The following is a 126004-nucleotide window of genomic DNA, read 5'->3' on the forward strand; positions in this document are numbered from 1 at the left end:
TGGACAATCCACAACTTGTGGCAGGTGACGTGACAATTGGACAATTCACAACTTGTGGCAGGTAATGTGGCAAGTGGACAATCCACAACTTGTGGCAAGTGGACAATCCACAACTTGTGGCAGCTGACGTGGCCAGGTAACATGGCAGGTGACGTGGCAAGTGGACAATCCACAACTTGTGGCAGGGGACGTGGCCAGGTAACATGGCAGGTGACGTGGCAAGTGGACAATCCACAACTTGTGGCAGGGGACGTGGCCAGGTAACATGGCAGGTGGACAATCCACAACTTGTGGCAGGGGACGTGGCCAGGTAACATGGCAGGTGACGTGGCAAGTGGACAATCCACAACTTGTGGCAGGGGACGTGGCCAGTGAACAATCCACAACTTGTGGCAGGGGACGTGGCCAGATGACATGGCAAGTGGACAATCCACAACTTGTGGCAGGTGACGTGGTCAGGTGACATGGCCAGTGGACAATCCACAACTTGTGGCAGGTGATGTGGCCAGGTGACATGGCCAGGTGAAATGGCAAGTGGACAATTCACAACTTGTGGTAGGTGACGTGGCCAGGTGGCGTGGCAAGTGGACAATTCACAACTTGTGTCAGGTGACGTGGCAAGTGGACAATTCACAACTTGTGGCAGGTGACATGGCCAGTGGACAATCCACAACTTGTGGCAGGTGACGTTGCAGGTGACATGGCCAGGTGAAATGGCAAGTGGACAATTCACAACTTGTGGCAGGTGACATGGCAAGTAAACAATCCACAGCTTGTGGCAGGTGGCACGCTAAATACAAGTACACTGCTACTCTCTCAGCTGCTACTCACTCTGGTCTCACAAAATGGCTGTAATGGTTAAATAATACTGAGCTTAGGGAGGGTCTTGTGATGTTTCTTAACTAAACGCTTATAAACGCAAACGCGGTAAAACACAGCTAAAATCGCGGCAAAACTGCCGTTTTGCATGGGGCCTAAACATCTGTTTACCAGCAGCAGTGTACATGAGGCCTAGGAAGGAAGAGTTTACAATGTTTCTACTTATCTACCCGCACGGACAATGTTGTTAAAAACTTGGCAGACTGCCAGAGTGAGCAGAGAACTCTCTACACTTTTTACAAGAAAGAATCGGGAAACTCTGCAATAGAGATACGTAGCATTACATCCTTTCCAGGCCATGCTGACTGGGGAAATTAAAAGTGGGACCTGGAAGTGATGGTCACTTCTGGGTCAGCAAGTAGGGGAGGAGAGCAGGTGTTCCATCAGATTTCATAACGGAAGTGTCGTTCCGTCACGGCCATATTGGTACACCCCGCACGCAGCCAGCCTACAGTCTGAAGTTGCCAAGCAGACATCTTTTTACACCCACAAAGTCTTACATTTCACACTAATTTTTACCAATAAACTGAGCTTATATCATGAAATACATTATTTAGAATTCTGTGACACGGATTTAAAGTTGAATTTTAAAAGTAGCAGTGTTCTGTCAGATTAGCAAACTTGTGAGATCAACAGGCTTACAACTGCTTTTAAAATTCAACACAACTCAAAACAGTGTCACAGACTAAATACTGTATTTCACAATATAAACTCAGTTTACGGGTAAAAGTAAGTGTGTAATGCAAGACTCCGGTGGGAGTAAAAAGATGTCTGCTTGGCAACTTCAGACTGTAGGCTTACTGCAGCTGAGTGCGGGATTTACCAAGATGTCCGTGACGGAACGTCACTTCCGTTACAAGATTTGATTGGTTGCTTAATCTGATGGAACACAGGCAATTGTCCATTCAGCTCCCTCCCCTTTACCCAGCAGCATCTGTCAAGCCGGTCCTGGTGCCGCAAATGGGCAAACAGAGTCCAGGATACATTGTGGGGGTGCCCGTTACTAATGGGGTTCGAAGCAATCCAGCAGATAAGCACAAAATTGCATCAAAACAAAAAAGGAAGAAAAGTTTTACTATTAATACCTCAGTTTTATAAAGATTGAGTTTGAAGAAGGGGACTCACCGGGATTTAAAGTTCAATTGTACTTTAATAATATTATACAGGATTTATAAAGCGCCAACAGTTTGCGCAAAGCCTTACAACACGAGGACAAACAATATAGTTAGAGCCGATTCACACTCCCGCGGCACGACTCCGGGGGCGGCTCTGCAAGTCGTCCTGAGGACGACTTCAGAGGCGACCAGCAAAACGACTTCTGTATAGAAGTCAATGCAGGTCGCCTCGAGCCGCCCCCGAAGTCGTACAGGAACCTCTTTCTAAGTCAGGAGCGACTTGCGTCGCTCCTATTAGAACGGTTCCATAGCTTTAAATGGGACGCGACTCGTCAGCCACCTGACGAGTTGCCCCAGTGTGAACCGGATCTAACAATACAAGTTAATAATTTATAGAAGAGTACACAAACAACTGTAAACACAACACAGGCTGCCCTCAAATCCTAGCTGCCATATCCCTGGTATCTTTTTTATAGCTAGCGGTCGACTTTTATATAAAAGTGGTCTCAGCAGCAGATTCACTGTGAGATCAATTTTATAGGCAGTGGGATAGGTGCGACCCCCCGCGTGCCGTTTTCTGGGTTTACCAAAGCCATTGGTAAACCAGGAAGTGATCCGGTCCGATTGGTGGCTGGTTAGGAAGCCGGGTGAGACCAAGAAAGTCCCCGCTCGACTCTATGCCCTTGGAGGACTGGAGCGATGTCTAACTTCACTTCCGCACCTCGACCTTAAAGGGATTCATTTTTTCCCCCCTTAAAGCAGAACTTCACTGGATCTGAGCACCACAAACCAAAAACACGATTTCATTCATTTTTAATATTCAAAGCAAACTCCCTCATCCACATCTCTTTGCTTTATTTTGTTGAGAAATCAATTGAGAAAACAACCCCCTAGCATTTCTGGCTGCGGCCATCTTGAGTAAGGGCAAATGTTTCATGTAGCATTTACTTCCTGGAATCCATCTGCTCTTAGCTCAAGCATGCAGGAGTGTCCTTAGCTGAGAAAACCCCTTTTCCCCTCCCCTTTTGAAAACTCCTGGGATATATGACATTGTTTGCCTAGGCAAGAAACCAGGAAGTAACTGAAGACAAGTAAATACAATATACTTTCCCATCTACTTTAAATAGATTTTTACTCCAAAAGCATTTTATTAAAATAAATGTGAAAAAAAAACGGATTTAAATAATAAAAAAAAAAAAAAAAAAAAAAAAAAAAAAAAAAAAATATATATATATATATATATATATATATATATATATATATATATATAATTTTTTTTTTTTTTTTTTTTTTTTTTTTTATTATTTAAATCCGTTTTTTTTATTATATATATATATATATATATTATTGATTTTTATCCACCCTGATTAAAAATAATCAATTTTGTTCGAGAGAGTGAAGGTCCACTTTAAAGGCAAAGTGTTATATTTTTTTTGTTTTTAAAGGTGAATGAGAGATCGAATGGGATCTGATGAAACGGACATGCTGCCTTTTTTTGTCCAATCTCCCCATAGAGATCAGTGGGGCTCCGACAGGTCCGTCTCTCAACAGAGCGATCCCCCCGCTAAGCTAGCGGAGTCCACTGAGTGGATCTTCTCCATGTAAAAGGGGCCTAAAGCATCGCCTACGTATCGTAGTTTGTTGCCATTCCACAAGCGTGCGCAAATTTAAAGTGTGACATGTTAGGTATCTATTTACTTCCCGTAACATCTTTCACATTATACAAAAAATTGGACAAACTTTACTACTTTTTTTTTTTATTCATTAAAAATTATTTATTTTTACAAAAAAAAATCCATTTGAAAGATGGCTGCGCAAATACAGTGTGACATAAAATATTGCAACGATTGCCAGTTTATTATTTAGGTAGGGTCTCTGGTTTGGGGGTTCCAAAAAAAATACATACTTAAAACTTGTAAGCAACTAAGTGGTCAATGGAACCTTAAAGTGGAGGTCCACACAAAAAGGGAATCCCCAGTTTTTGGAACCCTCCCCCCTCCGGTGTCACCTTTCAGGGGGGTGCAGATACCTGTGTATTACAGGTATTTGCACCCACTTCCGGGAATAGACTCCCACCGGAATCACGCCACTTTGCGTCAGCCCCCCCCCCTCCCCGTCTTCTGGGAAACACACTGGTCCCAGGAGACAGCAGGGACCAGTTAAGGCTCGCTTCTCACTCATGTGCAGTAGGGAACCGGGCAGTGAAAAATTTGGGTGGACTTCCGCTTTAAAGCGGAGTTCCACGCAAAAGTGTAACTTGTGCTCATCTGTCTTCCCTCTACTACCAACTTTGGCACCTTCTGGGGCAAGGGACCTGTTTTTGACAGGCACTGTTCCCCACTTCCAGGAGGCGACGGGCCAATTAGAAAGCGCACTGCGCTTCGTGCAATAGGGAACCAGCTGTTAAGTTTCACTGCTGGGTTCCCTAGCAGGAATGGCGGCTGCACCTGACCCGAAGATCGTGCTGACATCACGGGCTCCCTGGACAGAGAAGTGTCCTAATATTAAAAGTCAGCAGCTGCAGTATTTGTAGATGCTGACTTTTAATTTTTCGTGAGGGGGACTGGAGCTCCTCTTTAGGTGGTCATTGAACCAATCTAACCTAATATTCCTTTACAGAAGAGCAACGACATGAGGTCAGCAGGGGAGGGATGAGCTGTGTTTATATACAGACAAAACGTGACCGTCCGTCCATCCCATGGCGCGCGCCTGTCATTCCATAAACACAGAGCACAGGAGGGGGGTCACGTGACCGCGCCCTATACAGCCTCCGCTGGCCCACCAGCAGCGTCACGTGACATTGGCCCCAGTATAGAGTGCGTATACAGTACCTGTATGGTGGGTCCGGTGAGGTGGTTCGCAGCACAAGTGTGGTCGCTCAATGCCTTCGTCTCCTAGTCGCATTAGCCCGGGACTGCAGTGTTGTAGCTCAGCTCCCCGTCACAGCGCAGCCCTCCCCCGGTACTCATTGGACAACCAGGCTCAGCACAGCCACCGCTCGGCCTCGTATTATGATGGATGTTGTTGTCCCGTCTGTTAAGATGGCGTCGCTGGTGCGCGTTCCCCTCACGAGATGGCTGCGAGTATAGAACGATGAGGCTCCTATGCGGGAGCGCGCATAGAGAAGTGGCGTGAGCGGCTGGCTGGAGTCCTCACAGCAACCTGTGTGTGTAATAATACTGTGTACCGGTGTGTGAGCATCACCACCCTCAGAATGACGCAGATGGAGGAGCTGTTTCTATAAAATACTATATTAAGCAATGTGTGGCAGGGGTTGTCAGCTACCCCCCCCTCAACACCCACTTTTTTTTTTTTTCTAAGGAAACATTTAGACCCCTTTCACACTGAGCTGCGTTAGCGCTAAACCATTGCGTGTTTAAGCAACGCTTTTTGTTACTTTTAACCCCAAAGACGGGGTTGAAAAACCTCCCAAGTTGCGGTGCTTCCAAATAGATTTTCAGGCGAGAAAAATGCACTGCCCATTCATTGGGGCATTTTGGGAGCAATGTATGTAGCGCTCCCAAACCGCCCTAAAGAGACTTTTCCTAACAGCACACTGCGTCAGTGTAAAAAGACACTGGGGGTTATTTACGAAAGGTAGGTGCAAAGTGCACTTAATTTTGCACTGGAAGCACAGTCGCTGTAAACCTGAAGGGTAAATCTGAAATGAGGGGAAGCTCTGCTGATTTTTGATTATCCAATCATGTGTAAGATAAAAATGTGCAAAGTGGATTTGCCTTTAATAAATAACCCCACTGTAATAAATGAGAGGCAGTTTTCAGGTGCTATTTCTGGCACTAAAGCACCTGAAAACCGCCTCAGTTTGAAAGAGGTCCTAATGCTTATAAACACTATAAAGAAAATCGTGCGGACATTTTAATTTCCTTTTGGAGTAAAAAAATAAATCTATCTACAGATAGTTTTCTATTTAAGATACATTAATACATCAAGTTTATTCAGCACTAGCTGAATACCTGGCATTGCCCGGTCTTCCTATCTTAAAGGAGTTGTAAAGGTAAACGTTTTTTTACCTTAATGCATCCTATGCATTAAGGTAAAAAAAACATCTGACAGCACCGCCCCCCCCGAGCCCCCGTTTTACTTACCTCACCGTTCGAAAGTCCCGGGCGCGTGCTTGTCATCCTGCTCGGTTCCCAGCCTGGCCGTTGATTGGCTAGGCTGGGCGGATTGATAGCAGCGCAGCCATTGGCTGGCGCTGCTGTCAATCACAGCGGATGACGCGGCGCGCCGGGGGGCGGGGCCGAGTGATACAGTCGGTGGCTATGGCCGCTGCTGTATCACGGGAGCGCGCTCGCAAAAGCTTTCCACCATGCGAGGGAGCTCGCATGAACGTGGAAAGCTTTTGCGAGGAGGAGCCGAGACAGCCGCCGAGGGACCCCAGAAGACACGGATCCGGGTCACTCTGTGCAAAACGATCTGCACAGTGGAGGTAAGTATAACATGTATGTTATTTAAAAAAATATATAATTGTACCTTTAGTGTTCCTTTAACCTTTTGGGGAGGAAAATCATAGTAATATAAATATACCCATCTTTTATATAAGGGTGTAGGTAAGGGTTAATTTAACTGTCATATATTTTTATTTGGCATATAAGTAATATGTGTACCAGGTATTATTGAAATATCTCCAGGCGTACAGAAGTTATGTGGGAACATACATTTCCCATTGATTTGCATGGGACTTTAAACAAAAACCCAGACCCTCACAAATGGGGGTAGTTAAGGGATAAATTAACTATCCTATAGTTTAAGTGGACATATAAGTAACATGTGACCAAGTGTTATCGAAATATCTACAGCCGTTTGAAAGTTATGAAGTAACATGTATTTCCCATAGAGTTGAATGGGACTTTAAAGAAAAACCCTGACCATGGCAAATGAGGGTGGGTAAGGGTTAAACCACCTATCCTATGTTTGTTGCTGACATATAAGTAACATGTGTGCCAAGTTTCATGTTAATATCTTTAGCCGTTTGGACGTGATGCTGGAACATACATACATACATACACACACACGTTGAGTTTTATATATATAGATGAAATGGAGCTTAGTTATGTAGCATGAGGCTGTATATTCTGCAATATTTACATTTTTGGTAAACTCCAAGCTGAGATAACATGCACTGCATTGATGCCTTCACACAATTTCACAGTAACCATGAGATAAAACAAAGTTCCCAGAATATTCCTTTATCTCATTGTATTGCAAATCTATGTACACTACAAACTGTATGATTAAATCAGTTCTGATAATCGCTGTTTTACTAGCCTGACACCTTCTTCTAAATAGGAAACCTGCATTTTGTTTGCAAATATTAAACCCTCCTTTTTTTTTTCACGTTAATGCATCCTATGCTGGATCTTTGCCCGTGGTTCTCGGCTCTTCATTGGATAGATTGCCATTGGCTCCCGCTGCTGTCACTCAAATCCAATGATGGCGGGGCAGAGTCCTGCAATCGATGACTATTGACATTGAATGCAGGACTTGGGAGTTCGCCCGCAAGGGAACCCCCCTGGGAGAGCGCTTCCTATAGGGGGTTATATGATGCGGGGAGGATTGGGTTGCCACCTGTCCAGGATTCATCCAGACAGTCCAGGTTTTGAATCATGTGTCCGGGTTTAAGGTTCTCTGAAACCTGGACACATTATTCAGACAGGAATGTGGCTTGGAACAGAGCATGATAGGAGGGTGAGGAGGCACTATGTATGCTGCATTACTATTCTATTTGGAACGCACAAAGGTGTCCCAGGTCACTTATAATTATAAAAAAAAGTGGCAACCCTATGGTAGGAGCCGAGATAGGCGTTGGGGGCCACTCTGTGCAAAATGAGCTCCACAGTGGAGGTAAGTATGACATGTTTTTTTTTTAAATAATCAAACCTATAGTTTCACTTTAAAGATTCTAACTACCAGCAAGAATGAGTCCTCATGCCGCGTACACACGACCGTTTTTCGGGTTGTAAAAAATGACGTTTTTAATGGTCTAGAAAAACCAACGTTTTTTTCAACCCGATCGTTAAAGCGGCCTTGCTCACACACGATCGTGAAAAAAAATGCTCTAGCAAAGTGCGGTGACGTACAACGGCACTATAAAGGGGAAGTTCCATTCGGATGGCGCCACCATTGGGGCTGCTTTTGCTGATTTTGTGTTAGTAAAAGACGATTCGCGCTTTTCAGTCTGTTACAGCGTGATAAATGTGCTATCTCCATTACGAACGCTAGTTTTACCAGAACGAGCGCTCCCGTCTCATAACTTGTTTCTGAGCATGCACGTTTTTTTCACGTCGTTAGAGCCCACACACGATAATTTTTTACGACGTTGAAAACGTCCTGAAAAATTAGAGCATGTTCGAAATTTTTAATGCCCATTTTTTACATCGTGAAAAATGCTCTGGAGCCCACACACGATCGTTTTTAATTACATTAAAAAAAAATTAATTTTTTACAACCCGAAAAACGGTCGTGTGTACGCGTCATTAGATTTAAAGAGGACCTGTCATTTCGGATCCAACATGGCAGCACCTGTTAGCGGGAATCCACTCACCTGCTGCCGCCACGTCCCTCAAGCCTTTTTACTAAAGATTTAAATCGACTTGATTTAAATCAAATCCACTCTGGTGTGTACACAAATTTTGACAGCCGATTCCGAATTTTCATACGAAAATTCCCGAAGGTACAAACTCCAAAAATGTTCTCATACGGGAACAGAATGAACGATTTTCATTTAATGTGTACTGTTTTCGTACAAGAAAAATCAGCATGATCAGAAACAATAAACAACAAGAAAAGCCTTTGTCGTACGAGAATATTTGTAAGAATGTTCGTACCCATATTCTTTCAGCGGTTCCGATTTGCTATGAAACATTGAGAAAAATCTGAGGAACATTCACCCTATTGTCATATAGTGTTTACTCCACTTTAGTAACAGCACATTTTTTTACTGAAAATCTGAAACATGACAGAAACTACTATTAGAAACGAATGCTAGCCATACACCTATCGAAAAATAGTTTGAACGAGTTTTTGAAAAACGATTTTGCCATCATGTAATGACTGAAATTTGATCAATAAATCATTCAACTGACATAAATTAATCAATATTTTGTTTTTGTCACATAAGCCCAGTGAAAACTGTTCAGGCGAGAAACACATTAAAGGAGTTGTAAAGGAAAACATTGTTTTGCCTAAAATTAATGTCTGCAAGGTAGACTGACAGAATAGTGTAATGATTATGTTAAAAAACGAGTAAATACCTATTAAATTCCTTCATCTATATCACCTCCGGCATTCTAGTTTCTGTTCTCTCATTCACTTCCTGGTTTGCATCGTTCGTTCATGTAAGAACTACATTTCCCAGTATGCATTGCGGCACACCCAGTAATTCACACCTCCTTGAAGTCTCTAACACGTAGAGAGCGTCCTGCCACACAGATGTAGTTCCCAGGAGGGGGTGAGCACGTTACTGACCACCGTAGTAAAGCCTCCCTTCACGGTGGTCAGTAACAATCAGACAAGCAGGAAGTGAACAGAGAAGAAATAGAGCAACTTCTGAGCAAAAACGAACAATGAGGAAGTGAAAAGAGGAATGTCTGCAGGTAAAGGATGCTTATTATAAAAAAAACAAAAAAAAAAACATTCCTTTACAACCCCTTTAACCTTTCAATTCATCGTCCGTTCGGCCAAACTTTTCCTTTGATTTTTTTTTTTTTTGTCTCAAAAACGTCACAACTGATTTTCGATCTGTGCCCATTAACTAGACGATAAACAAACTCCAAATGACAGATTTTCAAAAATGTTTTGTCTAGTGTATGGCCATCATAAGATAATTGATATTTCAATGATATGCAAGGACTGGTTCAAAGTATTGTGGCTCTGTGAGCTGCGTTTGCGTACGCACCACCACCCTGTGCTTATGTTTCATGCTGGAAAAAAGTTTCCCGTGCCAAGGATCCCGCCCAGGCCAATTTTCAGTTCTCAGTGCACACTTTGAATGACAATTGTGCGGTCATGCAACAGTTTACGCAGATGAGATTGTTATTTTTTTTTTTTCTGAAACAGATAAAGCTTTCTTTTAGTGGTATTCACCACAGTTTTCTTTTTCTATACAAACGAAAAAAGACCACAATTTTGTAAAAACATTTCCTATATTTCGGTTATAAAATCTTGCAAATAAGTTATTTTTCTTCTTCACTGATGTGTACTGATGAGTCGGCACTGATTATCAGTGTAAATGTGCCCTGTCGCAGGATTGGTGGTCGTCGTCGTTCCCTACCTCCTACAGTGACAGCGCTAGGGAAAGGAAATGCCGATAGCTGGCATTTGTTTACATGTGATCAGCTGTGATTGTACACAGCTGATCACATGGTAAAAGGCATTTTACCTCGATCTGTGATCAGCTGTGCCCGACAGACACAGCAATCACAGAGCACACACAGGGGGCGTCAATAGACACCCTCCCAGGACTGGACAAACGTGCTGTATCCAACCTTTGGCAATAGCATGGTCGGCAAGTTGTTAAAACGCAGCGGCAGGCAAATTACACAATGCTTTTAAACAATGCCAGTACCCCGTCCTTAACGATCCCTTCCCCTCGGAGGGCCACCGGGCTTGAGGGGAAAACGTCTATGAAAAACGTCTGAGGATGAGACCCAAGAGCGTTTCTCTGGACCGTACCCTTTCCAATGAACCAGGTACTGTATGCGCCCATGGAACATACGGGAGTCGATGATCGATTGTATCTCGTACTCGTCATGATTCTCAACCTGAACCGGGCGAGGAGATGGTACCGAGGTGGTAAAGCGGTTGCACACCAAAGGTTTTAATAAGGAGAAATGGAATACATTAGAAATATGTAGGCTAGAAAGATGGTCCAATGCGTAAGCCACTTGGTTGATTTCACGGAGATTCATCTGCGTCATCGGATGTGATTGACAGCAGCGCCAGCCAATGGCTGCGCTGCTATCAATCCGTCCAGCCTAGCCAATCAACGGCCAGGCTGGGAACCGAAGAGGATCACGAGGATGCGCGTGGGAATTTCGAGGGGTGAGGTAAGTAAAATGGGGGTTCGGGGGGGGGGGGGGGGCGGTACCGTCGGATGTTTTTTCACCTTAATGCATAGGATGCATTAGGGTGAAAAAAACATTTACCTTTACAACCCCTATAATTTAAGATTCTCATCCTGTTTCCCGTAATATACTGTACTCCAATAAAGGGATTTTACAGGTAAATAAAAAATCGTATTTTAAAAGTAAAATTTTGCACAGTAACCTAACCAGTGATACTTAAGGCATGTCGGCGCATACCGTATTTTACCTTGAATTAAAGTACACGCCTCCTGGAATTGCACAACAGAGACAGCGGTATCTGGCAGCATTAGTAGTCCCATGGCTAGCTTCCATCACTGCATGACACATTACTCTGTGTATTATTACTCACCTTTTACAAGGATCACGTGAAGGCAGATGTTAGGTCAACTTTTTATAGGAACCAAACCAAAAGGAAAACAAATTATACCAAGGTGGAATTAAGATGAGAAAGTAAATGAAGCTACACATTAAATATCCCATAACTATTAATATGCATAGTAATTTGTTAAGGAAATACGTGTATATTTTATTATTCAAGTTTTCTGCATGTTGAACATAGGCTGTAAGGTAAAGTTCTAGAGGTGACATACAGCTTCCTATATATCATGCTGGCTGTAGGTAACATTATTGTGTATAATAGAAATTGCCAGAATTCCTGGCCGCTTTCAGTGTAATTCAGCTGGGTACTCTTTGTTGGCACTGTACAGCTTGAGTATTTCTTGTTGGAGAAATTATGTACAGTACTTACCCCACTGTCTTGGAATCCATATACCTAGATCTGAACCACTATCAGAGTAGGGTGACAATGGGGTCAATTCACTAAGGCTTATCACATGCAATATTAGTGTCACATGAACTATTTTCATTAAATGAGTTGTAAAATCGGACGTTTTTTTTATCTGAATGCAAGGTAATCGTCCACCATGTCATGCAGACGCTGCCCATGGGATGTTGAAGCCGATAGCCATGGGCGACAAGGACTAAAAAAAAAATCTGAAATGCCTCACACAGAAGCCTTCTCCAAAGCTCCTCTCTTGACCGACATAAGATTCAAAACAACGTTTTCCATGACACTGTAACCTACGGGAGTCAGGAAAAACATTCAATAAAATCCTCTTTAACATGTCCACAAGATTTTATTTTCTGCACTGTCTGTGGGGATGGGATGATTTCTGAGACCTCCCCTTTATAATGGTGTTCAAGGAGGGTTGCCAACCAGTAATCATCCATCTCCTTTATACCACAAATTCTTGGGTCCTTTTGCAGGCTTTGAAGCATGAGGTTGCCCATGCGCCTCAAATTTTCCGAGGCTTGAGAAGCAGACTCCTCCCATCCACGCACTGCTTCCCAAGGGTCCTGGGGTTGCAAAGCCATCGCTTACAGATTGACGCATTTCTTCCTCTTCTTCGAATGCCAGAATCCTCCGATGTGGTTCCTGTCCCCTAAACACACCAGCTGAAGCACTGCATGCCAACTTTTAGCCTGACTCTGGGAATAGCCCTTTGAATGCTTAGGGGGTACCTGATGTGCATAGGACAATTCTGCAGAGGAGGGCACAACAAGCTGCAGCACTAAGCCCTGTCCTGCATCCTTTCGAATTGCAAACAGCATTACCCAGCGTGCTGTGAATGAAATATATCGTCTCTGCCCCTGCTTGCTGGACCATGTGTCAGCAATAAGGTGTATTTTACGGCTGACTGCCTTGCCCAACGATGCCAGAACATTCCCTTCCAGGTGATGGTAGAAAGATGGAATGGCCTTACGTGAAAAGTAGTAGTGACTGAGAAACTGCCATTGTGGTACAGCACATTGTGCGAATTCACGGAAGGGGGCAGATTCCACCAGGCTGAAAGGCAAAAGTTGGAGAGAGAACAGCTTCGACAAGCTTGCATTTAGATGCTGGGCATATGGGTGGCAGGGACTGTGTTTATTTTCTGCTGCAACAGATGGGGCAGAGAAATTTGCCGGGTACAGTCTATAGCTGCTGCTGGCAGATGTGCTGCTAGGATATGGGGCACCCTGTGCTATACCTTCATCCTTGTCAATGGAGGCTGCTGAGAGGTAATGACTCAGTATAGCAGAGGTAGGTAAGGAGGAGGAGAAGGAGGGACATATTTGTGCCCCTTTTGTGTGACTTTTAGGTGCTCTTGCCAACAAGCTGAGTGGTTGAAAGTTAAATGCCTCGTTAGGCATGTGGTACCCGAATGGTTGGTGTTTTTGCCACGTTTGATGTGCCTGAGATACAGTTTGCAGATAGAAACAGTGTGATCTGCTGCAAAAGGCCCAGTCAGCTGAGCTTTGGGGAGTGGGCTGGGAGATAACAGCTGCAGAATGTGATGGAATAGGGTGGCTGCTATCTAATCTTTCTTGATGTCAGCCTCCTTGGGGTTGTGCCGCCCCACCTTTAGTTTCCTCCTTCGTTTCCACCCAAGTCACATCAGTGACATCATCATTACCACTGGAGACAACTTGGCAATACGCTGGGGCTGGGGGCGACATGAATACCAATTTGTCTACCAGTGTTCTCCCCTCTCTCTAGGCTCATGTTCCTGTCATCCTCAACCTCAGAACCAACATCTGAATCCAGTAATGGCTGGGCATCATCAAGGAGCAAGTGGCGGACGCTGTGGTCAAATAACTCAGACGACTCCTCCATGGCTGATGTTGGGGCTATGGCAGGAATAGATGCGGAGAAGGAGGCATGTTTATCCACTCCTGCAACTGCAGGGGACTGCACAGTTGTCTCTGCTTGTGTGACGGAGAAGGATGAGGAAGGTTTAGTAAGCCAGTCCACCACCTCCTCTGCATGCTGTGGCTGGATAGCATGGGCAAAGTCACTAAACAGAGGAAATTTGCCCTGCCCGAGGACTGACCACCACGTCCACCTTTGCCTGTGGACAAATTTGTTGCTGGCCCCCTTACAGTGCCAAGAGAATGTCTGCTTCTTCTTTTTGTCCTCCCAGACATTGGGGGGGGGGGGGGCTTATAAGAAAATGTAAAGACGCACGTGTAACACACACAGAAGTAAATGGCGTTAAACTGGCAGTAACACATAAAACTATATAGCGTTAAACTGGCAGTAACACACACAGAACTATATGGCATTAAACTGGCAGTAATGCGCACAAAACTATATGGTGTTAAACTGGCAGTAACGCACACAAAACTATATGGTGTTAAACTGGCAGTAACGCACACAAAACTATATGGTGTTAAACTGGCAGTAACGCACACAGAAGTAAATGGTGTTTAACTGGCAGTAACGCAATTAAAATAGATGGTGTACAGCAGTCACTACACTGACGCTATCTGAACTGTCCCTTCTCTAGCTATACACTAATGTAAAGATTACTGAAATGCTCTCACTACAGTGAAACTATCTGAGCTGTCCCTACTCTACACTAATGTATGTGTGAATGACATGGTCTCACTACACTACAATGAAACTATCTGAGCTGTCCCTATGCTAGCTGCACACTATGCAAAGCTGAATGATGGTCCTCCTCACTACACTCACACTATCCCCAGACTGACACTAAACTAATATTCTACACTGACAATTGAAGCAAAATAGCACACCAACTAATAGCACTGAACAGAGCCATGTTCTATCTCTCTCCATGCCAAAATCACACTGAAAATGGCTGCCATTGAAATAATTATTTTATACTGTGGGCGGGAATGAGCCATGATAGGATAAAGTCATGATGACAGTGTCCAATGATGACTCTGACAGTGCTCTGATTGGATGAATCTTTCACTGCTTCAGCCAATCAGGGCTTGCAATGAATGCACTGTTCAGTGCCGCAATGCATTTTGGTCAGTTCAGATGCAAACAGACGGTCAAACAACCTGTTTGTTTGCCGAATGCCTGAACAGCGAAAGTTCGACACAAACTTATACTCGGGCGGAACCGTTCGCCCATCCCTAAAGATTACTTGGCATAACTATCATATGGCATTAATATTTGACTGCTGTCACTGACTGAGTCTATTGTCATTCCATTTGTTGAGGTTGTGCACATTAATACTATTTTTGTGATTTACCAATTCTTGAGTAAAGGCTTTTAGAGTGTCACTAAGGAATTGTGTCGATTGCATTTTTATTTATATTGTGAAATATGTCTGAACCCAAAGTGCCAGAGGTGTCGTGAGGCTTGCAAGGCTAAGGCAACCATTTAAGGTTCAAGTAAAGACAATTCACAAAAAAAAAAAAAAACTTATTTCATGGTACAGGTATTCCATAGTTTAGGAATGTAGAACAATCCAATCAGGTTAACACTGCAATGACCAGTAAGAGAAATCAAAATGTAAGAATGCAATGTTATTTCACAATGAAAATAATTTGAAGCATAGCACCTCAGGGAGATTACAATTCTTAGTGTGTCATCATTGATCTCACTCTGATGTACTGCTATAGCTTGTAAAACAAAAAGATACAACAATAAAAATACTAAACTAAGGCCTGAATATTGCAAAATAGAAAATAATTACTCATTTGGTAAATAAAGCAAGTTTATTTTGTGAACTGTCTACTTTCGAGGTAAATACTTGGTTATTTAAAGTGGTTGTAAAAGCTTGTGTTTTTTTTCTAAATTAAAATAAAAAAACAGGTTATGCTTACCTGTCCTGTGCAGTGGTGTTGCACATAACAGCCCCAAATCTCCCTTTCAGATGTCCCCCCGCTGCCCCTCCTCTTCTCCGAGTGCCCCCTCAGCAAAGCAGGCTGCTGCTGGGGCACTCATGCAGGCTAGCTTTTGAGCCAGGCTGTGTGTATTCATAGACACACACACAGCACGGCTAATGCACCCCCCCCCCCCCATTCCTTCCTCACAGCATTTGATTAACAGCAGCAGCAGCTCAGTCTAAGAATTTTGGCGATGATGAGATGACTGAACGCCTGCGCATCCGTGGCCTGGGATCGATACCAAGAAATCGCCAGGTGAAAATGTCAGCATTGCCTCTTTTCCCCTATTGCCTCTAGTTAAATGCACTATATTAAAGAAAATCAAACTGTTCTGTTCCATCACAATCCATCTATAAATGCACAAAATAAAAACAGGGTGTTACTTGAGAATATTCATACACAAGAGTAATTAAGATTAATAAGCATGAGGCAGTATTATCAAAGGTGTGTTAAGGGTGTAGTATAGAACTGCCTTTATTTTTTTTTTAAAGTTTAAAGTGGAAGTTTAGTCAAAATTTAACACTAAATCTACACTATGCCATATTCTAATCCTAATCTATCTAGCCCTTTAAAGAAAAAAATCTCTGTACTTACAGTATCGCACAAAAGTGAGTAATATTTTATTACCTATTCATGTGACAACACTGAAAAAATTACACTTTGCTACAATATAAAGTAGTGAGTGTACAGCTTGTATAACAGTGTACATTTGCTGTCCCCTCAAAATAACTCAACACACAGCCATTAATGTCTAAATCCCTGGCAACAAAAGTGAGTACACCCCTAAGTGAAAATGTCCAAATTGGGCCCAAGGTGTCAATATTTTGTGTGGCCATCATTATTTTCCAGCACTGTCGTAACCCTCTTGGGCATGGAGTTCACCAGAGCTTCACAGGTTGCCACTGGAGTCTTCTTCCACTTGGTGGATGTTAGAGACCTTGCGCTCCTCCACCTTCCATTTGAGGATGCCCCACAGATGCTCAATAGGGTTTAGGTCTGGAGACATGCTTTTCCAGTCCATCACCTTTACCCTCAACTTCTTTAGCAAGGCATTGGTCATCTTGGAGGTGTGTTTGGGGTCGTTATGTTGGAATACTGCCCTGTGGCCCAGTCTTCGAAGGGAGGGGATCATGCTCTGCTTCAGTATGTCACAGTACACATTGGCATTCATGGTTCCCTCAATGAACTGTAGCTTCCCAGTGCTGGACACACATGTCTTTGTACTCCTCCCCTGGTTGCCACCACACACACACTTGACACCATCTGAAGCAAATGGGTTTATCTTGAACTCATCAGACCACAGGACATGGTTCCAGTAATCCATGTCCTTATTCTGCTTGTCTTAATCAAACTGCGGGCTTTCTTGTGCATCATCTTTAGAAGAGGCTTCCTTCTAAGAAGACAGCCATGGAGACCATATTGATGCAGTATGCGGCGTATGATCTGAGCACTGACAGGCTTACTTCCCACCCCTTCAACCTCTGCAGCAATGCTGGCAGCACTCATACATCTATTTCCCAAAGACAACCTCTGGATATGACACTGAGCACGTGTATTCAACTTCTTTGGTTGACCTTGGCCACCATGCTGCAGCTCATTTTCAGGGTCTTGGCAATCTTCCTATAGCCTAGGCCACCTTTATGTAGAGGAACATTTTTTTTCCAGATCCTTAGAGAGTTCTTTGCCATGAAGTGCCATGTTGAACTTCCAGTGACCAGTATGAGAGAGAGAGCGCAATCATTTCACACCTGCTCCTCATTCACACCTGAGACCGCATAACACTAAATAGTCACATGACACCAGGGAGGGAAATGGCTAATTGGGGAAATTTGGACATGTTTTTTGCCAGTGGTTTAGACATTAGTGGTTGTGTGTTGAGTTATTCTGAGGGGGACAGCAAATGTACACTGGTTATACAAGCTGTAGACTCACTACTTTACATTGTAGCAAAGTGTAATTTCTTCAGTGTTGTCACAGGAAAAGATATAATAAAATATTTACAAAAATGTGAGGGGGTGTACTCACTTTTGTGTGATACTTTACCTGTTCTGCAGCCACTTTGGTCCAGTCCCACTCTGAGCAGTCAGCAACAGCTTCAATGTGTGGGATTGTGCAGGAGAGGCAGCTAACAACGGAAGCCCATAGTAACTCTTTGGGTGACATGCTGGTAGGTAAATTGGATCTCGTCCAAATTGGCCCAGTATATATGTATATATGTGTGTATGACTGTGTGTCCCTAGCGTGTCATGATCCTACGGGGTAAAAATGACCGCAACAGCCAAGTAGATACTGGCTGGAAAAAGCGCCCAGAGGCGATTCAGTTCGCATGCGTTGCGCTATACAAGTCATTCATTCATTCATTCATTCATTCATTCATTCATTCATTCATTCATTCATTCATTCACATCACTTCCTATTCATTTCCCAGCCGTTGTCAGCTTTCTCCTGCACGCAGCATCCGCCACTGGAGACCGGACCAGAGTGACTGCAGGATAGGCAAGTATAGCGATTTTTGCTTGATTAGGCTTAGAATGTGGGAGAGAGCCATGTGATCAGCTGTGGCCAATTACAGCTAATCACAACGAAACAAACTGAATGAATCAAGTGCATTCAGTAAAATGCTTGCTTATACCAATACATTTATTTGGTATATGCAATGTGTTTTAAAAACACATCTATATAAAAAAATACAAGTTTCACTTTTTGAATTGAATTACTGAAATAAATTAACTTTGATGAAATTCTAATTTTATGGAATGCACCTGTTTACCATAGTTTGTGGACTCTAACTTTCCCACAGGCTAAATAATAAACACTGATTTGGGTTATTTTCACCAAAGATATGTAGCAGAATAAAATTTGGCCTACATTTATGAAGATTGATTCGCAAAAGTTTATAACAAAAAAAAAATCTTCAAAATTGTTGGTAATTTTTGTTTATTTAGCAAAAGATAAAAACCCAGTGGTGATTAAATGCCACCAAATGATAAAAAAATTTAGTACAGTGTTGCATGACTGAGCAATTGTCAAAGTGTGACAGCTCTGAAAGCTGAAAATTGGCCTGGACAGGAAGGGGGTAAAGTGCCCGATATTGAAGTGGTTAAGTGAATTGGTGCTTACAAAGACTACAGTGTATGTGCGCTGTGTAAACAGCAAGTAGGCTCAAGTTCTATGTAACACTATTCCTTTAAGCCCCTACCTCTGATGTAGTGTGGCCAAACCCAAAATTCACCACAAAATAATTTTTCACTGCATAGTAGCCAGGGCACTGCCGAGTCTTGCACTGTCCTAGCAAAGCCCCTGGGGTGTTACTACTATTTTGATTCTTAGTAAGCACTAATACAGCAGGTATATTCTTCGCACAGGACAGCTTAAGCAGCCCATAAATGATGCAATTTTCTTTCCTTCCACCCATGGTTGCTGATCAACACAGTCAGCGTTGATGAGGGAATGCCTTCCTCAGCGCTGTGTTCTGCCAGCAGAGGTCATGTGTAGCCTTCCAGGCCATCAGAACAATTATTACTGCTAGCAGCTATAACCACCAGCAGTAAAAAAAAAAAAAATATGTTTGTACACAAGGCAATCTATCGACTGACTTAGGTACAATCAGCCTGCCCATACATAGATCAAACCTTGACCTGTCCCTAAAGAAATGGAGGAATTTCAATCCACGTATGGTCGGCAGTGGCGGCTGGTGCTCAACATTTTTGGGGGGGCGCAAACGAAAAAAAAAAAAAAATTGCAGCCTCACTGTGCGCATCAAATGCAGCCACTGTGCCATCAATTGTCACCACTGTACCATGCCAAACGCAGCCACTGTGCCATGCCATCAAACACAGCCACTGTGCCATCAATTGTCACCACTGTGCCATGCCTTCAAACGCAGTCACTGTGCCATGCCATCAAACACAGCCACTGTGCCAATTTTCACCACTATGCCATGCCATCAATTGTCACAATTGATGGCGCCACTGTGCCCATCAATTGTCGCCACTGTGCCCATCAATTGTCGCCACTGTGCCCATCAATTGTTACCACTGTGCCCATCAATTGTCACCACTGTGCCATCAATTGTCACCACTGTGCCATCAATTGTCACCACTGTGCCCCGCAATTGTCGCCACTGTGCCTCGCAATTGTCGCCACTGTGCCCCGCAATTGTCGCCACTGTGCCCCGCAATTGTCGCCACTGTGCCCAGTAAAATGCTGCCACTGTGACCTGTATGTGCCATCAATTGTTACCACTGTGCCCATTAATTGTTACCACTGTGCCATCAATTACCACTGTGCCATCAATTGTTACCACTGTGCCATCAATTGTTACCACTGTGCCCAGCAATTGTTACCACTGTGCCCAGCAATTGTCGCCACTGTGCCCATTAATTGTTACCACTGTGCCATCAATTACCACTGTGCCATCAATTGTTACCACTGTGCCCATTAATTGTTACCACTGTGCCATCAATTACCACTGTGCCATCAATTGTTACCACTGTGCCCAGCAATTGTTACCACTGTGCCCAGCAATTGTTGCCACTGTGCCCAGCAATTGTTGCCACTGTGCCCATTAATTGTTACCACTGTGCCCATTAATTGTTACCACTGTGCCATCAATTGTTACCACTGTGCCATCAATTGTTACCACTGTGCCATCAATTGTTACCACTGTGCCAGCAATTGTTAACACTGTGCCAGCAATTGTTAACACTGTGCCAGCAATTGTCGCCACTGTGCCATCAATTACCACTGTGCCATCAATTGTTACCACTGTGCCATCAATTGTTACCACTGTGCCATCAATTGTTACCACTGTGCCATCAATTGTTACCACTGTGCCATCAATTGTTACCACTGTGCCATCAATTGTTACCACTGTGCCATCAATTGTTACCACTGTGCCCAGCAATTGTTGCCACTGTGCCCAGTAAAATGCTGCCACTGTGACCTGTAAAATACCCCCCCCGGCACTTACCTTTCTGGGGTCAGCCGTGCTTCTACCGTCCCTCGATGTCTTCTCTCGCCCTCGATGACGCTTCAGCCAATCAGGTTACCGGTAACCAGAACCGGTGAACCTGATTGGCTGAGACGCCTGTCAGTCTTATCCAAGGAACACACTGGCTCTGATAGGCACTTCCACACAGCCAACCAGCTGCCGTTATTCAGATGGCCGGTGTGTTGTCACATTCTGCTCCCCATCACAAATTGCTCAGGAAGTGACGCACCGTCGTCGCCATCTTGATACACCCCGCACAGTAATGATAGAGTGAGAAGGGGGCAAGCGGACATCTTGTTACACCCACTAAAGTTTTAGATTTCACAGTTATTTTCAACACAAAACGGAGCTCATATGCTTAAATACAGTATTTGTAAATCAGACGGACTGTTTACATGTTAAATGTGAAAATCAGAGGTCTTCTGTCACATTAGCAACCATGTAAGGACGGCAGGTTTGCTGCTGCTTTAAAATTTAACATTTAAACAGTGCGTCGGAATTCCAAATCCTGTATTTAAGCATATAAACTCTGTTTTGTGTTGAAAATAACTGTGAAATCTAAAACTCCGGTGAGTGTAACAAGATGTCCGCTTGTCCCCTTCTTACTCTATCATTACTGTGCAGGAGTGTGGGGTGTATCAAGATGGCGGCGACAAAACGTCACTTCCGGAGCATTCTGTGATAGGGAGCGGAATGCGACACTACACCGGCGCTCAGCATCCGGCCATCTGAATAGTGGGCAGCAGCGGCGAAAATACAGATTCATGCAATGCATGAATCTATGTATTTCAGTGTCTGTACGACAGCCAGAGGGGGGCTCTCCAGCGCCCTCTATGGATGAACCGCCACTGATGGTCGGCATTAGTTGCTTAATTGTTTTTATAGTTGTCATCCTTCAAAACCTTGGGAATCAGTGTTTACAGGTTTACTTTTACTAGCGTGTTTACTTCTTTAGTTCGATACTACAGCTCTTATATTTTTATAATTAAAATACATCATTAGGTTAACAACAAATTCCTGTTGAACCTTTAATATAACTTCAAGTTTGATCAAAGTATGTTTGATCTGGCAGAGTAACAGATGGAATCATGATAAAAGGGTGCCAGCTAGTGGTTGACTGCAAACAACAGTTGCATCTGAAACACATTGCAAAGTCTGAGGCCTATTTGTAAAAGGTCAAAAAAAAATTACTTTAACCATTCTAAAGGCAAATATTAACTTTAACATGTACTGTATCTATAATGCTGCTCTAAGCAACTTTTCTGCTCTTTCAGCAAATCTTATTGGAAGAGAATCCAACAAAATACATTTCGTAAGTAGATATTTAAATACAGTAAAACCTTTGATTGCAAGTATAATTCGTTCTGGAAACATACTTGTAATCCAAAGCACTTGTATATCAAAGTTAATTTCCCCATAAGAATTAATGGAAACTCAGATGATTTGTTCAACAACCATTTATTGATAAATCCTTCAGTCTATAGTCCATATAAAAAGATCATAGCAATGTGATGGTTGTGTAACCCAAAAAGTGTTCATTTACATATTGCAGCCACCACAGGGGGATTAGAAGCAAAATCCAGCAGGAGGTACAGCAGTTGTAGGCAACCCCCGGAGCATCTTTGGCCAGCACTCGACTCCCTTCCCATCAGCAGAGCAGCGCAGGGAAGTGTCAGCGAGACACAAATGCATTCCAATTTCAGAAGGGGGAGGCACTGTGCCCCCACACATTGTAAAAGATGGGAACATTGTTTGGTTCTCTAACTTTGCTGTAGCTGCGACTGTCAGTTTTTGTGATGGGGAAGAGATTGGGTGCAGTTCTGCTAAGGCCGGGGCGTTTCCAGGATGAGAACTGTCTTGGCTACTGCTACAGCTAAATCACAGTCCTGCATCTGAAGGAAAAGGACTCGCTTGGTTGCCAATACCAATCTCAGAAAGAAAGGATTTCACTGTGATTGACAAAACCACAGGTGAGCATGTGGAATTACTTTTGAGCTTCTGGGAAATTTGTTGAAATTATTCCTGAACCTTTGCGTCACTTACTACTGAACCCCTTGCACTCTGTGCCACAGCCAATATTCAGTGCAATGAAAATTACACCCAATCACATTTTCTCAGCTACGGGGCCCAACTTATGATCCTGCACAAAGGTCCAATGCTTTCATAAAATGCCCCTGACCCAAGCTCATCATTGCGCATCTATTCCATATGCTGGTATGTGAAATCACACACAAGCAAGTGGGCTGGATGTGAGAGGTGGATCTGCAGGATGAGTGTACCAGGACAGGTAGTTGTTTCTGCTTCCTTTCACCACGCATATCATAGAAGAGCAGGAGGGGTTCAGCGGTGGGGAAATTGAGCAGGAGGGGTTCAGCGGTGGGGAAAATGAGCAGGAGGGGTTCAGAGGTGAGGAAAATTAGCAGGAGGGGTTCAGAGATGGGGAAAATGAGCAGAGGGGTTCAGCGGTGGAGAAAATGAGCAGGGGGGTTTAGTGGTGGAGAAAATGAGCAGGGGGGGGGTTCAGCCTTGGGCCAGATAAGAAGGTGGGGTTCAGCCTTGGGCCAGATAAGAAGGTGGGGTTCAGCGTTGGGCCAGGTGAGCAGGGGGGGGGTTCAGCGTTGGACCAGGTGAGCAGGGGAGGTTCAGCGTTGGGCCAGATGAGCAGGGGAGGTTCAGCGTTGGGCCAGAAGAGCAGGGGAGGTTCAGCGTAGGGCCAGACGAGCAGGGGAGGTTCAGCGTAGGGCCAGACGAGCAGGGGAGGTTCAGCGTTGGGCCAGGTGAGCAGGGGAGGTTCAGTGTTGGGCCAGGTGAGCAGGGGAGGGGTTCAGCCTTGGACCAGATGAGCAGGGGAGCGGTTCAGCCTTGGACCAGATGAACAGGGGAGGGGTTCAGCCTTTGACCAGGTGAGCAGGGGGGGTTCAGCCTTGGACCAGGTGAGCAGGGGGGGGTTTCAGCATTGGACCAGGTAAGCAGAGGGGGTTCAGCGTTAGACCAGGTGAGGTTCAGCGTTGGACCAGGTGAGCAGGGGGGGTTCAGCGTTGGACCAGGTGAGCAGGGGGGGGTTCAGCGTTGGACCAGGTGAGCAGGGGGGGGGGTTCAGCGTTGGACCAGGTGAGCAGGGGAGGTTCATCGTTGGGCCAGATGAGCAGGGGAGGTTCAGCGTTGGGCCAGATGAGCGGGGGTAGAGCAGTGAAAGGGGGTGTATTGGTGGGGCAGATGTACAGTGGTGGGGCAGATGAGCAGGGGGTACAGTGGTGAAACAGATTTGCAATGGGAACAGTGATCTGAGGTGTGAAGGTGCATGAATTGGGGGTCATCTGAGGTGTGGAGTTGCAGGAATTGGGGCTGATCTGAGGCGTGAGTGCAGGATGTTTCAGGATGTTAATTTCTCACAACTAAAGCAATTTACGGCATTTACTTTCTAAAAAATCATTTTCCTGATTGAGAGTGCGAAGTTGAATTTTTTTTGATATAAAATCAGCACACAATTTTAAAACATTTTTCACACTGTGCTCAAAAGGTTGCCTACACCTGAGCTATAGAGTATAAAAGATAAGAACGGCGCCTCCAAGTGTAGCAATATAGTTACATTTAAGGAAGGTGCAACATTTAGCAACTCACATGCTTAATGATTAAAACTAGCACATCTAAGTATGTAGGCATCTGGAGTATAGCGATCCACATAGACCGTCCTCCGGCTCTCACCACTGTCAGTCTGCAATCATGGCCGTGAAGACTACCCTGCAGTAGAATGATCTGAAAGTGAGGCTTGAACCGCTCGTGGAGCGCAGCGTGGAACGGATGACGTTGATGCAGAGGATGGTCTATGCAGGGCCGGTGCTACCACCAGGCAGCCGCCTAGAGCGCTGCTGCCTAGGGCGCCTGGCCACTGGTGTTCCTACCCTCTTCTCCCTGCAAGCAAGCAACTAAATCTCAGCATCAGCAGGCAGTCGACGCTCTGTTCACACATAGTGTCAGAGGTGCAGCGGTGGCAGAGGACTGTGAGACCTGACTTCCAAATGAATGGAGGCAAGCAAACATTCATTGATGGGCACTGGTAGGCTGCATTTAATGGGCACTTCATTAAAAAGATGGGTTATAGATGGGCAGGGGAAAGGGGGTGGAGTTTCAAAATGAGGCTTTGCCTAAGGTGTTTTGCCACTGTCCTGGGTGTAGGGGTAGGTAACCACAGTCCTCCAGCTGTGGTGAAACTACAAGTCCCATGAGACATTGCAAGACCCTGACAATCACAGGCACAACTCCTAGATGCAGAGGCATGATGGGATTTGTAGTTTCACCACAGCTGGGATGCTGAGGCTGCCTACCCCTTATCTATGTGGACAACTTTACCCTGAATGCATGCATATTTAGATGTGCCTGTTTTAAATCAACTAAATGTTGTACCTTCATTAAATGTAGTAATATTGCTACACTTAGAGGCGCCGCTCTTCTCTTTTATACTCAGTTGTGACTTGATGCTACTCTTTTATCAAGACATCGCTTGTGTATCAAGTCAAAAAATTTAGGATTTATTTTTGCTGGTCTTGCAAAATACTCTCAAACCAAGGTTTTACTGTATATTAAAGCTGTTGTAAACCCGCATAAAATTTTTTTTTTTTTTTTTTACACCTGCAAAAGCCATAATGAGCTAGTATGCACCGCATATTAGCTCAATTATGAAATACTTACCTCGGAACGAGGTGTAGGGAACTTACCTGGTCCACATCGAGCGAGATGTCTTCTTGACTCGGCGTGTCTTCCGGGTATCGCCGCTCCAGCGTTGATTGGCTGGAGCGGCGATGTCCCGGGAGATTTCATTTCGGCAAGGACCGGCGGCGGCCGGCCCTTCAGCCAAGGATCCCTCCTGCGCGGCTGCAATCAGCGGTGCATTGCGAGGGGAATATCTCCTTAACCGTACAGGTTTAGGAGATATTCTTTATACCTACAGGTAAGCCTTATTATAGGCTTACCTGTAGGTAAAAGTGAAAAAGTGGGGTTTACAACCACTTTAAGACTTGCCACTTTTTTCATTGGATATTTACAATTAGGGCTGTCTCGATACCGATACTAGCATCGGTCCTGATACTGCGTGTTTGCAGGAGTACGTCACTCGATACCTGGACACTCAGGAACAATCAGTACGGTGGCGGGGAAGTTATAAATCACCGATCTCCCTGTATAGCTTTCGGAAAAAAGCAGCTGAAAGCCGTGGAGAGGAGGAAAAGCACACAAGGAGACCGGTGATTATAACTTCCCCGCCGCCGCACCGGTTTTTCCTGAGTAACTCCTGTATCCTCCTTAGGCTTCTCAGGATCCTCCTTTGTGTGCCTTCGGGGGGCTCCTCCCGGTCCCCTCCCCCAGTTGTCCTCAGTGTTCATCTCCTGCCCCCCCCTCTATGCGCTCTTCCTTCAGTTCCCCCAGTCCTCCATCTCCATGTTCTCCTCCAGTTCTCCCCATCCTCCTCCGCTCCCTTTCCATGCGCTCCTCCTCTTCAGTGTTCTCTTCCAGTTCTCCCCCGTCATCCTTGTTCTCCTCCGCTCCCCCTCCATGCACTTCTCAGCGTTCTAGCCCTGTCGTCCTCTTCACTTAAAAGGTGTTCAAAAACCTGTGCTACAGTTCCACAATTAAGCATTTTAGCCAAAGTGTCCAACACATATGCACCAAAAGCAGATACGCTAGAAATAAGTAAGCCAAAGCAACAATTTTGTGCCACAGCCATCTGCCTCCATGCTGTGGCACAAAAACATTTCACTGGATTTCACCCAGTCCATTTAAAATCAGTCCTGAATAGGTTTGCAGGATGGGACCAGCCAGCAACAACAAAGTCCTCTCATCAGTTGGTTCTATAATGGCAGGTGCATGCTCCACTGGTATAGTAGCAGCCCATTTTCAATTTATTTTTATTTATCTTTTTCCCAAATACTAAAAATGTTTTTTTTACATTCATACAAGATTCATTTGCAATATACATTGTTCCCATTAATTATTCAATATACATAATCTTGATGAATATCTATTGGTTACTTTATCAGTAAAAAAAGTACATTTCGGCATTTATCTACACGTGTTCCCACTATCTTCCATATCCATTCATCCCCAAAAAAAGGAATTTACCCCCGTCTCCACCTCATTTCTCTCCCATATTCCGCTTCATTTACATCTCCTCTTCGTATTTCTCCCGATTTTCATTTATTCTTTCATCCCTTCCGAAAGCTGAAATTCATCACATTTTTGCCATATTACGGCCATTTGACTATGTATCCTTCTCTATGTTTTTACATATATTGTATTTCGTTCATTTCACATATCCGGTCTGCTATATTTGGGCTTTTACTTTCTCTCCATTTTCAAGCTATTATTGTTCTAGCTGCCGTTTTCATGTAATATCCTTCTTGATAATCTTTATAGAATCTGGAGTCAAAGATAGATATTTCATTACTATGTTCAGATTCCTCTCTATTTCCGACACTTTCCAATATATTTTGTGAACTTTTTCCCCGGAAATTTCTTAGCAGGTGACAACCATACCAGATATGGTCCATAGTCCCCCTTTTGACCTTACATCTCCAACAAAGTTTGTCCACCATTTATTTTATTTAACGCTACAGGGCTCCAATACCATCCCATAGCTGCCCGTTAAGGTGAGATATGACCAGATTCACAGTGGGAACAGGCAACACTTATGGAGGGGAAAAAAATCTTCATCAAACTGATACAAAACCAGCAAGCATTTAGGGGGAAACACCCATCAGAGAGCTTACAATATTTAATCTCTAGATACAGCTGGAAAAACAGGCAAAAAAGGGAAAGCCTTTGTGGCCTTAAGGGCCATAAATGCCCCAAGGCTGGAAACCACATTGGTAGAAGCAACAGGCTGATCCTCTAGCTTCAGGGTGGTGTACACTGCATCAATATGTGCCAAAATGGTCTCCTTTACCTTGAGAGTAAATCGCAAACGACCTATTAAATGCTCATTCAACAAAAATATGAGCAACTGCAGCTGATGGCTTAGAAACTCCTGGGAAAGGCATGGTAGCTGCTTTGATCAGTCAGCAAATAACTGGGTAATTTGGGGTAAAGTCTTGCACGTCCATTGTAAAAACACAGGACAGCATGATTCCAGGTTGCAAACATTGGCACCATCAGTAGATAAGCTGCAAGCAGTTTGATCCACTAGAAACAGAGCTTGGGGCACTTGGTACAGTGGGGCTGTCCAACCCATACCCTGATATAGGCTCAGTGCAAGACTTGTTGGCAGAAGGCGAGTGTCAGTGATGGAAGGTGACTGCAATTACTGTAGGTAGGCCACAGGAACCGATCAAAGATCAAAGTTAAAGGCAGCTTTTCATACCAGGAGGAGCTGCTTCATTTACACTCACTGGGGGAGTGGGAAGGGGAAGAAGTGCAGAGTTTGCACACGCAGCACTCTCTAGGGTAAATACTCTGTCCCACAGCACTAACTCCTTCAACAGCAAAGCTGATGGGAAGAGAGGGAACATCAGCATTTAGCAGGCAATAAAAATGAAGGAGTTTCTGGGGCTTAACCAAACAGGCCAATTACTCCTGGAGAGAATATTCAAAGACAGGGCAAACGCCTGACATGGAACCCAGTGTGTGAAGGTCAATTCTAGGCTCACTCTGCAATGCTCAGTCCAACATGGTCCAGATGCAGCACCTTTCAAAAGCCAGGATGAGGACAACTGCTCTGGATAGTTTCAAAATGGGAAGGTGAAGTGTAGAAAGTCAAGTGAAGAAAAAATAAAAAATTGCTACAAAATTTGGTTTATAATACAGTAAAACCTTGGTTTGCGAGCATAATTTGTTCCAGAAACACGCTTGTAATCCAAAGCACTTGTATATCAAAGCATTTCTTTTACAGGGTATACAAGAGAAGAGAGGCACCTCTAAGTGTAGCAATAAGTTGCTAAATGTTGTACCTTCATTAAATGTAACCATATTGCTACACTTAAAGGCTCCTCTCTGCTTTTTATACTCAGTTGTGACATGACGCTACTCTTATATCAAGACATCGCTTGTATATTAAGGCAAAACGTAATAAAACATTTTGCTTGTCTTGCAAAATGCTCTCAAACCAAGGTTTTACTGTACTGCAGAGCAACAGAAAAGACATTCATCTTCTTGGTGCACCAGTAAATAAAAAACCGAGTCATGACGATATCGTTTGTAAGTGTCCAAATTCTCCTGTAGGTTTAAGATGTGTTCCTCAACAGATGAGAAACAAAAATTGTATTGTTGGTGGTAGAGGAAAAATTATTAACCACGTTGATCCTATATTGCAACATAGCTTAATAAATTTATTTCATAAAACATAAAATGTATTCAATTTGAGAGGATCACTACTTAAAATGATTTCATTCGTCGCCATTGATTGGGTACATATACCGATCAGGGGTGGAGATTGGAATAAATCTCTTCTTCAATGTGAGCAGAAGTGGATTTTCAGGCTATAAGCCACCGCTTACCCAGGCCTGAATGAATCCATTTTATTTTCTCCTTTCCTAAAGGGGTTCGCATCCAGAAAACAATGACAGGGAGTGCAGCAGGAGTGTTCCTGTAAATACAGTGACCTTCCCCATTTTCCTGCACTTGCCATCTCCCGATGCATATCCCAAATTATTTGGTGGGCTTACTCTGTTCAATGTGCTGGGTTTATTGACAATCTCAATATTTGTCCTTTATATTTTATTTAGTAATTATGTCTAATCATATTTGGGTTCTACAACAATGTAATAGGACATCCATCTGCATTTAATCAATTTGATCAATGTAATTCCAAAGATGCTAAATCAATTTACTTACTTGTTTGTTTTACTTCCATAGGTGTTTGTCGGTCCCTGGATTGGAGTTTCATCCTGTGGCCACGCAGCCGTTGTCTCGGAGCACCCTGGGTCAACACATGGTAGAGATGACTGTGGGGCTGCGGTTCCACCCCCAAGCCTCACAGCAGGCAGGGGGGGTTCTGGTTTGAGCTTTGTTTTGGTTCCTTGCCCTTGCTCCCCGGCGACCATATAGCTGTTGGTCGCTAGGGGGAGCTTCCAGCCTGCCGGCGACGTCCTGCGATCATTGCAGACTCAGCCTGCTGGGCCACGCATGCGGTGACGTCACGCGGGCGGGGTCTATCGGGCGGTTCTCTGTGTCTGGGGGGGGGGGGGTCGGGGCTGGGATTCTGGGCATGCCCCATTAGGATTCTTGCACTAGCCTGTCAGAGCTCCTATGGTGGCCTAAACAGCAGGATAGGTGTACAGATGATCCAAGAAGGTAAGTAATAGCCTGATTTTATATGGCTCTCCCGATGGGACTCACAGCCTTGCTATACAACCAACATGATTACCCCTCTGTACTTTTGAATACAGATCCCTGTGATTGCAGCCATCTTTAATTTCTTCTCCACCCAAGGGAATCCTCTTGCAAATTCCCATATACTACCCAAATACCCTGTTGAGCTATCTATGCCATCTACTTCATTAGTCCAGGTAACCCCTTCTTTCATCATCATTTTTTTCTTCACCAGCATCTTTATTTTCCCTTTTTTATCACTGCATCACATTTATTTCACTTTTTTTATACACACACTCCACCCTTCATTTTGTTATTCATTCAGGTTCTCACTAGCATACACACTTTATTTATATTTTTTTCTTTAATCATCTAGCACACAGCACATTATATCGGTCACACCACATTTACCACTCAATGTTTTGTTCCCGATTCACTTTTCCTCACCCCTTTATGGGCTTTCCATCCTTGTTATTTAATTGTATTATATTTTTGTACTGGGTCGTCTCTCACCCAGCTTGCACTACATCCTTTATTCCACCTAGGTCCCAATTGCTTACCGTTATACCAATTCACTCACACACCTCTCTGTATTGCTGCATCTTTTTCACTTCCACTTCACTTTCATTTATGGGTCACTTTTTTTCCTGTGACTATCCTCCTTCGGATTACATTTTTTTGATTAATATATTTTCTACAGGGCCATTGATTCTTCTGGTGGTGTGCCTCTTTTCTCGGCCGATCCGGCTTCTTCCCGCCCCTCTCAGCCCTGCCCGCCTTTGGTTGGCCTCTGCCTGCTCCCCCCCTTGTTCTCTGACCCAGTGCAGGGTCGAAGGGCTGCGGCCTCTCGCAGGCCTGGGGGTGGCCCTCTTTTGCTCCGCAACTTGGTCCATTATTTTACCTGACCTCCCCTCTCTCCTGTCTGAACCCTTGGGAGGGTTTGTTCCCAACGGCGTGGCTCACTGGCTGACCGCTGGTCCCGGCTCCCGACATCCACCTCGGTATATATTCTACAACCATTACCAATGACGACTATATGCATGTGCGAATATCATGCACATGTATGTGCGGTATACATGCACGTGGGTGTGTATGTTCCTCTCTTTGTTGATTGTTTAACAATTTTCACTGATACACGTTTTATTACAGAATCTATGTTCGCAAATCTTTTTCTCCCCCTGAAGACCGCTATTACTACAAAAATCGAAATGTGTTGGGGTTTTGCGCCCATAGTAAATGTATACAGTATTGTACAATTTTACATTGGCTGTCTTTATACACATGTACTAGTTTCTATAGATGTCCTTTGGATCCCATGTCCTGAGTCCTTTTAGATGGTACCTTTTACCTTACACGATTGTTTATTTCAATAAAATGTATACTTTTTTTTTACAAATTCCATCTTTATTATTATTTTCACCCATTGCTGCAACTCAAAGCCCCTAGGGGTATTTTTTCCTTCGTCCACTACTCAAAATTTTTGATCTTTTTAAAAAAAAGTAATGCGTAGTTGCCCTTGCAAGGCGATTCATTCACCTACATCTTAAAAGAGAAGGTTCGGCTGACTACTGAAGTAGGCAAAGGAATCACCTTGCAAGGGCATCACTACGGTCACAACAGACCAGGTGAACACTGGGAGAGTCGACCCCATCTGGCTCCATAATTCCCTACCCAGACAATAGTTTGAGGCATAGCATCTGTTACCATAAATCAGGCACCCTTTACAGACTGCTATGTTTGAAAGATAGTGCAGCCATCATCACTTAAGTTGAAAGCAGTTTATTCATTAAACTGCAATGATTACTTTTGTTGCCCTTATATTGCGTATTAAATGTGCAATGTATTACAAGCTTCACTGTACAGTACCACCAAGGTAGCCACAATTAAATACATAAAAAAATGGAATTCAGAAACTCATGACAGATAATATGATTTAACTCTTTATTTTTATTTTTTTAAAAGCCATTCCTCTTAAATAAGATCCTAAACATTCACCAGACTGTCACTGTATAAAAATGTACAGTGGCTTTATTGACATGTACATTCCATAAAGTTTACAGCTGCAAAGATATGAGGCACACTCAGTATTGCACTTCATTAAAAGTTCAGGCTGAAACATAACCCAGAAGTTTAAATGAAACTGCCTTTGTAATGTAATAAATTTTATACGGGACGAACATTGATATTTTTATGTACAGCATTTGTTACAACTTTTATACCTTGTTATGTTTATGTACCCGCCAAATGCCATGAACCACCCTTCGCTTCTCTGCTGGGCGCAATGCACGGCTCTCCAGCAACCATAGAGTTAAATTAACAGTCTAGTAGATAAACAAATATTCTCCTTTCTTCCCACGAGATGCAAGTACAGTTGTACAGTGCTACTGGAAAGTCAGCGTTCATTACTGTGGCTTATCCTCTGGCCATTCATATACTGTATACATTTTTTATATATAACCTTGATATGGGGAGCCTCCCTCTACCGTGTGCATTCAAGCATGTGCTGTGCACATCTGGTGCTATATGTAATGACCACATGCAAGCACCGCACAGTTATCAGTTTGACAAGAACATGTAAGGTTTGGTTTGAAGAGCATGTGTTGCGAATACACAGCTGAATCTGAGGCCTCCTTCCTGAATAACCTTGTTCGCAGACTCTTTGGTCCCATCCTGACCCAAGGCTGTCGTCCAGAACCTGCCTGGCGTGACAGACTGCTGAAGTCTGTCTTGAAATTCACAAAAAGGAAAGAAAATTTAACAAAAGTGGAAAGGAAACAGGCTCAGTTAAAAAGTGTGAGCATTTCTGCACACTCCGCATCCCAATGCAAACTCTTCCCCCGTGGGCGGATGAACCACATGAAGAGGACATTCTGTTCCTTCAAGTTGTTTGCCTTTTGGACCTACAAGAGGAAATTGAGAATGGAATATAAGACAACACACAATACCCAAGCACCTTATAAAATTACAAGATATACAAATTCAGGATTATAAATCCAATCTTTCTGGGAACACTGCAGGGCTCTGAACAGAGTCAGCTTTTGACCTTAAAACGTTACTAAACCCACAACAGTAAAATCAGTGTGTATATGCAGTAAAGCACACTTGTTATACTCCCTGTGAAACCTAAGGGATTAATCCTCTACATTGTGTAAAAGGCTGTCTTATCCTCACCTTCCACAGTCCCTAATCCATCTTTTGATAGAGCCTTGGCGACACTCCGCACATGTTCAGTTTGGCGTTTATCGCTAGAGAGATTTTTTTTTCTTGGGAGTGCGCATGTGATCAGCACAGGGCCAATCAGCACTGTGCAGACAGAGGGTCAGGGATCCTGTAGCCTCATAGGACAGAGGAGAATGAAAACTTCTACAAGCTTTAACCAGATACTGATAGAAGTCACAAGACTGCTATATACTACTGATGAGAAAAGGTATTGCAGTTTATATTTTCTACAATAATTGCCTTTCCATGTTCTGTGTACTGTGGGAGACCAGAGATGGTGAATGCAGGGTCCTGGGTCTAGTAACACTTTAATCAAGCTTTAGTTTCTTACAAAAGTATTCAAGTAATATAAAAAATGTAATTCATAATAATTAATAATGGCACATAGGTAAAAGCAATGATTCAGAAATACAGATTTATAGGGTATCTCTTTACTGTATGAAATCCACAGCTGCAGTGCCAGTAATAGAGCACTAGCTGTATTATCTGGCAGGCACAAATTATAGGACAGAGTTGAGCATTTAAAACATCTTACAGAGGTAACTTTCTCTTAAATACATTTGTAGGTCTGTGGCTGGAGTTCCACTTTAATGCACACCTCCACCGCAGCATATCACACAAGTTCAGCTCCAGGATTCAAAAGAAATACCTGGTGTTTCCGGGTATGAAGAATCACTATCCATTCATACACTACTAAATAATGTTGTGTTTTCCCCCTGCTATTGTTAGACTTTAGCAGACAGTCAGAGGCCAAGTGTATGGTGCATTATAGAAGGGGCAGAGTACTGGTTACTCACTATCCGACTAACCACATCAATTCTACAGTCTCCTCATTTCCAGACAGTGAAAATTAAATAAAAAACAAGGTATGTCCTGTTCCCATACAGGTAAAGAGCTGCCTTTTTTAGACAGTTTAATTCAGGCCATAAACAAGTCTTTATGAATACAGTTCTCATCCATTGAAAAGTTAAACAAACGGACAGCGACTTTTCGTTTCAAATTAAATAAATTGTGGTACTAACCTGCTGGACAATGTGGAAGTTCTTCTTTAAGAATGCTGGTCATCCTCTGGAAGTCATCATGGCAGGCATTACAAAAATGGGTTGTTCCAAAGCAGAAAAATACTGCCACGGAGCAGCAGTAACGACATTTGTACTCTAGGAAATCTGTACCATGTTTCGGGCACATCTGTTACAGGAAAAAGAAGTGCATCAGAACTTTAACATTGTATTCTTTTAATAGAAAGGTGAAAGAAATGGGATGTCAGTCTGCCTCACATTAATGGCCTGGTGTCAATATTTACTATAATAAAAGCTATTCCTTTACAGCAGGGGTCTAAATAGACTGTGGCCTGTGGGAGTAGAAAACACCACATCATTGTTATCAGTGGGGGGGGGGGGAAGAATAGTGCCCCCCGCAATGTTGTCAGTAGGAGGAATAGGGCCCAATAACTGGTGTTAAAGGAATAGTGCCCAAAAGGCCAGATAAAGGCAAAGTGCCACAAGTTTGAAGAGCACTGCTTTACAGTGATAAATTGTTTGATTTATCCTAAATGCAGGCCAGAATGCTGCTGATACCAATCACGTTTTTCATACCTGAGCCCTGGACACATCTGAGCACCCTCCACATATTAGCTCTCTTGGATCATAGTCATCTCCCTGTCCAGCCTCCGCATCACAACGGGCTTCTCCACCAAAATATGCCTAGACATATAAACAGTCAGTTCATTACATGCAGAGGTAAATTTAAGTTCGGCAAATTTAATGACTATAAATAATCTGCACCAAATTAAGATAGACTTGCAAATTTCACCAAAATTATTACAGCGGATGCCTTAAAGCAGAACTCGAATTTCAATTTAGTTTTAATCAGTCTTGACTAAAATGCCATTTTAGTTTCAGTCAGATTTTAGTCACCTGAATGCTTTTAGTGGTATTTTAGTCACCTAAAATCGTGTTAAATTTGTTGATTAAATTAACACTGTTGAAGATAAGCGGCAACGCACAAGCATTTGCAAAGCAGAGCTTCCATAAGTGAAGAGAAAACAAAAAATAAATAATTATTGCTCTGGATATGTACATATTAAATATTGTACTTAAACGGGATTTTAAAACCTTACTAGATACTATAAGGTCTCATGCACACTGGACGTTAAAATAATGTTATAAAAACGTCAGTAGCTTTGCAGCAAGTTTTTGTTTATTTGCGTTTTCTAGCGTTTTTTTTTTATAAAAGATTGTTTTTCTTTTTCAATGGATCAAAAACGTTAAAAAACACTGGTGAGCAACTTTTGAGCGTTTCAGTGTTCGAGCGTTTTTACAACTGAAAAATGTCTCTCAGAACCCACTAGTTTTTTTTATTTTTTTTTACTACTCAAAAAAATGCCACTGCCCAAAACTGCCAACAGCCTAAAGCCTCGTACACTCGGTCGGATTTCAAACAAACTTTTCCGTGGATTTTTGTCCGAAGGGAGTTGACCGGGCACACCCATAGCATACACATGCTCTGACTTTTCTGCAAACTTTCCCAACATCACATGGTTTTTCTGCTCTTTACCGCCACCCTTTGGTCAACTTCTGCTATTGTTAGTTGATTTTAACATTGGTTCTGGGCATGCATATTTGTACTTCGGACAAAAGTCTGATGGATTCCTGTACACATGGTCGGACTTTGCACTATCAGACTTTTGCTGCCGAAAAGTTTGTCCGTTTCCAGAGTGAACTTTTGTCCGATGAAAACCGAAAAAGTTTGTCCGATGGAGCGTACATACGGTCAGATTTTTTTGAAAACTTGCTCATTTTGAAGTTCGTTGGCAAAAAGTCAGACCGTGTGTATGGGGCTTATGTGTGAATGGACACATAGGATAACATGGAGAGTTTAACCACTTCCTGTGTGGATCTTAATTTCTGGGAGTCCGTCTATATACGGCCTCTGAGGGGTGCACGAGCGCCGCCTACGGCGACGCGCATGCGGCATCACTGAGATGCCGATGCGCGTGCCTGGTGGCCGCGATGTCCGCCAGGCACCCGCGATCGGTGGTTACAGAGACGAGGACGTGGATCTGTGTGTGTAGATACACAGATCCACGTTCTGTCAGGGAGATAGGAGACCGATCTGTGTCCCTTGTACATAGGGACACAGATCGGTCAACTCCCCCAGTCAGTCCCCTTCCCCCACAGTTAGAAACACTATGCAGGGTACACATTTAACCTCTTCCTCACCTAGTGTTAACCCCTTCAATGCCAGTCACATTTATACAGTAATTAGTGCATATTTATAGCACTGATCGTAGTATAAATGTGAATGGTGCCAAAAATGTGTCAAGTGTCCACCATAATGTCGCAGTCCCAATAAAAATCGCAGATCGCCGCCATTACTAGTAAAAAAATTATAATTCTGTCCCCTATTTTGTAGGCGCTATAATTGCGCAAACCAGTCGCTTATTGCGATTTTTTTTAACAAAAATATTAAGAATACGTATCGGCCTAAACTGAGAAAAAAATATAAAAAAAAAAAAAAATTGGGCTATTTATTACAGCAACAAGTAAAAAATATTGAATTTTTTTCAAAATTGTCGCTCTTTTATGGTTTATAGCGCAAAAAATAAAAACCGCAGAGGTGATCAAATACCACCAAAAGAAAGCTCTACTTGTGGGGAAAAAAAGGACATCAATTTTGTTTGGGAGCCACGTCACACGACCGCACAATTGTCAGCTAAAGAGTCGCAGTGCCGGAAGCTGAAATTTCACCTGGGCAGGAGGCAGTATATGTGCCCAGTAAGCAAGTGGTTAATGACTGTAGAAAAAAACATCGACTGCTAAAAACAGCTGCTGTAAAAACGTCCAAAAACTTCCAGTGTGCATGAGGCCTAAAGCTCATCTTTTATCTGCATCTTAAAATAAACCTGTGCTTTGTCCGTGCAGGGCAGACAAGTTCACGGTTTCCATAAATCATTTCCACTGTATGTGAAGTCACGATTCCAGTTTTTACTCTAGTTGATGGTACCAAGGTTCACCCATCATGCTAAGCTGTTCTACACAAACAGGGAGGAAAGAGAAAAAAGTGTGCACATATGGAATTACCTTTTTGCATTTATAGCAGACATAGTAAGCATATCTATTCATGGCATAGCTAGCTGGATCATTGTAAAATCGCACTCCTGGCGTCGTGATTGCATCACTTTTGTGCAGCCCTTCATATTCCAACCTCATCAACGCTTTTCTTCTTACATCTTCGTAAAGCTCTTTTATTGGATCCATGATATCCTTTAATACTGTATGATTGATTTTGTTCTAAACAAAAATAAATTGAAATTTAGCATCAATCATTCTGTAAAAATGTACAGTGTATTTTACTAACAATTTAAATACTAGATTAGGTTATGAACTCAACAGAAAACCAAGGTGCTGATTATAGGGAATTTATAAAGCAATAGTTTCTCTAAATCTACAGCAACGTTTTCAAACTGACCAACATCTATACTTGAAATCACTTTATCGAGAAGCTCTAGTATATGGGATAGAAGTTGTGTCCCCGCAACAAGCACTTATGTCTATGCTCCGGTTCTGTCAACGTCGGGATCTAAAGATGCACACTTTGTAAGGTGTCCTTACAGGACGTTGGCTGGATCACTGATGCTTATCTCAGCAGGGAATAATGCCAATCAGAAAGTTTCCTAATCGGTTTGGCTGATCAGGGTCAAAGGAATCTTTGATCAAACAGTATCTTCCCATTTCCATAGAATGTACATGAGTCGCCCAATATATATTTTTCAGTCTATGGGCAGCTTTATTTCTTGTGCCCTTCCACTCCCACTATGTACACAGTGCCAAATGCATACAATTCTAACGGAACACACATGCTGACTGGGCATGTCATCTATAGCTGTCTACATTTAAACATTAACTGTACACAGAAATCAAATTTTATAAATATATCATGGAGTAGCATGGGAATATTAATATTCACAAGGTGTGTCTGGTCTTTCCTTCAGGCATTATTTTCTTCTTTGACTAACCTTGCAGATTGGACAGGACATAAATCCAAAAGTGATTCGTGGTCCCAGCCATCGGTTTTCCAGAACTCGTCTACAGCATTGCAAGTGAAACACATGGCTGCAGTCAAGCTAAAAAAAAATGAAAAATAAGGAATTGCGGTTAGGTTTCTTTTCTCCAAATTGCATTCAGTTGAGTTGAAGCTCTGACAGAAAGAAATCCCTCCCAATTAGAGCTGTACGATTCTGAATAAAGATCACGATTCTCACGGTGTAAAATCTTTCACATTATACAAAAAAAGGCCTAACTTTACTCGTTAATTTTTTTTTTTTTTTTTTTTTATTCAAGTTTTTTTTCCACCCAAAAAAATTACATTTGAAAGACCACTGTGCAAATAAAATATTGCAACCACCATTTATTCTCTAGGGTCTCTTCTAAAAAAATAAATATATATAGATATAATGTTTGGGGGTTCTGAGTAATTTTCTAGCAAATACATATTTTTAACTTGAAACCAACAAATGTCAGAAAAAGGTTTAGTGTTTAAAGGAGTTGTAAAGTAAAACATTTTTTCACCTTAATGCAATCTATGCATTAAGGTGAAAAAACATCAGATGCTGCCAGCCCCCCCGAGCCTCCGTTATACTTACTTGACCCCTGGAAAAGTCCCACGTGCGGTCCCGAGATCCTCTTCGCCGCTCAGCCTGGCCGCTGATTGGCTGGCACTGCTGTCAATCACATCCAGTGACGCCGAGGGGCGGGGCCGAGTGATACTGTGAGCGGCTATGGCCGCTCGCTGTATCACAAAAGCGTGCCCGCAATTACTCACCACCATGCAAGCTCTCACATGACTGTGGTCAGTACTTGCGGGGAAGACCAGAGCCAGCGAGGGACACCAGAAGACATGGATCGGGGCCACTCTGTGCAAAACAAACTGCACAGTGGAGGTAAGTATGACATGTTTGTTATTTTAAAAGGAAAACATTTTTTTCCTTTAATAACCCTTTAACCAGTTCCCGACCACCGCATGTACATATACGTCCACAATATGGCACGTACAGGCACATGGGCGTATAGGTACGTCCCCGCCTTACCTCGGTTCGGGGGTCCGATCAGGACCCCCTCCGGTACATGCGACGGCCGGGAACGGTGTACGGGAGGTCCGGGAGGAGGGGGCGGCTATTGGTTTCCAGCCGTCCCCTCTCGATCTCCCTCGGCGAATCGGATTCCACCTGAGCCCTCCCTGCCTGTGTAACTGTAAACACAGGCAGGGAGGAAGTGACGTTTTCTCCCCTCTGGCGGTCTTTTCGTCCGGTTCCAGAGGAGAGAAGACGTCAGTACTGTGAGTTGCACCAACAGCACACTGACACAGCACACATAGGCACATAACCCCCCCCCGATCACCCCCCCAGATCACCCCCTGTCACAGTGTCACTGATTGCAGTGATCATTTATTTTCTGATCACTGCTTTTAGTGTCAGTGTGACAGAAAAAAGTGTCAGGGCAGTTAGGTTTAGGCCCCTTTAGGTCCAGGGTAGCCCCCTACCCCCCCCCCCAATAAAGGTTTAACCCCTGATTGCCCCTAAAGTTAACCCTTTCACCCCTATTGCCAGTGTCACTAAGCGATCGGTTTCTGATCGCTGTATTAGTGTCACTGTTGCCGCTAGGCAGTTCGTTTTTTTTGAGGTTCGCCGCCAGGTTTATATAGCGTTAGGTACCCCCATAAATAAAGGTTTTAACCCCTGATTGCCCCTAGAGTTAACCCTTTCACCCCTATTGCCAGTGTCACTAAGCGATCGGTTTCTGATCGCTGTATTAGTGTCACTGTTGCCGCTAGGCAGTTAGTTTTTTTTGAGGTTCGCCGCCAGGTTTATATAGCGTTAGGTACCCCCATAAATAAAGGTTTTAACCCCTGATTGCCCCTAGAGTTAACCCTTTCACCCCTATTGCCAGTGTCACTAAGCGATCGGTTTCTGATCGCTGTATTAGTGTCACTGTTGCCGCTAGGCAGTTTTTTTTGAGGTTCGCCGCCAGGTTTATATAGCGTTAGGTACCCCCATAAATAAAGGTTTTAACCCCTGATTGCCCCTAGAGTTAACCCTTTCACCACTGATCACTGTATAAGTGTCACTGGTGACGTGGTTAGCCAGTTAGTTATTTAGTTATTTTAGGTTCGCCACCAGGTTTTTAGAAAGCGTTAGGTACCCCCATATATTACCGAATAAAGGTTTTAACCCCCTGATTGCCCCCTAGTTAACCCTTTCACCAGTGATCACCGTATAAGTGTTACGGTTGACGCTGGTTGGTTAGTTTGCTGTTTATAGCATCAGAGCACCCGCCGTATATAACCCAATAGGTTTAACCCCCTGATCACCCGGCGGGTGATATAAATTTAATTTTAGCGCCAGTCAGGGTCTGCGTCGCCCCAGGCAGCGTTAGGTTAGAGCCAGTACCGCTTACACCCACTCGCTAAGCATACACCCCCCTTAGTGGTATAGGATCTGAACGGATCGATACCTGATCAGATCTATACTAGCGTACCCAGCAGTTTAGGGTACCCAAAAACGCATTGTTAGCGGAATCAGCCCAGATACCCGCTAGCACCTGCGTTTTCCCCCTCTGCCCAGCCCAACCCACCCAAGTGCAGTATCGATCGATCACTGTCACTTACAAAACACAAGACACATAACTGCAGCGTTCGCAGAGACAGGCCTGATCCCTGCGATCGCTTACAGTTTTTTTTGAAGCGTTTTCTACATTTGCTTTTCTATAGTCAGGTGCTTTTTTTACCTGTGAATCCTTACCATTGTACCACTAAATTTAGAGTCCAAAATGGCAAACCGAAGGTACAATGATAAGCAGGCCTTGGAGTTCATGTGCATGTCAGATAGTGAAGAGGAGGAGGTCACGCATCTGACAGATTCTGGCTCAGAATATGAACCCATTTGCGACAGCGGCTCCATGTCAGATAGCTCGCACAACGAAGTTGAGGTCCCTGCTAAGGCCAGGCGTACCCGATCCCATTCTGATGTTGTTGAGCAGCAAGAACCGCAGGACCCTCGTATGGAGCAGAGATCCAGTACTAGCGCCGCTATTCCTTCTGGTGAATTGGCAAGCACCAGCGGCCTAGTACACCCTGGTCGTTTATCCAGCACTGCAGTAACACTTGGTGACGTGGCGAGTCCCATAAGTGCAGTTGAAGCTGGCGATGTGGCAAGCACAAGTAGTGTCCCGCTGCCACCAAGAAGAAGACAGAGACAGGCCCGTCGTGCCCATAGTGCCCTTCCTGTAGAATTTGCCTATCCTGATTGGGTCCCCACCACTTCTACAGCACCTGTACTTCCCCCATTCACTGGCCAACCCGGTATTCAGGTGGATACAGCGAACTTTACGTCACTTGATTTTTATTCGCTGTATTTCACGGAAGATCTCTATAGATCTATTGTGGACCAGACTAATTTATATGCTGGTACTTACATCGCCGCTAACCCCCAGTCTCGCCTTGCCAAAGAATGGAAACCTCTCGAGGTTTCCGAATTTAAGACCTTTCTGGGCCTTACCCTCAACATGGGCATACACAAATTTCCGTCATTGCGGATGTATTGGTCCACACATCCCATTGACCATATGTACATTTTCTCTGCTCACATGGCCAGGAGACGATACGAGGCGATCCTGCGGTTCCTGCATTTCAGTGACAATGCACTTTGTCGTCCACGTGGAGACCCTGAATTTGACCGGCTCTACAAAATTCGGCCCCTCGTAAACCATTTCAACGAACGTTTTGCAGCCTTGTTTAATCCCCAGCAGGTTGTATGCGTTGATGAGTCCCTGATTAAATTTGCTGGCCGTTTGTCTTTCAAACAGTACCTTCCCAGCAAGCGTGCCAGATACGGGGTCAAGCTCTATAAGCTCTGTGACAGGGCCACAGGCTACACATGGAGCTTTAGGGTTTACGAGGGAAAAGATAGTCAGGTAGAGCCGGAAGGATGCCCAGATTACATGGGGAGCGCTGGCAAGATTGTTTGGGACTTGGTGTCACCCTTATTCGGAAAGGGGTACCATTTGTATGTGGACAATTTTTACAGCAGCGTGCCACTTTTTAGCCACTTATTTGATCAACAGATTGGAGCATGTGGCACCGTGCGACCTAATCGCCGGGGCTTCCCCCAGCGGCTTGTAGATGCCCGTGTTAGGCCGGGGGCGAGAGCCTGCTGCAGATGTAAAAATTTGCTCGCTGTGAAGTGGCGGGACAATAGGAATGTTTTCGTTCTTACCACCCTTCACGCAGACACGACAGTCCAAATTCGTACGGCGACTGGTGTTGTGGAGAAACCCCTCTGTGTCCACGAATATAACCAAAACATGGGAGGGGTGGACCTCAACGACCAGTTAATGGCGCCGTATCATATTGCCCGTAAGACGAGACGCTGGTACAAAAAAGTGTCTCTACATTTATTTCAATTGGCTCTACTGAATGCTCATGTCGTATACAGAGCTTCAGGACGGAATGAATCCTTCCTTCAATTCCAGAGGGATATCATCACAGAACTCCTGTATCCAGGCGGTATTGTACCTCACCATCTCCTACCAAATGCAGTAAGCCGACTGCATGAGAGGCATTTTTCTTATGTCCTCCCGAGTACCCCTACCCAACGAGCCCCCCAAAGAAAATGTCGTGTCTGTACCAAGCGCGGATTTAGGCGTGACACCCGTTATTTTTGTCCCAAATGTCCTGGCAATCCTGGTCTTTGTATTGGTGAATGTTTTGAACGCTTCCACACACACGTTAATTATTAGTGTAGGGTGAAACATTTCACAGGCTAGGCACACTCACACAGGGTCTCCCAAGATGCCATCGCATTTTGAGAGACCCAAACCTGGAACCGAAAAGTTGAAGTTACAGTTCACAGTTACAAAAAAAAGTGTTAAAAAAAAAAAAAAAAAAAGTAAAAAATAAAAACACACAAAAAAATATAAAATAAAAAAACCAAAAATAGTTGTCGTTTTATTGTTCTCTCCCTCTCTATTCTCTCTCTATTGTTCTGCTCTTTTTTACTGTATTCTATTCTGCAAAGTTTTATTGTTATGTTTTTTCATGCTTGCTTTTGAGGTATGTAATTTATTTTACTGTTTTCAGGTACGCCATTCAGCTGTTGCGCGGACTTATTTATCTTGACAGCAACAGCGTTTGCTCCCACGATATATAAAGCCGCGACTCCAGTGCTGTAGGAGGTGATTTCACCACCACAGTTAAAAAAAAGAGCATATATGCCGAAGCATGCGGGCAGCAGGGGCGGAGGAGCGATTTTGCTCCTAATGCCGCGTACATACGGTTGACATTCCTACGGAGGCTTTCCCGTGGAAAAGTCTGACCATGTGTACACGGCATAGAAAAGTCCGACCGTGTGTACGCGGCATAGAAAAGTCCGACCGTACGCGGCATAACTTTTTTGCGGGAGGATGCCCCCATGCTTCGGCATATATAAATGGTGCATGTATGCCCATCATTAGAAGTGGGTGGATGAAGGGAGGTATTCTAATGGTGGGCATACCCACCGATCAATCTTTTTTTTGTTCAGCCAACAGACTGCATGAAAAAAAAAAAAGATTACAATACATGTCCAACAAGAACCATCAACGTACTGGTATGTTGCAGGACTTTGAATGGTTATACCAGAATGATGCCTGCGGGTTTAGGCATCATCTTGGTATCATTCTTTTCAGCCAGCGGTCGGCTTTCATGTAAAAGCAGTCCTAGCGGCTAATTAGCCTCTAGACTGCTTTTACATTCAGTGGGAGGGAATGTCCCCCCCCCCCAGATATAAACGGCGCCATTGAGAATATGGGAAAGCATTTTATCACACCGATCTTGGTGTGGTCAGATGCTTTGAGGGCAGAGGAAAGATCTAGGGTCTAATAGACCCCATTTAAAAAAAAAAAAAAGAGTACCTGTCACTAACTATTGCTATCATAAGGGATATTTACATTCCCTGAGATAACAATAAAAATGGTAAAAAAATAAATAAATGGAAGGAACAGTTAACAAATAAAATAAAAAAAGCGAAATAAATATATAAAAAAATAAAAAAATAAAAAAAAGCATCCCTGTCCCCCCCTGCTCTTGCGCAAAGACGAACGCAAGCGTCGGTCTGGAGTCATATGTAAACAGCAATTGCACCATGCATGTGAGGTATCACCGCGAAGGGCAGATCGAGGGCAGTCATTTTAGCAGTAGACCTACTCTGTAAATCTAATGTGGTAACCTGTAAAGGCTTTTAAAGGCTTTTAAAAATGTATGTAGTTTGTCGCCACTGCGCGTTTGTGCGCAATTTTAAAGTATGTCGTGTTTGGTATCCATGTACTCGGCCTAAGATCATAATTTTTATTTCATCAATAATTTGGGCAATATAGTGTGTTTTAGTGCTTTAAAATAAAAAAAAGTGTATTTTTTCCCCAAAAAATGCGTTTGAAAAAACGCTGCGCAAATACTGTGTGGAAATTTTTTTTGCAACACCCACCATTTTAATCTGTAGGGCCTTTGCTTTAAAAAAATATATAATGTTTGGGGGTTCAACTTTACTTTCTTGCAAAAAAATAATATGTTTTTATGTAAACAAACAGTGTCAGAAAGGGCTTTTTCTTCAAGTGGTTAGAAGAGTGGGTGATGTGTGACATAAGCTTCTAATTGTTGTGCATAAAATGCCAGGACAATTGAAAACCCCCCCAAATGACCCCATTTTGGAAAGTAGACACCCCAAGCTATTTGCTGAGAGGCATCTTAAGTCCATGGAATATTTTAGATTTTGAACCAAGTTGCGGGAAATATAAATATATATATATATATATATTTTTTTTTTTGCGCAAAGTTGTCACTAAATGATATATTGCTCAAACATGCCATGGGCATATGTGGAATTACACCCCAAAATGCATTCTGCTGCTTCTCCTGAGTACGGGGATACCACATGTGTGAGACTTTTTGGGAGCCTAGCCGCGTACGGGACCCCAAAAACCAATCACCGCCTTCAGGCTTTCTAAGGGTGTAAATTTTTGATTTCACTCCTCACTACCTATCACAGTTTCGAAGGCCATAAAATGCCAAAATAGCACAAAAAAACCCAAATGACCCCATTTTGGAAAGAAGACACCCCAAGGAAACTGCTGAGAGGCATGTTGAGTCCATTGATTTTTTTTTTTTTTGTCCAAAGTGATTGAATAATGAGAAAAAAAAAAAAAAAAAAGAAAAATGTGTCACTAAATGATATATTGCTCACACATGCCATGGTTATATGTGGAGTTGCACCCTAAAATACATTCTGCTGCTTCTCCTGAGTACGGGGATACCACATGTTTGGGACTTTTTGGGAGCCTAGCCGCGTACGGGACCCCGAAAACCAAGCACCGCCTTCAGCATTTCTAAGGGCGCAAATTTTTGATTTCACTCCTCACTACCTATCACAGTTTCGAAGGCCATAAAATGCCAAAATAGCACAAAAAACCCCCAAATGACCCCATTTTGGAAAGTAGACACCCCAAGCTATTTGCTGAGAGGCATGTTGAGTCCATGGAATATTTAATTTTTTTGCCCCAAGTGATTGAATCATGACCAAAAAAAATTAAAATAAAAAAATGTACAAAACATTGTCACTAAATGATATATTTCTCACACATGCCATGGTTATATGTGGAATTGCACCCCAAAATACATTCTGCTACTTCTCCTGAGTACGGGGATACCACATGTGTGGGACTTTTTGGGAGCCTAGCCGCGTATGAGACCCCGAAAACCAAGCACCGCCTTCAAGATTTCTAAGGACATAAATTTTTGATTTCACTCACACAAATCTTGAAGGCAGTGCTTGGTTTTCGGGGCCCCGTACGCGGCTAGGCTCCCAAAAAGTCCCACACATGTGGTATCCCCGTACTCAGGAGAAGCAGCAGAATGTATTTTGGGGTGCAATTCCACATATGCCCATGGCATATGTGAGAAATATATCATTTAGTGACAACGTTTTCAAAACTGTGATAGGTAGTGATAGGTAGTGAGGAGTGAAATCAAAAATGTATGCCCTTAGAAATCTTGAAGGCGGTGCTTTGTTTTCGGGGCCCCGTACGCGGCTAGGCTCACAAAAAGTCCCACATATGTGGTATCCCCGTACTCGGGAGAAGCAGCAGAATGTATTTTGGGGTGCAATTCCACATATAACTATGGCATGTGTGAGCAATATATCATTTAGTGACAACTTTGTGCAAAAAAAAATCAGTTTGTCATATTCCCGCAACTTGTGTCAAAATATAAAATATTCCATGGACTCGACATGCCTCTCAGCAAATAGCTTAGGGTGTCTACTTTCCAAAATGGGGTCATTTGTTTTTTTTTTTTGCTATTTTGGCATTTTATGGCCTTCGAAACCTTGATAGGTAGTGAGGAGTGAAATCAAAAATTTGTGCCCTTAGAAATGCTGAAGGCGGTGCTTGGGTTTTGGGGCCCCGTATGCGGCTAGGCTCCCAAAAAGTCCCACACATGTGGTATCCCCGTACTCAGGAGAAGCAGCAGAATGTATTTTGGGGTGCAATTCCACATATAACCATGGCATGTGTGAGAAATATATCATTTAGTGACAACTTTTTGTAAACATTTTTTTTTTTTTTTTTTTTCGTCATTATTCAATCACTTGGGACAAAAAAATTAAATATTCAATGGACTCAACATGCCTCTCAGCAGTTTCCTTGGGGTGTCTACTTTCCAAAATGGGGTCATTTGGGGGGGGTTTGTACTGCCCTGCCATTTTAGCACCTCAAGAAATGAGATAGGCAGTCATAAAATAAAAGCTGTGTAAATTCCAGAAAATGTACCCTAGTTTGTAGACGCTATAACTTTTGCGAAAACCAATAAATATACGCTTATTGCGATTTTTTTTACTAAAGACATGTGGCTGAATACATTTTGGCCTAAATGTTTGACTAAAATTTAGTTTATTCGATTTTTTTTACTTTTTGTTATAAGAAAAATCATTTTTTTTCAAAATTTACGGTCTTTTTGCGTTTATATCGCAAAAAATAAAAATCGCAGAGGCGATCAAATACCATCAAAATAAAGCTCTATTTGTGGGAAGAAAAGGACGCAAGTTTCGTTTCGGTACAACATTGCATGACCGCGCAATTACCAGTTAAAGCAGCGCATTGCCAAATTGTAAAAACACCTTTGGTCTTTAGACAGCGTATTGGTCCGGGGCTTAAGTGGTTAAGTGGTTAAACTTTCCTGATTTACACACCAAGTCTATTTCTTTGATGTAAAGGACAAAATTGTTACAATGACTTTAGTTCCACTGATAAAGAATGTTGCAATACTCGGCAGACTGCCCAGATTTTAAGGCTGTGGCTTCAGCAGAGCGAATTCTCTGCATAGAAAGATCACAATGGGGGGAAAGAAAAAAATTGTGATAACTATTCTTAACGATTAATCGTGCAGCTCTACCCCCAAACCTATGTTTTCAAGGAGAAAACAAATGAAAAAAAAAAAAACTTTACAAATTGGCAAACTATAATGGCTTAAATTAAACATCCACTTTACACGAACATAAGAGAATATACTACACATAATACAGAAGGCGTCTGAAATTAAACGATGAGGTTTGAAAACCTCTTCTGAATGCGAGAACAAGACAGCTAGTAACCTACGGTTACAAAATAGACATTTTTCTTCTGTATAAAATACTTGTGAAACATGACCATCTAAGATAGGGGTCTCCAAACTTTCTAAGCAAAGGGCCAGTTTAGTGACCTTCGGGCTTTAGGGGGGCCAACTTGTGGCCAATGGGAGTAGATTGATAATGCCCTGGCATTAGTGCTCCATCATTGGTTCTAATAGGAGGAATAGTGCCCTATTGTTGATATTAATGAGAATAATAATGCCCCATTGATGGATTTGGTAGGGGGAATGTTGCCCCATCATTAGTGTCAGTTGGCTAAATAGTGCCCCAAGGGGCAGATAAGGGCTACATCTGGCCCCCGGGCCGCAGTTTGGAGACCACTGATCTAAGATAATAAAAGGTAATATAACATTAATGTTTGAATACTGCCAAGAACTATTCATAATACTGCCAAAGAGAATATCAACTATGTACACTTCTGAACAACATGCAGGAAGGTGTAAAGTTATTTTCAATGACCAGCTCTCCACCAATGCAAATGGCCAACCTGAATAGCAGGAGCTGCAGAAAGCGCCTCTGTAAAGCATATCATACACATGTCATCTGCATCCTGCTTCAGACTTGTTGCATTTTTGTCACAACCATGTAGGCAAGGCAAACAATGATCCTCATTCCTCACACCTCCACACGGATGCCCACATAGATGGGTCTTGCTGCAGGCACTCTTTGCATACTCCTAAAAAACAAAAATGAAAATTTGGTATCAGAGTGATGACCTAATTATCTATGGAAGACTTGTCTGTATGAGCTTCTGACTCACCTGGCAGTCTGCATCAGAACACACACTACCAACAGCCGATAGCTCTGTCCCATTTCTGGATCCACAGAAGCGACAGGTTTCTGAGCTGCTGCTTGCAGGTTTTCCTGAAACGCAAACAGTTTTTAGAGCATAGGCACTACCAATAAAAATTTCAATTCTATTTTTACCTCTGGCTTTAATTTTCTATGGGTGTCCAGCATATTACATAAAATCATTAAAGACAGCATCTTCTACAGGAAATCCATTTTTTAATAGATGTAGAAATTAGGTATACTGGACACTGCTGCATATTCTACAATTGTATATCTACATGTAAAACTTACCAGTTTGTTCTCTGAATTCTACCATTGCTTTCATGGTTTTAGAGTCAGCAAGAGCCATCAACCAGAAGAGTTTAGTTCTCCCACAGCCCTCGTGTAAATCCACTTTGATTGCCTCTTCCTCCTCTTTGAACACCTGTGTGGATTACAATAAATAACTGGGGATGCACTAGAGACAGCATACTAGATATCTATATCTATCCATCTATCGAGAATATATATTATGGCCTTTTTTTTCCCCGAGACTGCAACATTACGGCGGGCAGATCGGACACTTGACATTATTTTGTGACCATTGACTTTTATACAGCGATTAGAGCTAAAATTAGCCACTGTATAAATGTCACTGTCAGGAAAGGGTTTAAAACGAGGGGGTTAAATGTGTTCCCTCAATGTGTTTTTAACTGGGGGGATAAGACCGATCGCTGCTTTTATGTACTAGGAGCAGACGATCTGTCTCTACTCCCCTGGCAGAGGGACCTATGACAAATATAGTCATAAACTAACATTTATGTTTTCAGTTTTGGCTGGAAGGGTGCCACTACTGTTAAGTAACTTTTTCTTGCACTTTACCTGTCTTTGATGGGATTTTGTTCGCCGATGGAGATGTAGAAATCTATCACAGTCTGTGCACAAGTTTCCACACGCATTGCACAAAATGATTGCCGCAGTTTCACCATCGTCATGATTATCACACATTGGCTATAACACACAAAACAAACGTATATAAAACAAACTGATATAAAAAATAAAGCAACTATTCTATGAAACAAAGGCGAAGCAAAAACACCCATTTATCTGATACCATTAAACACACATATTCTCTCCCGACAAGAAGGGATTAAAATGAATGCAGCAGTACTGTATATACTTGCGTATAAGCCGACCCGAATATAAACCGAGGCACCTAATTTTACCACAAAAAAACGTATTGACTCTAATATAAGCCTAGGGTGTCCATCTGCATGCTTCACTGTGTCCATTTGCATGTTTCACTGTGCCAATACTTCACTGTGCCCATGCCTAGACTTACACTTAACATGGGAATATATAGAAGTGCTTTGAAAAAAAATAATAATAATAACCGGTGCTCCCCAGCCGTAGGTCCCCCCAGACAGCAAACTTTGCACACTTGTAGAGGAAGAGTGGTGCTATGCGTGTGCCAGCCGGCCGGTACCGGGTCTCGAAATCCGCGAGATTAGGAGCAAAAAGGTGACTCAAGTATAAGCCGAGGGGGGCATTTTCAGAGCAAAAAAATGTGCTGAAAAACTCCGCTTATACTCGAGTATATACGGTATATTTAAAAGGATCATAGCCATGTCAAATATTTCCTGTTCTCCGCTTATCACACCCGACCAGACCACCCGGCCGATATAAAGTCACGGGGCCAGATCCACAAAAGAGATACTCCGACTTAAGTGCTGTTCAGTCTGTGTGTAACTTTGGAAACGATCCTCAAAAAGCTTTTCCAAAGTTAGGCAGAAGATCCGGCATGTGTAATTGAATTACACTGCCGAATCTTAGGATGCAGTACCGCATCCGCCGCTGGGGGCATTTCGAGTCGAAATGCCGTTTCTAGTATGCAAATTAGCACTTAAGGCGATCCACAAAGCTTTCCAGCTTCCTTTTTGCGCCGTAAGTGTTATTTTGCAAGTGTAAAATTAGGGCTGGTTCTACAAAGTGTAAACTAGTCACGCCTTGTAAAAGCCCATTCCAGCGACGGCATTTGGTATGCTTTCCCGAGGGAGAACTCCACGGCAATTTGTAAAAACAAAACCGGCATGGGTTCCCCCCCAGGAGCATACCAGGCCCTTAGGTCTGGTATGGGTTGTAAGGGGACCCCCCCTACGCCGAAAAATCGACGTAGGGGGTCCCCCTACAATCCATACCAAAAACGAAAAGAACTCTGGACAGCCGCACTCCAAAATGACTTAAAATAAAGTTGGTCTTTTAATGTAAAAAGTACATACAGGCACTGCAAACAACAGATACAGATTGGCCGACGCGTTTCACGCTGCAATTCAGCGCTTAGTCATGGCTAACATAGGTTCACACTGAAAATACATATATACCCATACCACCATCATGTGAGAAAACATTCGCCTATGGCGAGACTGGATCAATTAAACAATTAGATAGTTAATTGCATGCATATTAAAACCAATTTATATGGAACAGGTGATGTAGCATATCTTGCAATTAACATGTTAAAGTGAAGAAAAAAAGAAACAAAAACAAAATAAGACCATACATATGCCTAGGACATGTGGATAGACAAACCGCACCTATATATATCTTGGGGTTTCCAAATAGGCAAGATAACCATTGTAACTAGTGTATGACTCCACTTAGAGTTAGTAAAAATAATAATATAAAATGTCCTGGGGGTGAATATTGAAGTGCTTCTAAATCTTTTATATTTTATTTTATTTTTTATTTTTTATTTTTTATTTTTTATTTGTGTCATATTTTCTAGACTATAATTGTCTTTTATTATTAAATTTTTTTAGGTTTTTTAAAAGTTTTTTAGAATCAATTATCTAGTGTTTTACTATATGTGTTATTCTAAACAAAGAATGAAAAATAAAGTGTTAAATATAGAAGATTATCGTAATCGCAATTGCAATTGAAAAGATAAACTTCTGTGTATTAGTGTTAATACCAATATTTTAAATTTCATTGATATTCTTATATATAATATATCAACTGTGACTTAGTGTTAATAAGCACATAGTGGAAGTCAAGATGTAATCCATCTATTTTATACGGTAAACCCGAGAAGATTGCCTCAGGTCATGTATATCAGACCAAAAAATGTATATATATGGAGATTGCTAATGTCAAAGCCTCTATGTGTCTAGTTACGAGTTGAAGACATAGTACTCTTATAGTATGAAGATTAATTGTCGGGAGACAAATACAGGCTCTCCAATACAGTAATCAATATCTAGAACACAGAGGCATGACTCTCCAAAAGGCTATACCGATGTATATGGAGTAAATATCTTTCTCATGGACAGAAAATAAGTATGGAACAAGCTCAAAGAGTTTGCCGTAAAAAACGGGAAGGAAAAGAACATCCCCTGTACATAAGGGTTAACAGTAATATATGGCTAATGGTTTAACATGATCATAACTAGGTCAAGATTACGTTCTGGTGTGTATGGACATTAAGTCAACAGTGATATAACACTGTGTTAGACACGATAGAAAATCGATATGTCATAGGGACCCTGATCATGACTCTCCAGAAGGCCGGAATGTAAAACCGTTAAGGGCAATAATGCTTGATGTGCATTATCCAGCATATGTGGAACTAAGCTGAAAAATAGATCATGGATTTGAGAAAGATGTGGTTATGATGTATGTTATAGAGGAGGACACATGGTCCCCAAAAAAAGAAAGAAAGAAAAAAGAAAAAAGAAGAAAAAGAAAAAAAGGGAGAAAAGAAGAAAAAATGGTGATGGATATAATGTTCCGTAAAATTGGGCTTCAAAGAAGCACCGTTGGAACCGAAAGGGGGGGAGAGAGGGGGGGGGGGGATTTAAATCTTTAGTATCAAGACACAAATGAGAAATGTTCCCATGTTGTGTGAAATGTTATGAAATGAAATATGTGGAAATAAAGATTGAATGTCAATGAACAAAAATATGGTAGACAAAGCAGCACAGACACTGTAATGATAACTATGTGTCTGGCCGGCTAGACTGAGTGAAAGTCCATAGTAAGTGTATCAATTGAAATGAAATTGACATTCAAAATGAAATGGCCATAACTGTGAATACTCTAAACACAGATATGTGCCAATCCGTCCCCTCTCCCCTCCTAGCAGAACCCCTCTGCATCTCAAGACATTTAATGAGTAACCCGATTGATGATTGGTCTAAATAAAAGTGAAGTGCAGCAAAATGATGCATGTATATCGGACCCGCATGGAGACTGGTCCGTCTATGTTCCAATATGTACCTGTGTTGTGCAGTGTCATTGACACCGCACAATACATGTATTTTAGACCTAGTGTACTAAGGCAGTATTGTAAATAGATAAAAAACAGTCACTATGTGTGAAATAATATAATATAGGCATGTGGAATGAGGAAAAAGGAAAAAAGGAGAAGAATAGATAATATATGATATAATATGACTGGAGGAATGTGGGAAGAATAAATTAGGAGAGGGCATGTATCTCCACGAGAGGAGGGAATGAGACAGAGGCGGGGAAGGAAGGCGATGTTCAGTCATGATAATGAGAGACATCCCAGTCAAAGTTGAGTCCCCGCGGCTGTCTGCAGTCAAGATGGAAAATCCAAAAAACTTCCCGTTTACAGAGAAGCTTAAACTTATCTCCTCCTCTGGGTGGACACACTACCCTCTCCATACCCTGTATGGATAAACTGGAAATATTTTTGTTGTGTAAATTATTCCAGTGTTTGGCCACGTTTGTGTTATGATTCTTCTCAATGTCGTATAAATGATCACTAAGTCTATCCCTTAATCTCCTTATAGTTCTTCCAACATACTGAACATGACAAATACTACACGAGATGACATAAACTACAAATTTTGTGTTGCAGTTGACATACTGTTTAATTTTAAAATCTCTGCCGTTGGAACATGACTGAACCGTGTTGCCAATGCCTATTAAAGGACAGTATCTGCACCCATGAGTGCCACATCTAAAAGTACCAACAAAATCAAGCCATGTGGGGGAGGCAGATTGTGAGACGTATAGGCTGGGTGAAAGGACACCCCCTAAAGTGGGGGCTCTACGGCTCACTGATTTGATACCCTCAGACAGAATAGACGCATAAGTACTGTCACTATAGAGGACAGGTAGATACTTATTAACGATGTGTTTAATCTTATGGTACTCTGTACTGTAGGCTGTGGAAAAAAGGGGGGCAAATCTGTGAGCCGAGGATCCAGTCTGGATGTCCTTTACTCGTTTTTTGGCCAATAATGAATCTCTAGATATAGTGTTAACCCTACGTAGGGCGTTGTTAATGACAGTTGCTGAGTAGCCTCTGTCCCTAAATCTAAGCGCCATTTGATCTGCCTCTTTTAGAAAATCATTGGGAGAAGTGCATAGCCTCTTCAAACGTAAAAACTGTCCATATGGGATGCTATTGATGGTATGTATCGGGTGGGATGAGTCAGCTCGCAGCAAAGCATTGCCAGCTGTACTTTTCCTGTAGAGTCCCGTGGAAATGCTGCCATTAGCTCCTGTGAGCGTTACATCCAGGAACTCTATGGTGGTGGTTTGTAGATTACCCGTGAATTGCAGGTTCAGCTTGTTGTCATTGAGATATTTCAGCCATTCGTTTAAATCTGCAAATTCATCAGATACGATAAGTAGCAGGTCGTCTATGTAACGACAATATAGAATAGTATCTAGGCGGCGGGGGCTGGTATCTCCAAATATGCGGGACTTTTCCCACCATCCCATGTACAAATTGGCCAGGGATGGTGAGAACTTGGCCCCCATCGAAGCCCCGCATCTCTGGAGGTAGCAGACCCCGTCAAACATAAAAAAATTATGTGTAAGCAGATAACGTAAGGCTGAAATAATGAACTCTTGTAGGGCAAGCGAATGGCAACCCGATTGCTGTAAAAAATAGGACACCGCCTGCAATCCCAGATGGTGTGGGATGCTGGAATAAAGGCTGCACACGTCAAAGCTCATCCACCTGTATCCATGCCCCCAGGGAACCCCCGTTAACTTGCATAGAAGATGCTTGGTGTCCCTAAGGTACCCCGGGAGGACGGATACTAGTGGCTGCAGCTGGCCATCCACCCACTCACCGAGTCCGTATCTGGGGGCCCCCTTATTTGAGGGGACTCCCAGATTCCGATAAGCCTCCGCCCGCAGACCCCGACAACCAATGGCAAGGGTTGTCGGGAAGAGGTCCTGTCCTCCTCAACATGGGGACAGGGTGCTCTGGGGTGGGGGGGCCCGTAGTGCGCCCCCCTGCCCCAGAGCACCCAACCCCCCCATGTTAAAGGCATGCGGCCTGGCACGGCTCAGGAGGGGGGGGGCGCTCGCTCGTCCCCACTCCTTTCCTGGCCGGCCGGGTAGCGTGCTTTGGATACGGGTCTGGTATGGATTGTAGGGGGACCCCCTACGTCAATTTTTCGGCGTGGGGGGGTCTCCTTACAACCCATGCCAGACCTAAGGGCCTGGTATGCTCCTGGGGGGGGGGAACCCATGCCGGTTTTTTCTTTGAAAATTGGCATGGAGTTCTCCCTCAGGAATGCATGCCGCTGTCATTTTTTTTTTTTCCCGACGCAACTTTTTTAAGCCGTCGCGATCCTCAAAACTCGGCGTAACGTAACTTCGCGCATGCGCAGTACGGCCGGCGCGGGAGCGCGCCTCATTTAAATGGGACTCGCCCCATTTGAATAGGAACGCCTTGCGCCGGCGGAATTTTAGTTACACAGCCTGAAATTTCTAGATAAGTGCTTTGTGGATCAGGCACTTAGGTAGAAACTTTAAGGCAGTGTAACTTAAATGGGATTTTTTAAGTTACGCCAGGTTTTTGTGGATCTGGCCCTCAATGTTTTATTGCTCTAAAATCTCATTATTATTATTCTGTTATGCCTGGTATTTTGATCGTCTACTGAGGCACCATTTACTTATTCTTATACTGTAATGTACGTTATTATACTTTTCTCTAATAAAAACGAATGAAAAAAAATAAAAGTAAAAAGGATGATAGCGCTCTCAATTTTAAAGCCTACACCATAAAACATCAGTTCAATGGGTGACCCCATTGCGAGTACTGGGGTCTATGCTTGGTGGCACTTCAATTCTCCAGTTTGTATGCACGTTTTTTTCTGCCCATCTACAAACAACTCTCTAGATAATTAAAGCATTGCCCTTCACTCTGTCGTGAGACTGTACATTAGATACAGATATAGGTGTACATTATGGGGGTGGGCAGTTGGACTTGGTCCTAACAAAAGTACATTCACATTTCTAGATTAGTCACACATTGCAATTTACACCGATTCTTATTAAAGATGTAAAAAATATTTAATAAAAAATAAAAACGATCTATGAATGTAGCCTTAAACCAGAAATATTTTTTTAGAAAATCTTCAGAGACTAAAGCAGGCCATACACGGACGAATTTCGAACAAATTTTCTTTTCAAAATCAGAAAGTTTTTTTTTTTTGTGATCCGATGATGCCACCATTGATTTTCGAAATTCGGCCGACCAAACCTTCATGTTGCCGGGAATATTTGTTTCTCTCCAGGAATATTCTTTTCTTGCACATGCACATTTTTTTTCTATTACATTTCCTGCACGATTCTCCCATCATTGATCAGAAAATCGTTGGTTTTTCAAAAAGTTTCCAACATGTCGGATTCTCAAATTTGTTTGCCGCACGAAAAGCGACTGTTGCTGCAGCCCACTAACGGTGCGAAATTCGTACAAATATTCTTTGATACGATTTTCGAAAGAAAATTCTTTCAAAACTCGAACCGTGTATGGCCGCCTTTATTCTTACTACAGGGTGACATATGGCAGGGTACAATGGTAGGTAGAATAAAGATGACCGATTAGGAAACAGAAGCTTGAAAACATATCAAAATAGGCTTAAGGCAAAATGTATAATTTTGAAAACGAAAAAAAAAAAAGTTACCATTTGTTTTTGCTGCCCATCCTTTCCCATCCATCTTCCAGAAGATAACCGGTCTACATGGTCTTGATCAAGCACACACAATGATGAAACAGCCAGCCACAGCTAAAATACACAGTTAACATTACTGGACAATGGTACAGAATTCCACAATCTATTGAGTAGAAAACAAATGTGACTGTATAAAGTTGATTATATATATATATATATATATATATATATATATATATATATATATATATATATATATATATATATATATATATATATATATATATATATATATATAGCCGGCTTCAGTAGGGCAGCTACACTTACTGGCTTACTGATCTGGATATAGTTTTTTCTTGACATTCATATTAAATTATCACTCTCATCCTTTTAATTTTCTGTTTGTCAGATCCACAGTGAAAAATAACTAATTTGTTTTTATTTAATAACAGAGGGCAACAGACCTCTCAATAGTAAAATTCAAGCGCAATAGTAAAGAGATGCCATAAAGAAAACATTACAGTAAAGGATTTCGGGACTCAATTAGGGGGGGTTATAAACATAAGGCAAAGGAGAAGGTGATCCTGATAGATCACTTCAGGATGGCCCTTTATGCTGGTATTAACAAGTAAACCATCAAAAATAATTGTCTATACTGTTTAAATACACTGTCTCATCCTGCTTTCTGCTTTGCACATGCTCAGTCGCTCTATTTTTAGGCACTGCTGAATCTGTAGAGGCCAACCTGCGCTTGCTCTTCTATCCTTAACAGCCAAGGAAGCGGTTTCTGTTTGATTTGCAACTGCCATGGTGTTGCACATGTGATCAGTTAGGACTCCAACCATTTGATGGTTTTACAGTTTGGTTGAGGACACAATCAAATGTGACAATTAGCAATCCCAACATTCCAGGAATGTAACTTTACAGAAATCCAGAATGAAGCTTTAAAAACAATTATCTGATGAGATGGGAAGAGAAATCCTTACGAACTCTCTAAAGGCGAAATTGACCGATTAGTCCAGGAGCTATCTGATGCACACAAAGGATTCAATGCCACTTGAGCAGAGCTGCAGGCTATGGCCTGCAACACTGATCAGTGTATTCTGACAGCAGGAAAGTCTTCCCAATGTCAGAATACATTTCAGCGTTTAAACGAAAAAAAAAAAATTACTATGGGATGGGCTGCCTTAGAGTCTCTGGGTTTGTCTACTCCAAAAAATAGGTAAAGGAAGTCAACCTTAATTTTGACTTATGTTGAGGACAGTGAATACTCTGACCGCCAGTGATAAACTTGATGTCAAGGGTAGACCCCAGAAGGTACAGATGTCTAAAATTGTGGAGAGCGTGAGCTGGAGTCACCCACTGCAGCAAGATTGTCCCTTCTGTGTCTAAATACAGACATGTTATAACCACGCTGTGGGAATGCAGCTACTCTCAGGTTAAGAGGCATGGCATTCGGTACACAAAACACCCAGGCAGCTGGTACCCAATGTGGGTCTAAAGACCAGAGGTGACCAAGGTCACTATTGACAGGCAATGGGAACAGACTGGTGATCAATTGGCAGTGGGGTAATGCTTTTTCTATGTTCAATGGTAGGAAAGAGAACATGTAGTGCGAATGGGACACACTACCCAATGGATAATGGCAGCACTCGGTACCACAGCATTATCCCCTTCCATTGTAAAACTGATGGAAATCAGGAAATTAAAAGCCTCTCTTACTCATGGGCTGAGTCTTGAGAGACCAGGCAAAAGCAGCAAGGCTAGTAGTTTTGGACCTGGAAAGTACTCTGGCAAAATTTTTACCAGAAAAGGGTCTGGAAATAGCCTAATGTTTAACACAATATCCAAAGGTAGTTTCCAGGCTAGCCCTACAATGTATAGTTCATTAGGGTCTGGTACGCCAAAGGCTGATGAAAGCTCAATCTGGATTGCTGCTATGTAGAGAGCAGCTCAAGTTGCGATGTAGTAGGAGGAAAAAAATAAAGTAGATTAGCAAAAACTTGAGGCATGCTAGGTAGTTGAGGGGTTAACCTGCGCTGGCCTACACATTTTTTGTTTTGCAGCCCACCAAGATTTGCTCTCATAAATGTAATTTGTCACAAAAAAATTCACAAAAGTAATATCTTCACAATGCTAAGAGCTACAGGGGTGAATGAAGGTGTTTTTAGCGCTTGTTTAGACTATGTAAAAACGTTTGTGTGTATAATCTGTGCATAGGTTCACTTGAAGGTTTAAAACCAAAAATATATATACACAGAACCTTACCCTAGTAGTTGCAATACATCGTACGGGAGAACGATACTCCTCCTCCATTTTTGTCAGTGCAATGATCGTCTCTGCAATTGCATTCTTAGTGACACGGGACCATGCCTCAGAGAGGTGACCCTATTAAATACAGTAGTCAAAGAACAGAAACAAAGAATATTGTTTTTATTTTTTACATCAGGCTGCCAAAAAAAGCATCATGAAAAAAATGATACATAGCAACAAAAAAGGTAAAATTTGTAAAATACTTACAGCTGCCATATCTTTAATCAATTTAATGATGATCTCTGCAATCTGAGTTGGAGTTGAGCCTTTCATCCACCAGTGACTCTCACCTCTCCTAAGGTAACTGATTAAAACAAGCGAAAAAACAAACAAGATAATTCTGGTTACAGGAGAAGCAGCTTGTTGTGCATGCACCACTTTTACCATTAACGAAATGCTAAACTTAGACAAATTATGCAATGCAAAAAAAAAAAAAAAAACAAACAAAACAAAAAAAAAAAAACTACTACTACATCTTTTAGTTTTATATATTCTAAAGAAGCAAAAAAAGTAAAGAGAGACTCTCAAAAAATGTAAATACATATGTGCATTCATTAAAATGCAACAATGTTAGATACAAGTCAACCCAAATATTATTGATCCACTTACTCCCCTTTCACACCAGCAGACTTATCAGGTGTGCCTGCTCGTTTTTCAGGCGAACCCAATCGGACCACCCATTGTTCTCTATAGGGAGGCGGATGTCAGCGGACATGTGTCCACTGACAACTGCCAGCATCCAAAACGCTAAAAACAGACGGATGGGGAAACTGATCGGATGGCAAGCCAATGAAAATGGACAAGCAGTTTGTTTCAATTCGACCGCCCCATAGAGGATAGCAGACCTGTCAGCCACCTGTTCAGTGGGGATCAGCGGAGAGATCTCTCCTTGTTAAGCAGGTGGATCTGCTCAGTCTGAAAAGAGGCTTAGAAAGACACTTAACTCAGGTCTGTCATACAGTGCAAGAACTGGTAGTAGATACCTAGAATTAAAGATCATTGGCAAAGTGACCGTTGTTACTCCTTTCCCAGCACTCATCCCTGCAGTGCCAGTGATTGGTGTTCCCTTGGCCTTCAATTGGACTGTGAGTGCCTTAGCAATGCATCCCAGGAACATGTCCAAAATGCCAAGCTTGTTCCAGTCTCCTTTCTCTGTAGAGTGGATGATGTCACTGATGTCTGCTGGTGGTAGCGACTTGACACCAATGATGCTAGCAAGACGAGATGGTGTCACTTCAGGCAGAACGCGACGAAGCAAAGAGGTCACCTAAAAAACAACAAAAAAAAAAAAGTTCTATTTGTTCATCTTTAATAAAAAACAAAACAAAAAGGTATTATAAAAGTCTAAAGTGTAACTGTTAAATAACATATAATACAGCCAACAAATTAATACAAACACTGGGCATCCCCCTTTAACAATCACATTTTGTTGCTTTGCAGCCTGAAATGAAGACTCAGTTTTTGTTTTATCCAGAACATCCAAGTGAAAGATACCAATAAATCAAAAATAGAATCGCAGAGTTAGAAAGGGATCACTCCCCTCCTAAAATTGAGGTGTAAATTCATTTAGATGTAGCCAATCACCTTCTCAATGGCACACCAAAGTCATTTGACTTTCAACTGCTGTCAATTTGATTAGTCCAGCATGAAAATGGCTTTCCTGGAGTAAATTCATCAAATGGATCCAGTTTTCTGGATTTGCCAATCTATTTAAAGCAGTGAATATGGGCTTTCCGTGTGGCTATGGGACAAATGAGGCTGATTTGTTTTTGTTTTTTTGATAAAAAAAGAGAAAAAAAAAAACAACAACAATGGCATGGACCCGATACTTGAGGCACCTTATAAACGTGAAAAATATTCTAAGACCTGAGGGCTTTGGAACCAGTGTGTACTATCTGAAGAGGGAACGGCCCTTTTCGAATCATAAAACCTTGAACAGGTTTTATTGACTTACTAGCTCTATTCTGAACCAGTGCAATTTCATATTCTCCACCCACGCCCACCTTTTTTTATTTTATTTTCTCTATCCTTCTCTTGACCTACCCATTTACTCTCCCCTACTCTGACATTTGAAAAGAGGAAAATGGAATTGGACAACCCCATAACTTACTCAGTAGATCAACATTTAAATTTTGTGACAATCAAACTATTTGAAGAAATCTGACATACTCTCTATGGTTACCCACTTGAAACCCATGTACATTAGACAACCTTTTATTTGCTAAACAAGTTATATGTCTGATGTTCTCAATGTCTGCACATTATGAATGCAACGACTTGGGTTTGCCCATTCTGGGTTTCAATATTTTTATTTTCAAATATAAACGGCAAGGGTTCCCTGTTCCAACAACATGATGGGGGTAGGGGTGTTTGCAAGACTTACCTACAGAAAAAGTCAAATGATTTGGTAAATATCCGACATTTTACAAATATTTGTGAATTGGCTTAATCCAGATCTAAAATGCGAGTTTCCGCAATCGGGTATGATTATGTTGTGAACAAGCAGAAACTTATATGGGAGAGGTAATTTAAAGATGATGCACTCACCTGCCTCTGTACTCTGGGAGAAGCTGTATGCAGCAGATGGAAAAGATCTTGCAGTAAAGTCAACTGCTGAGCTAAATACTGCCTTCCAACATTAGACCCACTCAGAGCAAGAACCATAGACAGCAGTTCAAAACAATAAGCATCAGAAGATGCATCCTCATCATTTGGCTGCGAGTTTGCATTTTCCTTGCTGGAAATAGCATGTTCCCACTCTTCTCGGACTCGTGTAGCCTCCATTCTGATTGCTTGTACTATGTGGGCACATACCTGCAAGTCATATGATGCATAATCAGGCAACAAATTAAAATCAAGAGCAAGATCCAATCTTTTATACACACTATAATATTTCCTAACCACCATTTACAATAAAAAATAAAAAGGTATATGTAAATACCAAAATGTTTTTTTTAAAACTGAAAAATCGGTTGCACAGTTTCTTAGGCCGGCCATAGACCTTATGAATTTCGTCCGGTTCAGCAGGGACCGGTCATGATTCAAACAATGTGTGGGCAGGCTGAATGTACCAAGATGATCGATAAAGCTAGCAATAATCACTGTCTTCTACCAGCAGGGGGGGGGAGGGGGGTTCTATAAAGCTGGATACACACTATACAATTTTCTGAGATCCCCAAAACCATATAATAGGAGTTCAGACAAACACTTGTATGCAATCAGGCAGGCCCTAGCACTACATGTTTGAAGGTAAATCTAAAGGAAATTTAACAAAAGTTGTATAGTGTGTATCCAGCTTAACATTGTTAAAAAAAAAAAAAAACACTTGGTCAGCCAAATCACATTGTCCTGAGAAACATCTAAAAAGGGTAGGAAATATACGGTATTTTAGGAATACTATGAATAGGAACACAACATATACCTGGGGTCATCTCAAATGTTACTGCAAAAGTAGAACGATTTTGTAAAATTTTATCTAAAAAATTAAATAAATAAAAACTGTAACGTTGTGGTGCCAAATGGAACAGGCAGGTGGAAATAGGTCATCTAGGAGGTGTGAGGTAGTTCCCTCATCCTTCTGATACTAAGTTCAAAGGGAGAGGAAAAAAATGGGAAACTCACAATCCTCTGGTCGCTAAAACTACATAGTGTGGTAGCCCTTACGGATAGTATTACTTAACCACTTAAGGACCGCCTCCTGCAGATATACATCGGCAGAATGGCATGGCTGGGCACAGGCACGTACCTGTACGTCCCCTTTAAGTGCCCAGCCGTGGGTGCGCGCCCGCAACCCGGTCCGAAGCTCCGTGACCGCGGGACCCAATCGCCGCTGGAGTCCCGCGATCGGTCCCCGGAGCTGAAGAACGGGGAGAGGTGTGTGTAAACACACCTTCCCCGTTCTTCACAGTGGCAGCTTCATTGATCGTGTTTTCCCCGATATAGGGAAACACGATCAATGACGTCACACGTCCAGCCCCGCCCCCCTACAGTTAGAAAAACATATGAGGTCACGCATAACCCCTACAGCGCCCCCTAGTGGTTAACTCCTAAACCGCAATTGTCATTTTCACAGTAAACAATGCATTTTTATAGCATTTTTTGCTGTGAAAATGACAATGGTCCCAAAAATGTGTCAAAATTGTCCGATGTGTCCGCCATGTCGAAGTCACAAAAAAAATGGCTGATCGCTGCCATTAGTAGTAAAAAAAAAAAAATGCCATACGCTATAAATTTTGCGCAAACCAATCGTTAAACGCTTATTGCGATTTTTTTTTACCAAAAATAGTTAGAAGAATACGTATCGGCCTAAACCGAGAAAAAAAAAAATATATATATATATTTTTCGGGGTATTTATTATAGCAAAAAGTTAAAAATAGTTTTTTTTTCAAAATTGTCGCTCTATTTTTGTTTATAGCGCAAAAAATAAAAACCGCAGAGGTGATCAAATACCACCAAAAGAAAGCTCTATTTGTGGGGAAAAAAAAAAAAAGGACGCCAATTTTGTTTGGGAGCCACATCGCACGACCGCGCAATTGTCAGTTAAAGCAACGCAGTGCCGAATAGCAAAAACTGGCCAGGTCCTTTACCTGCATAAAGGTCCGGGTCTCAAGTGGTTAAAGCCAGGAACTAAAAGTTCATATAGAGGGAAACCCTGCAGCTAAGTTCACTTGTTGCATTTTGTGCCAAGGTAAGTGCCTAGCACAGAAACCTGTATTCAAAGCAAACAATACAGGTCAGCCCCACAGAGTAGGGTCTGGGTTTGGTTCTTGAGGTACACACAGAGGGTGACTAATCTCGAAACAGCTAGATGCCCAGGGCAATAAGCATTTAGAGGTTTAAAATTTCAGGTGAAAAAAGTTGTGGTTTATAAAAAAAACTTTGCAGAAGAAGAAAGGGTCCATCACCTAAGGACACCAAGATAAAAATGGTGCATCACAAAGTGGGTGGGGTTATATGGGTACACTCTGGGGACAGCCCTAGTAATAGCTTTTCCCAGTGTCCAATCACCTGAAGGCAGAAGTATATAAACTCATGGTCTATGAATACAAGTCCTGTGTACTCTACTGTACAATTCAAAGATTTTGGATTTCACACAAGTTAATCCTGTCGCTGCCATTGCCATTTTTGCGGGTTTTTTTCCTGCTCATGTCTAGGCCTGAAGATTATGTAAAACCCTGAAATATTCTGTATCCTCTGAAAGTGGACATCCCAGAGAAAAAAATAGCAGTGGTTCCAATTTTGTATGTCACACAATATTAACTCAATGGTTTAGGGTGCATAAACCCATTATCCAATTTGGTAAAATATGAAAAAGTTGTGCCGAGTAAATGTAGACAACCTGTCAAGCCTTAAAATTGCATGCACCCCTTAAATGGCAACAAACGTTCCCCAACAAAGGCGCCCCTGATGCATGCATTTACATTTGTATATGCGTGTATGTGGGGCTCAAATTTTTTTTTTTTTAGTGGGGCAGAAGATTTTAAATGCTTCGGTGTTTGAGTTTTTTCAAGTGTCTTTTCTTTTGACTACATTTTTTCATCACATATCGGACAAAAGTCATGTCATTTTTGATGATAGGCTCTCTTTAGAGACATAAAGGGTCTCACGTCAAGTGAATTAAAGTCCTAGCGAGAATTTTCTGGTGGTATGGCATTTTAAAAAGGCCTGTGCCAGATTCAATAATTACTGCTGCTCATATAGGTAGCTGTATGGATTGTTAGTTCTTAAGTGGCACTAGTACTGCACCAAATTAAAAAGAAAGTACCTCCAGTTCATAGATCACAAAACTGGAGGTAATTAGGACCAACTAAGTTGGTGTACAGAGACAGGCAGAGTGCCTTTCTCTGTACACAATGTAATAGGTGTCATATTTACTGCTGCTACCTCTGTTTCTCCCTACCTGTCTCTGGTTGTTAAGGACAGTGTCAGCTTCACAGCCTCAGCCTACTAGTTACCAGTAATGCTGATCATAGGGGAAGCTCAAGACACTAATTTCTTATCAGGTCCACTCTCACTGTGATTAACAGCAGAAAGTGGGTGGATTCTATAGCCAATACCAGGCTGTCTATTTGCTATGGATCTACCCACTGCCTGCTGTCAATCACAAGGAGATAGTAGACATGATGAGTAACAAGTGTCTGAATCCATATCAGGCTCTGCCAATCCAGCTTTAAAAATTCTCAGCTGCAGTAGACACTCTGTTCTCAGTGTGCCCAAAATTCAGGTACCTGCAACAGGTACATAAACGTGTCACTAGACCGACATTGTATGTCTGTTGTATGGAGGCACATTGAAATTCTAGAGCGTCGCAGACACCAGACACTCTTTATGAATACCCTTCAATATCTCTGAAGTTAAAGCCATAGTCACACAAGCACAACAAAATAAAACCATAAAATATGCTACTTTATATAATTTTTTTTTATTAAAAACACTATCTGCAACTGACCATTTAATCGAAACTATTATATAAAACTATGCAATGACATACCTGTTTTTGTAAGTTGGTGAGTTTACTCCTGCTAAATATGATACCAACCATGTGTTCCTTGAGGTCTGCATCAGAAGTTGCCTGCAAAGAATAAAAAAAAACATTGAGAGACCAACATACTGTATAATCTCCAACATAATAAACTGGCAATAGAAAGAGTTGTGTTACAATGTTGCACAGGATGTGTAAAAATTAGCCTTTCCTGCAGGTAATTTGTATGTTTTTGGGCAGCTTACATCCAACAATGACAAAAAACTGCTTCAGAGACCTTAATCATATACAGCAGGGATATGCAAATAGTGGACCTCCAGCTGTTGCAGAACTACAAGTCCCATGAGGCATACCAAGACTGACAGCCACAAGCATGACACCCAGAGGCAGAGGCATGATGGGTAGTGTAGTTTTGCAACAGCTGGAGGTCCGCTAATTGCATATCCCAGATATACATTATATAATGCAAATAATGCTTTCATGTTTTTTGGATACATAAGATAGGAGCGATCAGGAATTTCTTTTACAGGGCAGAGACGGTCACAAAATACCACAGTAATTCCTGAGGAGCATGCTACTTGGTTAATGGTTCAACTCAGGAAATAACCATATGTAGAATATATAAATATGAGCCTTGTTGATAACTGACAGAGTTTAGTGCCATGTTCCCTCAGACTAAAACAGAGATAGATTTGTTCATATCTTTAGCAAGACACAGTAATGTTTCAGTATACCTTGTCCTCTCCCTCAGGCGAGGATAGCAGAGCCTTCTCCTCTTGTTCTGGTGTTGGTTCTGCATCTCCAGAAATCAACTTGCCAAATACCTGTGAAACAAAAAAGGAAAATTTTCTTACATGCAAATGCCAAAATTGCATACTTTTATTATAAATGCAGTCCAAATCAATATTACAGATACTCGCATCCATTCAGATATGGACATTTACAAAAAGTGAAGGCAATCGTCCTACTCACAAAGCATATGCTTTTCTGACAAACTGTCTCTCCTGGCCCCTACAGGTAGGACTTGACGAGAGGGTCGGACGTCCCTTTAATAAACTTTTTTTATGCGGTAAAGCACTAGGTCAGTGCGCCCTCCTTCCTTTCTTTTTAGCCATATGCACACCCATTGTTTTTGAGGAGGGCTACAAGACTACATAGACCTTGCCTTTAGAACTGGACTGCACCATCCGTGTATAGCGAACACCAGAGCGCAGGAGAAATGTTTGGTCATTTACAAAAGCAGTCATGATGTGAATAAGATCACAATGTAACCCAGCTAAAGAATATTCAGTTCTATACCATATTTAAACTCTACCACACTTCTGTGAAAATACACAACCTGTGTTCTGGGGGAACGGACATGTACTGTAAAGCACACATTTAAGAAAAAGAATGGATCTGTGAAGATTCTCATTTATCCAGGTCTGTTGTAAAGAAATGCATCAGACAGTGGTTAGTGGTGACAAACACGCCCACTTAGCTGAGCTAAACTACTCTTACATGCTAGTCTCATTAGTGTAAGGCCCCTTACACGGAGCGGGCTCCTGTCGGGGTCCACCTGCTCAGTTGGGAATCTGTCTGCTGACCCCGCTGAGCAGTCGGATGGATGATCCGTGTCCGATCCACTTATGCAGAGCAGACACAGCCCACTCTCCTTTATGGGCAGTGGGATGTCAACAGACCGCCTTTCCGTTTACACCCGACTGCCATCTGGGAACGAATCCCCATCTGTTTTTTGCAGACAGGATCAGATGACGGCAGGTGTCAACAGACATATGTCCATTGACATCCGTCACTCCATAGAGGAGACTGGAGTGTCAGATTGGGTCTGCCCGCGTGAAAGGGCCCTAATGCAAGTACCATTCTTTTACAATAAAACATTTTTCTCATGCAACACTATGGAGTTTTTTTCTCATTAATGCTGGATATTATTGTTCTGACGTATTTGAACCATTAGCGCAAGTATTCCGATTTATTTAAATGCTTTGATGTCTGAATTTCTGGTAAACTGTGTTTTTGTGAAGGTGGCAGAGCACTGAAGTATCTTGCACTATAGACAAAACACTTTATGGGCAAGTGATGTTTATTTACACTTTTTATCATTTGTAATTGGAGATGTGAGTTTTGCACTACGATTGCATTATTGTGAGAAATGTTATTTAATGGAACAGCGCAACACATTTTCACCCTTAGGTCAAAGTATATCTAGAAGTATTCAGTCGCATTCTGGGTTCAGTTTCTGAAAATGATTAAAGCAGCTCTGATATTAAAACATTTTCAGCATTACAAAGCAGCTGAATATGACATAACACTGACAGGAGACGAGTACATATTATATGGTCTATAACTACTCTATATAGTAGCTGTATGACATACTGGTTTGGAAATTTTACCATAGCTTGGAAGCCAAAAGTGAATTTCACTCAGACCCCAAGCTGCAACCCCCAGAGATCCATTTGCTAACGTTCCCGCTAAAGTTCAATGTCTTAAACCAAACCTACAAAAATATTTGTGAACAAAATTTGGAATCTTTATCAGCAAGTAGTCACTTCCTTTTGGCACAAAAAAAAACAAAGCTTACTGCAATATAATCAACTGGGTGGTGACTATGCTTGTACAAGTATTTATTTAAGAAAAAATTATAATAAAAATGGTGTTTGTAGGGATTCCTATGTGGAAAGATGAACACTAAAAGTAATAGCATGTTCTTTGCCTAGCTGCACATGGTACCAAGTTTTCAAGAGAACATGTAGCCATGTATTTGTTTAGCAAGGTTCACTTTACTGGACTACAAATTCCAACTTTTTTTCTTCTAAGATTCTTAAACAAAAAAATAAAATAAAAAAAAAACAAATTTAATATTTTTTTTTTAACATAGGTCTGTTGGTACTGTTCTTTTCCCGTGCTTTAGAAACTCAGCTAGCATGTTCTCAGACAAAAATGTGGCGAGTACGATTTGCTGTCACTTACCTGTGAGGTTATCAGTCTGAACACACGCAGTGTCTCCGATTCACAGTTCCTTTGCTGTGATACACTAGCTGAAATCTGTCCAGCTATTTTGATGGACTCGCCATCTTTCCAGCCGAGCACTTTAACTTGCCGCACTCTTAGGGTATTCTCCGGACCCTTCAACTCAATTTTGATGATATGGTTATCTCCTCCAGGAAGCTCACTTGTTATCCAGCCAATGTGCCTAGAATCCAGCTCAGCCTTGGAGCAGAAAAAGAGAGACTGTTACAATCTATACATCAACAATCCCACATGATTACTGCACCCTAAAAAAAAAAATCTCTCCATACCTGAGGGTATTACAGAATTTGTTAGACTGGAGTTAAATTAAGCAACTAAACAAATACCATTTGATCCTTCAAATCATTTCAATAATCCCCTCTGAAATGTGTGATGTGGGGCAGAAGGTTTTTTCTCAAACCTTGTCTTCAGTGAATATCTACAGATCATGCTTTTTACAATACCTCAAGCAGCCCATACATGGAGTGAATTTCAACCACAGGCTGCAACCATCTCATCTTCCATGTACAGTAAACATTCACTTTACTAAGTAAACAGCCTCTATTCTCCTAGGCTGACCATAGACAGGTTGCAGGAAAGAGAATTGAATTACCCCATCAACACAGACTGTGTTGACAGGGGAATCCCTTTCGTTGGGAGAAGACAGTGATTATTGCTAGCGGCCATACTAGCTGTTGGCAATAATCGCATACAAAATCTGGCAGACTGGTAGTACCCAAGTTGATCGATCTTTAAAGGGGTTGTAAAGGTACTAGATTTTTTTTTCTTAAATAGCTTTTTACCTCAGTGCAGTCCCCCTTCACTTACCTCATCCTTCCATTTTGCTTTTAAATGTCCTTATTTCTTCTGATAAATCCTCACTTCCTGTTCTTCTGTCTGTAACTCCACAGTGTAATGTGAGGCTTTCTCCCTGGTGTTGAGAGTCGTGCTCGCCCCCCCCCTCCCTTGTACTACAGGAGAGTCAGGACGCCCACTAACACACAGCTCCTTTCTCTGCAACGTATAGAGTGTCCTGACTCTCCGTAGTCCAAGAGAGGGGAGGAGCATGACACTCCGTACCAGGGAGAAAGCCTCACATTACTGTGTGTAGTTACAGACAGAAGAACAGGAAGTGAGGATTTCTCAGAAGAAATAAAAACATTAAAAGCAAAAATCGAAAGATGAGGTAAGTGAAGGAGGACTGCACTAAGGTAAAGGAAGCCGTTTAGGGGGAAAAAATTTTTTTTGTACCTTTACAACCCCTTTAAACATGGTACATTCAGTCTGCCCATACATGGTTCCTGCTGAAATACAAACTGAAATTTAAACAGTCGATGGTCGGCCTTAGGGTAGTAGCCTTTTTTCTGAAGGTGAACGCTCTGCAGAGTCATCCTTAGTCACCAACCCAACAAAGGTCTGCAACAACTGAAGTGCTAGGACACCAATTATGCACAAATTTGTAAAGAGACAAACTAGGCATGAAAGGATGGATATGAAAGGCCCAGAACATGCATTGTCAAAATCAGTTATGGTGGCTTTTATTTGTATCCCAAGATGCACCTTTTAAAAGAGCTACAATAAGTTTATGAGAGCGCGTAAATGGATAAAGACAATGCACTGACAGCAGATGAGCTGTTCAATGCAGAGGATGGGTCTGAGTTATAAAAAAACAGGGTTCCTTTTTAAAAGAATATTTCCACATCTTCAGCCAAGTTGGGATAACACTGTATATTGGTTATGAGATCCCATTCACCTAACAGAACCTAAGAAAATCTAAATAAAAAAATGGCAATTAGCTTTCTATTTTCTGAAAAATCCTACTCAACTTTTCACCCTCCTCAAAGAGGAGCTTGCGTTTGTGTTTATTCAAAGTCAGGAGCTACAAAAAGTGTAGCTGCTGATAGTTAACACACTCATCTGTCCCAGGAGCCAGAAATGTGGTCACCAGAACCGTTGCTTCACTCCCTCTCCTGGCTGTGACAGCTTGCGGCTACACAGCTGGGTGCACGCGTTGCTCCAGCAGTCTTCTGGGACCTGTGACGTGTCCTAGAAGACTGTATGCAGGGAGGGGGAGAGAACGTCTGATCGGATCACCTAGGCGGTCTGAGCTGAAGTGGCAGCCGGTACCTGTCAAAGCAAGGTACTGTCCCCAAAACTAAAACATGCCAGGGGAGGGGGAGAGTGCTTAAAGCGGAACTTCCCATTTTGAGTGGAGCTCCGCTTTACCATTACATAGAAGAGGGACAAATATTTTTCCCATAATTTACTCTGTCTGGACTCTGCTGGCAGATCATCTTTATCAGTTGTGAACTAGATCTCAAGGTCTGGGCGGTAAATAGTATGCCAATGCACTGTTCAATCAATCCGACCCCAACCACATTGCTTATTCTGAATAATACAAGCTGCCTATAGAGTCCTGTGTATAATCCTGCTTCAAAGAAACTAGAAATGTAAATGATTTATTTGTAGCTATGCAAAGGTGGAAGTACACCTAGTGTAGCAGGCAGAGAGTATAATGCAGTTTTTACAGTACCCCGTAGGAAAAAAAATTGTTCATTCATTTCTAAAAACAACAAGTGTACTCTACTAAACTACATATCACGATTATACAAACAAGCTTTACCTGCTTGACTCTGCATAGGTCTTCCACAGTCTTCCCACAGAAAAAGGTCAATGAAGTGACTTTGTTCTTTAAGACAAAACAAAAAAAATTATGATATATATATATATATTTAAGTAGTAATAAACATTTTATTAGAGTTATCGAATTAACAGATGACACTGGATAAAAATTTCAGAAACATTTGTAATTAAAGCAGAGTTCCGGCCACAATTTCACTTTTTAAATATAAATACCCCTGTAATACACAAGCTTAATGTATTCTAGTAAATTTAGTCTGTAAACTAAGGTCCATTTTGTTAGGTTGTTACAGCATTTAGACACTTTATAAAATAGAAATTGACTGGACGGGCCATCTTAAGTGTGGGCATCATGAAGCCAGACTGTATGACTTCCTGGATTTCAGCCTTGCAGATCTCGCACATGCTCAGTGCTGCACAAGCAATGTAATAGTTTTCAGATCAGGTTTCAGCACCTGTACTGTCCAAGTCACATGATTCTTCGAGACTGGGGAATGCACAGACTCCTGGAAAGTTACACCCACTACATTCCCAGGAGTCTGTGCGGTGAAGCTTAAGCACCTAGGTGCAGGAAGAAGGAAGATTAACTATTCTGCCTAGCAACAACACTTTAAAGGCATCTAAAAAAAAAAAAAATTCTTAAAGGACTAATGACTTTTTTTTTTTTAAAACTACTGATGTAATGTTATATTTATGAAAAAATAAAAACTCCCTCTGGGAGTGTAAAACATTTTAAGCATTGTGTCTGCTACAAACGTTTTAAAGTGAAAAGTAAAAACATGCACAATAATGAAATGTGTAAGAAAAAAAATGGCAAACAGCAATTACATTGTTCAGAGTAGTCCAAAGCAACCATTTAGAATACACTTCTAAACTGTGTACACTGAAATCGGATAGCTGGCTTTTAGTTTCTTTAATTTGCATACAGTGCTTTAGCCAGTTCATATCTGAACACCACCACATTACAATATCATGCACTCTATAAATTAAGTTGTCATACTTACCCCCAAATCTCGAGAGTTGTCCACGTGGACTGATACATAACGCGCATTAATGCCTTTCACACAGTTTATTGTGATGCTCTTTGTTTTATTTTTGTCTTCATCGCCCGATTCCCAAAATGTCTCTGTAGACCCATCTGTTAAACTTCCAATCATAGCTGGCCTGCTGGAAGTCTTAATATCAACAATGCTGGTCATGTCTTTGAGGGCAGTAACTAAGCAAAGTTCCTGGAAGACCAAATAGATTTCCTTTTAGGAGGTGAAAGACATTTTTCATCAATAAAACATCTCTGAAATGCAATGTGAAATCATAATTCTTTGATGGATACGTGAAAGCACAAAATAAAATGTATCCAGCAAAACCAAGGTGTGCAAGGATGCTTTCACACTGATCTGCTGCAGTTTACCCACATTCTTCATGTAGGTTACCTGTGCTTTGCCAGAGACTAGACTATTAGATCAAATGTTTTTGGTGCGTTTGCAGATAGCATGCAGGACTTTTGGTGAACCTCCAGAACATGCACCAAATACACCCGATCTAATAGAAGTGTAAGGAAAGAGGGAGTAACACACACACAAAAAAACACACACGCACACACGTACACTGTGCTGCACACATGCTGTGGGAAAACTGCAGGTGATCGGTGTAAAAGTGCTTTAAGACAGCAGACCTGTCCATTGTGGACATGGTCTTATTTCTAAGTATTTTAAAGCATAGTGATAGAGCAGAGTGAAACAAAATATTGTTCATTTAGAAAGTTACTACAAAAAACTGACATAAACCACAAGTTTTCGATTTTCTTGTTCGGAGACTTAAACCAAAATTAACTGAAAAGAGTAGCGTGTAAATGCCATTTCCAATGTATTTAAATCTGATTCCACAGCAAAAAGTTGCTTCGTGTTAGGATAACAAACACTTGGAAACTACAGATAACTGTACGCCGTCGAGTTAGTATTAAAGCATAACACAGGCAAACTATACATTTTTGGGGTGTTAGAATATTTTATACATGTTTCAACTTAATATATATATATATTTTATTCAACTATTTACATCTTTTATTCTCAAATAATTAAATACAAAGGTTTTCACAAAGATTAATGGGCTTTCTGGAGGCACCACACAGCAATAACTTTTTTCTTAGACTGTCTCTCTGTAATTAAACATCTGTTCAGAGACAGAGGTTGTGGGGAATGGCACTTTTAACTGTGCACGTATATGGAGCTTCAGCTATTGAGATCTCTAAACTTTCAGCAAAGCAGGTGTTAAATCTTTACCGCTGTCATGAAATGGTGACTAGGAAATATTTCAAGTACTATATATCCTCTTCATGACAATACTGTATATTGCTACTATTGGTGAACTGCATAGTCTTCTACTCGCAAAGCATTACTGAAGATTCTTATTTTAAAGGTTTAAAAAGGTATGAAGGCATGCCGCAGTTTAAATGAAATCCTGTATTTGTTTCAGATTTTTATACATGTTATTTCAGAAACTTTACACATTTTGCCCTTCACTTGGACTGAAGATTGACATTCATACCAAATGACATGTTCTTTTAACTCTTTAGCCTTAAAGGGGTTGTAAAGGTAAAAAAAAAAATCCCTAAATAGCTTCCTTTACCTTGGTGCAGTCCTCCTTTACTTAGCTCATCCTTCCATTTTGCTTTTAAATGTCCTTATTTCTTCTGAGAAATCCTCACTTCCTGTTTTTCTGTCTGTAACTACACACCATAATGCAAGGCTTTCTCCCTGGTGTGGAGAAAGCCTCTTGAGGGGGCGAGCAGGCAAGTCAGGACACTCTCTACTTTGCAGATAGAGAAAGGAGCTGTGTGTTAGTGGGCGTCCTGACACTTGGCCCCTCCCCCTCAAGAGGCTTTCTCCACACCAGGGAGAAAGCCTCGCATTACGGTGTGGAGTTACAGACAGAACAGGACGTGAGGATTTCTCAGAAGAAAGTAAAAGCATAGTAGCCCCCGTGCCCTTTGATAAAGTGAACTATCACGAAACTAGTCAGGGCGGACCGAGCGGCACACTGGCATCACCCCCGGGACTGCTCGATGACTTCTACCAAAACGGGTTTACCTGCATGCGACCGGCTGGTGCTGCAGGTTTAAGGCTGATTTACTGCAAATTGTGAGTTTTTAACCTATGTGAATTTGTATTCAATACAAATACATTTTTAAAAAAGTTTTTACACTATCGAGGCATCCTTGTCCCTTTCCATACATGTGATTACCATCCTTGGAGCCACTGATAAGGAGACGATCCATGCCAGGCTGTCCACTTTCCATTGAGCCCAGCAGTTTGCCATCTATTACAGGCGATTTGTGGTCCCCTGTAATTAAGGGACCAATTTGTTCTGGTAAGATGTGTATGCTTTTTGGTGGAGGGCACCATTGGAATATCACCTATCAACATATGTGACAATTTATTGTCCAAGTTTACAACAATTAGGATCTTTTCACTCGGGTGGATGAGGATTTGGATTTCCCTCTCTCTCCTTTGATGATTTCAGAACATTTGGACACTGTTTTTTGCTTTTGACATTTTTAATTGTAGCCCTCTCAGTCAGGAGAACTATGGGCCTTTGTCACTTATGAGGACACATACACGAACTTATATTCATAGTTTTTGTATCACTGTTTTCTTTTTTTATGTACATATTATCACATTATATATTTTGTTTATTAAGTGAGTAGCGCGATTTTTTCTTTATTGTCCACTGTTTGTATGACACAGCAAATCGCAGCTTCATTATTGTTTGCATCACAGCAACAAACACATGGTTTATTTTATGTTATTAGCGCAGTTTTCACCAACATTTTCCCATTTTATAACACTTCCAATGCTATACTTAGGCCAAAGGGTAGCAAAGATGATAAGATCACTGTTATGGTTAGGATTTAATATGTCAAAGTCGTAGTGATACGACGAGCTGGGACCAGAGAAGAGTCCTAGTCATTAAAAAAGTCATTAAGTCCTTAAAAAAGGTGCACCGCTGCTACAAACATATGGGGCAAAGTATGAGCTGTCATTCCTAACTCGTATGTAGTTTACCCTGCTATAAAACTTAAAGTATGGTTTAAGTCTTGTAATCAAACCAAGAGACAAACACCAAATGTTATAACTGGTTATATATAATATATAGCATATATTAGGTTTTGCATAAATTTACATAATAATGAAAAGATTGAAAAAAAAAACAAAAAAACACTGACAATAACCTGGTTGATTGCTTCAAAGCCAGACTGCACACTAATGTTGAAGCTTTCTTCACTATCACCATCATCAGACTTTGAAAGGATGTTGTTAATGTGGTGAAAAACATTACTCTGGTGAAGAAACTGGTGATCAGACTGCTTGAATTTAAGACTCCAACACCTGAAAAAAACAAAGTTTAAATAGCAATCATTCTTGCTTAGTGGATTACCTTCCAAACACATTTCTGGTTTAATTACTTTTTTTTCCACTTTGACAAGTAAAAGATGCTCACCTCAGTGCCATCTGTTGTAGTGAACTGCCCCCAGGAAGTGACATCATAAGATCAGAAATAGTCTGAAGAAGACGGTGAAATGTGTCAGGCAATGGGTGAGCTGCTTCACCAGCAATCACAATGTCTGAAAGAGGGTGTTCACACACTCTTGTATCTTTCTCCTGAAATGGGCACACAGTAGAATTGGAGAAAAACTTATTAGATTTCCTTTGTGATCAAAATATAGTTTTCTGCAACTATTCAGGGCCACAAATTTTTTTTATACAGAACATACTTTAAGTGCAGTAAGAGAAGGCAAGGATATAGTGCAGAGGAGAGAAACAACAAAATGCAGATATAATGGAGCAGAAATCGTGATCGTATTTAGGAGACTGTTTTAGGTAACAAAAGAACTAATTAACTTGCTGAACTCTTGATGATGGCTTTAAAAAGACAAGACAGACAAGACTGGAATCTACAGTGCAATCAAGCATATGCATAGGAGCAGTTGGTGTTAAAGCTTCTCAGGAGTTCGGGAGTTTTTCGGGATTAGAAATAAACTGGGGGAAATCCGAGTTACTGCCGATAGACCCACTTGGAGAAACGGCGATACGAGGATTGCCACAGTTAACAGTGGTGGATACAATGAGATATCTGGGGGTATTGGTGACGAAAAATCCTAATCAATACATTCATAAAAATCTCATCCCCCTACTTGCTAAGTTCAAACAAAAAATCTATATTTGGAAACGTCTCCATTTGTCAGTGGCGGGTAGATGTAGCTTAATCAAAATGATTTGGCAACCACAACTCTTATATGTAATGCACAATTCCCCAGTATGGATTAGTAAAAAATGGTTCAATAAAATTGAATCCCTTTTTAGGGAGCTAATTTGGAAAGGGGGACAGGCCAGGATACGTCTTCGCACATTGCAACTCCCGGTGGGGGAGGGAGGACTTGCAGTGCCCCAACCCGAGATTTATTATTTTTCTGCACAACTGCAACAAATAGGGGGAGGTAATATCCCAGGAGGAGGTACCCCTAATGGGATGATAATGATGAATGGGGTTTCTCATGACACTATCTTTGAAGCACTAGAGGCTGATTCCTTTAGTCATAGAAATCCAACAATAAAAATGATAACCAAAATATGGAAATCGGTTAAAAAATTTATGGGTTATACCGGGTTTTCTGAACTCTCCCCACTGTGGAATAACAATAAATTGAAGGAAGTCCTCCAGATAGGAAAGGTCAGAGCATGGGAAATAAATGGCATTAAAAAGTTGAAACAACTGTATAAAGAGGACAAATATAGGAAATTTCAGGATTTAAGAGAGGAATTTAAGATACCTCAATATTCATTTTTTACTTGTATACAGGTGGGGCATGCCCTTGAAGCCCAATTTAGGACACAAACCCTAGTGTGGTGTGAAATGCCCCTTTTCCAAAATCTAGGCAAGGTAGGACCAACTAAGGGACTTATCTCTGAACTATATAAACAGATAGGCAAAAAGGCTAATATGGGCCTGCATCTCCTAAAAACAAAAGAGAAATGGGAGGAGGATCTGGGGGAAGTGACACAGGATCAATGGCGGAGGGTCCTGGAGATAGGGCCAAAAGTTTTGGTTTCACCCCCACAAAGGGTTTCCCACTTGATGCTGGTGAATCGAGCTTATTATACACCTAAACGTCTGTTTAACTTCGGAAGAAGAACAGATGATAAATGTCCTAGATGCCAGGGGACTGGAGACCTAGTACACATGGTGTGGCGATGCCCAAAGTTGTTTCGTTATTGGGAGGGAGTGATAAATGTCATAGGGGAGACATTTGGTATACCTCTGGAGGCGGAAGCCACACTATGTGTACTGGGATATAGAAGGGAACGGAACGAGAAGAAAAGCACCACAGTTGCATTACTGAGATGTCTGTTCCAAGCCAGGAAATTAATAATGTCAAGATGGCAGGCGATTACACCTCCAACAATAAGAGAATGGGTGGGAGCAGTAAACGAGACGATATGTAAAGAAAGAGCAGTCTATACAAAAAGAGGTAATCTTAAGGAGTTTGAGGAGATGTGGAGACCTTGGTTGGAAGAGAAGGACCTGCCCCTCTAGTGGGTAAGAAATACAACTGGGATGAAGTAGAAATAAAAATAACACCCAAAAATAAAGACAGATATGTGCCATTTTAGGAAAGCTGGGGCTGGCCTTGAAACCTCACCGGGGAGAGAGGAAAATGGAGGGAGGGTCCAGGTATATAAAACTAAGGGCGAAGATATTAGGTACTAACCACACCGTGAACAGGTATAAGAACAGTTCCCCTGACCAATGGAGGTGATCTGAGCATTTTATTTATTTTTTTCTTTCCTTTTTTTTTCTCCCCCTTATTTTGTCTCCTTTCTATTGGATGTTGCTTTCCCTTTCCTTTACATAAACAAGATAATCAATGTATATACTTAACTTTTATACCAGCTGTATTTTATACTAAGATTAAGTTACAAATAAGGAATGATGTCGGTTCTTGGAACTTTTTTATGAAAGATTTGTTTAAATAATCAAATGTGTATAAGGAAAAAAGACAAAGAATGAAATTTAAAAAAAAAAAAAGCTTCTCAGGACACCTTTTTGAGTTTATGTACACCATTTTAGCTGCTTCTTAGAGATCCTTGCTGCAGGCTTTGTAGGTCCCTTTGCGGTCCCAGGCACCTACACATCCTATGCCCAAAATATCAGTCGACTTCAATGAAAGCCATCCTGCTGCCCAAGAATCAGCAAATAGGCATTTTAATCACACTGGTAGAGTAAGAGCTGTCCACAATGAAACCCCCCCCCCCCCAGCAATCTTGGATTCAGGTAGGTCAAAAAACTTGCTCACAATGGGAATTAGAAGGAAGCAAAGCCCCACGGTGTGCATGTGAGCAGTGGCTCTGCAGCTTTGAAAAGCCATCTGGTCTCCCCAATGAGCACTATTTTATCAATCACAGCCAAAGAGGAGAGAGTGGGAAGCAGGGGTGGGGGTCGAGCTTTGCGTGTGAATGGACAAACAAAGCATCGGCAGGGGACCCAAGAAGAGGAGGATCAGGGGTGCACAACATTACACAGAGCAGGTAAGGGTGACATGGTTTATTAAACTACAAACAAAAATGATCACAAGCTTGTGTTAAATGTTCAGTAGAAAAGTGCAGTTCCAGTTCTAAAAAAAAAAAAAAAAAAAAAAAAAAAAACTTATAAGCAATAAACTGGTTAGAAAGCAGAGCAGATTCTAAAACCTACTTGTTCAGCATTCTCTTTATTTGCCTTATTCTCCTCATCCTCTTCTTCCTCTGGTTCCAGAGGAGCAGGTGTAAGTGATGCCACAAAGTGCCATAAAATGTCATGCAAAGATGTTGTTTGAATGACATTGCAAAGCAGCCAATTGAAAGCCTAAAAAAAAACAATAAGGTTTCAAAAATTAGAGAGGGAAAAAAAAAAAAAAAAAAAACGAAACATCCACACTTATCATTTACACCATTTTTCAAGCTGAGTGTGTGTGTTCTGCCTTTTTGTTGCTTGCCTGGAGTGTGCGCCATTTTCCTATTACATTTTTTTTTTTAAACAAACCAACATTACACCAGAACATCAAAACAAGAAATAACGCTACAACGCATACAATCTAAATCCAAATTTCATGTCTCAAACAACCTCCAAAATGTCAATATAGATAAGAAACATTAGCTTTTAACAGAAAAAAAATAAGATATACAATTTTATAAAAAAAAATTAAAAAAAAACACACACCACCATCCTAGGCCACCCCTATCAACCCCCCTGTACAGTTTAGATTGCTGTATTTAGCAGGTCATTTTATAATATTCTAGGGGGGCCCAGAGTGATGGAGCCAGTCCGGGGCTCGATAGCCACGGTCCCTACGGCTTATCTTATCCAGTGTACCCCTATTGCGATAAACCTGATCCATCAGAATTGTATAAATGTCACTATTTATGCCATTTTACATACCAAATGGTTTGTAGTTCTCATGCTTCATTCCTAGCCCCACAGCAAAGCAAACCCAGAGATATGATTTATCTCTATTGTTAAGCAATACCGTGTCTAGTCCCTGCCTCAAGCTTGTGAATGGACAGTGATTAATAAGCCACAGAATGTTGAGCATTATTCTGGCCACCCTGCTCTCTGCTCCTATAAGCATGCTCCTTATCACATACAACACTACAGCACAACTGATTGGCTCCTTGAATCAGTTATCTTCCATTCTGAGCTCTGTTGGAGTAGATTGCAAGGCAGGTACCATGTCAAATTCAGGTACTTACACTAGAGTCTTTAAAAAAATGCATGTACAGTATTACCTTGGATTGCAAGCATGATTTGTTCCAGAAGCATGCTTGTAATCCAAAGTACTCATATACCAAAGCAAACATTTCCACATAAGAAATAGTGGAAACTCAGATGATTCGTTCAACAACCATTTAGTCATATAAACAATTACTACAATACAAAACACTATAAAGTGTATGGTGTTTACAGTACGTTGCCAGAGGTCTGGGGGCTAAACGAGCAGTAGAAGGATAACAGCTTTAATGTAAAAAAAAAAATATGTTAAAAACAATATCCCACGTTAAGGAGTCTGGTGCACATCCATGTAAAGCTGCTGGTTTATACATTACTGAATAGAGGTCCGGGGGCATTGGTGGCTCCAACGCTTCCTGGAGACGCTCAGGAACTGTTCACACTGCCAGGTGCTCTGAACGCACATTATACTGGCCCCATCCAGCTGGGAGTGTCTCCAAATGTGTCTCAGGAGTTCTTCAGGAAGCGCTGGGAGCCACCAGAGCCCCTGGACCTCTAGCCACATACAGTACTGTATACAACAGCGGCTTTACATAGATGAGCACCGGACTCCTTAACACAAAATATACATTGTGCGATTTAACTTTTTTACATTAAAACTGTGAAACTCTAATCATACTGCTTGTTTTGCAAGACAGCGCTCGCATTTTTTATTGTAAAAGTTGCTCGTCTTGCAAAACGCTCGTATACCACGTTACTCACAAACCAAGGCATTTCTGTAATGCTTTTTATTTTTAATGAATAGTAGCAGGAAATTGTGTTTTTTTTTTTTTATCTGCCTTAAGTTCAGCGTTCCATAGTCAGGTTGAAAAAAAAAAAAAAAGACAAGTCCATTCAACCATAAAAATAAATAAAATAAAAAAATATCATACAATCCCATATACCAAATCCTATACCCACAGTTGATCCAGAGGAAGGCGAAAAACCCCAGTAAAAGCATTCTCCAATTTACTGCAGCAGGGGAATGAATTCCTTCCTGATCCCCCCCGTTGAGAAATCACTCTGGAAAACAGCCACCTAGGATTTCTGGCTGTGACTCAAGATGAGTTAGGGTAGAGAATTCATGTAGCATTTACTTCCTGGCAACAACCTGCCCTTAGCTCAGGCATGTAGACATGCAAAACACCCTCCTCCCCTATCAAACCTTCCTTGGATGTAGGACATCATTTGCCTAGGCATGGAAACCAGGAAGTAAATTGAAGAAATGTGTTGAAAAAAAAAATGAAAAAAAAAAAACACAAGTAAATATGATATACTTTCCTATGGAAATTAGACAATGCGGATTGAGAGAGCAAAGGTCCATTTTAAACAAACCTAACCCCTACTATGAAACTAACCCTCAATACAAAAAAATTAACCACAAGCCTCTCCGATTAATAAAATTGGTGCCGAAGACCTTAGGTTAGAATACTTGTTAAGTCTACAATAATAATTACAAAGCATCTAGAAGACAAGCTAACAAAATATTGCCTTACAACACCCCAAAAAAAAAAAAAAAAAAAAAAAGCATATTTAGTTGGTTACCTCCATAGCAAAGACCCTGCAAGCGGACTTCCTAAGGGCCTGTTTCATAGCAATCTCAAGGCCTTCAAGATCATGGTGTTGGATAACAAAGGCTAAAACTGGCCACTGGAAATTCCTCTCGCCTTTAGACAGTGAACTATGAGCAGAGATCAAGCGAGACAGCTCTGGTGATGGGTGTCTAAGTAAAGAGGACCCAACTTCTGGGAAAAAAAAAAAAAATCAGTGCTTTAATTTGTAATTGTTGTGAATATTCCGAATGTTTTTTTTTTTTTTTTTTTTTGGGGGGGGGGGGGGGGGGGGATTATATATAAAATAGAAGGGGGTGGGAGAGAAAAGAGAAAAAAAGAAAGACAGAGAAAAAAAAAAAAGAGAAAGAGTAAAAAAAGGAATAATAATAAAAAAAAAAAAAAAAAAAAAAGGAGAAAAGGAGAAAGAACACACATACAATATAAACAGTGATGTCTTGTTGATACCAAGTACAAAATTCACTATTTTCTGAGGTTTTGTATACTTTTTAGCACAAGATCTCCAGATGATTGTAATGAAAAGCATGAATAAAATGTTCAAAGTACAACTAAACGCAAAACATTTTTTTGTAATTTGATAGAGAGATGAGGGGTTGGACTGCCATCAGGTTTATATTGCCATCTACTACTGTTGCTGGGAAAAAGTTGAAGGTAGATCCAGGATTCTTACTTGCCAGCAGAACAGCAAGAAAAGGAGAATCTTTTAAGGCGACAATTGTTCCTGCGATTCCCCTCACATTGCAAAAATATCCTCTCATTTGCTGCTCAGTGAAGGGAAAGCTGTTTTACCTTGCCTTACTCTATCCAAATAACAAAACAAATAGGATATTTAGTAAAAAATCTTTACATTCTATAATGCTTTCACGATCAAGCTTTGCTACCGTTGGACTAGAATTTATACAAAAAAAAAAAAAGGAATTTGCAAAAAATAATCACCATAGCTTGCTTCTCCGATTGGTTGGCCTAATTAAGGGGATGGGGCCTTAGTAGTTAAGATGACAGTGTGTGCCAATTAAATGCAGGAATTTAGAACGCATATACTGTGAGCCTCTTGGAAGCTTAAAAAGGAGGAGAAGTCCAGCCTGAGCTTTTTAGGCTAGGCTTCTCATATGAGTCACAGGAGTGCAGTTAGTTTTGCACTCCTGTGACCCGTATTCAGCAGAGTGGTCTGAAGTCCGCTCACATCACTGCAATCAGTCAAAACAGCACGTCATCCCAACTTGGGAAGTCTGGATCTGCCAGCTGCCTGGACTGATGGCAGTTTCAGCCTCTCAGCGAGCCACTGAGACGGCCACTCCCGCCCCTCCACAGCTCAGCGCTCCAATGAGCGTGGAGGAGCAGAGAGGAGAGTTGCTGACTGACAGTCAGCAGCTCTCTGCTTGAGGAGGTGAGAACCGAGCCATCAGTGATGTTCAGTGGCTTGATTTTCAGTGAAGAGGCAGTGTTTGACAGATATAGCATTGGTTCGATACTGCAGCCATCTAGGCAATTATGAGTAGGAAAAACAAAAACACTGATTTTAAAGAGTAACTCCACTTTCGAGGAAAAAAACATTCCCCTCCAGAAGATCTATGTACATTGCAGAGATTTTCACAAACTTTGTTGCAGATTCCTACCTTGTGTTATTTTGAAGAAATTGCTGTTTGTCTGTGTCCATGTGCGAAATGAATCTGTTTGGGAGTGATTTTATAATTATCAATCAGCTGTTGAACTTGCAGGGTACTAATGAGGAACAAGGCAGGGTCTGCGTTCCTTTAAATGTCATTTCCCTTTGGGAGTATCTCACCAAAAATGAAATTTTTGTTGAAGGTGATGCTTATAATCTGACCTTTAGCTTAGTGCAGGCTTCTGGGAAAATCAGTAAGCCGGTCACACAAGCAGGAAATTACATTTCTGGGGGGCATTCTATAAACATTCTGTTTACAGAACGCCTCCAGGTAGCCAATATTGCATTTTACTAAAAAACTACAGTGCTGAAGATTGTAAAGGAAAGAGCATCTCTATTAACATCTAATTACAATATGACAGAAAGTTAACTGGCCCAAAACCACATTATTAAGCAAACTAATGCTAAGCAATACTTACTGGAACCTGTATCAAACAGATAGAGCTGTGATTAAGATTTTTTGTTTACAACTCTTATTAAAAGTTAACCTATACATTTATAAGGCCTGGTTAACACTAGTGCAACTTCTGATGCAACTTGTGTTGCACAGAATCGCAAGACAAGGAAAACATTGTTTTTAATGGTGCCTTTCTAATCAATGCAACTTAGAACAGAGTGATTTAGAAAAAGGTCCAAGCACTACTTTGGTGCGATTTACAGTACAACTTGGCCCCATAGAATATGCAAAGTCGCATCACATAATCACTCTAAATTGCATCAAAGTCGCATCACAGTAGTGTGAACTGAACAGATGGATGCCAAAGCTTGCCACTTGTCTTTTATTAATCAAAATTCTAGCATTTGTTACAAACTCCATAACCTTATAGATTGCAAGCTCTAAAGAGCGGGGCCCTCCGATTCATCCTGTATTGAACTGTATTTTAACTGTACTGTTCAACCGGACGTTGTGAAGTGGCACTATACAAGTCCTGTATAATAAGCATTATTTATTCTGTATGCAGCAAAGTGTCCTTTTCCTGCTGCAGGTTTACAACCCTTTTGATCCAACCATGGATGCAAGCTTCTATTGGCTGCTGGCCACTCCATAGGGTACCATTTATTGTACCCTATGGAGTATTCCATGCACAAGTCAATTCACCTCTCCCACACTCCAGAGCTTATACGCCGAGAAATTTACACAAGGTTTTTAATTTAGAGCAGCTTCTTTTCTTTTTGGAAGTGCACTTATTTATCCTGTGCTGGTTGACAAGGGTGAGAACTGGCCAGGGCAGCCTAATTGGATAATGAAGATGAGTAGGCAGGCTACGGAAACCCTACTGGATAATGATGTGTTAGTGGACAGGCTGGGGAAAGATTTATTGAAAAAAAAGAAGAATTAAATGAGGGTGCGAGTGGACAGGCTACAGCAGCTTTATTTGATGTCAAATATAAGAGTGGGCAGTCTAGGGTCATGCTATGGGTAAGCGTGGCAAACAATGGCAATCTCATTTTATGACAAGGGTGAGAGTGTGGCAGGCTAGGACACTTAAACACAATTGTGTTCTTTCATATAAATAATAAAAAAAAAAAAAGTTGAGTTGAAAAGAAAAAAAATGGAGTTGGAGATTGCACTAAAAGTATTTGTAAACTATAAACCGATCATCATCCCCTTCTAAGAAAAGCCGCGCAACTGTTAGTTGTAAATATACCAGCATCTCCACTGTTGACTCTCCTTCTGGGAATAGCTTTGACTCGTGGCTGAAGAACTGAATGCTGCTTGTCATATTCTGAGGCAACAACTGAATAAGATCTTTGGAAGACTGTGCGTTTAGCAGAATCGGTATCTGTTATAGGACTTGTTTCCAAACTGCAAGTTAAGAAAACAACATTACACAAATATGGTATTTCAGACATCTGTAAAAAGAGAAGTCAAAAACTATATAACATTCATATACTTAGGAAAAAGATCAAAGCAGGATTTATTAAACGTATTCAATCATCCTATGCAACACATTAAACATTTAGAACATTTGTAACAAAGTGCATGCTTCAAAAATACCTGGGTGGCATAGATTTCATGTTGTTCTCTGGTTCCTCAAAAACATTCGGACAAGCATCGGGAGTTACTGATATGTAAGGAGCTGGCACTGATGTAGACCGAAGATATCTCATTTCATCCTGGAAGAGATTATCATCCTGGTAGCCTACAAAGTTCTCGTGATGATGTCTGTGTGATATAAAAGTGCAGACATAAATCTTAACACCCGTCTTCACATACAGGCAAGAAATTAAAACGGAAAGCCAAGTTGGAGGGGCTTTTACAAAGACAGCATAGCCTGGACCAGACATTTCTGTACAATGTACTAAAAACATGTAATTTGACAAAAAAAAAAAAAAAAAAAAAAAATATTTTATAACAACCATTGGCTCTCCAAATGTTTTATTCTAACAAGTCCCTGCTACAAAAACACAATGTATACTCTCCCCTCTTCAGCAGCCCATGATAATGCCATTCCATCATCACAGCCTTGGAAAGCCTCTTTGGCATTAAACACCTTTGGGAGAGTTGGATAGTCGTGTTCTGTAATGTGCTGGTTCTTTCCTCCAATCCTCTACCTCACTACGAAGCTCTGCAGTTAAGTAGGTGGTCTAAGAAAGGAAGCATCAAGCAGTGGGGGTGTCACAGACATTCAACACTGTTGAAAGTGCCAAACGCAAAGAAGGATTTCTGAAAGATTTCCATGAACAGAAGAGAGGTGGGCGAAACAGGCCACCAGAGAGGCAATTACATGTTGTCCTCTATTACAGGGACCTGCAGGAATAAAACATTTAGAGACCCAACAGGTTCTCGCTAAAGTATATGCAACCCCAATCATTACATTTGTGCATCAGCTTTAAAGCCCATTATTTCACGAGCAGTGACGTGGACACTCGAAAAAAAGGAGAGCAGACTCAAAACCAGAATGTCATGTTCAAAGTAAACAGGACATTTAGAAATTGTTGGCTGCAACAATCAGGGGGGTGGAAGAAACTGAAGGGCTGGTGTCCTTGCTCTGCCGAGAGTTGAGCTTTAGCATGTTTGTGTAATTTTAAGATTCATTAAAACATTTTTGTTTTTAGACCTACATCTTTTAATAAAATAACTGCCAAGATCCTTGTTCAGGCACCTTTGTTATAAAGGTGACAATGTGTGTTACTGTCTCCCAGTTTTTTCTTTGAATGACATGTGGTTGTTTAAACACACGTCACGCAGACATGGTCCATCAGGAAACCAGCTTTGAAAAATGTTTTTCAGACATCACTGCAGTGCATGCATAAAGACAGGAAAGGGGGGTCTTGTGCGAGTGTACACCGTTGCGAATTTAGTCTCCATAGACATCAATGTAAATCATTCTGGAATCGTATTGTTGGTTCAGACATGTGCGAATTCCACCACACTACTCTCCACAAAAACAAGGAACATTAGACATTAATAAGATTCCATGCAGCTGTGTCCAACTCCTGAAATTCGCTATAAAATCGCACTTCTCCAGCTCAAAAGGCAAGGCAAATTTGCACCTCACACAGGACAAAAAAAAGGAACAAATTTGCAACATATCACAGCGCAGCAGTATGAACCCAGCCTAACTTACTGGCAATTGTTTAAAATTTACATCTAAAAAGAAGTCAAATTAAAAAATAATAAAACGGGATTCAAAACATTCCTATTTTCAGCGTGCACGAGTTTCATCAATACCCCCTATATCAGAAATGCACAATGGCATAAATGGTATTTTTTTGAAATACTAACAAAGTCAAGAAAAATGCACCCCTTTTGTTAAAAACTCTTCATTGCAACATTGATTTAAAAACACAAAAACAAAAAGGGAAAAAAAAAAACCACAAACACAGAATTTACCTTGCTAAAGTCTGCAGGTAGAGACATTGCATCTTGGGAGGCAGATCTTCGGAGATCCCTTCTTTCACACTAGGTAGCTGGGATGGGAATGGTTTGGGGGGGTGATAACAGAGAATGCTTGGTTCTGCTGCACTGCTCAAGGACAACAGGAAGAGTGCATTGGCTTTTATCACTTGATGGGCTTCCATGGTAGGTAAAGAACGTGGTGTTTTCAACTGTACTGGTTTTCTCCTGGATTGCTTTACCTATAAAACAGGCAGGTGCCAAAAAAACTTCAGTAACTATTGAGTATCAATTAAACAAGAGTATCGTTTGCGCCCATGCAAATGTTTTTTATTCTGCCAGTCTTGCACTTGTAATTGTGAGGTGCCAGTAAAGTAGAGAAACCAGCTGCTACTTGTTTTTTCAGTGCATGGAGTTTGACTAGGTCATCTGCTGCCAAAGAGTACCCATGTTATAAGCATCTTCAGCATTAGTGTTAAGACAAAGGAAACCTGTGCCGAGGAAAATGCATAGCCTGCCATTGCGGATCACCCCATAAAAAAAAGCTTGGTCTCCAAATGTAAAAAAACTAAAATTCAAGCAGATTTATGGGCAAATGTAATGAGTACCCCAGAAGTATCCCTACTTTGATTAGTTGTGGGACATATCGCTAGTAGCATAGTTCATCCATGTCAGGAATGTCATCAGCAGGGATTAAAAGGAGTACCCCAATGCTACAAATTGGTCTACCAATGCTATCCTGTTAACAAAACTTCTGTGAAACTCAACAGGAGGCCAAGGCCCTTTATAAAGCTGCAGAAGTATGGAGTAAAGGAGTAGAGCATGCCATGACTATAAAAAGTTACAGAAACGTGAAAAATGTTCCTTCCAACCATAATCCCTAAACTATCGATGCAATGAACTCAACCAAAGGGACTTTGAGGCGTGACAGACCGTCCCTTTAGCAAATGTTTTGCCAGATTTGTCAAATGACCAGCACTGGCAGGACGAAGAACTTGATAGGGAGCAAGTCATTTCTAACCGGTCTATATCTTTCATTATGAATATTTAAATAGATTTTTTTTCCAAAAGTTAAAATGACAATTTAGGAGTACAAGGGTCACTTAAGATACAAGAAGACAAAGCTTCTCTAGTAAAAAAAAAACTTGATAGGGAGCAAGTCATTTCTAACCGGTCTATATCTTTCATTATGAATATTTAAATAGATTTTTTTTCCAAAAGTTAAAATGACAATTTAGGAGTACAAGGGTCACTTAAGATACAAGAAGACAAAGCTTCTCTAGTAAAAAAAAAACTTGATAGGGAGCAAGTCATTTCTAACCGGTCTATATCTTTCATTATGAATATTTAAATAGATTTTTTTTCCAAAAGTTAAAATGACAATTTAGGAGTACAAGGGTCACTTAAGATACAAGAAGACAAAGCTTCTCTAGTAAAAAAAAAACTTGATAGGGAGCAAGTCATTTCTAACCGGTCTATATCTTTCATTATGAATATTTAAATAGATTTTTTTTCCAAAAGTTAAAATGACAATTTAGGAGTACAAGGGTCACTTAAGATACAAGAAGACAAAGCTTCTCTAGTAAAAAAAAAACTTGATAGGGAGCAAGTCATTTCTAACCGGTCTATATCTTTCATTATGAATATTTAAATAGATTTTTTTTCCAAAAGTTAAAATGACAATTTAGGAGTACAAGGGTCACTTAAGATACAAGAAGACAAAGCTTCTCTAGTAAAAAAAAAAAAAAAAAAAAAAAAAAAAAACTGTTGGAAAAAAAATACATGGCCAGCTAGTACTGAATAAAGGCTATTACCTTATCCCTTACCGCTGCTTGTTTTTCCCGAAGATATTTCTCTCTGCAGCGGTCACAGACTAAGTACCAAGTGCTTCCACCTACACCTCCATCACCACAGTTACCAGCCCATCCGCCACAGAAGTGTCCTATGCTGTTATAGCCTTGACCACCAGCATATCTTCCACAGCCTTTAAAGAAAGAGGTTGATAAACATTTGTTGGTTTTCATCTTTGCAGGAATTTAGAAGAGGCATGATCATAAATGAAAACTAAAATTACATAAGCTACACGGTTAGGAGCAACTAAAACAGCTGCATCGTTAACTTGAACTTTCAGATTAATACAATTATTTAGCGTAGACCTCAACTGAAAGCAAAATACCACCCCCCCCCCCATTTTGGATAGCGTAAGGGGCGCTTATGACCTGTCAAGTCCTACACCACTCCAATCTGTCACTTCCTGTCCCACAGCCAAAAACAGGAAGAGGAAATCCATCCAAAGTGAAGGAATCCCAGGGTATCACCAGAACTAGTGTCCCCATTGGAAGAATGCCCCATTACTGTTCTAGTGTCAACCCATAATTTTTTTTATTCTTTTTTTTTTTTTTTACTTGCAGGCATGCTCAATTTACCAAGAAAAAGGCACAAAGGAGTGGCTATAATATCCAAACCGCAGTGACCGACAGCAACCAGATTTCAGTTTACTGAGAGAATGGCTATTGCTGCACAATTAGTTATTCAAAGTGGACACAACTTTATCTTACTTTCAAGTACAGTAAACATTCACTTTACTACATAAGCAGCCTCTGTTCCCTTAGACTCAGCCATAGATGGAAGCACATTTTTTTACCTGCATACACGGATTTGCAGCCATTTTGTTTTCATGTTGGGGGAAACCATCCCCGCCAAGAGAGCACCATGATTATTGCTAGCAGTTATAACAGCTGTTAGTGATAATCGCATGTAAAATCCAGCAGGCTGGTTGTACCCAAGCTAATTGATAAATTTCGGTACATTCAGCTTGCCCATATATGGTTCAAATCGCAGCCGGCTCCTGCTGAACCAGCCGAGATGCAAACCATCTACGACCGGCTTTAGTAAATAGACCCCATTCAATACACATTTTGTTTTACAAAACAAACATCTACATACCAAAAGGAGGAAAATATAAATAAGCTTATAACAGACCCCTGTGTGGTCAATCACAGTGATCTCAAATGTAAAAATTGTTATATACCTGGGTGAGCTTGCCGCATGTGATATGTCACTGGATAAGGATGCGATTCTCCACATAGTTCACAAACTGTGTCTTTCTCTGGTCCTCCTACTGCTAGCTGAGCCATTTCACCAAAGAGATTACCACGTGGCCGTGACTCCGCCTTTTCCTTCTTCTTTTTCTCCTTCTTGGCTTTTTTGTTGTCCTTTTCACCTTCTTTTTTCTTTAGCACGGCACAAGAACCAGGACTGGGGAAAATCATATTTTGGGAAGCTGCCTTTATAGTGGCCAGTGAAATATCTTCCCAAAAGGCCACAAGGTGTTGAAGTGTTAAAGGAAGAAGAGCTCTGGATTTGGTAGGGTGGTGATTTGACACATCAAATGAGGAACTTTCATGCTTGCTATCCTCACACCTCTCGTGAAGTGTCCGTTCAGTAAGCATTGACAAAACCTTGTTCTTATTAATACTGACCATTTTTGATATGTCTGGCCCATGTGGCGATATATGAAACATGTTGAGAGCAGATGATATTTCTATTGAGTGTCTGTTCTTTAACTTGACTTCTTTTTCTTCTGTAGGCTGCTGACTGTTAAGACTGCTTCTAATGGGTGCATGCTCCTTGGACAGGTCTGGATTAAATTTTAAAAATGAAGAACATGCCATAGCATCATGAACAATACCTTCATGCCAAAGAAAAGCTGCAAACACAGCTCTTGAACATTCAGCTACAGATGGGGACATTGCTTCCTTTGCTGGTTCAGTAGATCTTGAACCATCTTTAAACAGAAGGTTTGTTTTTTCCTTTTTGGGCCGAACATGCCTGCCAGCACTCTTACGGTTGGCTTTGGGAGATGAACGTGTCTCTTGCTCTTCCTTTACTGGCGCTTTTCCAATGCTAAAATGAACTTTGCCTGCAGCATCATCAACACTTATTACCTCAGTATTGTCCTCACATGTGCTGTCAGTAATGCTGTTGGTCTTTAATGTACTTGAAGAACAGACTTCAACTACCTCACTGTGTAGATTTTCTTGGACAACATGTGGAGATGGAGCTCTATTTTCACTACCATCAGCAGGTTTACCATCCCTCACAGTCATTTTCGGTTTGGGTGAAGTGGACCGCCCTCTTAACGGTTCAGTGAATGGTACCTTCTTTTTGCGTAGTGTATCAGGATCCAGAGTATAGGAATCTGACTTAGATCTTTCCCGCGGTGGTTCAAGCTTGGCCTTTGCAGGACCAGCAGCTTTTTGAGGTAGGCTTTTCTCTTGTGGAGATGCAGAGCGGGAAGCACCTGCACTGGACACATTAGTCTTTCCAGTAGGCACAGTTTTTGGTTTTGGTGATGTGGAGCGTGAACCAGGACCAGGTGATTCAGATCTCAGACCACATGATTTTCCATCAGACTTCAGAATTTGTAGAGTGTTGTGGTTTGGTGATAAAGATCGGCTGTGGGAATCTGATCGGAGTTTTGCAGCATCTGACTTAAGGAGAAGAGACTCACTAGCTGTGAGCCCCTCATTATTTCGTGGTTTCTTCTGATCAGCATTAGAGCGGCTTGCTCTTCCATCTGGCTTGGGTGACTTGCTTTCAGCTTTCTGCTTTGAAGGCAAGTCTGATTTGCTTGTTGTAGGAGTTGGCTTAGCAGGAACAGTAAAAAGCAACCTTTCATCTGTATAACACAAAATGCATCATAAGGCTTCATTCTAAAACTGCATCTAAAACAAGTCCAATTCTGTAACACCACATACTTCAGTTATTAGAAAATACCAAAAGTGAATATATTGCAGCTTACCAGTCCTTCGATGTGGTGGCTTTTTGGTTTTTCAGGTATTCCCCCCCCCCCCAAACTTTACTTTCAGCCGGTGATCCTTCAAATATTATATTTCCTGTCCCATCACATACTTTCTATACTAGGTCTATGGAGGGAGCCATGGTTGTCACACAGATCATACATCAAACAAACTTCCATCTCCATTACATGTTAAATGTTATTGGACTAGTACATAAATCAGAATATTCATGTTTTCTTCTTTTCGGCTCACTGAAAGTGACATGTACACTGCATTTTTTGGCATGGTCAACAGTAATTTTTAATTATTGATTAAAAAAGGTTACTAGTTTAACACCCAAGGACTGGCAAAACACAACATATTACATTTTTGTTTGAGTTTGGATATGCTTTAAGGCTTCAAATGTCTAAAAATAAGTGCATCTCTGTGGGGGAAAAAACAAAACACTTAAGTTGCTCTCCTCATGCCTAGTTGCTTTAATGCCTTAAATGGTTATCAGTCCTAAAATTGTGAATTCTGCAAGGTGCATGCTTTTAGTGCAGTGACCAGAAGCATGCATAACAAAAAAAAAAAAAGGACGCCAATGCGACAAGGTGTTCTGGTGCAAAATAAAATAAGGCATCCTAACATCCCTTTAGATATGCGTTCAATCCTGATCATGGTCTTTCGACTTTTAGTTAGCCCAAAAAAGTATGCAGAGTTAAAAGGATCCAATTAGGGTGCCTTCTTTGCATGCAGAAAGCTTGCCGACTGTACATGCCACCAGACAACTCAGCTTTTAGGCCATATGGCAGAACTATTGAGGAACAGAACAGCAAAATATAAAGTTGTGGCCTTGCTCAATTTGTGTAGATGTATTCAACTGAACAGTTATTTTCAGGCAATCCCCTGTCTTAATGCAATGTCTCCAGTGTATCCGTTTTAATAGAATGCTGTTTTATACTGCATTTCCTCCCACTTCTCATGTGACCGGCCTCCTCTCGACTTATGTCAGCGGGGGATTCTCGGCCCCTCCCGTTGAACCTGTCAGATTGGGAGAGGGAGCAGAGGCCGTATACAGTATAGAACGGTGAGCGCCAGAAAATAACCAAGTGTGGTTACAACCACTAAGGTTATATCTCCAGCTATAGGTTATGTAAAACAGTTTAGACTCAGGTAGTCCAAACTATTATGTTCACTCACAGATGCACCCGCTGTCAGTGTTGTATAAACTGTACATAGCATAAATTGCATACAGTATACAATTCTGTATTCGACTGCCTGTCCCACTCTTTAATGAACTTAAAAAAAATAAGAGATGGTTTCAAAGTGTAAACCTACCTAGAGACCCTGCCAGCAACAGATTGTCTTGTTGCAAGCTGACAATGCAAATTAACTGCCTCACAATTAGTAGTAGCATGGTCAGCCTGCTGCGAGTGCTCCTTTAGTTAAAACTACCCATCAAGTCCATCAAATATGCAATACAATGACCAACCGAAGGTAAAGCATGGCAAACTGACAACACTGCTGTGAGGCAACAGCTTTGGTGTCATTCAGCAACAGGAGTGCTTTTATTGGCAAGACCTCCTGGTAAAGTTTACAACAGACTTACAAAAAAAAAAATTAATTATATACACACACACACACAAACTATATATATATATATATATATATATATATATATATATATATATATATATATATATATATATATATATATATATATATATATATATATATATATATATATATATATATATATATATATATATACACACACACACAAACTATATATATATATATATATATATATATATATATATATATATATATATATATATATATATATATATATATATATATATATATATATATATATATATATATATATATACACACACACACATATACACACACACACACACACACAATTTAATTATATACACATACACACACACAGACATGATGGCTGCCACTGCTGACCTACTTTTCTGAAAATGCCAAACTGTCATGCAGATGCTTTAGCGTCACAAGAATTTTTACTTTTCTTTGCTGCATATGTGTTCAACAAAGGGAGAGAGAGCACGGAAAGAGCTGCTGCTCCCATGCACAGAACTGGGTTGAGCATGGTAATCCATGAATGCATTACCTTCTACCTTTACAACCACTTTACATCAGTTATCGGCAGACTGAAAACTGGATGTGATCCCTCCCTAGTCTGCTTAGCATTTTATATCATGAGCAGCATGTACAGGTGTGGGAAACTAACACAGCTGCATTTGTGGACAGGTATCCAAATCTGGGAAGATACAGAATTTTTTTAACTAGGAAGGCTACACACACTAGCAAGGAGGAATGACTAACCTACTGGGAGGTTAGTTTATAAACATTTTTTTCATTTACATTTCCTTTTTTTCTGACATGAATGGTAAGCTAAAGTGGAGCCTTTAAGATGGAGCTGACAAAGTCCCTTTATACACTGGGATCAAAAAACATTTAAAAAACTATAATCGCCGTGTAAAATCTACAACACATCACAATTTGCAAATCTCAGAAACCCATATTTCATTCACAATAGAAAATTGAAATCAAATGTTTAGGTGGAGAAAATGCCCAATTTTAAGAAAAGCATAAGGCCATTTTGAAATTGATGGCAGCAACAAGTCCCAAAACAGACAAGCTGTCAATGTACATGGTACTAACAAGGAAGAGCTGTAAAAACATTTTGCAACTAATTAGGTTAATTGGAAACAGATTAGTAACATGACTGGGTATAAAAAGGGCATCTTAGAGAGTCGGTGTCTCAGAAGTAAAGGATAGGCAGAAGTTCACCAATCTGAAAAGCTGCGTCTAAAAATTGATAAACATTTATTCTGAAATTGTTCATCAACCTAAAATTGCAATGACTTTAAATATATCATCTAATGCTTTGATGAAGGCTCCAGAGCCGAAACGAGTCAGCATTTACCCTGTATCTATGTAGCAAATAAAGTACTTTTATTCACGGGCACGCCGTGTCACCAGCCTTTCTGACTAGGATTTCTCATCTATGAGAGTGTTGAACACCCTGGCTAGAGCACCAGATTCCAATCTATGTACTTCGATACTAAGCAGTAGAGCTACGGTATCCTCCTTTCTTTTCTATAACTACAGCAGGGGTCGCCAAACTTTTTAAACAAAAGGGTCAGTTTACTGATTCAGACTTTAGGGGAGCCGGACTGTGGTCATCGGAAGAAGAAAATGTTCGGACATCAGCGGGAGTAAATGCCCCATTTGTGGCGAGAGGAATTGTAGTCATTGGTGTCATTTGGTGGGAATAATCATGCCTCATTGGTGTCACCACATTCCTTTATGACCCTCATCATTGGTGTCACCACATTCCTTTATGACCCTCATCATTGTTGTCAATGTGAGAACTGTGCCCTATAGTTGGTGTCATTGGGAGGAATTATGCCCCAATGTTGGCGTACTAGGATGAAATATTGCCCCAAGGGCCGGATAAAGGCAAGCAAAGGGCCGCGTCTGGCCCCTGGGCCACAGTTTGGAGACCACTGATCTACAGTATCAAAAGATTGAGAATCGACAGAAATCTCTGTGCGCAAGGGACAAAGCCAAAACGCAATATTGGATGCTCATCTTTGGGCCCTCAGATGGCATTGCATTAAAACAGGCATGTTTCTGAGATGGACATCACTGCATGGGCCCAGTAATACTTCCAAAAAATCACTGTCTGAACACAGCTGGCCATGCCATACAAAAATGCAAGCTTTATCAGTCAAAGAAGAAGCCATATTATATGAGCATGACATGATCCAGAGAGTCGCTGTCTTCTCTGGGCCATATCTTATTTAAAATGGCCTGTTGCAAAGTGGATAACTGTTCTGAGGTCAGACGGCTTGTTATAAATGCTCAGTTTTAAAGCTTACGTCTGATGGTATGGGGGTGCATTAGTGTGTATTGAATGGACAGGTTGCACATCTGGAAAGAACCAATCAATGCTAAAACATATATTTATGTTTTAAAGCAGTATATGCTCCCACCCAGACAACACCTTTTTTAGGGCAGGCCTTACATATTTCAGCAGGACAATTCTAAACCACATACTGCATCTATGACAACATAGCTTTGGTGTAGAAGAGTCCAGGTGCTTAACTGGCCTTCCTGCAATCCAGACTTTTCACCAATTAAAAAAATGAATGCATCTTGAAACAAAAAATAGGACAAAGGCGACCAGGACTGTTGAGCAAATAGAATCCTTTATCAGCTAAGAATGCGACAATAACTCTCTCCCAAAACTCCAGAAACTGGTCTCAGTTCCCATACATTTACAGAGTGTTAAAGCCCAACTCCTTGCAAAAAATAAAAAAAGTTTGACCATGTAGGGGCTTTGTGCCTACCCTGCATGGGTTAAAAGCTAGTTTTGTCCAGGGGCGACCATAAAGCTTATAGTTACCCAATCCTCTGCTCCAGCAGCAAACATCGTTACGTCCACCATCCAGTGGTGGAATGTTCCTGACATCCATGCGTCCAGAGCAGGTCTATGAGCTTGAAGTCAGGAACAGTCCAAAACACAAGACTGCTAGACCGCAGGGGCACAGCCCCAATGCAAGTTTACCTGGAGTTGGGCTTTAAAATAAGAGGAGAAGCTACACTGTGGTAAACATGGCCCTGTTCCAACTTTAAGATAGGTTGCTGCCATCAAATTATTAAAAATTACCTTACAAAAAGAGGCCTTTATAAACTCTGGTTTTACCAGATTTGTTTGTAAAGCCTGTAACATATGCCGTAGCATTATTCAAATACCCCTTTGAGCAGTCTGGAATTAAAGCAGATTTAATAAAATGGCCATGCTCAATGCCATTAAAATATGTACAAACGGCAAATATACCTCCCTCTATAGCCCCATGCCATCATTATGGCACATACAGCATTCTCCTGCCAATAAACCAAACTCTAAACATACCGTAAATAAAGAACTGCATCATGTTACATCAGTACAGGAAACAAAACCTAGGTCATCCCACAGTCATATATTGACTTAAACGGGGAGGTAGGTATTACCCTAACCTTACAATATGTCCTGCAAAAAAGGATACCACTAATCTATATAATTTGGATGTCTAGTACAGAGCCTGGAATGGCCACATCTGTATTAAGCCCTAGAGATTACTAGGGTAAGCTATCATCTTTCGAATAGAGTATTTCCCAATGTTTACTATGGGTTCCTTTAGCAGTGGCATATTTACAGTGCTTTTATAGTTCCAAAACAAACATTTGTCAAAATCTGTGGCTCTGGACTAGAAATGGGCCTGGGTTCAATCCAAATCCAGAAAGTAGCCGATATATACAATAGGGTGCGAAAGCTCATAACATCATTGATCTAATTTGGGCACATGGTCATATTTAGGTCAATGTCCTTGACCTAATACACAGTTTAGCTTGGGCCTGTGATCTTTCCAGTCATTCTTGTAGCTCTGGCCTTAGAGTATAGCAAGTAGACCAAACTCAAAATGTTAACAGTCGCTCTGTGGCCTCTACCAGATCAGACATTTTTGTTATATCGGGGCCCAGTCTTCAGTTCTTCTCAGTAACTTGCTCAATAATATGGCTGTATGAACCTAGGTTCTATGAGCTAGGTGCATTTCAGATTCTGTAATTTTTTTGTATGCTAAAAGCTTGAAAATCGTCTTTCCACAAAGTTTATCAAAAATAAACATTTAATTGATGCGTTTTATCACATGCTTTTTAGGTAGGCAGTGTTCTTTACCCCAGTTAGGGTCGGGCTATATTTGGCCCTTTCATATTGTTATACTAGGGTTTACACGAATTGCTCCCACTGTTAGACCTCCACTCTAACCATCACTGTTACCAAGACCTCTTGGTAGCTGTTCAAGACACAATTTTGACATTACTGTCCTGAGAAGTAAACGGTCATGGGACATTTTTTTTATATTAGAAAGTAAGTTGATCTTTCAGCACAGTGCTTTCAGTAGCACCTATATTATTTTCCCAAGATAACATGGTTTGGAGACAAGAACTCAATTTTTAATTTGTTGGGGATATTGTGTTGCCTCCTCTGCCTTCAGCAGTGGTTCACTCTAAAGTGATTTCTTCTTTGGTTATTGCAAGGACAACCAACGTTTACATTTAGGTCCCTTTCACACAAGCCTGCTTCATCAGTTGACATGTTTTTTCAAAGAACAGTTTACATCAACTTAGCCATCAGTTTTTTACATCAATAAGCTGGAGTCCTTAACAAATTGGGTCCCAGTTTACATGATTAAAAAATAATTTTGATCCTGAAGATTTTAAACCCCCAAACATTGAATATTTCCCAAAAGCAGACACCATAGAGAAAAAAAAATGTCACATATTCGTGCAACGGATTATGAAATGCAAAATTTCAAGGTTATTTTAGGGCACACAAATGCAATAACCCATTTTTTTGCGAAACATAAAAGATGAAGTAAATAGATACAACATGTCATGCATTCAAATTTTGTGCCCCCGTGAACAGCAAAAAAAAAACAACAGCAATGCCCTACATTTTCCATAGGCAATGCTTTAAAAAGCACCTACAGGTCATCCATTTAGGAATTACCCAGGAGCTCTGGTGCCAACATTATTGATCTTACTCTGGCATGCATGTTGCTATAACGTGTAGGGCAATTGCCATTTTTGTACATTGGCACCCCAACACATGGGGTTTTGTATGTATACGTGCATTTGCTGCGGTTGGGGGCCCTGTAGAGGTCTTTTTATAAAAAAAAAAAAAAAATGTAAAAAAATTTAACATGACTTTATTGCCATCACATGTTCAAAGTGAGGGGGCGGTGTGTACATAAGATAAGCCGTGCCACTTGCTGGCTCTAAATGCAATTGCGGGTTCCTGTGTTTACTTTGGCTGGGGGGGGCCCCCCCCGACAGCTACTCTCCAGTGCTAAACACAAAAGGGCTTGTCTATTTGCAAAACACTGCCGCCCAGGGCCAGCGCTCCCACTAGGCAAACTAGGCAGTTGCCTAGGGTGCAGCCATAGCCCCTAGGTGTGTTGAAATTAACAGCGGCAGAGCAGCTGAATCACAACGGCATGTCCTGCCTCTCCTGGCAACTTCCCGTCCACCTCCTTCAGTCAGGGGGAACCCACTCCCAGTAGTTCATCCCACGGCTCCCTCAGTAACTCTTTAGAAGGCGATCTGCGGGGGGCAGAGTCCTGTTCCGTCCGGAGTAGGAATGATGATCAACTCTGAGGGGCAGAGTTGTAGGGCTACGCTGAGGAGGTGGGGTTGGATGGTCCAGAGAGGAAGAGGACGGAGTATATGGTTGGTAGTGGAGGAGAGTGAAGTCGGTGCCCGGTGATGCGAGAAGCCGGAATGGGGCTCCAAACTCACTGCTAGTCATCTGACTGACTGTGAGTCACCTCTCCACACAGCCTTACTGCCGTGTGTGTCAGTCAGGGGGACACCAACCTCCCTCCCTATATTAAAGAGGAGATAGAGCCTAATTAAGAGTGGTTAGATGAAACCAGGTAACATGTGTAAATTGACAATTTAGAGGTTTGGTTTTACCATTTCTTTCTCTCTTATATCCCTTTTTGTTTTTCTAGCCCAATAGGTAAAGGGCAATACAGTTCCTATTTTAGGAAATGGTTATGATAGACAGTGGGTTAGAATTAAGGAATGTATTTATGTTGGATCAGATGGTTTAAAGGGTGTTAGCGGCACTGTAATGCGGGACCATTTCCCTTTATGATATCGAATACACTGTTTATGTATTATGTTATAACTTTGGAAAACTCTTGAATAAAAAGAAATATATTTAAAAAAGAAACAAACTGCAAAGGTGATCAAATGGCAACAAAAGAAAGCTATTTGTGGAAAAAAAAAATAAGATTTTGTTTGGGTACAACGTCGCACAATCGTCAGTTAAAATAACAGTGCTGTATGGCACAAAATGGCTTGGTCATTAAGAGGGTAAATCCTTCTGGGGCTAAAGTGGTCAAGAGCATTCATGTCATATTTCCGAACTATGCTGAAAGCACAATCCAGTCTAAATACATCCAACAACACGGGGGGGGGTGTTTGTGGAACACTGGAAAGAAACGATACAGGAGACCTTGCAAAGGCCTAACAGCTGTAGCAAATACAACAGATAATTTAAGGGCATAATGGGACATTGCATCCCTAAAATAAACTAGGCCCAAATTTAGGATTTGAAAAGGCCTTGCTTGCAAATTGTTTGTGAAGCAGCAGGTTGGAACAGATAGAAAGGAGCAGAGAAGAGACGGCAATAGAGACGGTGTTCCCCGCAAGATTAGTGAAGGATAAGTGGTCTCTAAGGAAAAAAAAAAGGATTCAAGAGATTTTTTTTAAAGAGGAACGCGCCTTCAAAGTGCATTTGAAGAAGGTACCTTTTTCCTGTGCTTACAGCCAATTAAGCTCGAAGCCATAATATTCTGCAGATATATACAGAAAATAAGTACATTCTAAAGATTCAACTAATCACACTCCATGGTATCTACACAGAAAAGCAGGGCAAAAGCTGTAATCTTGCAGAAAGATATATTAGGGGAAGTTCACAATTGAGTTTTCATCCAGTTTTCCATAGTCTGGGCATCTAAAAAATGGCAATAGGGCTGCCCCAGCAAAAGAGTTTCCAAACGCCAATCAATTGCATTCTTGGAGGAAATGTCCTTCGTAGAAACCGTAAATTATTTCACAGTGGAAACAATCCTTTATCAAAAGGGTACAAGGCATCAAAATTGTTAGAAGCGTGACTAACCTCAGAGTTGGGCCAACCACTGTATAGGGTATAAATCGGCCTGATCAATCATAGAGAAAGGTTTTCTAGTAATAGCCTTTTATGTAGGGGATGTGTAGCACTAGGTTTTTCTAGCCAGAAACTAGCACGGACCACCTTAATGAGTTCACAGTAGCCGGCATGTGGTAAGAACCTAAGAATTAACTTCATTCAATCTTGGTGATGAAAAAACATCAGTAGCCTTTGCCAAAATGCTAGTGTTCCCCTTTCCTTCTGCCAATGGAAGTCTGTTAGGCAGTTCAGGGTTTAACACATGAAAATAGTCAGGGGGAGGAGAGGTACAAGCGGCTTTTGGGCTTATAGCATTCTGAAAGTGGGGATAGTCTTTGGAATATACCCGACAGTGGCAGATAATGCTTCCTTTGTCAGACAGGCTGCATGTTGCACATCTGTGAGGTAACCAAAACCAGGGGGCTGGGGTGGTGTCAGTGCAAGACCTTCCTCTAGGACAGGGGTCCCCAAAAGTTTACTGTCAGACTTTAGGAGGGCTGGACTGTGACCAGTGGTAGTAGAAAATGCCCCGGCTTCAGTGTCCCATCAGTTTTAATGGGATTAATAGTGACCTTTTTTTATAGCAATCGGTATATTAGTACCCCATTGATGGTGTCAGTAGGGGGAGTGTTACCCCATCTTTGGTGTCAGTTTGAATAATGCCCTAAGGTCTGATAAAGGCAAGCAAAGGGACACATCTGGCCCCCAGGCCGCAGTTCGGAGACAACTGCTCTAGGAGAAGGGAACAGCTATCATCCTTAGGTGGTATTTGGAGTTTTCTCTGGGCTTGAGGTGAAAATCATGATTTTTGTCCAATGTGTTACCACACTCAAGCAGCAGCAATTTGCCATTGCTGATATGATGAAAGGGGAAGAGGAACCTTCTCTGAGGAGAAATGTCCATTGGAAGATTTTCCTTTACTTCCTGTTTCGGTGAAATGTTTTCAATTATTTTGTGCTCCAGTGAGAAACTGACCGCAATTGGAAACATATGCTCAGCTCTCCTTTGGATCTACCAATGGTTTGTTCAGTATCAATATGATACTGGCTTTGCAAAATTTAACACAGTTTAGGTTCAATTATTAGGACTTAGGAGTGTCTTGTAGGAACAATTCAGGCTGCATTCACACTATCAAATTTGACAGCACTGATGGGTGAATGACAAAAAACGTGGAACTCGCATTTGGGATGCCATTCATTATATAAAATGTGCTGCAATCGCGGCAACCTGCTCCTGAACTATTTTTGGGCGACATGTGTCCCGTGATTGCAGGACGTTTTATTGTGCGACAAATGCGGCAGACCCCCACCGCGATTTGATGTATCATTCAAATGAACGGCATCTCAAATATCAGTTCCACGTTTTGTCAATGACACATCATTGCTGTCAAATCGTGGGCAGATCCGCTGTGATTCAAAACTCTGTAGTGTGAATGCAGCCTCAATTTAAAAGTTGTACAAGCATTCTCACATTTGTACCAAGTTGAAGAACACACAGTCATATAAAAACACAAAAGGTAATTACAAGTCTGGGTTCACAAATGTACTGGGCCAGTTTCAAGGCACTTTTTTTTTTTAAAGGAGTCCAGTGTGGTTTAGCTCACTGGTTCAGGTGTGAATATTTAAAGTATATAACACTTGAAATTGCACCTGAACCAGACTTAAAATCATGCAGTATTCTTTATAAAGAACTGTGGCTGGCCCACTTGTGTGAACCGGCTCCATAGAAATCGGGTTTGGTTCACGTTATGCGAATCAAATGCGGTTCAAAATTCATCCAATTCGCATGTACGTGAACTGGGCGAACACCAAATTTTCAAAGAAAAATTAGGAGGTCAGTACCATCTACACACTTCCGATTATTTTGTTTGCGCTTTCGGAGTTTGTTAATATCTTCCCTGCTGGCACGCTTGTCCCAAAAAGTGGAGGTTAAATATTGGGCTTCATATTACCAATTTTAATAAATTCGCTACTACAGGCAAGGCTGCAAGTCTTGTGAACATAAAATGGCATCAAGATTTATATATTGTTACATTTAAAGTCTTAAGTTGATGTGATGGCAAAGGTCGGGTTCACTCACAAACTTGAGATATTGCACAAACGTAGCTTACCTTCAGTTAACACTAAAGCAAGGGCTTAGCAATAGCTCTGTTTAATGTACATTGAGCAAAGCACTATGTGATGAAAAGCATGCATACCCACCCTTTGGTCTGTTAGAAAGCTGAGAAAAAGCAGATGTAGGACGAGCTTTAATTTTGCTAACAGGCTCACAAGAAGCATCACAGCATGGTGTGGGGTCTATAGTGGAAGACAGTTGTACAGAAGCAGCAAAGAGTTTAGCAAAGACAAAGCAGGCATCAACTAACAGCATATAGCGACATTATGCTACAGATACTGTTTAATTGTAGTCATTGCTTGATTATGGAAATCCATTTCTTTCTGTGTCAGACTCATTTTGTGGATTTAAGTGGGCTGTAACCAAAACAGTTACCAACTGTAGTATTGTAATAAAAAATAATATCACTGCAATGGGGTCTCATGAAATCTAGGGGTAAAGGAATAAGCTACAATACCTTACACTATAGAGGTCCATATAGCCTCCTCTACTACTCCAGCAAGCAGTTGCACTCTGCGGTCATCATGTTCAATGCACTAAATGTTAGGATGGCTAGGACCACCATTCACAGAGCTTATGTGCAAGGAGCGTGTTTGCCCACGAGAATGCGCAGGTGTATCACGCATATCTGTGAAAGCAGTACAACTAAATTTTCCAGAAGATTCTATACCCATTAAAACTGACTAAAGTTTCCTTTCCTTGCCATCTCTGCACATGTACTTTTAAATACATTTGTACGACAATCAAAATGCTAACCTACCAACTTACTTTACCTGGATATGTATACTTTAACGCTCTATCATTAAAAGTCAAAGCAGCTGTCTGAGGAATATGTGAGATTATGAAAAGCATAAATTAGGTCATCTCTCTAGACTACTTTTGCTACTGAATTGGTTACAAAGATCTGCCGAAAATCATTCACTGAACACAGGAAACCATGAGAACAAAAAAATGCTAAATATAAAAAAAAGAAAAAGAAAAAGAAAAAAAAAAACAGCCAAATCGGACAAATAATGAATGGAGCCTTCATTCATTACTGGAAATAAATAGGTTAGTATCAGTTGATGGATATGAATACAAGATCGGAATGTTAAAAGGTGATACATTATGGAACACTTAAGAGATGGTGAATATGTATTTACGCGCATGCACATGGATTAGGCAACATATGAATGCCTTATAGCCTTCAAAATCTCAAACTAGTAAACAAAATTACAATTGATTTCATCTTATTTCTTAAATTGTTCACAGAAAATCTTCAGTTATGCAAAAAGTAGCCTTCTCAATGCCCATCAACTGTGGAACCTTATTTAATTAAGATATGAAACCCTTCCTCAAATCCACATTCAGGCAGCTGTAAGCCAAGGATGAATCATAAACCTGAAAAAATGTACTTCATGTTAAAAAGTCCATTAATTACACATTTCACCAAGTATCAAATACTGGATTTGCTAAAATATGGGTAAAACAACTGCAATACTGTAGCTGAAAAACACAGACTCCACCAAGCCAAAAGTAAACATGTTAAAAGGTGTACCACCAGTCTAACCAAGACAGAATATTCTTCCTCTATTTGAAATACAGGATATGACCAATTAACTTATTTTTAACACAAAAAGTTAAAACTCCCTATCTAAAACAACGAAGAAAGGGAATGAAATATCAGCTAATCAAAAGGAAATATAACAAAACAATAAAATTGATCCAGTTCAAAAACTCTAATACATCATTAGAATTGCAATAGATCCAATTCACCGATGTCTATTGCTACAAACTAAAACCCCCCCCAAAACAACCAAAAATTATATAGTTCGTTTTGGTAAACAACTAGGCATGCATAAAAGTGGAGGTCTCTGAAGGAATTAAAGAAATTGCTTCAGACAGAATGGATGGGTGGAGCGAGTGAGAGGGACAGACTTACTCTGAAGTGGAGGCTGAGGCTGCTGGAAGGAGGGGGGCTGTCCGAACACAAATGGACTGTGGACTAGGGAAGAGGGAGGTTTTGCAGCTTGGTCAAAGATGGAAGGAGCTGGCAAACTAGGCCTTGACTGAATGGAATTCAGTAGGGCACTCAGTTGATCACCTGCAATGGGCAAAACAATCAAAACTAAAACCCATCAATAAATGATTCATGAGGAAGTCACGACATGCTACTTAAATATACCATAAAACATCCATTGCTTCTGCACTAGCTCTGACCAAAAGAGTTCCCAAAAAAGGTAGGCATATAGTTTAAAAAGTAACAGTCACATGATAAACCGTTTTCCCATATGACCAAACATCGGAAGGAACTTTCACAATAGTAACAAAACATTAATACAAACCTTATACATTGTATAATATAGACCAGCCAAAAAAGTTAATTAATGCTCTTCACGATGTTACCAATAGCAAGAAAATGTTTTCGTACTTTTTTTAATATATCACTTCACACACATTTGAATGCGATTTTTCATCAATAAAGATGAAACACGAGGGTCAGGTCACCAAGACAGAAATTATGTTAATTATCTTCAGCATTAAAAAAAAAAATGCAATTTCCCTTTAAAATTATTCATTCACAAATGTCACTAGATGTGCAATTTTTATTTTATTCTCATGAAATTGTTACTTAAAAACGGAGTTCCATCCAAAAGTGGAACTTCCGCTTTAAAAAATGTTGGCACCGCAGCCAATGTTTCCATCAGCTGCCGGATGCTGCCACCGCCATTGCCAGTAAGGGTTTCACACTGGGTCCCTACTGCGCATGCTCAAGGCACCGCTGCACTCTCCTACTGGCCTGGAAGCTGGGGAAAGAAAAAGGGAACTGAGCCACAGACGTAATTCGCCACAGCTCAGACACCCAGAAGTGGTGACAGGTATCCCCCCCCCCCTCAAAAGGTGCCAAACGTGGCACTGGAGGGGGAGAAATGAGCAGAAGTTCCACTTTTGGGTGACACTCCGCTTTAAGCAATCCTGATCTCCTGACATGCCCCATTTGGCACTTTTTTTGAGGGGGGGGTACTTTGTTTTGACAGGTACCCAGCTCCCACTCATGGCGCCGAGCAGAAGTTCTCCTCTCCTCCCTTCCTCATGGCAATCTTCTAGGAGCCGCAAGCTGTCACAGCCAGGGGCCCACACTTGCAATGGCGGCAGAGAGGAGAGAAGCGAGGCTTTGGGTGGCCGCATCGCTGGACCGTTGCTCAGGTGAGTGTCTGTTTATTAAAAGTCAGCAGCTAGACTTTTTGTAGCTGCTGACTTTTAATAAACACAGACATGGGTGGAACTCTGCTTTAATCATCAAAAGCCATTATCACTAGTATTTTATCTCAAGAATTTCATCACACCTCAAAAGGCATCTCAATGAAGTGTTTAAGTACAGTTACCTTTTAAAGCTAAACTCTGCGTACAAAAAAAAAATTCCGAATTTGTGTGCACCAAATGCCTTTGCAGACCCAGGTTTTACATTGTAAACACAGTGGTGACATCTCCTCTGCTCTGCACAAAGCATGTGCAGAGTAGGATGGGAACCAACAGGTAAAACCACAACAGACTAGAAAACTACAGGGGGTGGATACAAGATCAGCCACCCTGCACAAGAAGAGACAGCAGCAGAGACCGTACAGAGTCTGTATTACAAGAAACTGACACAAAGGCACAGTGTAGAAGGCATTTCATGCTGGATTACTAAACAGATCTGGAAAAAATACACAAAAAGGTCACAAACAAGAATACACATGGCTTTATATTCAGTTCAGCTTCGGACTACCAACTGAACTACATGTCCTAATGGTAGTGAAACGCTGGCAACTACAACCTAGCTTCAGAAAAAAACAAGCTGCGACTATACTGCTTGCATAGGTTACAATGTTCGTGCAGAAATGCTGCAAATTGTGGGTTAATATATGGTTATACAAGCTGAACTGGCACAACCAGTTTCCAGCATTGCAAACTTCTATGATACATTTAGAAAAATGTAGTTAAAATTACCAACAGCATATTTCGCTCTGCTACCAACGGGGTTGATTTACCAAAACTGGAGTGTGAAATCTGGTTCAGCTCAGCACAGAAACCAATCAGCTTACAGGTTTTCACCCCCCATTCACATCGGCGCGATTTGACATGTCAAGTTCAGCCTAACTCGCGCGATTTCAAACCCGCATGCAGAATGAACGAGGGCTTGAACGAGCTGAAGTTAGAAGCGGATTGGCTACCAAGCACAGTTGCACCAGATTTTGCACTTTTACTTGGAGAGAATAAGGGTTTGGAATTTTGGAGGTGTAAAACTACAATATATGAAAAGATATTTATAAAAGTTAAAAATAACAGAAGAAAAATCCATCCGATGATACAATACAGTTTTAGAAATGTGCAAGGTGAAAAAGTCTCTCTACATGTTTTTCCACGATTAGTAGCTTCCTCAGGAGAATTAAATTCATCAGGCACCATCTACTGGAAATTGAAAAACAAACAATACAGAAAATTACAAAGTACAAAAAGTTATGAAAATAAAAAATGTGATGTTTAATCCCGAGTTGGCTGAGACCAAAATGACAGACTAGACTTTATTGTATTTTTTGTATTGTTTTGTAATTTTATGTATTGTTCCATTTCCAGTTGATAGTGCCTAATAAATTTAATTCTCCTGAGGAAACTACTAATCCTGGCAAAACATGTAGAGAATTGTTTCAGCTTGCACATTCCTAAAACTGTATTGCATCATCAGATGGATTTTGCTTATTCCGTCAACTTTTATAAATAAATATCTTTTCATATATTATGTTGCAATTTTGCACCTCCAAAATCCAAAACCCTTATTCTTTCCAAATTGTTACCAATTAAGGGGATGCGGTGCCAATATCATTTATAGATAAGTACACGACAATTCTTCTCCTTTAAATTCTACTTGTTCACATGTAAATCATCAATTACTCATTATAGGGCAAAAAAAAATGTGCTTTTTATAATTTTAAATTGAGGCACTCTGTCCTGTTATCCTACCTGTAATAGAGCGACAGTTAAAAAAAAGAAAAGAAAAAACCCACGCTATATAAAATTATGAATTAACTAGAGAGATTACATAAAAGAAATACATTTAGATTTTAGAAAGTAAAATACAAATAGAGATACAGTACCCAGGTTTGTATGAAACAAGAGCAGCACCGTCTTACATGGTTAACCATTTTATTCAACAGTTGTGCTTTTTGACATACTCAAGATGGCGGTGCCCAAGAGCAGTCTCAGGGCTTTTGAATGCCTACACAAGGGAGGCCCTTTTAAGCTAAATAATGTGCATAAAATATGATGTATGCACATACATTTTCATGGGAAGATTTTTAGCAATGAATGGTCTGGCGAAAGAGTCTATAGCCCAACCCTCGCCACATTTGTTTATTGGTTTTTACTGCCATCTGATATTCCCCCTCATTTGCTGCCCTAGCTATATATAGGGTCACAAAATAATGCAATTTTGCCAATAGGCTTTTCTTGCCTCAGAGATCTGTAGCCCCCACACTACTCTTGTTCTGGGTTCAGGAAGTTAGGGAAACAGGCTTTTAATACAAATGAGCCTTAAAGTGGTAGTAAACTTAATGCAACTATTCCACTAAAAGCATAATACTAGAATTACATGCAATTTCAAACACAAACGGATAATCCAGAGTGTCCCAAAATTGTTCTTACAATCCCTGCAGTTTAGAATTATTGTAGAAGTTCTGCCTGAAGCCGTCGCCATCTTTGTGGCTCCCTTCCCCCACCTGATCTTCTGTACTTCTGGTCTGTCAATGCAGTTTTTTCAGGCATACGCAGTGAAGTTGAATGAAGGAACCAAGTTCTTGTTTTTGGCAGGTACCCTTCCCCACTTTCGGGAGATCGTGCTGATACAAATGGCGGGGGCATCACCTGGAAGCCGATGGAAACATCAGCTGGGGTGCCAACATCACTGGAGTCCAGGACAGGGAAGTGTCCCAATATTAAAAGTCAGCAGCTACAGTATGTAGCTGCTGACTCTAAATGTTTTTAAAAAGACAAGGCGTAGGCTTTTCAATGTTTAAATTTAGGACTTGTGTACATAGACATTTGTTTGAAAAACAGTTTCTGGCAACCTTGGCTGAGGTTTACCTTTGATTTTGCAATAAAAATAAGTGATTTACTGTTTGGACGTGCTGTTTGTAGAAAGTACAATTTGGAATGTTGTAAGTACATGTGCACAGTCATATTTGAATGCATGTAAATGCACCTAAATGCTAGAACATTTAGTACTTGAGCCTTCAATAATTCCAATGGGCAGAATAAAATATGCTGGCCAATAGAATACATTAATGTTCAAAACGGCTGACTCACCTGAATGGGACTAAAACGCAATCAAATGCATGTACAAAAAGTGACTTTAGGCGCGTTTTAGGCAGCTTTTCTCCTCCTAGGAGAAAAGCTGCTTAGGGGAGCTGGGGAAATGCTCAGTGTACATGAGGCCTAATGGTGGTCCCTCGAGCATTATATGAAAAAAGACTGATCTTAATTGCAGAAGTACTGATTCAGCCATTCATAGGAAATATACCCAACAGTTAATAAATGGTGGTTAATTGCTGTTTAAAAAAAAGGTTGAAGTCTATAGAAAAAGGATACCACACTTAAGAAAACCTAAATATTGAATTAAAATCAACAACCAAAGAAATAGGGAAAAAAAAAAACAAAAAAAAAACCCCTCACAACATACCTTTATTTCCAAGGCCGTAGTCAAATCCTGGAATGATGTTTCCACTTGCACTGCGCCGGAAAATCTGAATGGAAAACGGGCTTGGAGGTGGTGTCTGTGATTCCTGTTCTACAATTTGCTCTGTGTATTAGAATACAAAAAATACATTTCATTTTTTTTCAATGTCACAGCCTATATCAATGAGGCACAGCTCCACAGGAGCACATAAAGGACAAGCTTTGGGGACACAAAAAAAGCTTCCAAAAGCATGACTACCAGCTTACTTACTACACTGCTGTTTACCAACACTGGTATTTAGTACGGTGCTGACATCTATTTTGTAGGCAGAAATTACTCATTAAAACTCATGTGGGGTGTAAATAAGGGCTACAACCTTCCAAAAATATAAGGGTTACACCTAAATGTGAAAGGAGAACTCAACCTTGGGACAACCTAAAAGATCTAGAACCCCTTTTTCCTCTTATCGCTTAATTCCTATGACTTTTAGCGTATCCCTACTACCTAGAGACTACTGCCAATGTGCCTACACCATGAAAACAGATTGTATGTATGCATATCTTGTATTAATTTCCTGTCAAAGAACATTAATATACTACTGGGTTTGTTTTCTTGGGTTTATTTCAATGAAAGTTGGACAGATCAATGAAAATAACTATTCATGCATATTCAGAAGCCAGAAGTCTCCCTGGTGACAGTGGTGCAGATTTGGTGAATTTTATGTGGTATTTCTAGACCCGAAGACAGACATTGAAAGCTTTGAGATTCAAGCTGGGCAAAGTGAGCAGGTTGGTGTAAAACTGAAAATGTTCTGCACAGGAAGCTTGAACCAGAACCCCGTGAGGAGTTGATGAATACATGCCAATCTGTACAGAGAAACAGGAAGTTTAGAGGTGAGAAACCTACAAAGGGGCAGGAAGCAAAAACCTCTAGTTTGTAACCATAGGATACCATTTCCTGCACCTAAGCCGAGATGCAAGCTGTGCAAGTGCCCACGAAAGGTTAAACATCCCCACACCCTGGAAATTGAGTTTACCTTACCGAGGAAGGCTTTTCGGAGGATTAGGCAGACTGAGCTCTAGGTCTTGCAGTTGAACTGTGCGTTCAGCAAGAAAATTCAGGTTCCTTAGGCTTTTTGTGCTGAGGAAGATGGGCACACTTGCCACCAGCAGGATCCTTAATATCAAAAGTCAGCCTGAAGAAATTTCATCTCCTGATACACAGATTTGGCTTTAAAAAAAAAAAAAAAAAAAAAAAAAAAGAAGGTTCTACAGTCCAGCACTTTAGCCCAAGTGCCCTACATTTATGCATGGCGATTGAAGACATGCAGAAAATTAGACAAGAAGCTTCTAACGAACCATCACTGCTGAAGTTGTGTACAAACAAGAGATCAACTGCAGCAGTGGTTAGATCTCATTTGAGACATGGCATGTTAATTCACAGTCAGAATATGCTAGTTTAGGGCAATACCTACCAGAGCGAACAGAGCTCTAGAAAAGGCTACATTTCTGTCTAAGTACAGGTGCATTCTATATCAGGAGAGTAAGCACCTTGTTTGGATGGGAATATGGCCAGCTCAATGGTGAGAATGAATCACTTATTTATAAATTGCCCACAAAACTGAAACAAGGCCAACAAGTACTTGGCGGGGAGCAAAAAAAAAATCAGGATGCCTACAATCTCAATAGAGAAATGGCTGGAAAATTGGGCACAAAAGGGAAAGTGTTTACCCCCCTAGGAGTTTGAAACTACCAAAAACTGGAAACAGCACTGGTAAGAGAAACAAGCTGATCCTCTAGTTTCAGTGTGGTGCACACTGGATCAATAAGAACCAAAACAGTCTCCTTTATGTTGGGAATAACAGTAGACTGCAATGCCTTAGGGGTGAACTCATCAAGAACTAATTTGAGGCCCACAGAGTAACTCTCAGGAACAGGGAATAAAGATATCACGCAATCTATGCAAATTCGGTAGCTTCTGTGCTTGGCCTTCTCACTATTTCAGAAGCGCTGGGGGAACGCCAGCATTCTGGATCTGGAAAGTGCTTTGCAGCCAACTTTTACCACAAGAGTCTGGAAGGTCACTTCCAGGCTATCTCAACATCTCATTGTCCAGTCCAGCAGGGTCCAGATGCAGTATACCAGAGAGGAGACTGGATTGAAGAGAAAGAAAAGAAAGGAAGTTTGACAGCAGAGCTGAAGACAAGACGTCCATTCCCCTACAGACACTGAAGCATTCTTGTAGTAGGGTTATCCTGGTCTGCCCCTACAATTTTGTTTACCAGTGTCCACACTTCCTGTAGATGGCAATATAGTCTGAAGGTTAAAGATGGTGTCCCTCAACGGACAAAAAAAAATAATAATTCTATTTTCCTCTTACTAAAGCATTGACAAACTCATCACAAGCAAATTGAGTACATATGTAATTAATACTGGAACACTTTTTTAATATCTAAATTGGATATTTTTTTTTTTGTACATTTAATGAGGGGGCACACTATGCTTGGATAACTTTTAGGAAATATGTACACATTGCACAGGGTAATTTAAACACCATGCTGAGGATATTAGAGGCCATCACGGTCTATTTTCCAGATGGTCTAGCAATTAACTAATCCCAAGTAAATGAAATGCCCACTAAGCAATGGATAGGCAAATCTCAAAAACCAATGCATTTGATTGCAGCTGGCACCTAGCTTGACAAGTCTATGGAGAATGATCTTGCCTGGTAGTTTTGACTGCTACACTGTAAAAATGAAATTTAACACAAAGTGCCTTTTATAATAATGTGTCAACATGAATTAAAAAATATACATACAGTACATCTAAAAACACACACACACACACACACACACACACATACTGTTAGCCGAATAGAACTATATAAAAATAAATAAAAATAAAAAAGGGTCAATCTGTAAATATTAGATGTACAACAGTACATTTTTTCAGCTCTGGGGACATTCGGTGCCCATTTTTAAGCCTGACTGGCAGTGTAAGATTTTCTTAATCTACAAGCATTTTTACCATTTATAAATGGTCAGATCACAGAATAGTACCGAAGATGTTTGGAGTTTTGGTTATTAGTGACTATTCGAGCAAAGGCGAATGCCTCCAAACTGTTGTAGTCTATGCTCTAATAATTGTAATCTATAAAAAAGGTGCTGCGCTAAAGCTCCATGACCACCACGGAAATGTTTTATTTATTTTTTTAAAGAGAAGTGAGTGTTTGGGCACAAGTTAGAATATGAAAATATATAAATGCCATTAGAATTAAATATACTTGCCATCTTCATGACGGAGATATTGATTGCCTCCAGCATCTCTTGCCAAGGACCAAGCCTCACCCTCATCATTCTCACAGAACTCTACCATGCTGTTTTTATCCAACTGTACCCATGTACCTTCAGAACTGACCACCTAGCACAAGAACAGATCATAACATTCATGCAGATCTTAACATTATTAATTTCATCAAAAAAATAAAAATCATGGCAGCATGCTACAATACTAATACAGACTGTGTGGCCTTTTTAGCAACAGACAAAATTTAAATTGAAAGTATACACATCTCAAAATTATCAAAATTCAAAATAGCCAACACTGAGCAATAGAAAAAATGTCTAGCAAATAATGGCAAGCACAGCAGGAAATGGTTCAGATTTATAATACGGCATCCACAAATTCCAAGGGTGGATTGAGAAATAGCATGACACACTACACCTTGAAGCATACTTTACAAAGAAGCTCCAAAATTTTACACTGTCATTTTAAGAGCTAAATAGAGCATACTTGAAATTCCATAAGTGATTATTGCACTGGACAGCCAATAAACATACATATTTGGAAACATCTGAGAAAAGCAACATAACTGTCCTATGAAAATGTGCAAGTTTAGCAATGCTATAATAAGAGTGCAAATAAAACAGTAAGGACATCTGAGAAAAGTAAAGCTTTGTTGCATGACATTAGGGGAGTTAAGTAAGTCATCAACTGTAGCTAGAAGAGTCCATACCTCGCCCACAGCCTTGACTTTGTTTCCCAGAACTAACATTCCAATTGGGATACCTCTTAGGTTTGGGCAGCTTCTGATGTTGTGACCAGAGGGCCCAGTCTTCACTACCTTGTAGAATCCAGGTCCGCCCCTGAGTACTGGGACGTCATGCTCTTGCATTGTCATTTCCTGTGTGCAATGCACATTGAAGTCTTTCAATAAATCCTCCGAATTTGCTACCTGCTCCTGACAGATAAAACAAAGCAGATCATCAATACTTCTGTTTACCTCTCTACTCCTTCAAATATAACCATTCATAAATGAACATATACATGCCAAGTTTCCAATTTCTGAGCCACTAAAAACACTAATTCGCTGCTTAGCAAAAGAAAATGCAATATTCATGTATAAAGGCAGGTTTCAATCAAGTATAATGTGTCCACCATGTATCATCTTTCCAGCAAAGGGACCCATCATTTCAGAAATAATCCACAAGGCGGCTGAAGGAAAAAAAAAAAAAACGTACTGTGGATTGACCGTCCGGGAAATATTAGGACCCCAGTAAACACTAATGGCCTATTCCACTGCTGAAAATGAACATCTATTCCCGAACATAGAACAGTTGTTAAGTTGCCTGATGCTTTAAAGCTGAACTCTAGGGTAATATAAAAAAACACCATGAAGTCCCAGTAGGTATTAAAATAACTAAAAATTAAATGCATTATGACAGAACTGGTACAAGTACCAAATCTGTCATGTCAGCAGCTTCATGCAACTCCTTGCACCTCCTGACCTGATAGTTAGCACTGCCTGGCACAATGCTGTCATTTCTACTATGCATACATTGAGGTAGGGAACCGCAAAGGCATCACTGCAGAGCATTCTTTCTTCACCTTCCAATCACCATAAACTTCAGATTTGCAACGCATTAATAGAAGCCACAATGATTGTATGTTAATCTTAGGTTACATGCTGTTTTAACTTCTATGTGTCTAAATTTAATTGTCTGGTGACTATCAGTGTCTGGTTAAAGCTAGTAGGAGGACGTTTCATTCTGATCTGTCCAATGAGGCTGCAAGGACCGCTGATCCTCTATGTGGATGGTGCCGATTGGCCCTGTGACGATCACATGCACCGTTCCAATACAAAAAAAAAAACCTCTAGCAATACACACTATCTGAGCATGTACATAGCGATTCCAAAGGCTCTGTCTGATCAGAAGATGGATTGGGGACAGTGGAAGATGGGGAGAGACAGAAGACCAAGATCAAACAGCCTGTTTACACAATGCAGAGGATTAATCCCCCTAGGTTCCACAATGAGTATAACAAGCATTGTTTACTGCATATACAGGACTGTTTTTTTCTGTTGTGGGTTTAGTAACAATTTAAGCCTATTGTTCCCCTTTAAGTTTTTTGTCTGTGCTGAGGTGTAGGATCTGGCTATGCTGTCAAGCAGGGGTGGATCAAAGACTGCCTGATTGAACTTACGAGAGAAAACTGTTCAAATTTACAATTCTCCCAGTGCCTGGAGTTCAGCTTTAAAAGTAAATATTTGATTAAATTGACTGATATGTCAGCAAATTGTGCTCCTCTTTATTATACGGGGTGGAGGACAAACAGATAATCTTTCCATATACAATGAGAAATCTCATTTTAGGGAATTTACTTTTGTAACCACACAAATGCTAAATGTTATGCTGTAGCTATATTACCAAGGATAGGAAGCATACTACTATGCCAACAATAGGAGTTTTCTTCTGCGAGCTTGACTATGATAAAAAAAAGTTTTGTCTTGCTATTATGTGGGAACATACCAGAATAAAATCCTACAAACACATTTTTAAATCTTTCATTAAAAATGAAGCAAAAAATTCTGTAATAATTCAAAAAAGTTAAGCAATAAACTGTATATGTAGAACGTGCTGCAAACTAATATTAACTAAAGCAATTTTAAACTCAAACTTCAAGCTATACAAATACGAACATTATCAGATATTCAGAGTTTAATGCGCTAGCATGCCAATTTAGCGCCCAGGGCACATTTAAGAAATATATCAGACACCAACTTATTTGTGTTTAGTATGCAGAAAATAAGAGTCACCTAAGGTTTCTGAATCCTAGCTTGTAAAAACCCTAGTGGTTGAAGCTCATCTGATGTGCTGACTAGCTCTGTGCACGGTCACATTATAGCGCTACAAGAGGTTGGTTATACAAAAACTGACTTCATGTACTGAGAGCCCCTGTCATGCTCCATCAATAGTTTCTTCACTATCCTGCTCCTTCACTATCCTGCTCCACCCACGGTTTTTTCACTATCATATTCCACCAATTGTTTCTTCTCTATCATGCTCCACCAATGGTTTCTTCACTATTGTGCTCCACATTCTTGCTCAGAACTTTGGAATATTCTTCCAATAAAAGGAAAATGTTTTTAATCTATTTAAAGTGGAAACATTGTTTCCTGCTCATACAGTACAACTCAGAAAATGTTTACAAGACAGTCACTTTTCTTTTTCCATGCAGTGAGGATGTTGCATGCACTTGTGAGCATGTGTTTTACAGTGAAATACATAAATGGTCATGATCAGGGACCAGAGAGAACCAGACTTCATTACATGTCCTCCAGGCTTACTTCAGATAATGCACGCCAAATACACATGTACAAGGACAACAGGGTAGCAAACAAATTATTGACATAACCAATTTTAAAATGGATTAAAAACAAACATGTTCGTCTACAAGCCTAGAAAACATACATAGTTTGCTTTATTTTTAAGACCAATTGTGTCAGTTTTGAAAATCTTTTGTATGACACAAGGTGGAAAAATGTGAAAACATTTATGCTTATACGTTTCACGTTACGGACTCTACATTTTGAAAAAATTGCTGTTGCAATTTATGTAAAGATAGTAATAAAAAGGAAACTTGACATAAAATACAAAGGATTGTATAAAATTAGGTTTAAAATAATAAAATGGAATAAACTGTGGAAAGTGTAGTAGCTTATATCAACCAAATGTCACATTAAACTGACACATGTATGGTTCCGTTGGGCACTTGTTATTGTTTTTAATTTCAATATTCTTTTTAAATTTCAAAATTTCAAAATTTTCGAAAAACATACATAACATCCATTTAAAATACATCACCATGATACACCAGGATATTAGAAATGCCCTCCCTTTCCTTTACCCTCCCCCCTAACCCTTGGCCACTCATGTAAAATGTCCTACAGTCAGAGTAATCTCCTCTCTCTCTGTAACAACTACTATATTCTCCTCTCTGTAACAACTACTATATTCTCCTCTCTGTAACTACTATATTCTCCTCTCTGTAACTACTATATTATATTCTCCTCTCCGTAATAACTACTATATTATATTCTCCTCTCATCTCGCAATCAATACACCACACCCTGCTTCTAACCCCCCCCCCCCCCCCAAGGGGCATCGAATATTTAATTTTTTATTATTTTAAAGGGCCGTTTGAGTTATTGTAGCCTATAGAACTGTAGGCTTCTACTCTCTCAATCCCCAAGTGGGGCATCCCATCTTACTCAACCAAGGCTTCCACATCTTTATAAATTTGTTAAAATGACCCTCGCCTAGTAAGAACTACCTTTTCCTTCCACACTGTTGTGTTTATCACCTTAACCCATTTTTCGGATGCTTCAACGACTGCCAATTTTGTGCAATCAGTTTCTCACTTGGAATAAACACCTCAATACTACTACTGTCCAGCAACGCACCAGGACCTTTGCAGCCATTGAGCTATATGCTGGGTATTTGGTGTGCTCCTGTACCTTTTAAGAAGGGGTGGGCTCCCCTTCAGCCCACCTGTCCTCATCTATCCATCAGAATGCATGTGCCTCCATTGTGGAGACACTCAGTTTAGTGTTCAGACCACAGATTCTAGGGTGCCATGATGTGGCTCACGTTTGCAAATGCGTGCGGAAAAAAACCAACTGTTTTTAACGCATACTGTTAGACAGGTTAATTGGTTGTCTGCGAGCTGGTTGATAAATAGGCTTGGGTTTTTCCTGGGCATTCCCCAGGCTTTTGTTATCAATACTACTACTGTAGTGCTTATTGGTTTGCTACCTTTATCCAGCAAACATACTCTAGACTCTAATTCCAATGTAGTTCCAAAGGTTATATTTATGTCGTCAAGTATCTCTGCCCAATACCTAAACAATTTTGGGCATCTCCACATGATATGTATAAGGTCCCCTGTTTCTTGGCACCTGGGACACTTATCTGATCTCCTGCCAAATGTAAACAGTCTCTTTGTAGTATAATAGACTATGCACCAAAAAAAGATGCAACATTTTCTGTGATGGGGAGAGACACCAATGGCCCCAATTTCAATATGCGCCTGCATTGCTCAGATGTTATTTCACCTACGACTTCTTCCTATATTCCTTGATTTTTCACTGCCCTTTCCCCAGTTATAATTCTACTACAGATCTGCGTATATAATTCTGAGACGAGACCTTTAGATGGTCCTGTCTTAATTAACCTTTGAAGATGGGGGATCTTATGCCATACCACTGGGTGTGTTTTAAATTGAGCTTGCAAGGCATGCCTGATCTGTAGATACCTATAAAATAAGGTGTTTGGTATACCATACATTACTCAATTCTGCAAAGGATTTCAATATGTTACTCTTATATAATTGAGCCAATCTACTTATGCCCAACTTTTTACATTCATCAAGCTTCCCCATAACTTGTATTTCTTGTAGATGTTCATCATTCCAAAAGGGGAAAATATTCTGTTATCCCCTTATACCCCAGCTGACTGCCATACTTTTATGGCCATCTTCAATGTTGAGCTCCTGACAAAAAAAGGAATCTGCTTCCAGTGCTTCTATTACTGTATTATTTGGGGCTCCCAGTAGCATCATTTTGCCACTGGCATTCCCCCCTCCTGGGGTGATACAACCCCCCAAATGCTGCTGGGCGGCCACCCCCCCCCCTCATTTTCTGGTAGCTGCAGCGTTTGGAGGCCAATCCTCAACTTTCCCTTCTTCCAGATTAATATCCTAAAGAGGGATTCTTTTTTAAAAAAAAAAAACATTTTCCTATCCACTCTGGAGAGTTATGGAGCACGTAAAGCAATTGTGGCATCCAGATCCCTTTGATAAGGTTACTGCGCCATGCCACCGATAGGTGGAGTTGGCCCCAGATATCATCTTTTCACTTAAATTTAACCAGAAGTGGCACTAGGTTATTTCAGATATATTGGTCTGGGTCTTGTGTTACCACAATCCCTAGGTAATTCACCTTTTCCACAGTTTTTAACTGGGGGAATTCCAAGCAGGATGGGATTGCTAACTGAATTGACAGGTAAAAGTGCATATTTCTCCCAATATATCACCAGGCCCGAAAACCATCCAAATTTCTCAACCATATGCACTGCCTCCCTTAAAGATGCCATAGTATCCCCCAGAAAAAAACAGGACATTGTCCGCATACAACACATGACAGAATGGCTCTTGCACCCATATTCTCTGTTTCAAATACACCCTTCTGATATTAGTACTGGTCGGTCTATTGGGAATAAACCCAGATTGATCTGTGTGTACAAGTTTTTGAATACTTTTAGTCAGCCTAGCTGCTATCTCCCTAGCCAGTATTTTAACCACTTAAGGACCGACACTGTTTTTCAGACTCAGAGTTTTCTAGCAAAAAAAAGGTTTTTAACTTGTAAATTACTTGGAACCTCCAAACATACTTTTTCCAAAAACCCTAGAGAATAAAAGGGCAGTGATTGCAATACTTTGTCACACCGTATTTGCGCAGCGGTCTTACAAGCACACTTTTTTTTGGGGGGGGGGGGGTGAAGTTTAATAAAAAATAAATAAAACAAGACAACAGTAAAGTTTGCCCACTTTTTTTTATATAGTGAAAGATGTTACGCCAAGTAAATTGATACCCAACATGTCACGCTTCAAAATTGCGGCCACTCGTGGAATGGCGTCAAACTTCATAGGCGACGTTTACAAATTTTTAAGAGCTACAGAGGTCTGGGGCTAGAATTAGTGCTCTTGCTCCAACAATCGCAGCAATACCTTACTTGTGTGGTTCGAACACAGTTTTCATATGCGTGCGCTGCCAACGCATACGTTTACTTCTGCACGTGAGCTCGGCGGGACGGGGCACTATAAAATCTTTCTTATCTATGTAACTTTATTTTATTGATTATAAAAAAAATTGGGTCACTTGTATTCCTATTACAAGGAACGTAAACATTCATTAAACTCCAAACTTATAAGAACATTTTGTTTTTTTCATCATGAAAGCCTAAACTTGTGATGCAAATTTATGGCGCTATAGACATTTCTTTGACCTCAGCTGTGAACCTTTGGCGCTACTTCAGCAGTACCACTGTTCTCTTTGTATCACCCCAACTCATGCCTCCTTAAAAATCAGAGCATTGGAGGACTGCCCTCTCTATACAGAATTACATTTGAAGTATTTGTGTAATTTAAGTAAAATATTTATCTCAGAATCCATTAAGGGATACAGCTTAATTGTAAAACACTTAAGGGTTAAATGCCACCTACAGTTTAACCCTTGGTTACCTACTAAAGCTGTGTCCCCATAAAATGCTTGTCTAGGGGTACACATCCTTAATAAAATTACAAAGGATGGTGGCTGGGTGCTCAACCTGTGGCCCTCCAGATTTTGCAGAACTACAAGTCCCATCATGCTTCTGTCTTTGGGAGTCATGAATTTAACTGGCATCCCAACAATGCTCATGGGACTTTTAGTTCTGCAACAGCTGGGAGGGCCACAGGTTGAACACCCCTAACCGGCAGCATGACCCTAGTTTTTTTTTACCATCAAGCGGTGTTCCTCAAAGGATGATAGAGAAAAGGATTTAGTTGTTTAAAACGTACACATAGTTAAGCAAATTACTGCACAAAAGCAAATTGGTTTAACACCTACTAGTTTAGGCTTCCAACAACTATCTGCTTACCTTAAGTAAAATATTTCTTTCTATGCACTATGCCAGAAAACAGATTCAGAAAAGACTTGTGTTGTGAAGTCAGGAAGAATATGGCACAGGACAGGAAAGAAAAAAAGACTGATGAAGTCTGGTACAGTGCAACTCACCTGGGGGAGAAAACCTTTAGCAGTCCAAGATAAAAAGTCCAAGTCCCTGGCTCCTTGGCTAGCATAAAAGATATTCTGAGCAACAGAGTTTGAGAGAGAAATAGCAGAGAAATGGGTAGAAGTAGCAAAGTGCATAAAATACCATTAATACAGGAAAAAGCACAGTAAGACTTGCACTGCCTAGGGATGAACAATATTTGGAAATAATTTAACCTTAAATTAACAGCAATACAAACCAGCTTTAAACATCCAAACCTTGGCCTGGATGTAGTGTGTCATGCCATTTACCAGAAAACAATTGAACACAATCCTCAAATAAAAATTTAAAATAAAGAAGTGTAAAATGGTCAATGTTTACAACAAAAATTCACATAGATCACCTCTCAAATCAAGAGAGCATTTTTAAAAGTGCATCATGTCCTTGAGACGCATGCGAGCTGCAGCTGTGACTTTACATCATGTCTGCTTATCATTTTAATACTTGTGTCAAACTTTTTTTACCTTCAACAAGGAATTCTAACTTAATTTTTTGAATTTATTTTCTAAAAATTCTTGTTCTGGGTTTAGTAATAGAAAGTAGTGAGGCCAGAGGTAGCCAGTCTTAACATTTTCAGGAGGGCACAAGCAATGGCAGCCCACATTTCTCTCATGACAAGTGTACTTCAAATAGTAGTATGCATTTTGCTACTGTACTAAAACTTTTGCTACTGTATGAAAAATAGCAACATTCTGACACACAATTTTGCTGTGCATCTGAGAAATCCGTCCTCAGGGGTCATTTACCAAACACCTTTAAAAATAAAGGACCATGCAGCAGGTAGCACTAGAAGGCTTCATGACCCCCAGTGCCCTTCAACTCATTTATCTGCATACAGTCAAAACATTTTTCATAGAAAGTACACATTATACAGAATTAACATAGCGCCAACATATTAAACACATTTCTGATGAATTGCCATAGGCTTGGCATGTGTTTCTGTATGCATTTAAAGTTATTGCTGTACTGCAACCATAAACAAAATAAATAAAAATAAATCAGAATTTTCATTCTCAACATCCATGAATTGGTGAGAAAAGAACCATCTAAAAACAATGCATTTTAATGCCCATGTAAATCACCTCTGTAGTGAAATACAGCATAATCCGGGGCAATGTGAATGAGCAGTAAGTCTCATTTAAAAAGTGTTCATATGACACCCAGATGGGTATAAAGCAACAAAAAAAATCCTGGTCCCCCCCATAACTGCCCATGCATAGTTTATAAGGTCTCAGAAAATGCTTTCAGGGTTAAAAAAAAAAAAAAAAAAAAAATGATTGCCACAAGATAATATATGCAGGCAAATAACTTACAAACAGGGCTTTATATGTTTAAAGTCTTCAGTCTAGTGTGGATGTTCTCCAGCTGCATAAATGTGTATGTAAAGTATAGTGATGGACAGGAAAGGTATTTTTCTGCCCAATTTACATTTAGAAGCCAGAAAAAGTATTCAAAACCAAGCTCCTTCCAACCCAAGCTACCCTACCAACTCTAGTCAAACAGCTAGACTGGCCTTCATCCGTTACACAGAATGGATGCGTTTTTAAAGTGATTGTAAAGGTTTTTTTTTTTTTTTTCCAAAATGACATGTATAGGGTCATACTTTAAATACCTACCAGCCCGATCCTCCCCTTCTTGGGGTCCCCTGCTGAAAACTCATGGCTCTCTCCTTTATCTGCCCCCATAGCCAGTGCTTGTTATGGGGGATAGACGCGAGGGCTCTATCCTGAGCTTTGTGGAAACATTGACAAAGTGTTACTCGACTCTGCTCCACCCACAGGATTTGATTGACCACATCATGATCTAATGGTTCCTGTTGCTGCCTTCACGTCTAGTGAGGAGGGAGAGAAAGGAGAGAGCGTCGCGGCACAGCACTGGCTCGAGATCAGGCACAGCACTGGCTCGAGGTAAATATTAGTGGCGCTGGTGGGGGAGCCAACCATAGAAGTTTTACCTTAATGCAGAGAATGCATTAGGGTAAAAACCTGCCTTTACAACCATTTTAAATGTAAGTTACTGTATAAAATCAATATCACTGTGAAAAATTGTCAGCACAAATGCAACTACAGGGGCAATGCCTACTGCTGCAAGCATGTATAGATTTATATATTCACACTCTATAGAAAGACTGATGCAGTTGGCCCAACATTCTAGGTAGGAATGGAAAGCTAGAACCCTCACTATTTTCTCTATTTGACCGATGATTAAATCTTAGGTCAAATAAGTCCAATTCCACACAAACAATTTTCCAGCTCATAATTTGAGATAAAGCTGCTATAAAAGAAAGTGGCTTAAGTATCAGCTATTTTAGAATGCTTTGACCCAATTAGTTGTATTGATGGTTTGTGGACATGACCATCATAACTTTAAAAGACTGTTGGATATCAGGGAATTATTTAAGCTTTGGGGTGATTGTCTTTGTGAATTTGTGCCCATTCAGTAGACCGACCGATCTCACCATCTGCATTCCAATCCTCCCAAAGGTGTTTAATAGATTTGAGATCAGGGTTCTGTGCAGGCCACTCAAGTTCCTTCAAACCAAACTAATCAAACCATGTCTAATGGATCAGGTTTTGTGCAAAAGGGCAAAGTCAAGCTGGAGCAGAAAAGGGACTACTATAAAAACTGTAGTCCCAAGGACGAATACGCAGAGTTATTTAAAATGTCCTTGTATGCTGTAGCATTAAACAGTATTTTTGGAATCACCGGAATGCCACATACCTTTGGCAATAGGGTGCATTTGCTCAAATAAGTGGTAGGCCAATTGGACTGCATTAGTGGTCATTATAAAATCACTTGCAACTCTTAAGCATCAGCACAGCACTTCAGAATCTGACAAATCTAGCACAGAGTAGCCCTAAATCCAGAAGATCTGGTGCATGTGTGTTGGGCAGCTCAGTGCTTAAACATACACTTTACTCAAATGGATAAGTATGAAGGTTTTGGTCTCATTCACACAACCGCTGAGGCCTGTACAGCATGAATGAGGATTTGGATTACATGTTTGGAGCCATCTGGAGCTGCGTGCAGGTAGCCCATATAAGCAAACAGATGCAGTGGCTGTAAAATGCAGCGGCCTATCCAAGTTTGACAGGTATGCAGACCCAAAACGTACACACTGTCTATTTTGGCACCGAGCACCTGTCCGTGCATGCCAAACTCAGATGTGTCTGTACAGCCACTGTGCCACAATCCTGTAAAAAAATGCCTCATTCGAACTGTTTGGGCAATGGAATTGGTGTAAATTATTTACATGGGCATACTAGAGAGGGCAGCGTTTGCCTGCACAGGGATGCAAGATGTTTGAATCGACATGAATGGGACTCCCTGCATGGGGATGCATAGAACATCCTTGCACCCCCCTGCAGGAAACATGGGCCTTGCACAGGCGTACAACTATACTACACCTGTGTGATAAGGCCTTAAAGCCTTCATGGCAAATTAAAAAAGTAGGATTTTCTCTTTCGTAAAATCCTCTGAGTACATTCACAGGACATATAAAGGCCATTATTCGTTGTTGCTGGGTTATACTTCATCTCCAGGTGAATGGACACTGGTAGACCAAAGGTTTTTAGATAGGAAGTGGTCCCTTATATAACCCTTGCCATACAAGAAGTACTTCAGTTTTGTAGCAAGCACTTGATCCTCAAAAAGAGGGGAGGGTTCTCTGTTCCGTGATGTACCTAAAAGAATATAATTTTTGCATGCAAGTATGACAAAAAAAAAAATCATACATCACAGGACACAGAGTTCCTATTTCCCAGGATACCATTTTCTGGCTTCACACCAATATAGGCTTTCCAGAGCCTATATTAGATCTTCCTAGCAACCAGATTTTCTGGCATTCACTAGGGTAGACACCACCGGTCCCAAGATGCCATTACTTACTGGGACATCCCAGAGCAATTGCCTTGAGGGGAGGGAGACACCCTGCCAAAATAGCCATCAGACCTTATACGGCAGTACACTGCAGCCGAAAGACGAATCCTTGGCTGCTCTAACATCCACTTCTTAAAATTTAGTGAATGTATGCACTGAAGACCAGGTAGCAGCCTTACAAATCTGAGCCATAGATATCTGACAAAAAGCCCAGGAGGTTCCTACAACCCTGGTAGAATGAGCTCTTAGCCTGTAGGGAGGAGTTTTACGTTTCAGACCGTAGGCCTGAATGACCAATTGATGGACCCAATGAGCAGCCGAAGTCATGGAAGCCGACTGCCACATCTTGGGTCCTTCGGGTAAAACAAAAAAGGAGTCCGATTCTCAGATCTCCGGAGATTTAGACAAATAATCTGACTGCTCACACTTAAGAAAGAGCTCCAGTGTGTTCGCATAGTACACGCGCAGAGCCCGCCAGGAAGCCTGCACGGCGCTGTGCTAATCACAGCCAGGGAGACATTTCCTGATGCTCGGCTGCAGAGATCAGGAAATGTCTCCCTGGCTGTGATAAGCGCAGTGCCGTGCAGACTTCCTGGCAGGCTCTGCACGTGTACTATGCGAACACGCTGGAGCTCATCCTTACTCGGACTACATCCAAGTAGTGCAGTCGATTCTCTTCCGCTGAACGAGGCCGAGAAAAGAAAGAGCAAAATAATTCCCTGATGCAAATGAAAGGCTGACACCACTTTTGGTAAAAAGGATGGAACAGGTCATAACATGACCCAGTCGTGGTGAAGGATCAAGTATGGTTCCCTGCATGAAAGGGCCGCCAACTCCGACACCCTTCTAGCCGAGGTGATGGCCATCAGGAAGGCTAGCTTGCGTGACAGCAAGACTAAAATGGATTTTTTTTGATAGGCTCAAACTGTTGTTTCTGTAACACCAACAGCACCAGATTTTAGTCCCAAGGACACATAGGTGACCTAATGGGTGGAAGCAAACAAGTAACCCCCTGCATAAAGGTTTGGATCTGTGAATGGGAGGCTAAGGGGCCTGCTGGTAATGACTGCGCTCTCAATAAGCATTTTAAATAAATAAATAAATTAAATAAATAAATAAGGGCCGTTGGCAGAACACCGACAAAGGCCCCGATTGTACCCAAGGCCGATCCGATTTCCACAGCCGACTGTAGAAAAGAGAATTCTCCCAATCACGTATTTCCCAGGATACCATTTTCTGGCTTCACACCAATATAGGCTTTCCAGAGCCTATATTAGATCTTCCTAGCAACCAGATTTTCTGGCATTCACTAGGGTAGACACCACCGGTCCCAAGATGCCACGATCGTTTAACACCCTGACTTTAATAGTCAGGCCATACAATTTAGAAACTGGGGTGGAATATAGGACCTTCATACAGTAGATCAGGATGGCACGGAAGCGTCCACGGCCCGTCTATTATCAATCTCACAATTTCTGGGAACCAGCCTTCTGGGCCAGGCTGGTTCCACCAGGATAACTGGAACCCCCTCTCTCC

The 126004-nt window shown here is 41.1% G+C and overlaps 2 protein-coding genes across 9 annotated transcripts in view; both read right to left on the reverse strand.

The window, feature by feature from the left end:
• FBXL3 (F-box and leucine rich repeat protein 3) overlaps positions 1 to 5109 on the reverse strand; it is a 20255-nt gene extending 15146 nt beyond the window's left edge. Inside the window, exon 1 of the mRNA XM_040341395.1 lies at positions 4826 to 5109. The gene's annotated coding sequence lies outside the window, so the exon portion shown is untranslated. The remainder of the gene's footprint in view (positions 1 to 4825) is intronic.
• A 26885-nt stretch (positions 5110 to 31994) lies between these two features.
• On the reverse strand, positions 31995 to 120933 carry MYCBP2 (MYC binding protein 2). Of its 8 annotated transcripts, none has more exons than XM_040341398.1 (35): positions 120553 to 120933; positions 113452 to 113676; positions 112724 to 112856; positions 109441 to 109560; positions 104668 to 104829; positions 102833 to 102928; positions 90073 to 91722; positions 88868 to 89025; positions 87039 to 87283; positions 85200 to 85367; positions 84850 to 85007; positions 83151 to 83204; positions 81509 to 81708; positions 78914 to 79063; positions 75662 to 75822; positions 75387 to 75549; positions 72169 to 72393; positions 71148 to 71213; positions 68486 to 68725; positions 66250 to 66339; positions 65525 to 65605; positions 61581 to 61847; positions 60017 to 60300; positions 59241 to 59337; positions 58989 to 59108; positions 56733 to 56834; positions 49660 to 49788; positions 49090 to 49222; positions 48767 to 48870; positions 48494 to 48682; positions 38314 to 38421; positions 37379 to 37588; positions 34892 to 34999; positions 34319 to 34484; positions 31995 to 32977 (listed from the first exon to the last, which is right to left on the reverse strand). In XM_040341398.1, the coding sequence occupies exons 1-35, from the start codon at positions 120685 to 120687 to the stop codon at positions 32862 to 32864; spliced, it is 6813 nt and encodes a 2270-aa protein (XP_040197332.1). In that variant the 5' UTR covers positions 120688 to 120933; the 3' UTR covers positions 31995 to 32861. The 8 variants fall into 8 exon arrangements, with proteins under 8 accessions (XP_040197332.1, XP_040197331.1, XP_040197330.1 ...); XM_040341397.1 differs by having other exon boundaries at positions 75393 to 75549; positions 88856 to 89025; XM_040341396.1 differs by having other exon boundaries at positions 88856 to 89025.
• Positions 120934 to 126004: the final 5071 nt, after the last annotated feature.

The sequence above is a fragment of the Rana temporaria genome, chromosome 2, assembly GCF_905171775.1.
Source record: "Rana temporaria chromosome 2, aRanTem1.1, whole genome shotgun sequence".
NCBI classification, from domain to species: Eukaryota; Metazoa; Chordata; class Amphibia; order Anura; family Ranidae; genus Rana; species Rana temporaria.

Bases quoted from the DNA above. Each gene is read 5' to 3' on its own strand.
- MYCBP2 (XM_040341396.1), bottom strand. From the start codon at position 120,687: ATGCACTTTGCTACTTCTACCCATTTCTCTGCTATTTCTCTCTCAAAC. The intron at 85,008-85,199 runs GTATTTTTGAAG...CTTAACTTGCAG, and splicing joins ATGAAATCTATGCCACCCAG to TTTGGAAACAAGTCCTATAA. The intron at 68,726-71,147 runs GTAAAGCTTGTT...TTCTGCTCCAAG, and splicing joins ACCTATGCAGAGTCAAGCAG to GCTGAGCTGGATTCTAGGCA.